The sequence below is a fragment of the Adiantum capillus-veneris genome, chromosome 22 (genome assembly GCF_014529385.1).
Source record: "Adiantum capillus-veneris isolate H3 chromosome 22, ASM1452938v2, whole genome shotgun sequence".
Taxonomy (NCBI): domain Eukaryota; kingdom Viridiplantae; phylum Streptophyta; class Polypodiopsida; order Polypodiales; family Pteridaceae; genus Adiantum; species Adiantum capillus-veneris.
In genome coordinates, this window is record NC_140952.1 from 87,434,562 (window position 1) to 87,578,740 (window position 144,179).

At 45.8% G+C, this 144,179-nt stretch overlaps 2 protein-coding genes, 1 long non-coding RNA gene and 1 pseudogene across 5 annotated transcripts; 3 read left to right on the forward strand and 1 right to left on the reverse strand.

The window, feature by feature from the left end:
- Positions 1-14,714: 14,714 nt before the first annotated feature.
- Positions 14,715-16,402, forward strand: LOC147429740 (uncharacterized). Its single transcript, XR_015185899.1, has 2 exons — positions 14,715-15,963; positions 16,272-16,402. It is a non-coding gene; the product is annotated as an uncharacterized LOC147429740 (long non-coding RNA).
- On the reverse strand, positions 16,064-113,171 carry LOC147429741 (nicotinamidase 1-like). Of its 3 annotated transcripts, none has more exons than XM_086495979.1 (6): positions 113,051-113,171; positions 105,807-105,988; positions 30,397-30,580; positions 30,186-30,319; positions 16,712-16,897; positions 16,064-16,433 (listed from the first exon to the last, which is right to left on the reverse strand). In XM_086495979.1, the coding sequence occupies exons 2-6, from the start codon at positions 105,945-105,947 to the stop codon at positions 16,338-16,340; spliced, it is 741 nt and encodes a 246-aa protein (XP_086352105.1). In that variant the 5' UTR covers positions 105,948-105,988; positions 113,051-113,171; the 3' UTR covers positions 16,064-16,337. The 3 variants fall into 3 exon arrangements, with proteins under 3 accessions (XP_086352105.1, XP_086352103.1, XP_086352104.1); XM_086495977.1 differs by lacking the exon at positions 113,051-113,171 and adding an exon at positions 112,912-113,005; XM_086495978.1 differs by lacking the exon at positions 113,051-113,171 and adding an exon at positions 112,775-112,912.
- On the forward strand, positions 75,477-77,064 carry LOC147429742 (uncharacterized; annotated as a pseudogene).
- LOC147429743 (uncharacterized) lies at positions 77,187-78,653 on the forward strand. The gene is made up of 3 exons (XM_086495279.1): positions 77,187-77,528; positions 77,709-77,870; positions 78,000-78,653. The coding sequence occupies exons 1-3, from the start codon at positions 77,229-77,231 to the stop codon at positions 78,495-78,497; spliced, it is 960 nt and encodes a 319-aa protein (XP_086351405.1). The 5' UTR covers positions 77,187-77,228; the 3' UTR covers positions 78,498-78,653.
- Positions 113,172-144,179: the final 31,008 nt, after the last annotated feature.

Sequence of the window (144,179 nt, forward strand, 5' to 3'; positions counted from 1 at the left end):
TCACCTTCCTCCTTCCGATGAAAGCAGTAGATATTCTCCTAGAGAATAGAAGAGGAGAGGACATCGCAAATACTACCTTGCATGGAGAAGGTCACAAAAGCTCAATAGATTCAAAGAGGGAGGAAAGAGTATCTCTTTTCTCACCTATGATGGCACCTTTGGTGCTACCGACAAAGTATTGGCCTTCATCTAGCAATTTGATGCGGTCTTTGGAGACAAGTTCTTCACAGAGTTCTTGAAGCTATGTCATGTAGCTATGCACTTCCAAAAATCTGCTCGTCAATGGTGGGCTAGCCTTCGTGGTAATGGCGAATCCCCAAAGACATGGAAAACTCTATGAGTTTCCATCATGAAGCAATTCCTTGCAAGCGATGCAAAGGACAAAGTGCTTACCAAATGGAGGAGTTTGAATTTGTTCTCCAACGAGTCTATCCACAAATATGTGGACAAGTTTTGGGATTTAAATCTTAAGGCTAATGTATTTCAAAAGATAGCCTTTGCCAAGCAAAAGAAACAATTTTGTGTGGGATTTCCTAAAGAAATAGCCGAGTATGTCAACTCTCAAAATCCTGGTTCTATCACCGAAGTAATCCACCACACTACGGTTGCTTCGTGACATTAATTTCCAACAAGGGGCTAAAAGGAATGCCAAGCCCATCGAAAGCAAAGACAAAAATAATGCAAAGGGGAAAAAAATGCCCAAAACTCTTTCCAAGGCAATTCCAACAACAACAATTAGTCCAAGGAGAAGGGAGTTTACAGAGGTAAAAATAAACTCTCTCCTGAAGAGCTAGAAGCTTTTTGTAAGAACCAAAAATGTTTTAAGTGTGGGGAGCAAGGACATGGCTATCGTTCTTGCCCCAAAAGAAATGCCTGCAATGAGACTCCTAGAGCTTCCATGGTCGAAGGTCCAAAAGAGGATTCTCATCACAAAGGATCACCCTCTCCTATGCTTGGGGAAAGGTAAGGGAGCATGATGCCTTCATCTTGTTTGACCTAGATCTACTCAAAACTTCATATCAACGGAGTTGGCCACTAAGTTGGGCATTCAAGATTTTGAGATGGGAGATATTGTAACTGCCGATTGAGCTTTCAAGGGACAGCAAGCCTCCGTTACTCCCTTGATTGGAAAGTTGAGGCTTCATGTCCAAATCTACGTTGACAAAGAAGACGTTTTCATCTCCACTCTCCAACATGAGGATGTTATCCTAGGGGCACCATGGTTCAACTGCATGGCTGCCAACATGAAGTTCCTTGAAAGGAGAGTCTACTTCACCTATAGGCAAAAGAGCATGTACATAGATGCTAATAAGTCCAGTCATACTATACCACTTGTAAAGTCACCTGCTTTTGATAAGTCAATGAAAAGCTCAGTTTCCGCGTACATGATTTTTATCAAAGAGTCTCTAAATGATGCTAATGTTTTAACAAAGCAAAGTGTTAGGAATCAAAAAGAATTAGACTTGTCTAATTTTCGAAATAGATTCCAAGATGTGTTTATCGATGATATCCCTATGGACTTACCTCCAAAACCGGGGATGCTGACCATCGAATTGAGCTCCTACCAAGAAGCTCATCGCCTAACAAGCCTCCTTATCAAGTTTCCCAAGCTCAACAAGAGGAGATCATGAGGCAAGTACAAGAATTGGTACACAAAGTGATGGTGAGGCCTAGCTCCTCTCCCTTTTTTTCTCCAGTCCTTTTAGTGCAAAAAAAAGATGGTACATACCGCATGTGTGGACTATCGAGAGCTAAACCATATCACTATCAAAAATAGATTTTCCGTACAACGGGTAGAAGGTCTGTTTGATAAGCTACAAGGTTCAACCTACTTCAATAGGATTGACCTTAAAAGTGGCTATCATCAAATAAGGATAGTGAAAGAATATATCCTAAAGACTGCGTTCCGTACAACGTTTGGTCTTTATGAATATCTAGTCATGCCCCTGCCACATTCAATCGCTTGATGGAGAAAATATTTAGACCCTATCGCAAGTTCAATAGAGTGCTCTTTGATGATATCATCATCTACTTCAAGTCCTTGGAGGAGCACAAGCAATATTTCCAGGTGATTTTTCAAGCTTTGAGCGAGAACAAGCTTTTTCTCAATCAACAGAAGAGTGAATTTTTCCTTCAAGAGATTCAATACTTAGGTCATACTATCTGTCAAGATGGTATCTATATGGATCCATGAAAGTTGGAGGTAATAAAAGCATGGCCTAATCCAAGGAATCTACATGAGCTAAGAAGCTTGTTGTTGGATCACTGCTGGCATGCTAACTAAATCTCATCACTGGCACAAGGTTGGGCGAGAAACACAACATGAAAGATGAGTCCTGCTTTTCCTATGCAGACCACCACCATCAATGGTGGTTGGTTTCTCATCTTGCCCGGCCTTAGGGTAATTGTACAAAAATGTTTTAGGAAACGTGCCCACGGGAAACTCCCCGAACTTCGACCCAACGTTGGCCACAAAGCCGAAGAGAAAATGGGGGAGAAAACACACAATGCATGGGCCATGCAAGGTGTACAACGTGCAAAGGTGTGCAAGGTGCAATAGGAGGAGGATTGCAAGGGCTTTGGCATGGCGGACAATCTTGCAAAGAAAACCAGGCAGCCGGCATTATGCCAACAACATATTTGAGAAGAGAACAAAGGATGTATCCTAGAAGATTTCAAGGTTCAAGCAAAATATCATTAGGAACAATTGGAAAAAAAAATTGAACTTGACAACCCAGTGTCAGCGAGTCGGATCTGACCATTTTTCAAGGGTGATTGACAACAGATGCATGTAAGTAATTATTGTGCAATTCAGCTCTTGGCAACATTCAACACAAGCAAACCACCCAAGGGGTGCTCCAAATTCCAATACCAAGGGTGGAAATTCAAGAAAAAACGGTACACAAGTTATAATTTCAATTTCACTTTGGTTATGGATTCATTTGCTTTTTGTTTTTCTTCGTGAATTCACCTTATTTTTGAATTTGAATGGCAACTTTAGTATTGTTTAGCACCCAAGGGGTATGTCTAAGCTTGTTGGGCATGGTTTGATGGTCATCATAGCAAGGTTGTTATTTGACTTAGCAACCTCCATTGATCTGCATGAATTTGTGAGCATGTATGATTGTTAAATTTTTTATTGCACATGCATATCAGTTAGCTATCTGCGATATTCTTGAAATTTACAAACTTTATTTTCTACATTCCATGATGCATCATTATTTCGAAGTTTGTAAAGCATTTAAGGCTAGCCATCTTGCAGAATTTGTAACAGCAGGGTTGTGCATTTCTTATGAAGCATATTCACCAAATGGAGGAAGAGTTGGGCCTAGTGTTCTAAAATAATGTCAAGGACAGTATTGTTCACTTTTCACCACATATAGTGAGGAAGTGTGAGTAGAATAACTTTCTACAAGGAATTCTAGGAAATTACAAATTATTTGAAATAGAGTTTCACAGGGCAAGTTGCCAAAAACTCTGCTTCAATTACTTGGGACCACACTAGTGAAACCCTTATCCATACGAAAGGCATAACGATGATTCACGCAAGGTGGTAGCCAAGTTAAATTTATTTGTGCACTTTTTAAATCTTGCAAAATTTTCTACAATGCCAAACTGACAAGCAAATGTTGCTTTGGTCAGGTAGAGTTTGGCAGTTTGATGACCTTTGATAGCTAAGCTTCAGGAGCTATCTCTTTTAATATCAGGAAATCTCATGATTCTCAATAAGTTGCATGATTAGGCAAGGCCATTCCTCTATGAAAGATCGACAATGTCGATTCTCTTTTGCTTTGACATTTGTATGTCACTCAAAGAACCCGTTAACTAAGAGTAATCAGGTTCTGTTCTTCTAATCTCCTAGATGACCTTATGCGAAGCAAGGCTTCACTTTAGGACATATTGCCTAAATGCTTCCAAAGTTTGGAATATGCTATTAGCATACGAACTTGGGAAAATTTAGCAACATGTCTCAGTTTTTATTGGATGTTAGTATGAACCAAGCCACAAGGGCATACTAAGTACATCCAATAGTACTAACTTTCTTCGCTACGAGCCACATTCAAGTGCAAGTAACCACTCTCCGAGGGGTGATAAGGTTAGCTAATTTCAAGTTCTAATTTTTTTCTTTCTTTAACATTTCATTTGAAAAATATTTCTCTGTTGTGCAAAGAAAAGTGCTTTTCCATACTTATTACAAAGCAAGGCTTCTATTTTGTGCCACAATATTATCCATTGATTTAGGATCAACGATACTGGCACACATGTTTGGAAATAAGAGGATATAAGCTCATAGTTATGGTTTTCAATGACCAACTATGATGTATCCATGCCAATACACATTGTGCAAGGCACGTAGGGCATCTACTCAAAGTGTGGAGACCATCGTTGAAGCAAAGGGCTTATCACACTATTTTTCTTATATACATGCATGGCATGTCAATATTGTGGACTCATTCCACTAAAGCATGGTTTACTCTTCTTCTATAACATCAAAAGGAGTTGAGAGAGGCTAGTATGGTTGCTTGTGATCATTGTATAACTAAAACGGCGGGCAATTTTTGTATACACGGTGCTAGCATTACAAATGATGCTTTTTTGTGGATAGAAAGTAGGCATGTCAAGCAAGTAATTTGTAGGATGACATGAATAGACTTAGAGAGCCTCAACGTAGGTGATCTCTTGTTTGAACACCCAAGACACTTTAGTAGGACTACCTTATTTGGGGTGTTGAAATTTTTTCTCTTCTTTTGATCAGTTCTTTTGATGGAGAGAATGATTTCTTCACGATCAAGTTGTAAATAAGATTCCAACTTTGAGATTATCTATGCCTAGTTGTAGCACTGAGTGTGGTTCTAGAAGTGGTAATTTCAAGGGTATGACCTAGATACTATATTCACTCCATAGGTGTTGAGGGTCACAATATGATCTCATCACAGTTGTACTTTCAAGCAAATAAGTTCATAATCTACCAAGGGGTAGTGAGAAAGTTCAACCTCCCAAGTTGATTCCAAGCACTCTTAGGCACGATAGACTGTGTTGGTTATTGTTGACTGTTATTTGAATAGTTTCCATATAGAGTTCAACCAAGGGTTTTCACATCCTATATTTTAACCAAGGGGTTTGGATTGCACAAGCAACACCCAAGGTTACTAGTTTGTAGAAATTGGTTTTCACTAATCTTTCAATTAGTGTTCCTAGGCCTTTCGAGGTGGGAGATTTGGTTGGGTGCATTTGACTATGGGTAAGTGAACACTATGTTCAACCTTCATGTACACATGTGATTTGGTTTCATTCCATTTTTTAATATAATTTTCTTGAATTTTCTATTTAGGATGTGTTAGCTTAAATGCTTTCATCCATTTTTCTCTTCAGAGACATGACAATGTCATGTAGGAGCAAAGTATTTTGGTCCATAGTATCCGAAATACATATCTACATTATGCAGTTGTGGACCTTCTTGCCGGGTTTTGTTGGCACATGTTGTCATAAGAGGAGCAACATGGCCTAGGGACTCATGGAGTTAGGTTTAGCCAAGTGTGGAGCAAGGTTTATGAGGGTCCTCTCACTCATGTCACTGAGTGTTTACAGTTAACTCCACACATAAGTACCTCTTGTACTTGATGGATGTCATTTTTTTGGACATCCTTATATGAACATATTCCACATGTGGATAATATGAGTCTCTAGGACACCTCCTATTACAATTATGTGTTGCGACAAAGTCCTTAGGTGTTGGTCACATCCGTTTGTTAGACCATTTTGTGCACATCGTATCAAAAACAATTTCAATGGCCATAAATTGTCGGATACCTTCTAACACTTGCTAAGGTATAAGTTCAAATTAGACAACTTTAAGAGATGGTTGTTTACATATGCCGCAAAGATATGTTATGTTAATGAACTAGTTATTTGGTACCTAGATGTGATGAATTTTGATATTCTATTATGGTCCAAATATGTTAGCATTGTTTTTCCATGGGAAGTGTTAGTTTTTTTTTAATGACCCGTGAGGATGACATTAGCCATAAGTATTGGCAATTATGATCATGGATATGCACGTTCAGATCTGTTTTTAGCTAAATGCATGCACATTAGGTGTTATAGGCCCTAGTGTTTAGCAAAGGCTGATTTGGAGCGGCATGCACATTCATGACATTAGTATCTCCTAAAGCATTTCACACTCTATATGCAATATTTCTATCATATTACTTATAGATCTATCACTCACCAATAGAGTTCATGGCTCAATTTGGGTGCTTGTAGATCATCTCACTACAGTTAATCAAGATGGTTTTTTCTAAAATCATTGATTAATCAACAATAGTGCAAGGAATTGTGATCCCTTTTTATCGATCATTTTGGAGGACTATCTGTGAACAGTGAGGAAAAACTCCTCATTATTGTCAATTATCCAAAGAGGATAAGAATCTTACAAGTACTAACATTGTGATAAAGGATATGCTAAGCGTGTATGTTAGCACCAAGAAAGAGGATATGCATCTTACAAGTACTAATCTTGTGCTAAAGGATATGCTAAGCGCTTATGTTGCAACCTTATCTCTTAGTTTATATTTCCATTAGTAAATCTGTACCTAGGGATAAGGTTGCTTTTAGTTATGTTACTAGTGATTTGCTCACAAAAGAGATTAAACGTCAGTCTCTTGACACTAGTGGACATGGGGATGCATATATGGTGAAATTTTTGTAGACAGATTCTCCTTTGTATAGAGATCAAAATCTCAAACCCAAAATAAGAAAATCAATTCATAAACCATAAAAGAATACTAAGAGGGCATCAAATTGTATATATAGCTCAAAAAATCACTGCCAAAAGAGTGCCAACTAGGCATCATAAGCACCTACACACCACTATACATGTCCTATGGTGGGGCCATGATAGTGGGGGTCTCTAGCAACCTAATCCACCTTCCACTGGGTTACCCTGCCTCCATTGTTTGGCTTCAAGAAACCTCACACACAACCCTCACAAACGACTTAGAAATGACACAACTATAGTCAAGTCTCAAAAATGACTATCTTTTGGGCCAAGTCTAAAAAATGATCGGGATTGCCAACTCAAGCCAAAATAATCTCCACAATGGCGTACAAAGGTAGTATCTGCAACACAATGTACATGAGTCATAAAGATCACATCAAGATGTAGAACACGTGCATAAACAAGCACCAACAAATATGCAAGCAGGTGGGGTCCGCTCACAAAGGAGTACAACACTGTCAAAATGTCAAAAAACTATGCATAAACTCACATAACCTCCAATGGAGCTGAGATGACGCAAAGACCTGTGTGAATCTATTGTGGACTCCGTGAGTGTAAGAGAACTACAATCTGGAGATATGGAGATCGCAATATCAAAAGTAAACCACAAGTGTATACATCATGGCCAAAACGCATATGTCATAACCAAATCACTCTCAAGATACATAGAGTGCTCAAAGCACCTATGAGTGCATAAGCATTGCTACTGACTATAAATAACACTCCACATGTCTATAAGTCAACAAGGCTATGAGTATGAATCAAGGATAATCAACAAGTCGACACAGTATGAATCAGGGATAATCAACTCTTGGTAATCACAAATAAGCATACATAAAACATAGTAAGTATGGATGTGGAAAAATCTCTCTCAAGCCAAGAGATAATCATGCTTCACTAAAGCACAACTTGTATGCATGTATACCTTTGTCCTTGTATCTATCTCTCACCTTTACTAAGGCCAGAGAGCTATGCTTTCTCTCTGTATGTGTAGTTGTAATCAGAGAGCTACACTCTCACTATGTCAAAGTTGCCGATATCGAAAGTGTTCGAGAGTCCAATCCGCAAAGAGTTTGATCCTCTCTCTCTCTCTCTCTCTCTCTCTCTCTCTCTCTCTCTCTCTCTCTCTCTCTCTCTCTCTCTCTCAAAACTCGAATACACAATCTATCTTGACAAGACAACCTTGTGTTTTTTATTTCAAACATACTTGCACTCCAAATTAGCTCACAAAATCTTCTACAATGTCGTAGAGCTTGAAAAGAGCTTTGTTTTGATTAAAATGAAATTGAATCAGAGTTTTCTAGCTCAAGTTACAAGCAAAACAATGACTTTCTATCAATGTGTCTTGAATTGAGCGACCTACTTCTCTCTCTCTCTCTCTCTCTCTCTCTCTCTCTCTCTCTCTCATCTCATACAAAGATCAATATTTTTCTCCTTATGGCGTGTTGAGCTCACCCCCTTGCCACCTTGATATGTGAGCTTTATGTGTCGAGCTCACAATGCCTCCATAGCCATGGAAGCTCCGAGCTTTGATCAGTTGCCAATGTGAAGCTCTCCACAAAGAGAGAAACACTAGGAGAGGAGTAGCACCACAACCTTCGACTCTGATACCACTTGAAAACTAAGCATGTGCATATACTTGAGTGCAGTGGTGTGTGAGGATAGAGAGCATGGAGTGGGTGAAGCACAGAGAGTGAGTTATCCTCTCTCGCTCCTTATTCTTTATTAAAATAAAGAATAAGTGAGTTAGTAACGATGGGTTAGTAATGGACGCCTGATCAGTTGGCCGAACCCCAATAGACAGGAGGGAGATGGGGATGGAGAGTTTGTAGGTCTTTTAGAGTTGTGAAACCAAGGCCAATCTCGTCAAATCTTTCAGAACCAGCATCATAGGTGCTTTCCATGCCCCAACAAGCAAAGGAGAAAGAGGAGAATGCTAGGAGGGAGGGAAATCTATAAAACAAAGATTCTTTGGTTGCAAAAAATAAGTTGCTAGCTAAATCGAAAACCTTGTATACAAAAGTTGAATTGTTCACGGACTCCTTACCCAATTTGCAAGAAGCAAAGTTAGAGGGGTGCATCAAGGCTCGTGAACAAGTAATCAAATTCTATGGCTTAGACCCAAATCCATTCCGCACCATAAGGCACATGCTGGAGAATAAGTAGGTAAAACCTAGTTAGTTTGGGATTGGAAAAAGCATTTTCATAATGTTTAAATCCACTTTTTATTGTTGATGCTACGAGCTAAGATCTATACTAGTTCAAAAGGCAGTTTCGCAAATGGCGAAAGATTTTCGAAAGTGCTTTGAATCGTCCAAGTCATTTTTTTAACACGAATCTTGGAAGATATCTTGGGGTAGGGGTTAAAGAGTGAAGACATCTCTCTCTCTCTCTCTCACTCAAATCCACTGACAAGTAGTGAAGAAGAATATCCTTTGCCCGAGTCAAGTATGGACAGAGAGTTGTGGTAGGGATGGCCCGGGCACTCTCTATCTCGAAGTCGCTATGGCTTGAGGTTCACGATGAAATTGATAACTAGGGGTTGTCACAAGAGTGCATAGCGGCGATGTAGGCAAAGACGACGGCAAAAAGGGGGTTCGGGGGAGGGGTAAATCGGCATGCAGAGGGAGGATGAATGGAATCCAAAAAGATTTCTTTCGGATTCCTGCTAATAGAATATCAAAATGGACCTAAGTAGTATGTCAACAATCTGGGACATCCAAAACTTCTACTTAACACAAAATGAAGCACTATCAAATGTTATGATTGTCAATGGAGTAGAGATAGACAACAATGCAAGGAATCATCCACCCTATTATGTATCCTTTCAAATATTTAAAAGGCTGCAAACTCAGCACTCCACAAAGTTGCTTATAGAGTGGGGAGTAGTGATGGTGTGATGAAGAGACAAAGGGGAGTACATTGTTGATATAGTATAGGATTGTTTGTAAGGTATTGCATATAGAGATGAAATGCTATTATTCTTACAAAAGAACGTTTCTCTATTCTAACAGCCTCTAATGACTAACTTTATGAATCACACTTTCATATCTAAATTATCCATAAATTGTCTTTCCATGTTAAAACTATTTTGTTAAATTTTGAGTTTTGGGTTTTATTGGAGAGTATCTCACTAATAGCCACTTTCTTGGTTATTCATTCCTTGGAACTTGCAAATTCCAACCACTTCTCTCTTAAAGCACAAGACACACCACCAACATACCTCGAATACCATTAATTGCCCTAGAGATGATCCACGCCGATAATATCAGCACACATACGTGCTTAAGCAGAAGATGGCCATCTACCTCCAAATTGTTCAACTGATTGAAGACCTTTGGTGTATCCAATTTGACTTACCTTATAGCTTGGCACCGCTTCAACATTCCCTTGCATGGTCACAATTTTGATGCTCATAACCTCCGGTAGAGGTATTTTTCTCCCTTTCAATGAACCAACATGATGTTCTCACGGTGTCTCATATTCTCAAGGTGTCTTTCTCCTTTGGGGAGAACATTTTTGTGTAATGAGAAAAAATCCTTCTTCCCCTTTGTGGAGACTCTAGGCACTCTTGAGAGAAGAGGCTCTTGCGGCTTGCGAGACCAAACCCTTCTACCAAATTGTGCCTCTTGACTAGGCGAGCTCTGTGTTAAAGTTTGGGCATCTTAGGTGAACACTCCCAATGTGATCCCAATATTTAGTTTGGCTCTAGGTATTTATTTTACTTATTTGTCAAACTATGGGTAGGTCAATTTGCTAAGGTGATTATGTAAGTACACCTTGTCCTCATTGCATAATCATCAATTCATTGCCAAGGTTGGTTGGTTCAGCTCTCTCTCTCTCTCTCTCTCTCTCTCTCTCTCTCTCTCTCATATTCTCTCGATTGCCCTACGCTTTCGCATCGTAGACTTTGACATGTTATCAGAGCTTTGTGCTCGGTGATCGCAAGGGGGGGAAACCACTGATGATAGCTCTTGGAGTCTGAGTTGCCTTCCAAAACGCTAGCGTTTTTCTTGACCACATCGATGGTAGAGTTGGAGCTGTGTCGGAGAGCATTTCAAAACGCTGTAAAAAGCAGACGTCAATGCAACAATGCCTAGGGGAAGAGTCAATATCTTCAAGAGCGCTTTGAAACGCTGCAATTGTAGAAGGGCTTCAAGCTGTAGCATCTTGAGACGTTGCCCACCAAGGAGGTCAATCCACTATTTTTTCTGTTGACAAGGTTTTAAAACACAGCTTACAAGGAGACTATTGGGAGCTATTGTGTCATGCTCTTTTACAACACCTATTGAAACACAGCTATGGGTAGTCTTGAATTCTTAGTGTTTTGAAAATCTTCGAGACGAGAGGTCCTAAGAACGATGTTTTGGGCAGCTAAGGAAATGGCAGTAAGTGTTCTCGTGAAGCTTCTATAGCAAAGTGGCCTCCATTGATGGTAGCCTTGAATGACCAACGCCAACTAAAGGTTATGAAAAGCGGATCTACCAACACCCAGCTAGTAGCCTATGCAAAACCAAGGTTCTGAAGGAAACCGCCAAATTTTTTGGCTCGATATTGTGAAGCCAAAAGCAAAAACATGAGTTCGCTACAGGACAGAGGCAAAGGCAAGCTTCACAAGGACGACAATACCGGTACTCAGTTAGTTGCCTCAGTACCCATGAGGTTTGACAACTATTGTTATAAATGTGACAAGATGCTTTGCTTGGCTTGAAAATGCAAAGACAAAGGCAAAATCAGGAACTCACATAAAGACAAAGGCAAAGGCAACCTAGACAGAGATAACGGTGATAAATAATTGACAAAGAAGATTGGCATGGCACACGTGGTGGCGGCCATGACGCCCCGCCACTAGCTTCAACTAGGGAGAGAGCTCCCTACAAAAAATTTGGACCCATGTGTTGGAGTTAAAGTTATCAATGTTTGAACCCGTGGGTCGAAGTTCAAGGCACATGCATATAGCAAGGTATCAATCACACGTATCTCAAACACTATGGAAGAGTGCACCAATCCATTGTTGTTGGTCAGATAATGGACGGGATGTGTTTCAAAGTTCATTGTCTGGAAAAGTTTGGATGTGATGTGCTCAGAGAACACGAATGGGGATTCTTGGACGTAGTGTGGTCTACAATTTAATTTTCTATGAAGCATTTGGTGCTCAAGATGGCATTCTTCTAAGGAAAAAGGTTGGAGGTTGCATAATCGAGGTGTATCCAATAGTCAGCCCCTTCTGGGGTGTCCATGGTAGCTTCTTCATCAACTTGGTCTCACGATTTATGACCACTATGAGTTGTAGAGAGGGTGTTAAAGTTTAGGCATCTCAAGTGAACTGCCCAATGTGATCCCAATATTTATTTTGGCTTTAGGTATTTATTTGACTTATTTGTCAAAGTCTGGGTAGGGCAATTTGCTAAGGTGACTAAATAAGTACACCTTGCCCCCATTGTATAATCATCAATTCATTGCCAATATTGGTTGCTTCAGGACTCTCTCTCTCTCTCTCTCTCTCTCTCTCTCTCTCTCTCTCTCTCTCTCTCTCTCTATTCTTCTTGTTGCTCTACAAGTCCGCATCCTCAACTTTGACATCTCTCCTATTCCCGAGAATCAAGAGAATTTCTTTGGATACACATTCACTTTCATGGTGTATCTTGAGTAAATGTACTTTTCTTCAAAAAGAAGAACTATATGCTCTATGTCACAGGATTTGAATCATATAGCAATTGACATCAGGAAACAAAAGTTGAGAGATTAATGCCATGTCGAAGGTACCTCCCTCGCAAAAAAAAGTAATATCATTTATTCCAAAAACACATGAATTTTTTTCATGTGCAACGCTTCTAGGATGTCTATCAATTTGCAAAGAATTTAGAACTTTCCAATCCCACAAATCAGTCATCATTTTTTAAGATATATTGAAAACCCACTCATAGGGGCTTGAAGTTGCCAAAAGAAGAATAGAAAGTGAGATGGAAGAAAATTACATAAGCATGCCAGTATGGCTTTTTGGTGCTCTTAGCTTTGTTCCTCTTCTTCCGCCCGCCTCATGGCATTTTGAGATTGTATTGACCCTAAAAAAGCATGCTTGAACCCCTAGAAAATTTCTTGGTGGCTTTTGAATGTTTTACGAAGCTTGTGGCATTCCAAAGCTTGCGACATTGCAATTTTTGCTAACTTCATATCTCAAGTAGGGTAAAGGGGCCAATAAAAGGCCGGGTCCCTTTATAGGGACCTGTGGCCCCCCAATGTTAAGTAGAGTTTCGACCCTTCATGAGAGCCCCGTGCTGAAGTGGTCACATCAGTTTGAAAAGTGATGAGGGCCATTGGATGTGAGTTCGATCCTTGCTGGCCGCTATGTCTCATTATACCCCCACTATTGGCCGCCTTTTCAAGGCCATTTTTGTTACACAGAAAATAATACGGGCCGTCTCGCGTCGCTTGTGCATTTTCGATCACGACAAATTTTTTGTCATAGCTGCGCCTTGCACTGGCCTTTTGATAGCGCCCCTCCAACAAAAGATCTGTGCAACAGCGAGCTCGCAATTTGCTCCAAAGCTTAGGTAGCCTTAACATGGCCCCTTTACCCTAGGTCTCCCAATCTCAAAAAAGTAAAAGTCCTTTCAATGCATGCATAAGTGAAGGGTGAGTTTAGGAAATGAAAAGACATATGAAAGTAGTAGTCAAAAGACTTTTCACGTCTTTATAGAGAGGTGGTCTTTATAGAGAGGTGGTCGAGTGCACATTGATACATTTGTGTTTTTCTATTGCTTTATTTTCTTTCAACGTTTTCTTCTCTTTAGAGTGTTCTTGCACTATGTAGGCAGTGATATTTTTTTTTGAAGCCATTAGGAATATATACGAGTATGTGTGTTCAAATTTTGATCTTTAAAAAGCGTGTCAAAATCCCTAGAAAATATTCTAGTGGCAGACTCTCATCACTATATCACACGGACATGTTCAAATGGGATCAATGGTGGAAGAGGAAAGCACGGGGTGCGCCAATCGTGGACCGTCAGATTCAGCAATCGTCCTGGATTTACTACTCTGCCTGAATTTACAAATTTGTCCGGAATTTACTAATCGGCCCAAATTTACAATATGACATACTCGAATCCCCTATATTTCAACGACTGCATGCGGACGTAGTGGTTAGTGCACATGGCTCGCAATGGGGAGGTCACAGGTTCAAGACATGGGGTGCAGACTGCCACGAATTTACTTTTCTCCTTGAATTTACCAAATGTTCCGAATTTACAAATGTGCATCTCACGGTGCGAATCACCTCAATCGTAGATCCCATTTGAAGCCGCCCGTGCGAGATAGTATGGAGGGTGGCAGATGGCATTTGTCATGAGGCTCCCTGAGTGGAAAAACGGCCCACTGTTTAGACGCATATTAACTGGAACTACATTTGTGTGTCAAAGGTTATATTTTGATGTCTAAAAAATCATTTAAGCGTGACCACGCTTTAATATTTGACAAAACTAAACATAACCTTAGGTGTCAAACGATATGCCAACAATGTGTCTACTTTTGGATTCTTCTCATTGCAAGACTCGTCCCTTGCATTTGGCAAGGTGTGCCTCTCTATCCAAAAAATTAACGTCTGAATCCCATTGTAATATTAAAGTGTGAAAAAAAAATCAATTAAGAAATCTCCTAACATAATACGACGGAATGGAGAGCCTTTTACACGTGTCGCAATCTGCAACTTGAAGGCTAAAATCCAAAACGAAAAAAAATCCCTTTACACGCGATAAAAAGGGAGAGAGGGAGAGAGAGAGAGAGGCCGCCTTCGGCCGTACTAGTCTACTAACATAATACGACGGAAGGGAGATCTCTTTACACGTATCGCAATCTGCAACCTGAAAGCTAAAATCCAAAACGAAAAAAAAACCCTTTGCACTCGATAAAGAGGGGGAGAGAGAGAGAGAGGCCGCCTTCGGCCTTACTAGTGTTTTATATGAATCTCCAAAAGAAGTATTAACGGACACGACAAAATCCTTAGTTTAAGTTTGCTGTAATAAGCTACGGAAGCTCCGTCCCAAAGCGACTGGGCTCTCTCTCTCACTCTCTCAGCTTCCATATGCTGCTGCATTTTCTCGAAGAAGAAGGTGCACTCAGCCAAATGAGAGGAGAGGTGCATAAGTAGAGTAGAACCTGCTATTTAGCGATCCTCAGAGAGAATGTGAGCTTGCAGCTGAGAGGTGAGTGTGCACGCACGCTTGCATGCATGCACACACCTTTGCTGCTCTTTTTTATTATTGGTGGCAGCGATCTATGCCCGTGTGAGCATGTGCAGGTGTGTGTGTGTGTGTGTGTGTGTGTGTATGTTCCCAAAACATAGCCTTCATCTCTTAAGGTGTGTTTTACTATGAAGCCCTGATGCAGTACAGAAGATATTTAGATTGATATGGTTTTCCCCACCGTCAAGGTTGGTGGTCGAGGGGCAGCTGATCGTTGCCATCCACTTACTGGCGATTCTACACCAGAATATCAACTGCAGTTGTTGAATGCACGACAATTCTGCAGCCGGGATGCCAAGACATGCAGCCAATGACCTCTCGTCAGCACACGGAATCATGTAAGCTTCTGACATAACAGCTGTCGTAATAATCGTGCCAGCCTTCGCTTTCATGACAGATCAGCTGGCAGGAGCAGGAGCAGGCGAGTACAGTTTTCGGTGACAGATCAGCTGGCACATGTTGCCCCCCCTCCCACCAAGCGTTCTGACGGAGGTGTTGGTACAATCCGCTTTTGCTTTGAGGTGCACGCAGCCGCTTCACAACAAGCGGAGGCAGTGTGCAAGGTTGATGGAATAGTCTAGAGCTGATTGGTTTGTGGAGCGTGTGCACAGGCTGGAACAGCCTTCTCCGTGCTTCACACTGCAAGAGGAGGTGGACGTGTTGGATTACCGAGGGGGGAACGCCCCGAGACATAAGCCTCCTCCAAGAGTTCTCTGACATAGAAGCACAGTCAGAAGCTCACCACTCAACCATAGGAGTCCCCTTTATGCAGACCTGGTCATCCATACTTGACTGCGACATTGGCCGATTGTGCCCAAGTCTATGGTATGCCACGCTGAACATCCCTATGGCCATCTAGGCCTCCTCACATCCTATTTGGACTTCACCCCTGAACTTTGCATCCACGGTGTGCTTCATGCACTTGTCCGTGCATGCTACAAGCAGGTACGATGCTGACAATGGTAGCTAAGAATATTAACATGTAGCATTCAGACTCAGACACAGGTCAGGATAGAGGATACATGATAGTTATACTGGACCCATACACAACAAATTCAAGCTCACATTTCACATAAACAATATAAACCATGAAAAAATTAGTTAGGTGCCTTCACACCCTTGAAATCTTTTATGGCCTCTTTTGCAATAAATCTTACAACATAATTGTACATTCTCAAGGTTTACTTATACCTAATTTTTCTTTTAGTTGAGCTCATGGTGATTTTCCACCCTTTATCTATCTTGGACTGCAGAACACCACTATACAAATGCCACCACTGGGAAGCATCCCTAGCCAAAAGCTAATGGTTGTTTGCTGTTCAAAGGTGAGAATTGGCTTCAGGAAAAGTTATGCTATCAGCAACAACAGCTCCTCTTGACTTTGCCATATATAAACCAAGATAGTGGGCTGCATCCTGGAAAAAATAAGGAAAAAACATTTGAGATGTGCATAATCAAGTAGTTGAGAAAACCATGAGCAATTGTGCTTATGCCTGTTCAAGATATGGGCACGTGCAGTGTGCTGTGCACATGTGCTAGTTTTAGATTTATGTTCGAGCCTGCTGGTTTTTGACAAATGTACATGTTTTCTCAGCTTCTGTTGGTAGTATAATACGTCCAAAGATTTTATGTGAGGTAAGCACGTGTATGTGCATAAATGCAAAGATTGAACAAGGGATAAAGAGAAATTTGCCTGTGGATGAGCTAAAGCCCCATCAATCCCTTTCGCAACCTCCACAGGTAGATCATAAGTTGCACATGCTTTGCTGTACACAACAACCTCCTCTAGAGGAGACAAAATGCCATGATTTCTTGCTGAAAGCACAGTGACCACAAAGTCTAGCACACAAACATCTGTGCATATGCCAACGACGACCATCTGTCAAAGATCAAAACATACAATTGGTGTAAGTGATTGTTCATGACAACACGTTAAACATTTCATACTATTAGATAACCATGACAAAATTTTCATGATATGAACATGTAGCCGTACTTTGAACAAACAAGTAGTGTCATGTGTGCTTGTACTACTATGTGGACACGCGCTTTGCCGGTAAAAAAGAACCCACAAGTTGTCTTCCGCTCTGCTACTGAACCCCACCCATCCCCGTTGTTTATAACACCATTGTGCATGCCTGCACAGCACGTGCTGGCTGTAAAAACGGTTCAAGGCACCACCATCAAGGAGCCCCAGTAAAGCTTATCCTTGAGACGCAAGCAACACTGCATCCCATCAAATGGCCACAGGGCTCTTGAACTACCTCCAACTGTAAACATGTGCACAGGCTGGAACAGCCTTCTTCGTGCTTCACACAGCAAGAGGAGGTGGACGACAGAAGCTCACCACCCAACCATCAATGAGATTCTTCAGCCAGCTCCTCCAGGGCAGCGGAGCAGCATAGATGTGCCTTTCTTCACACATGGGCAAGATTGTCAGTTCTTTTCAGGCGGGATCATGCCCACATCACATGGCATTATGCACCTCCCAGTGATTCATTTTACTCTCATCGTACAGACCACCTTGATGTTTACATAGCCTACGCATTGTTACCTCGCTTTTGTACTTCCTCTGGGTGATAGGCCATTGAGCATCTCCAGAGGTCTCTTATGTACACAAAATACAGCCCCTTTTCTAGCCAAAAAAGAAAGGGGGGAGAGAGAGAGAGAGAGAGAGAGAGAGAGAGAGAGAGAGAGAGAAATTAAATGAAATGAAATGTTATATTAACGTCTTCAAAAGGCCAAAGTGACCTATGAGACCAGCAAGTTACAATGTGGTGGATCTGATACAAAGTCAGAGTAACAAAAATGACAAATGACAAAATAAATACTATGGAATCCTAAACTGCTAGGTGTGAACTAAGCAACTAGTTGGGATAGCTAAATCACAAGAGATCCAGCATCGGTCGCTGGCGTACCTCATCAATCTCCTCCATGAACAATAGTTTGACCAAGCGTCGTGCATGTCGGGCCAAAGTGATCCGAATCCTCTGATGCAGCCTCCGTCGATGCTGTGTGGTCCTCTGCAGTCGTGGGCGTCTGGATCTCCCAAGCTCGGTCGCTCGGTTGATCAGTGTGCCTCTGGTGTGAGGCGACGAGCTCTCCTGTGGTAGTAGCTCCTCTGGATGTCCAGTGTCTGCTCTAAAGAAGTCTGTGATCCGTCTCCAAGACCGGCTAGCCTCTCCCCTCATCAGGCTCTCTCTGTGTCTGCGCAGCTCGAGCAAAAACAGACCCAAGCATCTCTGATCCTCGTACCGCATGACTCTGGAGAGTGGTCCAAAGACCTCTCTGAACAAGCAGTGGAAGCGGCCTCGTATCTAGTAGTAGACGGGGCACTGGAATGTGTAGTGCAACTCTGTCTCAGGCTCCATGTCACATAGGAGGCATGTCCTGGCCTTTGCTGGTACTCCGTTGTATCTCCCAGTCTCGATCCCAGTTGGTGTGACGATATGCGTATCTGGCCAATAGCACATCGTATCCCATAAGACAAGTGGGTGTCCATGTATCTGGGCCTCGTCACAAAACCGTCCTTTGTAATCTGAAGAAGATGCTCTCTGTAGAAAGCCATCTTCGTGCCCAACTCCTGTGCTGGCTGTATCCATGTCCTCTTGGTGTCCAGCTGAGTCGGGTCTTGGTGGATGAGCCTGGTGATCTCGGATTGTGTAAGGTCAAAGAGGGAGCATGCAATGAGTATTGGAAGGGGGGCAATCTATCTATGCTGAAGCCATGCGCCTGAAATCATGATGTCATCTCCCCATACCAGCATGTTGTATCTTCCTGCATGGCTAACTGTCAAGAGGACTCAAGTGCAAGGTGGACATATCTGTCTCTGGGAAGTTCCCACATGCGGTGTATGAAGGAGACACATCTGGTGAGCGCCTCAACCACTAGTGGGGGGGCAGCTAGCTTTGCTCGGATAATGGCACACGGTACTGAAGCCTTGGCTCTAATGAGCTACGAGATCATAGAGACTAGTGGCTTCTCCATGTCCCCCCATCCATCAGTGCGACCAGTCCTCCCGTGATGATCCAATGAAGGTCTCCAAATCTCAGCTCCATAGAGCAATGCAAAAGCCACCAAAGTGTCAAAGAGCTAGAGCTTCGTCCGAGGCTCGTGAAACTGAACCTGTGAACACATCCTCTCTAATCTACCCAATGTTGCATGGGCTCTGGTCAATCTAGTCTCTGCTACTGTCCTCAACGAAAATGCTAGTCCACTAAAAACCACTCCAAGGTAAGTGTAAGCATCTATATACTCCACTATCTCCTGGCCGTATGTGAATGCGAGCGCTGACCCCTTGATCCACTGTGGGGTGGTATTAAATACCATGACCTTGGTTTTACCAAGGTTGACAGACAAACCACTTTCATGGGCAAACCTATGCGAAGCATTCAGGTGACATTGCATCCCCTCCGGAGAGTCGGGGATCAACACAATATCATCAGCATATAACAATAGTGGAATCCATGTCCCTGCCAGCTGTGCACCTCTATCACCAGCTCTCTCAATGTAGTCAGAAACCTCATCCACATACATACCAAATAGAGTAGGAGAGGGCGGGCAACCTTGCTTCACCCCAATAGTGGAGTGAACCGGTGTAGATAGACCCTCTAAGGTGCGTACATGCCCCACTACTGACTGACCTGTATAATGCCATGATCCCCCAAATGAGCTCTGTGGGTACTCCCATCTCCTGTAATTTGCGCATCAATCTAGCTCTGGGTATTGTGTCAAATGCTTTGCAGAAGTCCACAAAGCTACAATAGATCCGTCTCCCAAGTGATCTGCCCTCCTCAATGATGGCTCTGAGCGTCAAGATATGGTCAAGAGTAGAAAAACCTCTCCCGAACCCTGCCTGCCCGGTTGCGCGTATCCCCTCCCTCTCTGCCCATCTACTCAGTTGCTGCTCAAGAATGGATGCGTACAACCGTGCCAATGTGTGTCCAATCATGATAGTGCAATAATTCCGAGGCTCCATAGGGTCTCCTGACTTGAAGATAGGTACAATAGTAGATAGGCTCCAAGTATAAGGCAAGCCCTCACACATGGCACGGTTAAACATAACTGCTAGAAGCTCTGCTAGTAGATCTCTGGCATGCATGCAGTGCTCAGCCACCAAGCCATCATGATGATATGCTCTCCCAGTCCTCATCTTGTCAATGGCCTTCCTCACCATCTCAACGGTGAAAAAAGCACATGTGTGGGGGCATGGATCGGGGGGGTCGGGAAGGGGCGGTTGTCCAGGAACTGTGAACAGAGATGACGCGTACTGGCCCCACGCCTTTGTAGAGGTAATGGCGGAGGAAAGGGGGGCGGGGGGGGGGGGGGAGTGCTCATGAAAGCGCTGCCATGCCTCACGTGAGTCTTGACTCAAGAATAGCTGGTATAGACCCTGCTCTAGGCAAGCCAAAAATGCCCTCTTCTTCCGCCACACTAGGCGTCGGAAGTCAATCTGTGACTGTCTCTGAGTGATGTCCCCCAAAAGCACCTCCCTCTGAAGTCTAGCTCTAGTCTCGTGGCATTCCTCATCATACTAGCTGTTCTGGGGCATGCTCCCAGAACGGCATCTCTGCTCAGGCTGGGTATGTGGGTATGCCTCTGCTGCTACATCATGTAATGTCTGTGTCAGTATAGTAGTAAGCTCCTCTAGAGGTCGCCCTGGCTCCTCTGTACACAGGCTTCTGTAGATCCCATCTATGTATACAGAGTCCCTCTCCTGCGTGAAGGTGTAACGAGTAGGGGCTGCTGCCTGTGGCCTGTGTGCTACACTAAACTAGAAAGAGATGGTCAACGACACAAGAGCATGATCCACTACCACACCAACCGGTCTGGGTCCAACCGTGAGGTCCTGGATACTAGAGATGAGACTCGGCTGTGCCATGAGATAATCCAGTGTGCTGGTTCCATGTATGTGTGGAAAGCATGTAAAACACCCCATAGCGGGAAATCTCTATAGGCCATTCAAGATGACCAATCCATGTGCAAGATGACCAATCCATGTGCAGTCCCTATGTCTATCTAGTGTCGTCCATACTCAGTATGTTCCCCATCTTGTGATAGTCTGGATAGTCCCATCTCTGCAACATCCAGCTCTCTTAGCATCTCCTCTAAGGTATCATAAAAAATTGTCTGATGATGGGCAGTCCTAGCATTGAAGTCCCCTAGAATGATGATGTCCCCATCTCTAGAGAACTCCCATATGTCATCATCCAAAATAGAAAAGGGGGACTATCCGCTGGGTGGTGCATACACTGACGTACTCGGGGGAAAGTAGGAAATAGCAATGTAAAGATATCTGCATGTCTCTGCTCTCAATCTCACCCACATGTACCTAGCTTGCTCATCCCTGCGAGCTATATGTATCAATGGCTGCAACTCCTCCTTGAATAACACTGCTACTCCTCCTGAGCCCCGCCCTCTACGCTCTGATCGTGTCTCCTGTTTACAGCCTGTCTCCCATCTGTATCCACTCATGTGAGGCATAGACTGCCCAGGGGCCTGATGTGTCTCAGAGTAGAAGACGATGTCCCTTCCCGTATAAGTATTCTCAAAAGCACCCACATCAAGGCGCATATATTCATTACAATTCCAGGTCGCAACTTTGAGTGTGGTCCCATAGGCCTCACACCATTATGTGGAGCGTCGCTCTAATATTACCACTCTCCCATCTCGGTAAAAGGCAATCTTACCTTTTTCCCTTTCCGCTCTAATCTCTGGCATTACCTCCTGCATATGAGCAATCTGAGAGGGTAAGGTCATCTCCGAGAAAGATGCCCGTTTTCTTTAGAGTTAGTCTCTTCTTCAAAAAGTCCTTTTTCGCTTCCATGGAGAAAAAACGAAGGATGAGTGCCCTTTCTTTCGAGATTTCGCCCTTGCTCCCATTTTTCTTGTTGCCCACTCTCCAAGCTCTTGAGTGCATCGGGTCATGAACCCCCATCAAAGCCATGAGTTCTTTTACCTCTTCGTCCACATTATCTTTGTCTTTAAGGCCGCAAATTCTCACATATAGAGAGCGCACACGCCTTCTTCGCTCCCCTTCTAGTGTCAGGTTAATAATGGTGGGTGTGGACGTTGTTTCCTTGCTTTTTCCTTTCTTGGCAACCTCAATCCATTTCTCGGCATCATCTGCCTTCCGTTGAGTCTTTGTAATAACGTCCACCCAAGAGGTCGTCATTTCTTTGTGCTGCTCTTCCCCCTCCTTGATGGCTTGCACTTGCTCTTTGATCGTGTTGAGCTCTTCTATTACTGAAGGTTGCTATTCTCCTTCTTCAAGTGTATTTCGTGCCTCAACGAGCTCCCTCTTGAGTGACGCAATCTCTTCATCTTGGGCCGTCACACGATCCCCCAGTGTAGTTATCTTGGTTTCTTGGGCCAACACACGTTCTTCGAGCATTTTTATTGTGCCCAATAGGTTGCAGTTAATCTTGTTAATGGTTTCGGTCATTTCTTCCTTGCACTTTTGAACTGCATCCTCTAAGTGGTCGGGCTTATCATTTTGTTTACTCATGCTTGATCGCCGCCAAAAAACGAGAGGAAATTTGCACTGGTAGTAGGAGACCACACTACACGCACCACATTATGCATACATGTTCTCCCACATTAAGCATACATGGCATACATTTGCATTTCCTACAATTTCTGCAAATCAGAACAAAGTCCTGCTTTCTGCAACTGCAAACTCTGCAATTTCTGCAAGTTCTGCGATTTCCGAATTTTCTGTATATTTTTGAATTTTGCGCTCTCTATTTTCTGCAAATTCTGTTTTCCTGCAGGGCTGAAAAAACTGTTTTGAAACTCTGTTTTCTGAGAGCATTGCACCTTGGGGGGGGAGGGGAGGAGGGGGGGGATTGGCTTGAGGGGGTGGCGCACTGCTTGCAGGTTACGCGAGGGGGAGGGGCTGCAGGCTACGCTGCCAAGGGGCGGGCTGCAGGTTGAGAGAGAGAGAGAGAGAGAGAGAGAGAGAGAGAGAGAGAGAGAGAGGATGTGCCTGCTTGTCGGAACTCATTCTTACATCCAAAATGGTTATGTTCAGGTCAGATGCATCTTGGACAATCTATTCACCCTTTTGAGGCTATTGAGTGGGGATGACAGTCAGCCCAGCCAATTTTCATCATCTTTCTTAAATTGGGAAGGCATACAATCATGTTGATTGGGGTGTTTTAGTAGGTACTATACAGAAGATGGGTTTCCCAGAGCAATAGATATCTGGTGTGGCATTGCTTTACAAATCAGCTTCTAGTGACTATAGATGGGTTAATAGGCCGCTGTTTTGGCCTATCCCGCTGAGTGTGCTAATGAGCTTGCTAGCAACAGTTTCTTTTTCTTGTCTACTAGCACAAATCATTTGGTGCTGGTGAGCGTTGACGAGGGGGCCACTGGACTTGTCAAATGGTTTCACTTGGCTAGCTCATAATCAAATATGTCGTCACTTGGCATTTCATGTGGGCTTTGATGTTTCAGCACAGTAAAGTTTGAGCCAGTTTTGAAGTCCACTTCAAGGGAGCTCTGCCATTGGTCTTGCATGCACTTACCACTCGGGAGAGCTATGGTTGTGTACCAGGTATACCACCTCTTGTTGGATGTTGCATCCAAGGGTTATCTCAGCTGCAATGCCTAGTGTGCAACTTTCTATCGGCTCGTTCTGATGGCACTAGAGACACCCGTCCTCGAGTTGCATGGTGTACTATCATTATCAAGGCTCATCTTATAGACCTTTGAGGTCTCGTAACATTGTTCCTCGTAAGCTAAAACTTCTCTTCTATGCTGAGGGAGAATGCAATGGGGGTGTTATTGATCCTAGAGCGGTTTGATCCATCAACAGCCCCAGTGTGTGGAAGAGATAGAGAAACAGCCCACAATTTGAAACGCATGTCAGTGATCAGGATGGTCAGTAGTTGGGAGAGAGCTCAGAGGACTCGTAGAGACTGGCCAGGAGGGATCTAGGTCCGGCCGAATCTCTGCTACATTGTCACAGACTACCTCAATTAGCATGGGCTAGCTCTGGTCTAAAACTATAATGTGGGGCTGTGGATGATAGTCATAACATCATAATCTGTGACCCCGTGTACATCATGAGGCTGTGAGTCTACGAGTCAAAAACTTCTGCTGCATACATCATAGCAGGTGTGACTAAATGTCAAATACCCACCCTTTGTGCAAGGCTCTTAAAAGTTGGTGCTTTAGCATCACCAGAGCTACATACCCGACATGCAGAGCAAGTAAAGGTGACGCTCAGCGGCTCAGGTAGATGTCAAGGTGCTTCTAGGCCATCCTGCTCTGCATGTGTACTAAGCTCTACCTCAAGTACTGCGCATAGAGCTTGGCCAATGAATGGTCAATCATGATGTGGTTTTGGGGGGGTTTTGGGGGGTCAAAAGTGCCCCGGACTTGTGGATAGGAACAACGGTGTACATAGTCCACTCTTCCAGTTGGCCCTCTGCGGCCATTGAGCATCTCCAGAGGTCTCTTCTGTACACAGAATACAGCCCCTTTTCTAGCCAAGAAAGAAAAGGGGGGGGGCGGGGGAGAGAGAGATGAAATGAAATGAAATGTTATATTAACGTCTTTAAAAGGCCAAAGTGACCTATGAGACCAGAAAGTTACAATGTGGTGGATCTAATACAAAGTCAGAGTAACAAGATGACAAAATGACAAAATAAAATACTATGGAATCCTGAACTGCTAGGTGTGAACTAAGCAGCTAAACAGCTGGCTGGGATAGCTAGATCACAAGAGATCCAACATCGGTCGTTGGCGGGTCTCATCAATCTCCTCCATGGTCAGTAGTCTAACCGGGCGTCATGCATGTCGAGCCAAAGTGATCCGAATCCTTTGATGCAGCCTCCGTCGATGCTATGTAGTCCTCCGCAGTCGTGGGCGTCTGGATCTCCCCAGCTCAGTCGCTCGATTGATCAGTGTGCCTCTGGTGTGAGGCGACGAGCTCTGCTGTGGTAGTAACTCCTCCGCGTGTTCCAGTGGCAGCTCTAACGAAGTCTGTGATCTGTCTCTGAGCCTGGCTAGCCTCTCCTCTCATCACGCTCTCTCTATGTCTGCACAGCTCGAGCAAAACAAACCCAGGCATCTCTGATCCTCGTACCGCATGACTCTAGAGAATGGTCTAAAGCCCTCTCTGAACAAGCAATGGAAGCAGCCTCGTATCTCGTAGTAGACGGGGCAGTGGCATGTGTAGTGCAACTCTGTCTCAGGCTCGATGTCACACAGGGGGATGTCCTGGCCTCTGCTGGTACTCCGCTGTATCTCCCACTCTCGATCCGCAGCTGGTGTGGATGTGCGTATCTGGCCAATAGCACATCGTATCCCATGAGACAAGTGGGTGTCCATGTATCTGGGCCTATCTACTCAGTTGCTGCTCAAGAATAGATGCGTACAACCGTGCCAATGTGTGTCCAATCATGATAGTGCGATAAATCTCAAGCTCCATAGGGTCTCCCGACTTGAAGATAGGTACAATAGTAGATAGGCTCCAAGTGTCAGGCAAGCCCTCACACATGGCACGGTTAAACATAACTGCTAGAAGCTCTGCTAGTAAATCTCTGGCATGCATGGAATGCTCAGCCACTAAGCCATCATGATCATATGCTCTCCCAGTCCTCATCCTGTCAATGGCTTTCCTCACCATCTCAACGATGAAAAAAGCACATGTGTGTGGGCATGGATCGGGGGGGTCGAGAAGGGGGGGCTGTTCAAGAACTGTGTACAGAGATGATGCATACTGGCCCCAGGCCTCTGTAGAAGTGATGGCAGGGGGGGGGTGCTCATGAAAGAGCCGCCATGCCTCACGTGAGTCCTGACTCAAGAATAGCTGGTATAGATCCTGCTCTAAGCGAGCCAAAAATGCCCTCTTCTTCCGCCGCACTAGGCGTCGGAAGTCAATCTGTGACTGTCTGTGAGTGATGTCCCCCAAAAGCACCTCCCTCTGAAGTCTAGCTCTAGTGTCCCGGCATTCCTCATCATACCAACTATTTTGGGGCATGCTCCCCGAACGGCGTCTCTACTCAGGCTGGGTATGTGGGTATGCCTCTGCTGCTGCATCATGTAGTGTCTAAGTCAGTATAGTAGTAAGCTCCTCCAGAGGTCGCCCTGGCTCCTCTGTGCACAGGCGTCTATAGATCCCATCTATGTATACAAAGTCCGTCTCCCGCGTGAAGGTGTAGAGAGTAGGGGCTGCTGCCCATAGCCTGTGTGCTACACTAAACTGAAAAGAGATGGTCAACGACACAAGAGCATGATCCACTGCCACACCAACAGGTCTGGGTCCAACCGTGAGATCCTGGATATTAGAGATGAGGCTCGGCTGTGCCATGACATAATCCACTGTGCTAGTCCATGTCTATGTGGAAAGCATGTAAAACCCCCCGCAGCGGGAAATCTCTGTAGGCCATTCAAGATGGCCAATCCATGATGAACTCCCATGTCTATCAAGTGTTGTCCATACTCAATGTGTTCTCCATCCTGTGATAGTCTAGATAGGCCCGTCTCTGCAACATCCAACTCTCTCAGCATCTCCTCTGAAGTATCATAAAATACTGTCTGATGATGTGCAGTCCTAGCATTGAAATCCAAAGTTATGATGGGAGAGAGAGATGAGAGAGGGAGTTCCCGAACTGGAACGTGAATGTCTGAGAGAGAGATTCAAAGAGAGTGGAAGAGAAAGGGAGTTCCGAATGATGGAGAAGACAAACAAATTGAATTGAAAAAATTGAAGTAAATGTTTGGCTCTTTTGAAAGTGTGCAAGGCCTCAAGGACTCATAAAATGCATCTTTCTGACAAGCTAGGCTCAAGTACTCTCAAGATCTCTTCTCAAAAAGGCTCAAGGCTTCAAGTTCAAGTCTATCAAATCTCTCCCTATCTCACTCTCTACTCTCTCTATCTAGTCAAGCAAGTTGAATCTTCAAAACGATAGAGTATTAGAGTCCAAAGCACTCTATACTCTTGAGTAACACAAGGAGCTAAAAATACTATGATACTCCTGAAGTTCGTAAAGCTAGTTCGATGTTGCAACTATGATTGAAATTCCCTAGAATGATGATGATGAGAGAGAGAGAGAGAGAGAGAGAGAGAGAGAGAGAGAGAGAGAGAGCGAGAGAAGAAGAAGAGAATTTAAACATCATAGGAAACTATCCCAAGAGACCTTAAAGATCTATCGACAAGGAGAGTTGAATCAAGACCTGTTATGAGAGAGAGAGAGAGAGAGAGAGAGAGAGAGGATGTGCCTTCTTGTCGGAACTCATTCCTACATCAAAAGGCTATGTTCATGTCAGATGCATCTTGGACAATCTATTCACCATCATCTTTCTTGATTTAGGAAGACATACAATCATGTTGATTGGGGTTTTTTAATGGATACTATACAGCAGATGGGTTTCCCAGAGCAATGGATATCTGGTGTGGCATTGCTTTACAGATCAGCTTCTAGTGACTATTGATGGGTTAATAGGCCATTGTTTTGGCCTATCCCGCTGAGTGTGCTAACAAGCTTGCTAGCAAAAGTTTCTTGTTCTTGTCTACCAGTGCGGCTATGGTCGACTGGCACAAGTCATTTGGTGCTGGTGGGCGTTGACGAGGGGTGCCACTGGGACTTGTCAAATAGTTTCACTTGGCTAGCTCATAATAAAAAATGTTGTCACTTGGCATTTCATGTGGTCTCACTCTACATGCCTGTGCAATCAGCTGAACACCATGTTGTAGGCAGCATATGGCCTGCTCCACATCTCTGTAAAGAAGAAAGTAGATGAGGTGAGAATGGCTATGGGGGCTCTGGTATCACTAGCAGCCGAGGTGCAAGGTATAGTCCCTCTCCATAGCCGTGCCATCTCTGATGGGAATGAGTGGAAGAGCTCTCTGAGCTGGCGCCATGCCATGGCAACATGTCTAACCATGCATAGGTGACCATAAAAGTCTCAACTATTGAGACTCCTTGAATCGCCATTTTTTCATTGCAGGTGAGAATCCTCATCTGGTTGCAGTTCTGGGTGTTTGAGATCTCTTCCAATGCATGATGTGCAAGGAGACAATTGTACACCTCTCTGCACCCATCATTCTACCAATCTGTTCTGGGGTATAGTCCCACACGGTGCATTTCCACTTGTTCTGGGGTGGGGAAAGCTAATGACAGTAGTTGAAGTATACAGTATGGAGGATAGCTGATTAGTGAGTGTCCCAAACGGTGTCAAAGGGTTCAATTGATAGATGCCCTCATATACTTGGTGGGTATAGGCGTCGGCAAGATCATGGGAAGATCATATATGAAGTATATAGCAGTATGAGGTGTGTATGTAGGTGGTATGTAAGTAGATGCTACATAAGTAAGGGAGAGTGAGAGATATGTATGATTGGCAACAATAGGTAATCGGAAGATGGCAACAGAGGAGATGAGATGTACCACCTCTCTAAATCCAGAGTATGTAGTCCATTGTACTACCCCCTCTCAAACAGTCGGAAAGATGCATGTCAATCTTCCTAAGCTGGGTCACTGGCCATCTCGTTATAACGAGACTTTGTTTGACCCTAGCCAGAAAAGATGGCAACCATAGGCCGTGGGAGTCCCTGTGTCCTCATAAGTCCTCTAAGCTGCCGACTTATCAAGGGGTGTAGCATCTCTGCCTTCTCAAAACCATAGCCTGCTCTGTGTCCAACCTTAAAAGTCTCCCATCAAGATGACCGCTCCTAGACTAGCATACTTCATATCTCCTCTATTATGCATGTGTATGGTGAGTGTGCATCTCTCTCCTCCTCTCCTTCCCCATCTCTCGGCCCCCTCCCTGGTCTACCCTTGTCGCCACGCAACCTTCGATGCTGACAGATTGAACTAACATAGGATGTATATGAAGTGCTCCTCAGATAGTTGTAGCCTCACCCACACCTTGGATCTCTTGCCACGATCTGTACCCACCCATGTAGCTCTCGTCTGTAAAGTGCTGCTACACCCCTTGAGCCTCTGGAAGTGTTGTGGCGCAAACACTTCTTACGTAGTCACTCCCACCTGTAGCCATGTACTCTCCGCAAGCCCTGCTCTAGGCTCTAATGCATCTTGTAAATAGCATCATGATTTATGTCTTTGCCCTCCATTGCCTTCTCTAATCTCCCTGGGTGTGTCCATAATGACCCATTGCAGTTCCAAAATGCCATATGTATTTCTGGATTTGATATCTCACAGGCTGCAAGTTCCTATTCAACACTGATGAAAAGAGACGATCACACAGTCATGGGCTCCCAATAACTCTCTGAAGGGCCCCCGACCCATAACTATAGTGGTATTTGTTTGTATGTTCCATAGATGGACGAGTTACCTCAATGATCAGTTGATCAAACCTCCAAGTGACTCTCCAATGAGGGATCTACTGTAATTCTCCGAAAACTGAACAACTCTGGGCTTATATGATACTCAAAGGAGATACTTTCCATGGTAACTCTCAAAAAATGGAGCAATTCTGGGCTAATATGACAAGATCTAATGCATCAATCCCCTCTGCTGTCCACTACCTCCAAACAAACAAGTTAAGTGGTTGATCGGGTGGCTCTCATGAAGACAATATAGGGCCAAATTGAAGGCTGCACATCAGGGTAGTTTCCAGCCTGCAGTACGTTCCCCTAGCTGGGGTTAATGAAGCCCAGCAAGCACACATCACAAAGGAACGCTATTGATGCTACAAAATAATGCTGGTAAGTCACAAAAAGGAACACTTTTATCGCACGATTCGAGAGAACCTACTAAGTTGGCATTTGGAGCATGCAAATGCTTAAAAGAGAGTCTTTAGTGGTGTAAAAATAACTAGACCAAACTTGCTTCTCTGTATGTGTGCACGCATGCACACACAAGCATGTGTGAGCGTACCATTATAAGTGCATACACTTGTGCAAGGGTATAGGTAGGTACAGATTATGATTAATTCTGCTTTTCTTTTGCCTAACAAACTCTAGCCATCATGTGCTAACCATTCTTGTTAAGAAAAAGCCGAGTAATGTGTGGATACCACAATAGCACATAAATTACACTAATTGCAGCAGTAAGAAAAGACTAATGTTTCAACAATACAAATTAGCATAGACCAGATCTTGTTAGTAAACATCAGAGTCCTCTTGAGTAAAGGAGATCCTTTTAGAACAATGAAAGACCCACTTTAACAACGAACTGCAAAAAACATACCACTTGAACTTTGTTTTTCTGCACCCAGTCTACAATCAGATTGCTCCCATCTGCTTGCAAGCCTCCAATAAAGCCATTGATGCAATCTTTGTGCATTAAAAAGGCGTTTTTATCGTGTTCTAGCCACTGTAGAGCTGCATTCAGGACGAACATGTAGCAGAGAAAGACAGAAAGAGAGACAAAATAAGTGTCCGATTGAATGACAACATACCAGGCACCAAGTTCTCTTCACCAGACCCTACGATGCAGTGAGGTGGATATGGATTTTCTGGCTTGCTAGCATCATGAGTGTCTAGAAGTACTAGCATGGGCCAATTCCTGATTGAAAATTCTCTTGCTAGCCTGTTAGTCTCTTCAACCATGGCAGTAATTTGTGAATCAAATGAACGTGGAGCCTACCCAAACGAAAAAACTTTAGCAAATAAATCTCTCTCTCTCTCTCTCTCTCTCTCTCTCTCTCTCTCTCTCTCTCTCTCTCTCTCTCTACTACGGAAATGGTGGAAAAAGCCATTGATAAGATAAAGACAAGAAGAGCATATGATCATGAGGGTCTAGTAGCAGAACATTTGATCCATGCAAGGGATCTACTTTCAGAAGTCCTTGCTCGTCTGTTTAATCGGGTCATGTGTGAAAGATTACCTGAATCTTGGAAATTATCTACTATCATACCTATTTTCAAGTCAGGGGATCCTATGATACCCGGGAACTACCGTACCATTATGGTGGGTCACACATTGACCCGACTGTACGCATCCATTCTGGAACAAAAACTGAGTAGATGGGCAGAGAATGAGGGCATAAGGGCAACAACACAAACTGGATTCAGGAGGGGTTATTCCACTCTAGATCATATTCTTACGCTCAGAGCCATTATTGAGGAAGGGAAGAGCAAGCGGGAGAAGGATGTATTGTTGCTTTGTGGATTTTCGGAAAGGTTTTGATACAGTACCAAGGGCCAGATTGATGCGCAGGATGCAAGAGTTAGGGGTCCCCAAAGAGATTATCTGGGGGATCATGGCCTTATATGGGTCAGTAACTGGTTATGTACATACTCCAGAAGGGGATTCCGACATTGTTCATTCCACCGTTGGAGTAAAGCAGGGATGCCCATTGTCCCCTACTTTATTTGGTATGTATATAGATGAGGTATCAGATTACATTGAGAGAGAGGGTGACAGAGGTGCTCAACTTGCAGGGTCATGGATCCCTTTGTTGTTGTATGCAGATGATATTGTATTGATAGCAGAATCACCAGATGGAATGCAGAGGCAGTTAGATGCATTACATAAATTCGCGGAGGATAGCGGACTGTCAGTGAATTTGGGTAAAACCAAAGCTATGGTGTTTAACACCACACCGCAGTGGGTTAGGAGATCGGCACCTACATTTGCATATGGCCAGGATACAGTAGAGTACACAGATGCATACACATACCTTGGTGTGGTATTTGTAGGACCGAAGTTTACTCTTAAGAAAGCAGCAGAGGCTAGATTGTCCAGAGCCTCTGCGGCCTTGGGAGGGTTGGAGAGGATGTGTTCACAAGTGCAATTTCAGGAACCACGAACAAAACTTTGGCTCTTTGATACTGTGGTGGCTTCGGCTATGCTATATGGGGTCAAGATTTGGGGACCATCTGTGGATCAGGATAATTGGAAGCCAATGGAGAGACCTTTGGTATCTATGATTTCCCGAATGATTAGAGCCAAGGCCTCCGTACCACACGCGATTATCCGAGAGGAACTAGCTGCCCCTCCGATAGAAATTGAAGCTCTTACCAGATCAGTGTCCTTTATACATGGTTTGTGGGATACAAATAATTGCCGCTATACTAGATTGGCCCTCGAATCCTCTCGACAGTTAGCAATGAAAGGGTATACATCATGCTGGTATGCGCAATTGTCTTCGTGATTTCAGAGACACGGGTTCAGTATGGAAAGATTACCCCCCTACCAATACTCTCTTGAGGCTCCATCACTGGCAATTACACGAACGGAGATTAATAAATCATCCGTTAGGATCTTATACAGTTGGATACTAAGAGGACATGGGTAGACCCTACATAAGAATTGGGCACGAAGATGGCCGACTACAAAGAAAACTTCCTACAGCTATCTGAAGATGGATTTGTGACTCGTCCGAGCTACATGGATACCCACCTGTCTCATGGTTTGAGATGTGCTATTGGTCAGATTCGTACATCCTCACACCAGCTGGAAATTGAATTTGGCAGATTTAGGGGAATCCCACCTGAGAGCAGAATTTGCAAGTTATGCGGAATGGAGCCGGAGACAGAATTACACTACATATGCCATTGCACCGTATACTATGAGATACGTGGGCGTTTCCATTGCCTATTTAAAGAAGGCTTTGGACCTCTAGATAGAGTCATGCAATACCAAGATCAAAGATGCTTAGGCTTGTACCTACTGGAACTACATCGGCACACGGATAATCTAATGAGAAGACAAAGAGCACTACAGCCTCAGAGGCAGATCACAGATTTCTTCGGATCGAGTGAAGCAGGAGTGGAAGGAAGGGGAAGCAGGAGGCCAGCAGCCAACACAAAGGAGTACCCACATTCATACCAAACGCACCCTAATTGACAGAGAGATTGAGCTTAGGAAATCGAGACGACCAAGACCAAGAGGCAGAAGCACACTTCACCGGAGGAGACTACAACAAAGGATTAAAAGCATTCTAGCCAGACACCCAGAATGCTCCTAAGAAGTTTATTTAATACTTTGTATTTAGTTTTTCACATTCACTTTCACACTTTTCACACCTAGTACTTTAGTACTAAGGTACCCAGACATTGTAACAGATTCACCACTTTGTATCAGTTTGGTCTCATAGGTCATTCTGGCCTTTTGAAGACGTTAATATAACATTTCTCTCTCTCCGACCACGACCGAGACACAGGAGCACATTACATCGACGGAGACTCCAGCAGAAGATCAGAGGCATTCTAGCACGACACCCAGATTGTCATTGAGGGCCTATTCTACATTTTCACATTTCACATTTCACATTTCACACTTCATTTTCAGTTTTCATTTTTACTTTCAGTACTTTTTGTACTTGTACTTCAGACATTGTATTAGATTCACCACTTTGTATCTGATGGTCTCATAGGTCATTTTGGCCTTTTGAAGACGTTAATATATCATTCTCTCTCTCTCTGTGTGACAAGCAAAGTGGCTTCTCCCATGGCAAGCAAACTTTCCACATTTGCGGCCACCAATAAGCGCCTCCACATTCGAGACCAAGATGAAAGAATGGAGGAAGGAGATAGAGGAATGGAGGGAGAAAGCGACCTTGCTGAAAGAGTGGCTGAAATATGGAGAGGAATGGAATAAGGAGAGAGACACAATGAAGGAAGAGATGGAAATACTCAAGGCAAAAATTGCCTCCCTCCGAGACTGCCCATCATGTGAAGAAGGGGAAATTGTCGAGGCGAACAAAGAAGGAAGAGATCAAGCAATCACTAAGAGCATTGAGGGAAAGATGGGAGGCCATCATAGAAGGATGGGTGAAGGTAGTGAAGCGAAACATCAAGAAAGAGGTCAAGAAGGCGGCGGAGAAGGAAGAGGCTTAAGTGGACGCCAAGAAGAAGAAATCCCTTCTCGTACACACTACCCTTGAGGAGGAGGAGATGTGACAAGCCGGCCGACTCAACATAAGAGTCACCGGCATAGTGGAGAAGAAAGACTCCACAACCAACACGGATGGTAGAGAACTATGTACCAAGCTTGGGTACAAAGAAGAAGAGGGACCTCCCTTCAACAAGATTTGGAGGGCCCTCATCCTCCAACTCTTCTCCGAAGAGGTAAGGTTCTCTTTCATTAGAAAGAGGGTGACTCTACGAGAACTCATAGCCCCAACCCCTCCCCCCAAATCTACCTAGATGACAACCTCACACCAATACAAGTAGAACATAGACAGACATGCCTACCTAGATGCTCAAAGCACGAGAACAAGGGAAGAAGGAATCATACCGCAATGGTTGCGTCATCATTAGTGGCAAGGTCGTTGCATAGGGACTTGCAGCCTATGGGACACAGCATGTCCAGAGCGACTAGAGGAGGCAATTGAGAGATTGTCCTACTCACAGAGACACACAAGAGCCCAAAGAGGGGCCTACCGAGGAGGATGAGGAGATTCACATTGTGGTTTGGAATTGCAATGATGATCTATGGACACTGCAACAAACTTGGACACCCAAGTCTAAATTCTATCGCGACACGAGAGATTCACTTAACACACTTCACAATTTAATTGATTCGACACGGCCCGAGGCGTAGCTCTGTGCCAAGAGAGATTGGCCCCAAAGACTGGCACCCCTTTTGGTATTTCTTTTTTTTTTTCCGAGAAAAAGATCCTTCTATTAGTTAATGAAACTGCCTCTACAACCACCTCTACAAGAGAGGGCTACAACAATCGTGAGGGGGAGACTCTCCCAATGAAAGAACAACATATGTACAATGAGGCTAAATCAAGAGATGGAGGAGGGAAAAGCCACACAGGTGGACGATAGTGCCATCTGAGCACACCCTAGACCATGGTGAAGAACGGCCCAGGGCGCCAGAGTCGAAGGAAAGCCTCTCTATGCTCCCGCATGCGGTCGGAGCTGCCCTGGAGTCTCTTGAACTGTCCTCTGAGAGTATGGATCAGCTCTAGCCAAAGATCCCGAACTGTCTTCGCCGGTGGTACAAGGCGAGCCTCAAAGATGCGGAAGCAACGGGCCCACCAGATGAACCAGAGTGACAGGCCGCAAATGAGCTCCCAACACTCCTCTCTCTCACTGCACCACTCCTGTGGGGTAAGCTCTGTAGCAGGCTGGAGTGTAGGTCGACCCCCCTGCATCACTCTCATCTTGCTGGTGGAGGATAGCTCAAACTGAAGTGCCGGGCCCGTGAGAGTGGACCAAGCAGCTGCCCGCCAAGTGTACTAGAGAGCTGGCATCAACCAAAGAAGACGAAGCCAAACCTGCTGTGCCAAAGGACAGTTCCAAAGACAGTGGTGTTGACTCTCCACAAGATGGTCACAAGCTGCACATGCTGCCGAGGGACCACTATGTACTAGCCAGCTCCCAACTGCTGTAGCTCGATGTGCAACCAGCCAATGGAACAAAGTGACTCGCCTCGGTTGTCTGGAGTCCCACAACCTCTCCCAAAAAGCTATCAAGAACTCATCTGTGAGACCCTCCTCCTGCCAATGGAGTGCTGCAGCAGGATGAGCCTCTCTCCGTGCTGCCAGTATGTGACGTCCCAGTCAAACAGTGTACCGAAAGAAAGGGACACCTGGATGGTCCGATGAGGAGAATGGGTCCCTCCAAAACCACTCTCCAGGATTCCACTGCACTCGTGCCGGTGAAAAACTCTCCCAAACCCACAGCCTCTAGTGGCCAATCTCAAGAGCTGCTGGGTCAAGATCTATGACACAAGTCCTCCAACAGATACCCACAACTCGGATCCTTGAAAACAGCACTCTGCCACCCGTGGGGCCTCTACTAAAACTCAGTGTAAGCGTCCCTCACCCTGTAGCTCGAAAAACAGGGAGGGTACAGTCTCTCAACAAGCTCGAACTGCGATGAGAACCTCCAGTCGAGTGAAGGCCCCCATCCATCTGGGTGCTGCTGACTCAAGCGACATGAGCCACCCAGCTGGTACCGCCTCTACGATGTCCTGACATATGCTCTGCACCCCTCTCAAGCCCTGTAGCTAGATGCCCTGAAGCTCCTCTGACAAGCCTGAGAACTGTAGCCAATCACCTAAAGTGCGTGATGGACCCTCTGACATGGGACCCCAGGAAACATGAGGCCTACTACCAACCAAGTGGCCTCTTTGAGTGCTAACCATGGGGTTCCAAACAAGGGGCTGTCTCAGGCGTTGCTCCGTGCAAGTAGGTTGACGCTGCTCCAGGCCTCTCCGTAGCTGCTCCCAGGAGCGGAGCAGACTCACAGCGAAGCATCCTCCAGTCTCCTGCTCAGCCAACTCTGTGCATCTCTGTGAAAATCATCTGGTCGAAAATCCAGCCTGAGGCACTCTAGCACTAAGCCGTTGAAGTAAAAACTCCTTCTAGGGCTCCTCCCCTGGAAGAAAGTCCTCTGACAACAAACTTCCCTAGAAGGGCTCTGCTCTGCTGTGCTGGGTCTATGATCCCCAACCCTCCCTGAGAACAAGGAAGAATGATGACCTGCCATGCCACTTTTGCCCGGGCTATCTGAGTGTCACGCCTTGACCAAAGGAAGTTCCTGATCAGCCTCTCTACCTAGCTGATACAGGAACTCGAAAAGAACCAACAAGAAGTGATGTACCACATAGTAGCCAACAACACCTGGTTTGCCACTACAACTCTGCCTGCCAAAGAAAGTCGTGCGGAGCTCCAATGTAACAACTTCCTCCTGATGGACAGGAGGAGAGGAGCAATCTGCTGCTCAGAAGACAAGTCCAAGCCAACCTGACAGTCCAAGTATCGAACTGCAGTCCCTGGGGGAATCCATCTGAAACCCTCACTTGGCAGCCAATCAGGCGTAGGAGCACTACCAACCGAGAAAGCCATTGTCTTTCTCCAGTTGATCAGTGCGCCTGATGTATAACAAAAGGTCTCAAGAGCCTGCTCACACTTGTGAAGGTTGGCCTCCTGCCATCCAAGTACAAGGCTGAGTCGTCTGCAAACTCAGCATCCAGTAGCTCATCTCCCCGAATAGGAGCACTAAGCCACGTAGACCAACCTATTGTGAAACCAAAAACCTGCTCATCGCCTCAACATAAAACAGAAAGAGGAAGGGGGCAAGAGGGCAGCCTTGTCTGACCGAACGTGTGAGCATGAAACGATCACCTCTACCTCCTGAAAAAAGTACCTGACTGTGTGCCCGTTTGTAAAGAGCTGACACACCTCTGATCCAAGCATCTGAGAAGCCCATCCTGCGAAGAGTACCCTCCAAAAAGTCCCAGTCAACTCTATCGTAGGCCTTCTCAAAATCGAGAAGGAGTATCACCACATCCTCACCACGGAGACGCGCGAGGGCAGAAGCCTCCCAAAAAGTAAAGATGTTGTCAAGGATACTACGCTCCTTGACAAAACTTGTCTGTGTCCCATGTATAATGCTCTCCAAAAGTGGTTGTATCCTCAAACTCAGAGCCTTGGCAAGAATTTTGTAGGATGAGTTGAGGATGGTGATGGGCCGCCACTGTCAAATCTCATCCAAGGAGCCACCCTCCTTGGGAATGAGGTAAATCAGGCCCTCACTCATGCTGTCCTGTGTGCAGGATGTACTGAAAAGCGTTGTAGAGATCTGAGCCAAGCAAGTCCCAGTACTCCAAGAAAAAGCGGGGAGTCAAACCATCCTCACCTGGACAACTACCACGGGGAAGTGCTCTAAGGGCCGCGTGCAGCTCATCTAGCTAAAGAGGCAGCTCAAGCCTCTGGCACATCTCCTCAGTCACAAGACAAGGCATCTGTGCCCACACTTGCTCTCTGCATGCATCCTGACGCTCTGACTGAGGCTCTGCAGACAGTAGGTCACGGTAAAAGTCGGTAGCAACTGCACGCATGTCCTCCGACTTTGAAGCAACTGACCCGCCAGACCTCTTCAACTGACTGACCCTAGCATGCGCATGTCGGGGCCCCACTGTCTCAAAGAAAGCCCCCGTCACTCCGTCACCTACCTGGGTCCACTACGATGCCTGTCGATGAAAAGCAAACTCATGGCGCCTCTCCTTTGTGCTGGCAAACTCCTGGCGAGCCTGCTGTAACTGCTCCTCCAACCAGGGATTGTCTAGATGCTGCTCCTCCATCCTCTGCAAGGAAGCAACGCCTCGTCGGAAACGTTGCTCCTCCTCTCTCGTTGCAGCCAGGCGGGCCATAGACTCCTGGAGAAGTAGCCGGTTAAGTTGAGCAAGTCCAAAGGCCACTCTATCAGCAGGAGAGTCTTGCATGTCTAAGCCCTCTGTCCAAAGAGCCACCACTCGCTCTCTCAACACAGAGTCCAGCAAGACCCTCTCTGGGATGCGTAGCATCGTGCTCCTCCTCCTCTGTCTGTCTGTCACTGTGAGAATCAATGGTGCATGGTCCGAAAAAGAAGTTCCGGCCAGAATGCAAACTGTCCCACCCAAATCACAAAAATGGGCGCTAGGTAGAAGCGATCTATCCGAGATAGATTCACTCCTCCCACTCTGCGGTCCGAGCGAGAGAAGGCCAGGCTGTTTGGGGGCCTCACAAAGCTAGAATGCTGCCACACATCTGAAACCCGTAGAGTCATACATAACCTCTCCCAAGCTGCCCACTCAACTCCATGCACTGTAGTGTGGCTACCTCCAATCCTGTCAGAGGGGTCCTCCAACATGTTGAAGTCACCCCCAATGCACCATTGCTCTCTGCCATGCGGCAGAGACTCTACAATGTGAGACCAAAACTCTGCACGTGCACTCGCCACATTGGGCGCATAGATGTCCACGAAACTCAAGAGGCACCCCTGAACCTGCATAGTAATCCACTGAACCCTGCCAGGCACAATAATACCTTTGTCCATAATGGCCTGCTGCCAAGAGTCCGCAATAGTCATACATACCCCTCCACCAGGTCCAAATGTAGCTGACCAAAAAGTCTTATATCGTCCAAGCAAAAGCTGACCACAAAGTCTAATGCGGCTCTCACACAAATGATGCTCCTATAGCATAAGAAGGTCAATCTCTCCTCCCACAAGGCATCGCTGAAGCTCCTGACGTAGTCGGCCTCTCTGACGCTGAAACTGGGGCCCACCTAATCCCTGCACGTTCCATGAGACGATCCTCATGGAAAGCGAGAGGCAACCGATGCTGCAACAGCAGCTAACTGTGCTTTCTTCGAGGCAAGCTTGGATGTGGAGTAATCCGCATCTGAGCGTCCTCGAAATAGGCGTGACTGCAAAGAGTGTCTAGCCCAAGCCCAAGTAGAACGAGCCGTGCGCAAAGCAACCTCCTCTGTCCAGGAGTCTTCATGTATGTGTACATAACATTGTGTGTCAGCAAAGAAGTGAACCACAATGTGTCTACATCCTGCCAAGTCTGGAGGTGTCACTGAAAACTTGGCCAACGGCCATAGAGTCTGAACCAAGTCTGTAACCCCTAGGTCTCCCATGTGATGAGAGAACTCTAGGGCTTGTGTCTGTAGCCACTCCAACACTGAGTCTAGAGTCCACTCAGACTAGTCCCTGCCGCATAGGGGAAAAGAGAAGCCAACCGCTGAGTCCAAGGCCTCTATCCCCCTAGCTGCAAGGAACAATATATGAACTCTGAAGCAAGCTGCCTCAAGGTCTGGTGAGGGGTCGCCGAGAAACCGTGTAAAGTCGTATAAAGAAATCCCAACGAAGTTGAATGTCATAACTCGTCAAACCACGAGGAACTACTGCAAAGGGGGACGTCTGCACCAGAAGAGGGGGTCGCAAGAAAGGCTATCCCTCTCTCGCCAAGCAACTCGTGGCAAAAGCGTTGCCAAGAGATCTCCTAGCAGTCGAGGGAGGTCTTGCCCCCCGAGACGGGTGCAGGGATGGAGCGGGAGGAGATGTGGGAGCAGGGGGCTAGAGGGAGAAGGGGGAGAGGGGGGGCGTGGGGGAGCAGCAGAGGAAGGAGGGCGAGATGGAGAGGAAAAGGGAGGAGGTAGAGTTGGAGGGGCGGTAGAGAGGAACTCGGGGGGAGGAGGGGCTGTCGGAGGTGAGGCTGAGGTGGAGGCTGAAGCAGGGACCTCGTCCTGCTGAAGAGGATCAAATCAGTTCCCTATGGAAACCACTGCTGTTGGGCAGGAGCCTGGGGACCACTCTGAGTGCCGGGCTGGCACGGTGGCCGTGGTCGACATCGACCACAAACCTGCTGCCAACCCTCCTCCGCTGGAGCTCCAGGCTCAGAGGGTGGTTCTGCCTGCGTACTCTACGACTCTGTCCGCTGCTGCTGGCCAACCCTTGAAGGTTGGGGCCGGGACTGTGGTGTAGGTCGGGGTCTCCTCTGTGGACAGGCCTTCGCAAGATGGCCCATCTGTCGACAAATGAAACACTGGTTTGGGAGGCCCGAATACTCCACGCTCTATCGTAACCAACCACCGCTCACCCGAGGTAGTAGGATGACTTTCGGGAGAGTGTGGGTGTCCCGAATCAGAACACGTACTGTGGGGATGTCGACCGCCTTGGCAGCTACGGAGCCTGCCCTGTGAGGTGTCTCCGGGATGGTCTCAATCGTTGAGCCTATCCTGGAAAGGAGCGGAAGGTACTCCCTTCTCAGGCTGGCGAAGCAGACTAAGATGGGCACGTCTGCCTCCTCGACAAGAACGTCGATAGCAGGGTCGAAACCGTGGCGCCACTGTCGAAAATGTGCTCGAACTGCACGGATCACCAGGCGGCTCATTGCAATGACCTTGGACGCCATCTCGGGAGTCTCAAACTCTATCTGATAGTAGCCACGTCCGAGAAGCTAAACATCGAGTATCTTGCCCACCTCTGTGAGAAGGCGGGCATGAAGGAGGTCGCGCACTTCCCCTCTGCTGGGTCTGGTGCCGAGAATCTTGCAAATAACAGAGGTGGCCTGGAGGCGCGCCACCTCTGCCTCTAAACTCGCTTGCTCTGTCGGCGAAAGAGCAAGTCGGATGGTGGGTTTTGTGGGGTCAAGCGAGGGAGCTTCAGTGGAGTCCCTCTGTGGCGGAGGGAATCCTCCATCAGTGTCTACTGTTGTGAAGACGGGTGAGGGCGAGGGCGAAGGCAAACGAGAGCATCGAAGAAGTGGCTAAAAGGGGCAAATTGGTTGGGCCGCTGCCGCTGGGAAACAATACCCAAGCCAGGCTCAGGTGAGTAAACCAAAGAGAAACAGAAGAAAAAGGGGGGAGAAGGGGAAATGGGAGGAATGCAGGGCGGCAGGGGACAACGCGAGCGTAGGTGGGCAGGGGGTAGCACAAGCGCAGGTGGGCAGCCTGCAGGGGGCAGCGCGAGCGCAAGCGGGCAGGCTATGGGGGAGCGAGCGGGCGGGCGGGCGGGATAGAAGGCGAGAGCGCGAGGGTAGGGGAGAATGAAGGCAAAGAGCAGGGGGCAGCGCGAGCTACTGGTTTAGCGATGGCGAGGGAGGAGCGTGAGCGTGAGTAGCAATGAGTTCTTCGGTGTTTCTTTTTATATTAATCTTTGAGCAAAGTACAGCTCCCGCGGGTCCTCAGCTCTCAGACTTTGTGTCCAAATGCTCTGAGAAGTGAGGCCCTTGGGTCCCTTTTATTCTTACATAGGGATGCTAAAAGCATAGCCCCCCAAAGAAAAAACTCAAAAGCAATGGGTTCCAAAAGCAAGTGGCTCTAAAATCTGCCAAAAGCAACTAGCACAGATTTTTCCGTACAGCAGGCCACGTCAGCATGTCAACGCAAAAAGCGGAAATCCGTACGCTATGCCACATCAGCTAGTCAATGCGATTTACGGGGATCCGCATAGCGTACTCTGCCTGCCACGTCAGCAGTTTGCCACGTCACCTTTTGTGACATACCCCCCTCTTGAAAGAATTGTAATCGCCCTCGATTACGCCTGCAAAACAAACAGAGGCCATAAACCAGTTTAGCAGACACTGACTCTTAGGTATCGACGCACTAGAGATGACACATCTAGCACGTGTACAAAGACGACAGTCATATCACCTCACATGACATCACATCACAATTCAATCACAGAAAATTCATTCCAAATCTGAGACCATGACCTCCAACAATGTATTTAGTAACCGCATCTAGATCCATCCCGAACCTCACTGATGTCGGATTAACTAATCCTTATTGCGATCATGTCTATAGAGATTTTCAAGACCGAAATGCTGCAGTCATTTCTTCTTTTAGTTCCTGCACTCAAACAAGTCACATGAGAGAGTACAAAACATTCAAGTTCAATTTAGGAAATTCCATTTCATAAAGTCATATAGCAAAATCCTGTCCGCACAGCAGTATCCTTGAAACCCAAAGGGATATCAGTGACTCTATTCAATCCACGTAATCTGTGACAAAGAAGCGGAGTGACTCCCCTCTTGTGCAATCCCTCTGCACCAGATTCAACCCTGCTGATCTGCGGCATCTCTCCGAGTAGACGCAGCTAAATGGAATGTCTCAAGGTAAAGTTCCAAAATCTGAGGAGTATCTGCTAGGTCCTCCTCCTCCATCCACTTCGCATCCAATGCCGGATAGTTCTTGAATTTAACTAAGAACCGCTGAATCACTTTACCTTTCACTTTTCTTTCCTTGTGTGCCAAAATCTGTTTGGGAACGAGTATCTCCTCGCTCTCTTTCACTTCGGGTTGCTCATCAGGCTCCCCACAACTGGCACGTCACCTTTAAAATGTTTTAAGAGACTCACATGGAATGCATTGTGAATTTTCCAAGTATCTGGCAGCTTGAGTCAAAAGGAGACATCATTTATGTTTTCTTTAATCTAGAAAGGGCCATAACACCTCATGCTAATCTTGCGAAAAAGCCACTCCTTTCAATTTCGCTTCCTTAGGCGTGCCTTTTCAAAACATAAGAGCACCCAATCGTCTTCCTTTAATTTCAAGTCGCGTCGATGTCGATCTTCTGCCTTCTTGTGTCATTCTTGAGACTTCTCTAGAGCCTCGCGGACCTTGGCAAAAGCAGTCATGTCCCTCGTGTACTAGTTGGCTTCAAAATCTTGTCCTTAGTGCTAAGAAAGGGAAGAACCCTCTGAGCACCTTCAATGGCGCTTCCCCGTCGAAGAGTGAACCGTGTTACTGTAGGCAAATTCCACCAAAGGCAAATTTTTTTCCCATTGAGTCTTTTGATCAGAGATGTAACACTTCAACAAATCCAAAACAACTAAATTTGCCATCTCAGATTGCCCATCTGTCTGCCGGTAGAAAGATGACGAGAACTGCAACCTTGTGCCAATGTTCTCCCAAATAGCCGTCCAAACACTTGTGAATCGGAAATTTCTGTCGGAGACTATTGTCTCAGGCATACCATGTAATCAAAATATCTGTGCAATGCACAGTCTCGCTAAATGGTCTAGCTTGACTATTTTCTTTACTATAATGAAGTGAGCTTGCTTGCCAATGACAGTCCAAATGCCATCGTGCCCACTCTGTCTTCGGGAAATCAAAGATGAAATCCATTGCAATACTTTGAAAGGGGCGGGTGAGAATGGGTGAAAGGCTGTAGTAATCCGTGTGCCTTATGCCTATCAAACTTCACCTTTTGGCATACTAAACAACTACGAACAAAGTCGTCGACATTCTTCTTGAGTCTCGGCATCGAAGTCGTGGTGACCCGTAAACGATGGACAGTGGCACTTTGTCAAGACCTTTTCGCTCAAAGGTTGTGTGACACACAACATCGTTTTCTTCATCAAGTAGCCATCTTGTATGGAATATCTTGGAACTGTCTCCCCATTCTGTATCCGAGTAAGAACATCAGTAAAGTCCGGATCTGTGGCGTACTAGTCAACCATACCCTCGAAGCTTCTATGATGGATTGCGGAAATAGCCAAGACAAGGGGCTTCCGAGACAATGCATCTGCCACTAAATTTTTATGTCCCTAAACATGGACAATCTGGAAGTGAAACTGTGACAAGATGTTAGCCCACTGTATCTGCTTTTCCGAAAGCTGCTTCTGTGACAAGAAGTAGCGCAGACTCTGATGATCTGTAAAAACTGTAAAATCGGCTCCGAATAGATAATGTTGCCACTGTGTAAGAGCATGGATCACTACCAATAGCTCTTTCTCATAAATCTGGGCTACCAATTCTGGCCATGAAAACATTCTGCTTTCATAAGCGATCACATGGTCTTCTTGCATCAAGACCACTCCTAGACTACGACCACAAGCATCGCAATAAACTTTAAATAGATTTTACAAATCTCGCAAAGCCAACAGTGGTCCAGTAGTCAATTTTTCCTTAAGTGTCTAACAAGCAAGTCACCTATGTCGGTCCCCACGAGAAAGGGACTCCTTTTAAGTCAATAAGTGCAAAGACGAAGCTATCTTTGCAAACTTCCGAACGAACCACGGTAGTAAGAGCACAAGCCCAAAAAGCTTCAAACTTCATGAACATTCTTCAAGTCAGGCCAATCGCGGAGTCTCAATTTTGGCCGGGTCCATCTGTACTCATGCTATTGAGACGATGTGTCCCAAGAAATACATCGCCGGCAAGAAAAACTCGCTCTTTTCGGCATTAATAACCAATCTAGGATCGCGGAATGCCTAAAAGACCTATAGCAGATGGTGTCGGTGCTCTGTTCATTCTCAGAGAGAACTATAATGTCATCAAAGAAAGTACCCACAAAAGATCGATGCTCTCGGAAAATCCTATCCATCATTCGATTAAAAGTTGCTAGTGCATTTGTAAACCCAAAGGGCATCACTTAAAATTCGTATAAACCAAAGCTTGTCCGAAAGGCTGTCTTGTAGACACCTCCCGATGTGATTATGATATGACGATATCCGCTTTTCAAATCAATCCTACTGAAACAAGAGGATCCCTGAAGTCTGTCAAGAATATCATCGATCCTTGGAATCGGGAGTCTGTTCTTGATGGTGATTTTATTGAGAGCTCTATAGTCAATGCACATTCTCCAAGATCCGTCTTTCTTTGGTACTAGTAAAACTGGAGAACAGTAAGGTGAAGTACTAGGTTGGATGAGACCCTTTTCAAGAAGGTCTTTCACTTGGTTCATGATTTCTTCATTCTGGGCTCGGCTAACACGGTAAGATGGCCGGTTCGGTGGTGTGGTTCCAGGGATCAAATCAATAGTGTGGTCCTCAAGACGAGATGGAGATAACTCGCCTGGTAGGCCTTCTGAGAAACACTCAGCATGTGTGTGCAGAAATTCTTATCGTTCTTTGTCCAATTCAGACATGTTCGTTCGTTGTTCATCATTCAATTCTTTCAAATATGGCCAAAGCCGATACAATAGGGACGGACTTGCACTTCAATTTTACATTTCAAGTACAAATTTCATGCCCTTCTCATTGGTTAAAGTCGCTTTCTTGGCCCGATAGTCGACCACGGCGTTGTTCTTGTGGTACCCAAGGATTCCTAGGAGGACGTCACACCCTTCCAAAGGCATGATGTAAAAGTCCTCATGCCCTGAATACCCATGACAATGCAAATGAAGTTTTCCAATGACAAGTGTAATGGCTACATCACGTCTGGGCGCCGCTAGAACTGCCTCCGCTGGTGGCCCCATCCTGTCGGGCGTAAATCTCGAGTCGAGCCACCAATTCAAGTGAAATGAAGTTGGCCTTGGCTCCTCCATCAAAGAAAATGAGGACATATTGATCTTTTACTTTGCCCCATGCATGGCAAAGTTTCGTACTTTCATCTATCTGACTTGGGTCAGTTCCCATGCAATCCAGTACCAGTCCTGCTTTCATCCTAAGAACTCTCAGGCCTTTCTTCAATTTGTCCTCTTTTGTGCCTTTTTGGGGCACTTTGCAACGATGTGCCCTTGTTCCCTGCAACCAAAACACTTCCCCTCTTTGAGATAGTCAACTCTCTGTTCCGCAGTCAATCAGGGTCGTGCTTTCTGGGAGTTCTTCTTCTTTCTATTGTCGTTTGTCGAGTTCTATCCGGTCCTTTGTGTCAAAACTTCGTAGTGGGGTAGGTCAAGTTACCCGAATGTATCGATAATCCCCGCTTAGCATGTCCCATCAGTTGTTGTATGGACTCAGACTTTTGCTCAAGGCAGTAGTCTCGGATCTCTTTAGGGAGTCCGCAGCAAAACCGCTCAATCTGTCCCTTAAAAGTGACCTTCTTAAACGAAGAGGTCGGTAAAAAAGAATCCCAGAACCTTTCACAATATGCGTCCAAAGTGTCACCCTTGGTCATCCAGAGATGGTTCCAAGCGGTTTTCACATCTTGTTCGTACTCTTGGGTCAACCAAGAAGAAATAAAGAGTGGTTTGAACTTCAACCACTTGATCGGGGCTTCTTTCCTCAGAAGAAGAGTGGACCACCATTTTCGTGCATTTTCCTTCAAAAATGTCTTGCCCTCCTGATCTTGGAGTGCTCTAAGTAGTGTCCTGCGGAGAAGGCTATATCAAACTGCTGAATGAAAGCCAAAGCCTTCGGAGCATCTCGGAATCTGGAAAAGGATTCAAATTTCACTGACTGTCCACCCTCTTTAAATTCCTTTATTCTTTTTGTTTTTGTCTTTGAGGAAATCATGTTGGTTGACTCTGTGAAATTGTTTCTTCTTTGCATAAAACATGTGATCGTCGGAGTCCGAACTGTCAGAGGATGACTCCTCCACAGAATGTCAGAAACTGGTCAAAATCTGATCTTCTTTGCCTTTTTCCAAAACTTTGTTTCTTGCTTCGTCTTGCCCTTTCTGTCCTTCTCGCTCGAGATGGAAGAGGAAGAAGAACTCGGTAGTCCTTCAAAACGCACATGCTTCTTCCGTTTTCGTGCAGTTGCAAACAAGAAACCGGGGTGGTCAGTCCCCTTGTTGCGCTTCTTCAATTGCTTCTTTGATGGCTTCTTCGTGTCTAGACGCTAATTGATTCGGGTCTCGACAACATCATGGAGTTCTTCTTCAATGAACATCCTCGGAGTAGGAAGTTTCTTGGTTGATCCTTGGCAAACTGAAGCATTTGCTTTGCACACTTGTCGACTGCTGTTGACGTTGCATCGCCATGAGTTCATGCTGCGAGGGCCGAGGTGGCCCGTACTCATTCTCTGCTAATCCGCTTGAATTTCCCGTACTGCCTCCCGCTTCAGGGGTGGTAGATAGAGTCATCTGATTCTTTTCGAAATCCATAGGTGCCGCAAGAAGGACCAGATTTCCCGGTAGAAGAGAAATCGGCCGTGCTCTGATACCATTGTAACAAACTTGGGCACCCAAGTCTAAAATTTTGTCGCGACACAAGAGAGATTCACTTAACACACTTCACAATTCAATTGATTCGACACGGGACGGTGTAGTTCCATGCTAAGAGAGATTGACCCCAAAGACTAACGCCCCTTTCGGTATTTCTTTTTGTATTAATCTTTGACAACTCCCACCAATCCTCAGCTCTCCGACTCTGCATCCAGATGCTCTGAGAAGTGAGGCCCTTGGGTCCCTTTTGTTCTTACATAGGGATGCTAAAAGCAGAGCCCAAAAGCAATGGGTTTCAAAAGCAACAGGCTCTAAAATCTGCAGATTTTGAAATTCCGTACAATAGGCCACGTCAGCATGTCAGCGCAAAAAGCAAAAATCCATACGTTGTGCCACGTCAACCTATCAGCGCGATTCATGGGGATCTCGTACAGTGTGCCACGTCAGCGTCCGTACTCTGCTTGCCATGTCAGCAATCTGCCACGTCAGCAATCTGTGATAGACACATCCAGAGAAACTAGAGGAGGTGATAAGCAATTGAGACATTGCTTGCTCACAAAAACGCACAAGAGCCTAGAGAGGGGCCTATCGAGGATCCATGGATTCGAGTGAAAGTCCACTCACCAGAAGTGTGCACGCCAGAATACTTCCCGAGGATCTGGAGGAGAGGCCATTCTCTTAAGACACAAGTGATGAGTTTTAGGGTTAGGGTTTTTGCGTCGAGATCAGAAACACAATTGATCCATGCGTTCTTTTGGCTAGTCACAGACTCACTCTCCTTAGAAAGGTGGTCCATACCAATCTCTCGCTCAAGGCAGAATCCTCTATGCTGTGATTAATTCTCTTCCATGCACTGTATTTGCATTTGTGATCATCTACGTGGCCCTAGGACATCTGAGTGACCTTCGGGTCTTGGACTAACCTAAGAATTTTGCACGTACTGGCTAAGACTTAGGAGAAGAGCAACAGCAGAAGGAATCCCCAAGTTGTGAAGACTTGCCGAGTGGTTAGGATTTAAATCCTAACCCCCACCTAACTTAAAGTTTTGTTGAGGAGCCACACACACATTGTCACATACACTCAAGTATTCCGTAAAGGACTGAGACATGGGCAAATGTACGGCCGCTAACAATTTGCGTTGATTGCCACGTGGCACTGTACAGATTTCTGTCATTCACACTCGCTGGTTTCTCGCAATTTTTGCGTGGCTTTTGGAGAGCAGATGCTTTTGGATGAGAATGCTTTTAGGACTGAAACTTTTGGGGGCTCTACTTTTGGGCATCCCTTGAACTACTTATAAGTGTCCGAGGGGCCACTCCTCAAGAGCATCTGGACGCAGAGTCTCGGAGAGAGTTGTACCCTCACGAGTTGTACTTTGCAAAGTGTAATAATAGAGAAATACCCAGAGGGGTGCTAGTCTTTGGGGCAGTGCGTCTTGGCTTGGAACTCCGTCGTGCCGTGTCAACTACTTGCTCTCTCTTTTTCACAGTTATGTAAGTGTTTTGAAGTACAAAGGCGTTGTCAAGTATATAGATGGGTAAAAGCATGCATTGGTGATACCACTATTTCACTTTTTGGTGGTTGGATTAGCAAAAAGTAGGACACAGTTAAATTTTTGCAAATCTTATCAAAATTTTGCGGACATTGCAATTTTGGATTCTCCTTGTCAAAAGCTTTCCAATGATATACAATATGGTTGGTATGTTCATACGGGACACATGAAATTGGGATCCGTAAGTTGCTATCAAAGTAGTGTCCAAGACACCACTTTTTGGACCACCAAAACATGCTTTGGCCCAGATGCAAGTATCTCTACGTTTTTGTTCGATCCCTAGTCGAACGTGATTACAGTGATATAGACCACAGCTTGCTTCCTTGCCCTCTTCAAATCGAAGCACGATCCTAACAACATTCAGAGATTCTACAAAAAAAAAATTATTTCCTTTTTCAAGAGAAAAACCGACCCTACATGAACCTACAGATGGAAGCTATGGAGTTAAATGAAGAAGAAACTAAAAAAGGAGTTCGTTTTTGCCCTAAAAAGCTCTAAAAACATTCTTTTTGATGTTTTTCTGTGTTGCAAAGGCGTCTAAATAACTCTTCAATGGTTGAGAATTTGGATATGCAACAGAAGTCAAAGTTGATCCTCTCGACGAGCTCTACGCATTGACCCAAACTGATTTTGATTCCGATAACTCTGAAAATTAGGGTTTCCAACATACGCTAAAGAGAACTTAGAAGAAAACGCTAAAGGAAAAGTGAAAGAGTAGAAAAACACCTATTTATATGGACACAAAAGGTCTTTTGACTTTCCATCTTCATTTGGCTTTTGACTTTCCACCTTCATTCGTCTTTTGACTTTCCACCTTCATTTGTCTTTTCATTTCCTAAACTCGCCCTTCATTTATGCACTTAATATGTTTTGAAAGAATTTTTAATTTTATGAGATTGGGGAGACCTAATTGATGTTTTTGGAAGCTCTTGTTATTTGTGTACAAATAAAACTCTCTCTCTCTCTCTCTCTCTCTCTCTCTCTCTCTCTCTCTCTCTCTTAAAGTTCAGTAATTTCGTAGTGTCTGTTCGTGTGTTGCTATTGATTTCTCGCTTGGAGTGACCAAGCTTGTAACAACAACGGTCGACTACACGGTACACCTTTTCTTTTGGCTCACGAGCAATTTCATGAAGCAGTAAGAAACAACCGACAGTTGCATTATCCTCCATAGAGCCAGAGTACAGGTTTGTAAGCAATGCTACAAGTGAGTTAGTGTGGCTACGTAGACTACTTCCGGAGATTGGCTTTCCCCAACAGATGACCATGATGTACTCTAACAACCAGAGTTGTATAGCCATTGCGAGGAATGCAATGTTCCATGCCTAGATCAAGCATATAGAGATACAATACCATTTTGTTCGTGAGAAGACCAAGGATGGCTCTATTCGACTAGAGTACCAGATAACCCTGTTGATATCTTTACCAAACCTCTTCCACAGGCAACATTATCCTCTCATGCCAGCTTCCTTGGACTTGTTTCGCGTCCAGGAGCTGAGATGGTGTGAGAGTGCCGTGTGTGTGTGTGTGTGTGTGTGTGTGTGTGTGTGTGTGTGTGTGTGTGTGTGTGTGTGTGTGTGTGTGTGTGTGTGTGTGTGTGTGTGTGTGTGTGTGAGAGAGAGAGAGAGAGAGAGAGAGGAAAGAAAGAAAGAAAGATTTTATTTACGTCTTCAAAACGCCAAAGAGAACTGGCCTATGAGACAGATCCATGTACAAAAATGTGAATATCCTCTGGATATCTGGTATGTGCAAAATGACCGGGTAATAATAGCATCCGATGTAAAAAGTGTAGTGTGGTAAGTGACCGAGTAATAACAAAGCATCCGGTGTGCAGATGTGGGGGTGACCGGGTAATAACAAAACATCCGGTGTACATAAAGAGGCATGTATGTGTGTAGGGAGAGCGAGGGGAGGAGGGAGGGGGGTGGTGTGGTACATCAGCTCCATCCAGTAGTGATGGCAGGGTGTAGTATCTGGTACATCCGTGAGCCTGATGTGAGGACTCTGGCTATGCCCGCCATGTCTAGTGTCTGCTCTGCCCTCCTCTGAATATATGTTGTATGTCGATCCTTGATGGCCTGGACCTCTCGTCTGTGTCTCTGAGAGGCCCTGGAGCGATATCTTGGTAGTCGTGGTCGCCGCCTAGCTCTAGCCTCCTCAGCCCGTATCAAAGTCATCCCCTGATGTGTGGGTGGCTGTGGCTGCATGGGTACTCTAGCCAGGAAGTAGTCTGTAAGGTGTCTGCCAGTCTGATTCTCCACCTTCCCCCGTCTGGAGGGCTCTCCCTCTATGCTGGTTCATCTCCACCAAGAGTCTCCCAAGTAGTCTCTGATCTAATGATGTCATCACTGTTTGTAATGAGACCTCTGGCCTGTCAAATAGAGTGGGGTACCGTGATCTGATCTCCGCATAGTGAGGGCATCTGCATAAGAAGTGGCTCTCACACTCTACCTCCTGCCTGCATAATCTGCATATCCTGGCCTCGCGTGGGACCCGTGCTGCTTTGCCGCTCTCAATGTCAAGCTGGTGGGATGATACTCTGAGCTGTCCGATGGCTACCCTCATGCCATGTGGTAGGTATATATCCATGTAGTGGGGCCTCTGTATGAACCTGTCCTCTGTGAGCATAAGGAAATGATCTCTGTAATATGCCATCTTCGTGGCCAATGGCCGCAAAGGTGTGAGCCAAGTCTGCTCTACATGTCTCTGTATGAGCTCATATCTGACAACTGTGTTCCTCTCAGTGTGTGAGAGGGCCTCGCGCAGTGCATCTGGATCATATTGAGGGAGGCAATCTGTCCATAGAGTAGCCGTATGTCTGAAGCCAGCTAGTCACACTCGCGTACCATGAAGTCTCATCCCCAGAGTCTGCTAGCCCGCGGGAGGCCTCAAGAGCAAGGCGAGGTAGTCTATCTACCCTCATGTCTCGCAGCCTGTGGAGGTATCCCACTATCTGAAATAGCGCCTCCCTACCATGGGTGGGGCACCGAACTCTACTCTCACAATGTCATGTGGGACTGATGGCTTGCTCCGGATCATTCGGGCAAGCAGCAATATCTATGGCCTCTCGAGCCTGCTCTGATAATCCTGGGGTCCACACTGGGGCAGCGTATAGAAGAGATGGTGTCACCAAAGTGTCAAATAGCCAGCCCTTCGTGCGGGGCTCCTGGAAATGTGTTTGATGGCACCCCTCTCAAGCATGGCTAGAGCTGCATACGCTCGTGTGGTACGATCTCGGGTTCTTGTACCATAGAGAAGCGGCCAGTCCTGGCTGTAAAGGTGATGCCCAAGTATACATATGACTCTACTACCTCAATCTGGCTGCCCTCAAAAGGAAAAACTGATCTCCTCCGAACAATGCCTGATGTGTGGAATATCAAAACCTTGGTCTTGCCAAGGTTCATTGTCACTCCTCTCTGTGTACAAAATAATTCTAGAGCCTGTATGTGGAGCTCGAGATCCTCCTGTGACTCTGCGAGTAAAATATTGTCATCAACATACAGCATAATATGTACCTAAGTGCCTAATAGGTCGGCGCTTGCTCCTCCTCTCTATCGGATGTAGGCCTCCATCTCATCTATGTACAGACCAAATAGAGTAGGGGAGAGTGGACACCCCTGTGTCACCCCGATGGTGCTAGTGATGCTATCTGATAGTCCTCCTGGGCATCTGACCCTGCCTGACACTCTCTCATACAAAGCATATATGGCCCATATCATGTCCGGGGGTATCCCAAGAGATATGAGTCGCTATAGTAGTCTCTCTCTAGGAACTGTGTCAAAGGCTTTGCGGAAGTCCACAAAGCAACAGGAGAGGCGTCTCCCTCGGCTCCGCGACTGCTCTATCAGGCATCTGAGAGTGAAGATGTGGTCCACAGTAGAGAATGTGCGTCTAAAGCCTGCCTGTCCGGAGGCACGTAGCCCCTCGGTCTCTGCATATCTGCTCAACTCTGACTCTAAAACTGCTCCATAAATCTTGGCTATCATATGACCAATCATGATAGTCCTATAGTTGGCTGGATCCATGCGGTCTCCAGCCTTATGTAAAGGCACAATAGTATGCATAGTCCAGCTCTCTGGAAACCCCTCTGCCAATGCCTTGTTGAACAAGTGTGCGATCAATGGAGCCAAAGTGTGTGTAGTGTATATAAAATGCTCACCCTAAAGCTCGGTGTGGTCCGCGGCTTGGCGGTGCTGTAGACTTTGAATGCCTCGTCTCACCATATCTATGGTAAAGAGAGTGGGAGCTGTAGGTCGGGGAGCCACCGGGTGTGGAAGGGGGGGCTGAGCCGGCATCTGATAGAGTGTCTCTGCATATGCATGCCATACTGCTGGGTCCTCTATAGGCGTGGGTGGGGTCCGCTGTCTCATATCTCTCCAAGAGATCGTTGCCTCTCGACTCTGAAGTGTATGGTACACATCCCACCACTGTGTCTCCTCAAAGGCTCTCCTCTTACGTCTAGTAAGAGTACCCATCTGGCGGTGCATCTGTCTCTCAGATATCTACCCAGTAATATGATGTGCCCTAAGCCTCTGATATAGCTGTTTGCACTCATCATCATACCATCTATTCTGGGGCATCGTCCCAGATCGTGATGTGTCGCTGGAGTACATGGTCGAGGGAAAGCTCTCGAGCGCTGCTGAGTGGAGTATGGAGGTGAGCTCAGTGGTGAGTGTGGAGAGTGGGGCGTCAGGGTCTAGCTCGTTGATCCCTGCGTACACATGGTATTTGTAAATCTCGGAAAGCTCCTCATTGAAGTGTATAGTGGTATGCTGCGTGGGGGACTGGGGAGGTGGTGTCGATAAACTGGTCCTGAGAGAGAGGCTGAGATATGTATGATCCGCGCCGATGGGCCGTGGTGGTATGGTAAAGGAGCGTACAATATCCATGGCTCCTGTGGAGCCTAGATGTAATCCACTGTGCTCTGGCCTTCCCTGTCCTGTCCTGTCTTGCCTCCCTTCTGGAAGCAAGTGTATCCACTTGACATCGGCCAACGGGACATCCCGTTGTAGATCAGGAGGTGGTGCGCTGATCCTAGTGCCAATAAGTGTGATCCGTATCTGGTAGAGTCACTTCCTCTGTCCTCTGATGTCCTCCCTAGTCCCACATCCTCCGCCGCTATGGTATGGAGTAGGGTGGAATCATCAAAGTCATACATCTCGCACTGTCGGCTCTATGTGCAGGCATTGAAATCACCTACAAGTAGGATCTCTCCCAATGCCGGTAGTGTAGGAGGTCCTCCGAGAGAACCGAAAAGGGTGATTGTGACTGTGGTCCCTCCTCCTCCTCCTCCTCCTCCTCTGCCATACTCTCATCGGCATCCTCCTCTGGTGGGCTCCTCTGCGTAGATGCTCGTCGTATCTCTATGGTCTGCGAAATGTGACCCGCGTGGGGGGAAGTAGCACAGTGCAACATGTATGGCTCTGTCTGGGGCTAGTTGTATCCTTACCCACATGAAGCGGGCCTCTACATCTCTGCTCACTACTGTGACCCTAACCTGTAGCTCTCTCCTCACTAAAAGAGGTATACCCCCCGATCCTCGTGATGTCCCCTACCTCCCTGTGGATCGCCTGTATGTGGACTCCCAGTGGTAGCCCCGGACATGTGGTAGACCTCTCTCCTGGCTCTCATGTGTCTCTGTCAGCATCACAATGTCTCTCCCCTCCATCACCTCCTCCAGTCTGCCTGGCTGAGTCCATAGGCATCCGTCACAATTCCATACTCCGAGTGTGATCTCATGTCGTGTCGCCTCCTTAGTCTCATAGGCCGCGAATCCCTATGCGATGGGTTTTCCATCTATGAAGATTCGCCCATCTCTATAGAAAGCCTTCTTGCCCTCTTTCCTTGCTTGCATTATTTTGGGCATACAAAGCTTTCGATGCTCCACTTGTGACTTGGTGAGATCCTCATCAATGTAAATGGGGGCTCCTCCTAATCCTCTCAATGCAATCCTCTTTTTTAGGAAGGTGATTTTGTCCATGAGGTCTTTGAATTGTAGCTTGAGCACCCTCTTTTGAGGGTCTTTCCCTACCCTCCATGCTTTGGTGAAAGGGGTGTTGGTGTACCCAAGTTTGGCACACAAAGTTTTCCCGTCACTTTCCGATGATGATCCATGCTCCTCTTTGATACCACTTACCCTTCCATTGAGCATACGGGCTTCTCTCATCTTCTTCTCCTCAAGGGTGGCATGCATCCATTGTGTCTCTTCATGCCGCTTCTCTTCCTTTACTTACTCTGTGATTTTTTTACGCATGACATCTACCCATCCTTCCTTGGTGGCCTCCATCTTGACCTCCATGGCTTTGGTGAGCTCCTTGGTGATTTCCTCCTTGATGGCTTCCTTATCGGCCTCATGTATCTCCCCTTCTTCCTTGAGGTCTTTTGATGCCGCCACCGCCACTTCTCTCTTCAAGACGTTGACCTCCTCTTTGAGTCCAGTGATTTGCTCCTCTAGTTGCTTCCGCTCTTCCTCCATTTGTTTTATTTTCTCCACCATCTTGCGTACCTCGGCATTCAATGCCTTGTCGGCCTCCTTCTTGGCTTGTGTGACCGCCCTTGCAATCATCTCTTCCACTTCTCTCTTATCGAGAGGCGCCATGTCCGGTTTTTCCGTGTTGGCTTCTGGCAATTGTGTCCCGGTTGTCCCAAAATGTCCCAAAATCCTGCGTGTTGCTCTGTTGCAAATTGTCCTGCAAGGCTGCAGCTGGGTGTGTTGTTGCTCCGGGTAGGCACTTCAGTTGCTGCTGGTTGTTGAAGCTGCTCGATGGACGTACATGGGTCTGCTAATGTCGTCGCTGAAGTTGCTGAAGCTGCCTGTTGCCAGAGCTGCCTTCAAATACCTGTTGTAGTGCCGCGTCGAATTATCCCTACTCAAAGCCCTGCTAAGCAAGTGGCCAAGGCAAGTGCAGCAGGTCGCGCGTTCGCACAAGCTGCGCCGCAGCAGGTCGCATAGCTGGGCAACTCGCGTGCAGGCAACAGGTCACGCAGATGGGCAACGCGCAGCTACTGGTGTGGGCAGCAGCAGCAGGTGAGCACGCTACAAAGCAGCAGCCACAGCAGGTGAGCACGCTACAGAGCAGCAGCCATAGCTTGCCGAGAGAGAGAGAGAGAGAGAGAGAGAGGAGAGAGAGAGAGAGAGAGAGAGAGAGCACAAAACGCCAGAGATGGGGAAAGGGGGCGATCAGCCCCCCACTGACTACCAGAGCAAGAGACCCTCAATTCATCCGATGTGTGAGTCTATGACTGAAAAGTGGGTACCCCCCCTGGCCCCATATATAGGTGCCCAATGGGGAGGTCGAACAATGCAAAATATGTTCCCATGACCCAGCATAATGAAAAAGAAATATGCAGGGCGCCCAGTACAACGTGGACGGCCGGCCCAAAAGATGGGCCGCCTAACAATGCAGCCTATATGCATATGCAAGCATGGGTGGCCAACCTGGAGGCACACTTGCCGTACATGCATGCCCTAGACCTGTGAAGCAGCGGGCCAGACAATGGAGCCTATATGCATATGCAAGCATGGGTGGCCAGCCCAGAGGCACACTAGCCGTACATGTATGCCCTAGACCTGTGTGTGAAGCAGCAGAGTGGTGTAAATCTAACACCCCCTCTCAGCACACCTGATGCTGAATAAATTGCATGAAGCCGAAGGTGTGAGGCAAATAATGAAGATGTCTGCTGCGATGTCCACTTAAGGGCAATACTCCGGCGAGCTCCGCGAGTGTAGCAACAGTCTGGGGTGTCACGAACCTCCGAGAAATCTCCATGGTAAAGTGCCGTCACGAGCAGTGTAGAAAACTGTTGTACTCCGCCGATACGGGGTGAAGATACTCCGTGAAGGTCCCGAACTGAGTGTGAAAACAACTTGACGTAAAAAAAACTCCAATAGACCTGCAAGTGTCTTGCCCAATAGGATCTGTGGTATCTGTAGTCAAACGTTTGGAGAAAATGGGGAAGCCCAGGAATCGTCATGAGAATGACCGGAAGCCTATCAATGCATGAACCTGCAAACCAAGGTGGCCAGGTGGCTAAGCTGTGTAAAACTCCAGGAAGGCCAGATGTAGCAATCCATAATGTCCTCCGAAACATGTAGATGCTCCTATGTAAGCAAGTGATCTGACGTGTCCATAGCAAATCACAAGTCACCACCCCCTCTAGAGTGCGCAACCACCGAATGATGGCTGGAATGAATGGATCTCCCAAGGATCGTACGCCCGTAGATGATCAAGCCGATGTCGAAGATACCGTGTACTGCAGCAGTCACTGAGAGACCGCACGGACCACCATCGAATGGTGTCTTGGAAGGAGGTAACTTCATCCTCTATGAAAAATCCAAGCCAAGAGGCTGTTGTCCACCCAAAAACGCAACTGCGAGGTGATGAAAACGCTGCTGTCCAGCGATTTTCAGCGTGCTCGTATGCTCCCGACAAGGTCCGGAGTGGAGTGGTGCAGAGGGTGTAGGAAGGGCGGGGAATCAATGTAGCAGCCCAAAGTGGGCTGAAAACAGAGAAAACGCAGCAGGTGTTTATGGCTGAACTGTAGTAGAATCAGAGGAATCTCGCCGGGCAAGGCACCGGATGCCGAGCCGTGTACGAGGCAAGATTGAGTGGGCCAAGGCTGATGCTGCCCCCCTCTGCTGAAAATGCTGCCATGCTGTCCAAAAACGCAGATCTGGCTAAAAATGCAGGTAGAGAAGAGGGTTTTCCGGCGACTGAATGGTCCCAGAAGTGTAGCGCTAGCAGCCAGAAGGTGATCGCCAGGTATGGGAGCAAAAAAAATGCAGGTGGAGGTGGGGTCCTCCACGACAGAAAACTCCATAATCCATCGCCTGCCTGGCTTTTGCAAAACGTTGGCAGATCTGCAGAAAAAAAGTTGGCTGATCTGATCTTCTTGGGAGGAGAACCTCTGCAAGTGAAGCGCCAGAACATGAAGAGCCTGAAGCTCTAATACCATGTGAAAGTGCTCGTGTGCAAAAGAGAGAGAGAGAGAGAGAGAGAGAGAGAGAGAGAGAGAGAGAGAGAGAGAGAGAAATGAAATGAAATGATATTATTAACGTCTTCAAAAGGCCAAAATGACCTATGAGACCAAGCCGTTACAACATAGTGAATCTGATACCATGTCCGGAATCAAAAAGAACTGAAACAAAATACAATGTGTAGTACAATGAAAGAAGGGGAAAGATATGGTGGAGATCCATCCTCATCTGCACTCTAGACGTCGAGAGAGTATGGCTCAAATCCTCTGTTGTAGTCTCCGTCGATGTTGTGTAGCTCCTCTCCTCAATCGCGGGCATCTAGATCCCCTAGCTCCAATGCTCGGTCTATGAGAATGCCAGCAACGGTAGTATTGAGCGCAGGCAGAGCTCTGCAATGGTGTCTGCTCCTCTGGTTGCTCCTCTGGGGGTCCGATATCTAGTGTAAAGAAATCTGTAATCTGTCTCTGGGACCATCTCTTTCCAGCTCTCCTCAGTAAAGTGTCTCTGTGCTTGTGTAACTCAAGTAGATACAGTCCAAGACATCTCTGATCCTCATAGCTCATGACCCTAGATAGAAGCCCAAAACCCTCTCTGAATAGACAATGAAAACGGCCTCGTATCTCATAGTATACTGTGCAATGACATATGTAATGTAACTCTGTCTCTAGCTCTAGATGACATAAGCGGCATATCCTGCTATCTTCTGGTATCCCTCTAAATCTGCCAGTCTCAATCTTGAGCTGATGGGAGGATGTGCGTATCTGGCCAATGGCACAACGCAAGCCATGAGAAAGATGTGTGTCCATATAGCTAGGTCAAATCACAAACCCATCCCCTTTGAGGTGGAGAAGATGCTCTCTATAGAAAGCCATCTTCGTGCCCAACTCCTGTACCGGCTCTATCCATGTCCTCCTCGTGTCCAGCTGGATAAGATCCTGACGAATGACTTTAGTAATCTCCACCAGTGTCAGAGACATCAAGGGTGCCTGTAGAGAGTACTAAAAAGGAGGCAGCATGTCCATGGTGAAGCCATGTGTCTGAAACCATGATGTCATTTGTGCATACCAGCATGATGTATCCCCCTGTAGAGCTAGCTGTCTGGAGGACTCTAGGGCCAGCCTGGCATATCTGTCTCTGGTAGTATCCCATAGGTTGTGTACAAAGGAGACTGATTTGGTAAGCGCCTCGATCTCCATAGGGGGGCAGCTAACTCCGCTCGAATGATATCATGTGGTACAGACACCTTGGCTCTAATCAGCCAAGAGATCATAGATACCAAGGGCCTCTCCATATGTCTCCAACCATCCTGGCTTACAGACGGTCCCCAAACCTGCACCCCATATAGCATAGAAGATGCAACCAAAGTATCAAAGAACCATAGCTTTGTCCTAGGTTCCTGAAATTGAACCTGCGAACACATCCTCTCTAGTCCTCCCAAAGCCGCATAAGCTCTAGTCAGTCTAGTCTCTGCTGCTCTTCTCAAAGAAAATATCGGCCCAGTGAAGACTGCCCCCAGGTAAGTGTACGTATCTGTATACTCCACAATCTCCTGACCATATGTGAAAGTAGGTGCTGATTTCCTGATCCATTGTGGTGTGGTGTTAAACACCATAACCTTGGTTTTACCAAGGTTTACACACAATCCACTATCCTCTAAGAGAGAGAGAGAGAGAGAGAGAGACCACAAACGCTAGATGTAGGGAGAGGGGGCAATCAGTCCCCCCATGACTACCAGAGCAAGAGACCTGCAATACAACCGTATGTCAAACTATGACTATGGGTACCCCCCTGGCCCCATATAGGTGCCCAAGCGGAGGTAGGGCAATGCAAGGAAAAAACCCCCACGATCCAACAAGGAAAAATAGGAATATAGAGGGTGCTGCCGGCCTAGAAGTGGACGGCCAGACAATGGACCCTATATCCATACGCAAGTATGGGTGGCCATCCCGGAGGCACACTAGCCGTACATGTATGCCCTAGACCTGTTTGTGAAGCATCAGAGCGGTGTAAATCTAACAGAGGGGTCGGTCCATTATCCCCAAAAGCAGATTAGGGAGTGAGGGTTGTTTTGTGGCTGTGCCGGCCATATTTGAGGTAGACGTATCTTTCTCGGCGATGCACTCCACAGTGTTGCCCACCCGATAGGCTAGCACGAGGCAGGACCCCCATATCTAGGGTTTCTCGGGGTCAGAGTTTGGAGGCTTTTGCATTTTTGCTACTAAATATGTGTGTCACGTCACTTTTAGTGAGTTAAACATATTTGTTAGCATTTTTAGCCATTTTCCGCGATCGTGGGGTTTTCCAAGTAGGTAGGGCAATTCTGCAAATTGCCTATATATGCAACCCCCCCCCCCTCCCCTTGTACTTTTGACTTGTTGTTCAATGCAGACATCCACTGTTTGGGCACACTTTCTCTCTCTAGCGTTTTCAGCTTGCTAGCGTTTTGCAATGTGTAAGGCCACTTTCTCTCTCTAGCATTTTCTCTCTCCACCAAAGATCTCTCTCTCTCTTTAGCGTTTTTCTCCAGTGATCTCATCTTCTCTCTCTGGTGCTCCTCTCCTTTGCATGTAGACTCCCAGCATGCGATGTTTATACTTGCATGTGATTGCAGTGCCCATATGGTGGGCGCTTTGCGCTAGGAGCTTGTGTACGAGGAGATCTATCACAATAGATCGTAGATCCGTTGGCTGCCTGGTCCCGAGAGGAGGTTTGCTCGCGGTTGCAGACGAGATCATCACTCAATTCACCCTTTTCCGCTGCACCTTTGACAACAAGCAATGCCGAGCAACACAATTAATAGCAACCAATAGCTTCATTTGAAATCGGCAGCTTCAACACTTGCAACTGTCGGCAAAAGTAAATTGAAGGGCTATTTTCAGCCTCCAATAGCGTACACACTGCATTTTAGGCATCTCGAGCTTGTCTAGTCTTCAAATTGGTGCATCCTATTTTGAGTCAGCACAACACTTGGCAGCCCATTTGGGCATCTTGGCACGCTCTCAGAATAGGCGCATTTCGGGCCACTTGCTATCAACACAGCAACACACAAGAGTCCAGATCGACTCAGTAGTAAGCCTTTTTATGACTTTTTACGATGAAGTAAATTTTTTGAAGGGAGACTTTATAAGTGCCTTTAAGGGGCCCTACACACACAAAGACAGACAATCACCCAAATTGTCATATATACTCTTCAAAGCCAAGGGAGGTGTCACGAGGACGTGGCAATTGCTAACTTGAGTTGGTGGTTTCTTCCGATGATTTTGGGACCCTCTTTTTTAAGTTGCAAATGGACGGACATTGTATGGCCAATGTGAAACGGCCGATGGCCGAGAGTTTCACCCGCAGTCGGGAAGGGCAGGTCACCACAAGTTGGTCTGGCCAATCGGCACTGGAATCCGAGTAGTAAAAGGGTGTCTAGGCTCAGTTCAAAGTCATTTAGGCCCCGCACAACACTTATAAGTTGGTGGGTACTAGGAAATTAACTCAAAAGAGGCAAATTGGACACATGGCGGCTCCAGATGCATCAGCCAGCAACATCAGCAAGAGGGGGAGCCCATTTCCAGAGTGGGGGCTGATCTGACTTGAGAAGTGTGCTACAGTGTGTGTGAGTAGTGGGTGCAGGTGCTCACAGCTTTAATGTAAAGCTTGCCTTCTCCCTTGCTCTATGTAGCGCGACGATTTGCTCTCGCGCATCTCTCCCCCCTGTGCAGGTATGGTAATGCCCCACTAGTTGGGCTTCTCAAAGACCATGTACAATTCAAGGCGTTTGCCAAGGCAAGAGCCTCTGTACTGAACCGGATTAGCTAATTGCTAATCCCCTTCAGGTATGCACAGTTCCATCGTGAAGGAATGCGAAAACGAAGAGTTTTCTCGAATGAAAACTTGTCCGATTTACAGGGAACTGTCCAATTGTGTGCGGGAGCACCTGAGACACGCGTAGGCGTGCTCGCTCCGCTCGAAACAGTCCAAAACAGAGAATTACAGCCTGTATGTTTTTCTGCAGGTTTAGGGTTTCACACCCAAACTGTAAGGAATTGCCAGGGAAGCCTTAGAAAGGCCTTGGGATGCGTGTACATGGCAGTAGGCACCTAACAGTGGCAAAACAGAAAATTACAGCATGCTGAAATTGACCTGCAGCTCACTCGAAAGCTTCCATACCGCAAGGGAAGGTATCCTTGACGTGTACTTTTGACCTACAGGGATTTTTGTGCCGTTATGCTGGCGAAATTGGGTCAAAAACCTGCAATTACAGCCATGAACAGGTTTGGACAGCTTGGTGAGGGTTAGGTGGAAGCGTTCGGATCGTTTATTTTGCTAGGAAAGCCTCGGGAAAGCATTGGGTGCTTATACAAGACAATTTAGCGAGAATGCCGATGAGGAATCTCGTCTAATTCAAGGGGCAAGTGACCCTACAGGTGCAAGAGCTCGAGGGCTATCCATAGAAGTGATCAGCACGCGAGTTGGAGCGCAAAACAGAGAATTCAGCGAGCTGTAATTTCTCGTCAGGTTTTATAAAGTGCTCTAAAGTGCATGGAAAGTCAATGTTTACTTGGGATTTTGCTCGTGGAGACTTCTTTGGTGGTTATGTTGTCGAAATCTGGTTAAGAGTAGAGGAATTTCAGTCCAATCAAAGTGGCACAGCTTGTAGAAGTTTACAAGTTTTTCTCAAGTATATTAAGAATAAAGAAATACCAAAAGGAGCACCAGTCTTTGGGGCCAACAGGATGTCGCTGTCTGCTTGGGAGCGTTCTAGCTACCAAGTCGTGAAATGTCTTGAAGTGTTGAATTCCAGTCAAAGGCTTATTCGTGAAGTTCCTCTGTGTCCTAAAGTAAAGTTTCAAGTGAAAGCCTACGTCTACCGCCCTACAGGCCGGTTTCATGGTTCCGTTGTCGGGACAGAATCACTCTTTCCTCAAGAAGTGAGCCTCGGTTGGTTTTTGAGCAAAGACACAAAGCACAAGAACTTGGAACTACATTATGGCTGACAAGACGGATGACACCAAGGAAGAGGGTTTCTCTTCACAAGACAGATAGGAAATTCCGCATGTTCCCACATAATTTTTTTTCAACGTTCGCCCTGCCAAAAAGTGGTCAAATTAGGGCTGATTTTTTGTTGCGTTTTAGGGTTTGCAAGTATGAACCAAGATGAGATAGGGAGAGGTCTCACGGTAGTAGACTGGCCACTCAATATCCTGCGAGAGTGATGTGGGTATGCCAGGTGGCACGCTGCTCGTCGATTCTCTGAGGCAATTACTTGGATTCTTTGACGCATTGGTAAATCATCTTGAAATTTGAGCTTACTTGGTCGTGGGTAGTACGCTACAGTGTTGTGGAATTATGCTCGTTTGCAGAGGCAAGAGCCTCTTGCACAGGTAAAAGTTAAGGGACAGGTTGCAAGATGCTATTTGGCGAAGTTCAAGAACTATCCACCCATGGATGCAAAGTGGATGGAAGAGCATGAACTGTCAGAGTCACCAAATGTATTACAGCTTTACCTTGAGGCCTTTGGGTTACAGCCTACGTATGCCCCAGCCCAACGTTTGCAAAGGAGGGGTAATGATAGAACTAGCACATGAAATGTACTCATGGATTCAGTGCAATAGCAGTGTACGTTGTTTGACAAAAGTATGAAGGTCTCATTAAGTCATTTGTACACATGATTTGACAGTCTTTCTTGCGGATACATGCGATGTTAAAAGGGATCTATGACATGTATATATGGCACACAATCGAGGATGTTTGCGATTTTAAGAGGGTGGTAATGTCACAAGGACGTGGCAATTGCTAACGTGAGTTGTTGGTTTCTTTCCGATAATTCTTATTTAATTTTTGGGACCCTCTTTCTGAAGGTGCAAATGGCCGGACATTGACATTGTGTGCCAATGTGAACGGTCGATGGCCAAGAGTTTCAACCACAATCGGGAAGGTCACGTCACCACAAGTTGGTCTGGCCAATCGGCAATAGAACCCGAGTATAGTTCAAAGTCATTTAGGCCCCTCACGACACTCATAAGTTGGTGGGTACTAGGAAATTAACTCAAAAGAGGCAAACTGGACACATGGCAGCTCCAAATGCATCTGCCAGAAGCATTAGCAAGAGGGGGCGCCCATTTCCAGAGTGGGGGCTGATTTGACTTGAAAAGTGTGCTATAGTGTGTGAGTAGCGGGTGCAGGTACTCACAGCTTTAATGGAAAGCTTGCCTTCTCCCTTGCTCTATGTAGCGCGACGATTTACTCTTGGGCATCTCTCTCTCCCCTTTGCACATATGGTACTGCCCCACTAGTTGGGCTTCTCAAATGACCATGTACAGTTCTGGGGTTTTATGCATGTTTGCCAAGGCAAGAGCCTCTGTACAGAAAGTGGATTAGCTAATTGCTAATCCCCTTCAGGTACGCACAGTTCCATCGCGAAGGAATGCAAAAACGGAGAGTTTTCTCGCATGAAAACTTGTCCGATTTACAGGGGAACTGTCCCGTTGTGTGCGGGAGCACCTAAGACACACGTAGGCGTGCTCCCTCCACTCAAAACAGTCCAAAACAGAGAATTACAGCCTGCTGTGTTTTTCTGCAGGTTTAGGGTGTCGCACCCAAACTGCAAGGAATTGCCAAGGGAGCCTCGGAAAGGCCTTGGGATGCTTGTACAAGGCAGTAGGCACCTAACAGTGGCAAAACAGAAAATTACAGCATGCTGAAATTGACGTGCAGCTCTTTGAAAAGCTTCCAGGCAAGGGAAAGTGTCCTTGACGTGTACTTTTGATCTACAGGGATTTTTGCGCCGTTATGCTAGCGAAATTGGGTCAAACACCTGCAATTACAGCCATGGACAGGTTTGGACAGCTTGGTGAGGGTTAGGTGGAAGCGTTCGGAACATTTATTTTGCTAGGGGAGCCTCAGGAAAGTATTGGGTGCTTGTACAGGACAATTTAGAGAGATTTCCTACGAGGAATTTCGTCTAATTCAAGGGGCAAGTGACCCTAGAGGTGCAAGAGCTCGAGGGCCATGCATAGAAGTGATCAGCACGCAAATCGGAGTGCAAAACACAAAACGCTGGCAGGAGAAAAACGCCAGAGAGAGAGAGAGAGAGAGAGAGAGAGAGAAAGAGAGATGTGTGCCCAAACGCTAAAGCTCTATAATGATCACAACGCATAGGAGGGGTTGCATATGTAGGTAATTCCAAGAATTGCCCTACCTATTGCAAAACCCCACGATCTTGATAAATGGCTAACAAATGCTAATAAATATGTAAACTCACTAAAAGTGATCTGACACATATATTTAGTAGCAAAACTACACATCACTCAAGACTCTGGCCCAGGGAAACCCTAGGAACAGGGGTCCTACCTCATCCCAGCCTACTGGTTGAGCAAAACCGTGGAGCGCATCGTCGACAACATGTACATCTACCTCTGATACGGCCGAACACAGCCACAAAACAACCCTTACTCCCTAAGCTGCTCCTGGGAGATACTCAAGCTACCACCAGACAGGAATCTGAACTCTAACAAGCACGTGGTGCCATTTCCTTATAGTGGTATCAGAGCTCCAGTCGTGTGCTTTTATGAAAGCATACCGGTCCTACCAAGAATAGACAGAGCACAATGGCGTTTCTGGATTCTACAGAGTACCTGCAGCTTCATCTCGATGAGCTTCGCGACATACTTTCGTGGCATCCTCGACAAAATCTCCCGATGTAGCAAAGTTTTCAATAGTTTCTGAATTACATGTTGCCCCAAGTGGTACCACCTCCTTCGCCACCAGAAAATGCAACCGACAACCCTCTCAACCTAAACACACATGGTACAACCGCCGTTGCCACCACCTCCCCCACCACCGCCACTTGAGTACAATGGCTCGAGCCCGTATGGATATCCCTACCATCCACATCCAGGGTTTGCACCAAACCAGCCAAAAGATTTCAAGGATGATAGGAGGAAAGTAAAATTTTTCGCTTTTTTTGGAGTGAAGGATAGGAAGAAAGCTTTGCAGTTCCTCCAACAATTTGAAAACATTTATGCTTTGGGAAACTACACGGAAGAATCAAAGATTTCTCGAGCTACAGGATTTCTCGAAGATAGCATCCAAATTTTATCAAAATGGGGAAACTTGAAAATGCTTGCCACAAAGTACAACCAAAGGTTCCTTGACGTCTATCTTCGGGTGTCTTTCTTCAAGTTGATTTTCTTAGATGACCACGGCGAGCGATATACCATTGGACCATCACCCTTAGAAGAATATCGTCTTTCTAAATAAGTATCGACAATGCAAGAGCTTATGGACCATGCTGCTGTCGAGTACAAGCTTATGAAAGGGAGGCTAGAGTTTACTACAAAAGAAACTCCGTCTAGCACTCGAAACTCTCGGCCACAACAAACCAACCCCCGAGAATCTCGTGAAGTCAACCTCAAAGGCCTTGTTTGACACAGCGTCAACGCGAAACCCTATTACAAGAATGTCGACGCTTTGAATGTTTTCAGACAGGGCATGCTTACATTTCATGTCCTCCAAGAACAGACACGTCCTCCAAGCAAACTTCCGCTCCAAGAGCAGATAGAACTGCAGGACCACCTCCGGCTAAGAGAGCTAAACCTGCCAATGGGCTTGTACCTCATATTTAGGGCATTGTTCTTGGAAGTTCTAATAAATTGTGCAGAGCTTGAGGATGTTCACTACGCAAAGTTTAGGATGTTGACTTTTGTTGAAGCAGGTTGCAAACTTGTAACTAAGTCTTGAATCTGGCGCTCACTACTACTGCTCTCTCTCGCGCTCGCCATCCCTGCCATCCTCCCTACTCCCCCACGCACTGCCTTGACCCTACTAGCCCTGCCTCATCCCTCCCCCCCCTCTTGCTGCCCTGAGCTACCCGCCACGTCCGCGCCCTGCCCCAGGTTGCCCGTCAATCCACACTTCCTCCTCGCGCTGCCCGCAGCATGCCCTTCATTCCCCCACTCCCTCCTCGTGCTATCCTTCGGTGTTGTTTCCCGGCGGTATCAATTCGCCTTATCGCTTCACCTCGTTCTCATCGACGCCCTCAACTCCCCTTCGCTCGCCTTCGCAGCAGCAGACACAAATGGAGGATCTACTCCACCACAGAGGGACTCCACTGAAGCCCCCTCGCTCGACCCCGCAGAACCCACCATCCATCCTTGCTCTTTCGCCGATGCAGCAAGCGACCTTAGAGGCAAAGGTGGTGCGCCTTCATGCCACCTCTGTTATCTGCAAGATTCTCAGCACCAGGCCCAACAGAGGGGAGTTTCATGATCTCCTCCAAGCCCGCCTTCTCGCAGATGTGGGCAAGATCCTCGATGTTCAGCTTCTTAGACGTGGCTACTACCAGATAGAGTTTGAGACTCCCGAGATGGCGTCCAAGGTCATTGCGATGAGCCCCCTGGCCATCCGAGCAGTTCGAGCTCATTTTCGACAGTGGCGCCACGGTTTCAACCCTGCTACCGATGTTCTTGTCAAGGAGGCAGACCTTCCATCTCAGTCTACTTCCCCGGCTTGAGGAGAGAGTGTGAGAGTGCGCGCGTGCGGAAGCGTGAGAGAGAGAGAGAGAGAGAGAGAGAGAGAGAGAGAGAGAGAGAGAGAGAGAGACACCAGAGATGGTGAAGAGGGGGCGATCAGCCCCCCATGACTACCATGAGCAGAAGACCCAATACAATTAGATGTGTGATCTCTGTGAGATGAGAGATGTGGAAGTGGGTACCCCCTCGCCCTAGTGGTAAGTGTCTGTCCACCTAAGATGGTGGTGTCTTCTTTGGGAATGTCGGAATACCATATGCCATGAGCATGGCCATATACACCTGGCATCCGGTGCCTTGCCGGCGAAGTTCCTCTTTAGATCTACAGATTTCAACCATATACACCTGCTGTTTTTTTCTCTGTTTTCAGCCCTCCGACGGCTGTGCACACAGAGATAAACCCTCCCTACACCCTCTGCACCGCTCCGGACCTTGCCGGGAGCGTACGAGCACGCTGAGAATTGCTGGACAGCAGCGTTTTCATCACCTCGCAGTTGCGTTTTTGGGTGGACAGCTGACACATGGTTTGTGTTTTTCACAGAGGATGAAGTTACCTCCTGCCAGGACACCATCCGGTGGTGATCCGTGCGGTCTCTCAGTGACTGCTGCAGTATACAGTATCTTATACATTGGCTTGATCATCTACGGGCGTACGATCCTTGGGAGATCCATTCATTCCAGCCATCATTCGGCGGTTGCGCACTCCAGAGGGGGTGGTGACTTGTGGCTTGCTATGGACACACCTATGCACTCATCAGAGGAGTTCACAAGATATGGCCATGCTCATGGCATATGGGATTCCACATTCCCAGAGAAGACACCACCATCTTGGGTGGATAGACACTTACCACTTGACCTCGACACGTCAGATCACTTGCTTACACAGGAGCATTTACATGGACTTAGGGAGAGGATCTTGGATCTCTTCTTGGACAAGTTCATTGCTTGGATCTACAGACTAGAGTGGGACTTCAGTGCTTTGGACTCTCTTGGAGAGTTTACCCGCGAGATGCGGGAGATCAGACATCATTACACGACTACATCCATGATCTGGAGTCACCCGGAGCTTGGCTTGGATGGTAGTGCAGTTGATCTTCTACACTCCTGATCATTTGGATTGCTACCTTCAGAGTTGCTTACACTCATCCTCGGTAACCTTTAAGCAGACTTAATCCCTCAACCTGGGCAGTAGGCCACTCCAAGCTCATTTACATTGAGAGCCACACCGAGTTGCGGTTTGGTGGCGTGTTTGGCACGGATTCTGTTTAGGTTGACACCGGAGGATTGGAGGCGGGAGATATAGGCAAGACGACGCAAACTGACCAACCTCTTCTCAAAGACCCTTCACAGCGCACACTGTTAGAGTCTCGCTTTCCCCTCATCTTGGATTACCCTACCTACTGACAGAATAGCATCCAGTGGTGGTCCGTGTGGTCTCTCAGTGACTGCTGCAGCTTACGGTAGCTTCTACAGTACAAACTGCTTAGTCCGGCTTTCCTTGATTCGGAGGAGTTTATGGCGCAGATTACTACATCTGACCTTCCTGGAGTTTTACACAGCTTAGCCACCTAGACACACTGGGTTACAGGTTCATGCATTGATAGGCTTCCGGTCATTCTCATGACGGTTCCTGGGCTTCTCCATTTTCTCCAGACGGTTTGGCCACAGACACCACAGACCCTACTGGGCAGGACACTTGCAAGTCTATTGGCACTTCTTTCACGACAAGGAGTTGTTTTCACACTTAGTTCGGGACCTTCACGCAGTATCTTCACCCTGCATTAGCGGAGTACATCAGTTTGTGCTACACTGCTCGTGACGGCACTTTACCATGGAGATCTCTCAGCAGTTCAAACACCCCAGACTGCTGCTACACTCATGGAGTATTGTCCTTCATTGGACATTGCAGCAGACATCTTCATCATTTGCCTCACATCTTCGGCTTCATGCGGCTTGTTCAGCATCTAGTGCTGAGAGGGGGTGTTAGACTAACACCACTCTGCTGCTTCACATGTCTAGGGCATACTTGTACGGCTAGTATGTCTCCGGGCTGGCCACCCATAGTCTAGGTTGTACCTGGTCCGGCCGCCCGAGTTTGGGGCTAGCCGTCCACTTTGTCCGGGCGCCCACATATATTTCCATATCATTTTTCTGTTGGATCGTGGGGATTTTTAATTGGCCTTGCCCTACCTCCCCTTGGGCACCTATTTATGGGACCAGGGGGGTACCCACTTTCACATCTCATCACACAGAGATCATCTGATGTATTGACAGGGTCTTCTGCTCATGTTAGTCATGGGGAGCTGATCGCCCCCTCTTTCTACATCTTGCGTTTGTGGTCTACTGTCTCTCTCTCTCTCTCTCTCTCTCTCTCTCTCTCTCTCTCTCTCTCTCTCTCTCTCTCTCTTCTCTCTCTCTCTCTCTCTCAAGCTTCTGCACACGCGCACTCTCACCGAGAGAACCTTCCGCTCCTGTCCAAGATTGGCTCAGAGATTGGGACTGTCTTAGAGACAACTCGCACGGCAGCCTCTGTAGCTACCAAGGCAGCTAGCATTCCCACAGTACGTGTTCTAGTTGGGGACACCCACACCCTCCCGAAGGTCATTCTACTACCCTCGGGTGAGCGGTGGTTGGCTTCGAGCCTTCCGAATCAGTGTTTCATTTGTCGAGAGATGGGCCATCTTGCGAAGGCCTATCCACGGAGGAGGCCCCGACCTTCACCTCAGGCTCAGCCCCAGCCTCCTAGGGGTGGCCAGCAGAAGCAAACAGTGTCACACGGTACTTAGGCAGACTCACTCTCCAAGCCTAAGGTGAGCTCAGGCAAAGGAGGGTGGCTAGCAGCAGGTTCGTGGTTGGCATCGACAGGGACCACCACGTTGGCCTGGCCCTCCGGGTGGTCGCCAGAGGCTTTAGGCCAGCAGCAGTGGGTTCCCACAAGGAACTGTTTCGACTCTCTTCAGCAGGATAAGGTCCCCGCTCCACCCTCCACCTCAGCCTCTCCTTTGACAGCTCCTCCTCCCCCCGAGTTCTCTTGCGCCCCTCCCTCCCCGCCTCCCCCCTTTCCTTCTGCTGCTCCCCGCCCCCCCCCACTCCTCCATCCCCCACTACCCCCCCTGCTTCCACATGTACTCCTGTTCCTACCCCCCAACCAACCCATGGGGTAGGATCTTCCTCAGTTGCTAGGAGATCTCTTGGCAACGCTTTTTCCACGAGTCGCTTTGCGAGAGAGACGGCCTTTCTTGCGAACCCCCCTTCTGGTGCAGACGTCTCCCTTCGCAACAATTCCTTGTGGACGTACGAGCTTCGACATTCGTCGTAGGTGGGACTTCTTCGCCTACGACTTCACTCGGTGACCCTTCACCAGACTTTGAGACAGCTTGTTTCAGAGTTCATGTACTGTTCCTTGCAGCTAGAGGGATAGAGGCCATCGACACAGCGGTTGGCTTTTCTTTTCCCCTATGTGGCAGGGACCAGTCTGAGTGGACTCTGGACTCAGTGATGGAGTGGCTGCAGGCACAAGCCCTCGAGTTCTCTCACCACAGGGGAGACTTGGGGGTTACAGACCTGATACAGACTTTGCGACTGTTGGCCAAGTTCTCAGTGACACCTCCAGACTCCGCAGGATGTAGACACATTGTGGTCTTTGCTGACACGCACAGCCCACCATGCCATGTATACATACATGAGGACTCCTGGACAGAGGAGGTTACCTGCGCACGGCGCGCTCTTCTTGGGCTTGGACTAAACATTCTTTGCACTCATGCCTATCTCGAGGACGCTCGGATGCGGATTATTCCCCATCCAAGCCAGCCTCGAAGATAGCGCGAGTTGTTGCAGCATCAGTTCTTTCTCCTTCCCCATGAGGATTGTCTCATGGAACGTGCAGGGATTAGGTGGGGCCCAGTTTCAGCGCCAACGGGGTCGATTGCGTGAAGAGCTTCAATGATGCCTTGTAGGCGAAGAGATTGATCTTCTTATGCTGCAAGAGCATCATCTTTGTGAGAGTCGCATTAGACAATCTGGTTAGCTTTTGCGTGGGCGATATGAGACATTTTGGTCAGCTGCATTTGGACCTGGTGGTATCCAAGGCATAATTACCCGGAAAGCGGAACGGGAACGGCGACGGCCTCCCTGCGGAACGGGGAAACGGGAAGGGGTCCGGAACGGGAGCGGCGCGGAACGGGAGGCTAAAAAAACACCCAAATAATGCTATTTTTAGCGTTGTGTGTTTGAAAACAAGTAGAGTACTAGAGTCCTTTGACTCTAATACCCACAAAAAAACACGATTCAAAGACCATTCAACCTTATTATGACTTGATTGGGATGTGCGACAGCCGCGGCCATGGATGATGGTACATACATAACATTGAACAAACACAATGCCCATACACAATAACACATGTAATTACAGATTAAAGCTCTCAAATAATTGCAAGAGTAGAAGTCAGAGATAACATTTTTCGCTTAATTCTGGCTAACAAGGCCCGCCAATGCGCTACAAAAAAACCAAAGGTGACATATACCATAATGAGAGTCGAGACTACAAGGGGGCCAAACCAGTGACCACAATACCAAAAGTCTGAAGGTGACAAATACCATAAAGATGCTAGTATCTACAAATGTCAAGATAGGGCAAGGCTCACGAAGCCATACAAAAAGGTAAGGATAATAGGAGTCCTAAAGTCCAAACTCTCGAGCCTCAAGACTCGAGACTCAAAACCCACTAGCCTGAGAGGCCTCCCAATTCGTATAGCCGACTGTAAATCATGCACATCCTCCCATTCCTCATCATCGAGCTCTAGGCTCGGCTTGATCTCAGCCATGGATGAAGTACCTGGTGTCGGTGGCTGTGCATCTCCACCTGCCTGAGGAGTCTCTTGCTCCATCTCCCACTATGTAAAAGGATCTGGTTGTTTGCCTGTACTCTTGCAAAGCATTTTCAAATTTGCGCTAACAAAGACAAGATCATTTGCCTTCTCCACTCTAAGCCGATTCCTCTTCTTGGAAGCAATGTGGCTAAAGGTACTCCACAATTGCTCCAAGCATGAGGTACTAACTGACTGGCTGAGAATACGAATCGCCAATCTTTGAAGCTCAGGGCCATCATAGCCATAGTCCTCCCACCATAGCACTGAACCTATCTTCTTGTGATCAAGCTGAGCATCTAGACTGCCAAATGACCCCCGCATCTCTCTGTACTGTCTCAACTGATCTCTGACAATGCCTCGCCCATCTCTGTCTAGAACCATCTTGTTTAAGATCTATCTAAATTGATTCATGAACTCTCTCTATCTGTCTCTTGCCCTGCACCTTGGAACTCTGGATCCACCATGTACCTTGCCCCGTGTAAAGGAGAGGCATATGAATTCCACCTCAAGCTGCAAAGCGTATGGATCTATCGCTCTGCGTTCGGCTCAAGCTGTGCAAGCTGCTCGATCATGCGGTCCATTGCCTCATAAATCTTGCCAATGCAAGGATCCATGCCATCCAGAACTCGAAGCAAATGAACCACCGGTTTTACCTGTGCATCTAGATTCTTGAGCTCCTTCCAGAACTCAAGATCCTCTGCCTTATCCTTGCACAAAATCCCTGCAGCTGTCTTTGCATGGGGGGAGGTGGTGAACTCATCACTCATGAAGACCTGTCGGACCGCATTTTGACATTCGGACAGCCTACGCATAAGAAGACAGTTGAATGCGAAGCAAGTGTCTGAATACTTTAGAAGCACTTTGTTGCCCGACCTCTTGAGGTACTCACTCCGAACCAAGTTGTGATTGTTGATGAAAGTAACAATCTTCACTGCATCAGCAATGACTGGAGCGATCCAGTCTAGCCTGCTGATGTCTTTTGGAAGGTTGTTCAAGCAGTGTGCCATGCAAAAGCACACTGTCACATTGCTGATAGTGGCCCTCTATAATAGCTGCTCCTGCCCTGTTTGATGCCTCCCCATCTGTGACAAAGGCCACCACATGTTGCTCACCGATCGTTTCTATGGCCGATGTCCACTCTGCAAAGAGGACATCGGCAGACTTGCCACTCTCAGTGGCATCATGAGAGTGCACAAAGTACATCTCTCCACTCGAGTATGCGACGAGGCCATGGATAGATCTCTTCCTTGTATCGCTCAACCCGTCGACAATGAGGGAAACGCCATGTTTTGCCCAAAGCCGTTGAATATTGAGTGTTGCTTGCTCCACGATCACCTTCTCTCAATCAAGCAAAGTCATTCGGAGAGCCTCTGAAGATGGCAACACATAGCCGGTGCCGTACTCTCGTATCCGCTACACCATAACTTTCCAATACTCCGACCTATTTCGATCACACATAGAAGAGGTTAGTATAATAAATCATAATTGATTATTCACAGTTTAAACTTTAGAGATCATAGTGGCGGAAATGACGATAACAAAAGAAATGAGAGAGAAGATCGATAAAGCATGCCTCGCCGCCCTAAATGGGATATGGTCGTGATAGAAGAATCGGGCCATAGCGGCATCCACCTCTTCCTTCTTCTTTGGGTCCCAAGAGGTGGCAAGGGTCCTTTGGCGACGAATCGGACCCGGTGAAGATCCACGCCACCGGCACTGGGTAGAGAAGAAGAAGAGGAAAATGAGGTCTTTGGGTCGATACATTTGCGTGCAAGCTTGGCTTTATGGTTGAATTGCCGATCCTTTTCTTCAAGCTCCTTCCTCTTCTCGATGGTTACGTTGGTGCAAAATCTCACCTCATGTACCGGCACTCGAAGAAAGTGTGCCCTCACTTTGTCATGCCCCCCTTTCCACGTGTAAGAGCATAGCTTGCATGCCCATGCACGAGAACCTTCCGCCATCGACAAGGTGCCCTCCGAGGTCACTTCATCCCACTATGACCATTCCTTCACCTTTTGAGTGTTGCCCGCATGAACGGAGGGGTTTGTACAAGAAGAAGAGGCCATGGATTATCCATGAAAGAGAGAGAGCTTGATCTTTGAGTGTTTGAGAGAGAGAGAGAGAGAGAGAGAGAGGACTTGAGAGAGAGAGGCTTGACTCCGTAAGAGCTTGAGGTAGAGAGCTTCACCTCTTGAAAGTTGAGACGGAGGGAGAGAAAGCTTGAGCCTTGAGGGTTAGCCCAAGAGAGAGAGGTTGAGAGCTTGAGCCTTGAGGCCCGAGCAGCGAGACTATGGCTTGAGAGTTGAGAGCAAGGGAGAGAGGGCCTTGATGCATTTGTGAAGGAATGGGGGGAAGAGGGAGGAATATATAACCTTCCTGATGGCTGTATATGCCTGTTTTTTACCGTTGGCTGCCTTGGAATGACCGTTTTGTTGCTGCCCGTCTATGGCCGTTCGAGCCCGTTCCAGTCCGTTCCAGTCACAGCCGGTCAGTCGGAACGCCCGTCCGTTCCGCGACGTTCCAGGCATGATCAACTGGCCGGAACACTATTTCGGCGTTCCAAGGCCCCCTAGGCACGTTCCCTAGTAACTATGATCCAGGGAGGGATATGTATGACTATTGCGGACTCTTGGCAGTAGGCCATTGTGGGCAGAGGTATTATTGTGTCTGGCAAGGCTCAGTGGATTACTATGCAGTTTCTGGGCTGCCTCTTGGGCTTCCTGAACATCTATGCGCCCAATGTGGCAAGTGTACGTGCAGAGTTTTGGTCTCACATTGTAGAGTCTTTGCTGCATACAGAGCAATGGTGCATTGGGGGTGACTTCAACATGCTAGAGGATCCCTTTGACCAGGGTTGTCCACGTCCGTCGAACGGAACGTCCCGTCCGTTCCGTCCGGGTTCCGTCCGATCAAAAAAAAGTGACCGTTGGCGGACCTTTTTGACTGTTTTTACAGCCGTTTTGTAGCGCCACGTGCTGGCAGTTTTTGAACTTTAAAAATTGAACGTTGGGGGCCTTGGAGCCTTGGCCCTTGGGGCATCATAAGCCAATGTGCCATCCCCCCCCCCCCCCCCCCCAATATCCCACACACACACACACACACACACACACAAAGCCACATCGGCTATGGCCATGGCACATGGAATTTGAATTTTGAAGCATGCTCTCTCTTTAACCCTCTTCTCCCTCTCTCCTCAAAACCTATATAAGGTTGCCCACCCTCTCTTCTTCTCCATATATCCCTCAAGCTCTCTCATTCATCTCCTTCCCTACTCAAGCTCCCTCAAGCTCTCTCCATTCATCAAGGGCCAAGGCTTCAAGCTTTGGCACTCCATCAAGGCTTCAACCTTTGGCACTCCATCAAGTCTTCAAGCTCTCCATTACTCCTTCAAGCTCCCTTCATCTCCTTCAAGCTCTCCATTGTTCCTTCAAGGCTCAAGCTTTCTTCATCTCCTTCAAGCTCTCCATTATTCCTTAAGCTCCCTTCATCTCCATCCATCTCCTTCAAGCTCTCCATTACTCTAAAGTTCTCTCATCACTCCCCATCCCTCAAGCTCTCCATAATGCCGCCCGCTCTTCATGAAGCCTTCAACAAGCATTGCCGCTACTTTGAAAGGGTGAAGAACAAGCAAAATGTTTGCAAATGGTATTGCAAATATTGCCCGAAGACCATGACCTCAAGCTCCACCCGCCTTATCATCCACTTGACCAAGGTGGGAGGGAAAGCGGGTCCTTGTCCGAATATCCCCGACGACATTCTCCAAGAGTGCAAAGCAAAGTATCTCCCCTTGAAGACGCGCAAGGCGGTTGCAAAGGCATCGGAGGAGGCGGTTCCGCCCGACCATGATCTCTCCGATTCGGGAGAGGATGCTTCTCCATCAATGTCCGTTGCATCCGGCGGCGCTACCATGGCCTCCACCGAGGGTGGTAGCGTCTCAAAGAAGAGCAAAAGAAGTCATGGTGGGCGGCCTCCAAAGCAAGCTACTCTTGCACAAACGGTGGGTGGAACTTCCGGTCCATTGTCTTTCCTCAAAGAGAGGCAATGACAAGCGGAGATAGAGATTGCACGCACCATCATTGAGTGCAATCTCTCTTTTCATATTCTTCGCACGGATCGTTGGAAACGCATGGTGAAGGCTATTGCCGCGGTTGGTCCATGTGAAGGGTGGACGGGAGTGTCATACCATGACATGCGCACCAAAAAGCTTGATGAAGAGAGGGCACGAATCGACAAGTCTCTTGACCCCGTGCGTGCCGGATGGGTAAAGTATGGTTGCTCTATTCTCACCGATGGATGGAGTGACCGCAAGAAGAGGGGAATCATTAATATCCTTGTCTCATGCCCTCTTGGCACCTACTTCTTGCGAGCGGTTGATGCGGGAGCAAGGGGGAAAAAGGTCACGGGTGCCTTCATTTACCGCCACATTCGTCAAGCCATAAAAGAGGTAAAATTTTTGATTCCACTCTCAAGTATCTACTATTTTCAATTTTGTCTTTTGCCTTGGCTCTTCTCACTTTCACTTCTTTCTCCATATGTAGATCGGTCCAAGCAACGTCATTCAAGTAATCACTGACAATGCCTCCAATTGTGCTTCCATGGCCAAAAAGCTAGAGGCGGAGTATCCACACATAGTATGGACTCCATGTGCATCACATTGCATTGACCTCCTCTTGGAGGACATTGGCGACCTACCTTGGGTAAAGGACATTCTATCCCAAGCCCTCTCCATCGTCAACTTCATCAACAAAAAGGTGAGAGTACTTGCAATATATCGCACTTACTCCGGCTTGGAGTTGAAGAAGCCTTCCGCAACACGCTTTGCCGCTATGTGGCTCCTCCTTGAGCGCCTCTATGATGTGCAAACCAACTTGCAAAAGACAATGGTCTCGGATGAGTTCAAAGCATGGATTGAAGAAGAGACCCAATCATCCCAACAAGATGCAAAGGCCATCCAACGGCTTTGCTTGAAGGAGGAGTTTTGGCAAGAGGTCAAGGGTCTTGTCATGGTGGTATTGCCATTGTATAAGGTGCTTCGGATGACCGACATGGAAGGGTCTACCATAGGTCTCCTTTACCACTTCATGGAGGAGGCTTACAAGGAGATTGAGAGATCCACCATTCTTGATGGAGCACCCGATGGTTCACGGTAAACATATCACCTTATGATTTATGTACATAGTAAGTTGTCTTTTTCTATCTACGGTTCTACCCTTCCATGCTTGACTATCTTTCTCTCTCTCTTTGTAGTGATGTGTTGGAGGAATCTCCAAAGAGAGATGACATTCTCTTCCTTGTTAAAAAGCGGTGGGATTGGATGAGGCGACCAATCCATGGCTTTGCCGCCCTCTTGCATCCGGCTTTCAAAAAGCCATCAATCTTTGCGGATCAAGCACTTCAAGAGGAGCGCGACAAGTACCTTCCAAAGATACTCAATGAAGAACACCATGGAGAGTTTCTCCAAGAGCTCATCAACTATGGAGACCAAAGAGGCACGGCATTCGCTTCCTCGGTGTGTTGGAAGAGGGATTCGTTAGTGAAGCCTCTTTTTTGGTGGGAATGTTTTGGCTATCAATTGCCTCACCTTCAAAGGGTGGCATTGAGGGTTCTTGGACAGGTATATCATATATATTAATAATTATACATAATACCATACCATAAATTATAAATTTATAATCTCAATCATGTCATCATTTGACATTCATCATTCATGTGACATGTCACATAAGTCACCTCTCAATTGAAAATTCCCACAATTCAAATCTCATGCCTCTCTTCTATCATCTATGTGCTCTAGGATTGCTCATCGGGTGCATGTGAGCGGAATTGGTCGGCGTATTCTCTTATACACACCAAGATCCGCAACAAGCTTTCTACGAAGCAATTGGAGCGGCTTATCTATTGTCGCTCCAATTTACGCATGTTGAGGTCCATGCACGAGATGCCAATGGCTAGGCAGGTAATTGAGTTGGCTACATCATACTCTTTATTTATGCTTTCACATGTATGATGTATCATGTGCTCATATTTTTGGCATACCAAATTGCTAACTCCATTAATCTTCTTGCATGTTGTAAATGACAAATAGGTGAATGTAGATGAATGCAAGCTCTCCATTGAGACTCTTAAGAGTCTCAACAAAGATCGCGATCCAGAGGAGGAGCAAATATTTCGAGACCTCTACTTGGAGTTGGAGGAGATTGATCGCCGTGTCTCTCGCACACGGTCCCGCAAGAAGGTGGTTGTGCGAGCTTTGGCAACTACAGGTAGAGGAGCTTCCACTTCGGTTGCTCGTGGGAGTGGAAGAGCGTCGGCACGGACACCCAGGACCTATGTGCGGCGAGGCTCGGGTAGCGGATCTACTATGGCGGACACCACTTTGGAGAATGTGTCCATTTCTAGACCTGCGGATCCTAGAGAGCCAGAGTTTGATGATGAGGGCAACATCCTTAGTGAGGGAGATTATGGTCTTGCATCTAGTGCATCGGATGCAAGTAGTGATGAGGATGATGCAGCTACCTCTAGCTCAACCTCTAGCTCAAGCTCGGACCACAACTCCGGTGATGAGAGCGATATGAGCACTTAGAACTCTCTCTTTATGCTTTAAAGTTTGTACCCATGGGCCATGAGACTATGAGTTGTGTCACTACTTTTTTGTACTACTTTTTGTCACTTGTATCTCTCGAGCCTCGACTCTCTACTTATGTAATGAATTATGAAATCAAATGCAATCATGATCATCTTTTTTCGAACATTGTCGTTTCCAATGTCCATGGCCAAATCTTCAATGTTCTTACTTGTAAGACATCTCCTTTGAGTTGTATGTACTTAATACTAAGTAGTTACTCATAATAGAGTAAAAGCTCTGAAAAATATATGATTTATTTTTTTGCATCGTACGTTACGTCAACGTACGTCTAATTTTTTTTAGTTCGATTAGTACCGCACGTCTTCGTACGTGTAACCATCGTACGTGACCGTACGTGTCAACTATGCCTTTGACAAGATTGGAGATAGCCATGCTACTGTGCACGGGGCTGAGTTGGCAGCTTGGGAGAGGCTATGTATGACTTTAAGGGTTTCAGATATTTGGCAGCACTCTAGCTTTGTGAGGCTCCCAGGCAGCTTGGCCTTCTCTCGCTTGGACCTTACAGTGGGAGGAGTGAATCTATCTCAGATAGATCGCTTCTATGTAATGACCACATATGTGACTTGGGTGGCTGGGACATCTTTTTCGGACCATGCACCAGTGATCCTCACTACGACAGATAGACAGAGGAGGGGGAGCACGATGCTACGCATCCCTGAGAGGATCTTTTTGGATTCAGAGCTCAGAGAGCGAGTGGTGGCTCTTTGGACAGAGGGCTTGGACACGCAAGACTCTCATGCTGACAGAGTGGCCTCTGGACTTGCTCAGCTTAGTCGTTTCTTTCTTCAGGGGTCTACGGCTCGCCTAGTTACAACGAGGGAGGAGGAGCCAGCATCTCCGACGGGCGTTGCTTCCTTGCAGAGGACGCAAGAGCAGCACCAAGACAGTCCTTGGTTAGAGGAGCAGTTGTAGCAGGCTCGCCAGGAGCTTGCCAGCATAGAGGAGAGGCAACATGAATTTGCTTTCGATCGGCAGGAAACTCAGTGGACGTAGGTGGGTGACAGAGTGACCGGGGCGTTCTTTGAGGTAGTTGGACCCGCCATGCGCACACTAGTGTCAGCCAGTTGAGGAGACCTGACAGGTTAGTGGCTTCAGAGCCAGAGGATATGCGTGCAGTTGCTTCTAACTTTTATCGTGACCTGTTGTAGCAAAGCCTCAGTCAGAGCGTTAGGATGCATGTAGAGAGCCCGTTTGGGAACGAATGCCTTGTTTTGTGACTGAGGAGATGCGCCAGAGGCTTGAGCTGCCTCTTCACTTAGACAAGTTCCATGCGGCCCTTAAAGCACCGAGGTAGTTGTCCCGGTGAGGTGGTTTGACTCCCGGTTTTTTCTTGGAGTACTGGGATTTGCTTGGCTCAGGCCTTTGCAATGCTTTTCAGTACATCTTGCACATAGGAGAGATGCCTGACAGCATGAGTGAGGGCTTGATCTACCTCATTCCCAAGGAGGGTGGTTCCTTGGATGAGATTCGGAGTGGCATCCCATCACCATCCTCAACTCTGCCTACAAAATTCTAGCCAAGGCTCTGAGTTTGAGGATTCAGCCACTTCTAGAGAGTATTATACATGGGACCCAGATAGGTTTTGTCAAGGAGCGCAGTATCCTTGACAACATCTTCACTTTTTGGGAGGCGTCTGTCCTCGTGCGCCTCCGAGGTGAGGATCTGGTGATACTTCTTCTCGATTTTGAGAAGGCCTACGACAGAGTTGACTCGGACTTCTTGGAGGGCACTCTACACAAAATGGGTTTCTCAGATGCTTAGATCAGAGGTGTGTCAGCTCTTTACAGACGTGCACACAGTCAAGTGCTTTTGACAGGAGGTAGAGGAGACCGTTTCATGCTCACACACTCGGTCAGATAGGGTTTTCCTCTAGCCCCCTTCCTCTTTTTGTTCTATGTTGAGGCGATCAGCAGATTTTTGGTTTCACAACAGGTTGGTCTGCGTGGCTTAGCGCTCCCTACTCGGGGCAATGAGCTACTTAATGCTAAGTTTGCAGACGACTCAGCTTTGTACTTGGAGGGCCAAGAGGCCAACCTGCACAGGTGTGAGCAAGCTCTAGCGACATTTTGTTGATCAACTGGAGGAAGACAGTGGCTTTCTGGGTTGGCAATGCTCCTATGCCTAATTGGCTGCCAGGTGAGGATTTTAGATGGATTTCCCCAGGGAGTGCAGTTTGCTACTTGGGCTGCCAGGTTGGCTTGGACTTGTCTTGAGTAGCAAATTGCTCCCCTCCTCTTGTCCATCAGGAGGAAGTTGTTACATTGGAGTTCGGCACAACTCTCTTTGGAAGGCAAAGTTGTAGTGGCCAGGCAAGTGTAGTTGGCTACTATGTGGTACATTACATCTTGCTGGATCTTTTCGAGCTCTTGCATCAGCCAGGTAGAGAGGCTTATCAGAATCTTTCTTTGGTCAAGATGCAACACTTAGATAGCCCGGGCCAAATTAGCTTGGCAGGTCATCACTCTACCTTGTTCTCAGGGGGGTTGGGGATCACCAAGCACAACAAAGCAGAGCCCTTCTTGGGAAGTTTGTTGTCAGAGGATTGCTTCATGGGGAGGAGCCCTGGAAGGAGTTTTTGCTTCAGCAGCTTAAAGCTCGAGTGCCTCGGGTAGGAGGCCCCTGGAGACCTTTCATCAGATGGATCTTCACAGAGATACGCAGTTGGTCAAAGCAAGAGACTGGAGGATCGTTTTGCTGTGAGTTTGCTTCGCTCTTGGGAGCACTGCGGGGAGGCCTGGAGCAGCACCAACCCACTTGCACGGAGGAGCGCTTGAGACAACCCCTTGTTTGGAACCCCATGGTCATCACTCAGAGAGGCCACTTAGTTGGTAGTAGGCTAATTGAGTAAGTTTGTATATAAGTAAACCTAAACTAGCACTAATTGGCAGAAGAGGCAGCAGGAGCACCGTTGCTCAACAAGCACTTCTCACCAAGAACCTTGGTGGATGTTCCTCCTCCAAGCAAAGACCCCCATCAACCTCAACCATGGGCGATTTCATCAGCAAGCACATCGCCAACAAATCCCAACATCTAGCATTTTCCAGATTTGTAGCCCTAGCGTTTTTGGAGCCATATTGCCCTCCCTTGTGCATGGCGTTTTCAGCATTAGCATCAGCAAATTTCAGCAGATAAGCACCGACAATTTTCAGCCATAAATACCAGCCAAATCAGCGTTTTCAGCAGTCGCAGATTTCAGCCTTGAGCGTTTTTGGACAGCAGATACATACCTTCAGTTTTCAGCCCTAGCGTCGGCCTCGTCACCCCCGTCGACGACACCGACAGTCTAGACTTGCATCAGCACATGCATCCTCATTGTACCAGTTGTGCAATCAATAGTAGACCACTCTCGCCGACGAGAGTGGGGCCTTCGGAGGAGGGTTTTACAACGTCTCTGGTGTCCTATTCTCTTCTCTCTATCTCTCAGTCTCATACACTTTCTCGCACAGTGTCCATTCACTTTGTTGTGATCATAGCACTCTCTCATTAAGAACGGAAGGCTCTCCCTTCCATAAGAACAAAAAGGAACCTTGAGCACATTATGGAGCACTCATCTCGAGAAAGAACGACATTCATTCCGCTGCACCTTACATTGGTATCAGAGCTTTGGCAATGTTCTGTATCACTCAAGGAAAGAACCACAAGAATCACAAGAATTTTTTTGGCTTGTTGCGGTCGCACGAACCCAAGTTCGCTCGAGCGTGTCGATTCCTAATCGTGTTTTTGAAGAGTGACAGGAATCCCAGGAAAGAAGGGCTTGACCAGCCTCCCCGTGTGCCTCTTTTCACTCATTGAGAGCGGACCGTGCACTTAGCGGCCGGCCAATCGACGTGAGGTGGAAAAAAGCAACCTTGGTGTGAGCGCAAGGCCGCCAAGGGGTGCGCCCGCGGAAAAGAGAAGAACCCGGGTGAAGAGAAGATCCTTCTCAAACACGGATTGCAAGCGAAAGAAAACCTCAAGAACCTCAAGAACCCAAGAACCCAAGTTCCTCGTGAACATAAGAACCAAAGATCATAGTGCATGGTCATCACCCGAAGTGGAATGGATACTTCGCATACAGGTGATGAGCATGAGAGAGGTGACGAAGAGTTTTCCCCACCAAGAGATTTTTCCGACCCTTCCCCTTCTCCATCTACGCCACGAGTTGTACCAACTCCCATGGAGGTGATGGTCAAGTCGATGATGGAGATGATGGCACAACTAGAAAGAAAAGCAGAACGACGGGAAGCCAAGGACCACGAGCGCGAAGAACGCAACGAAAGAATTGCCATACAACAAGAAGCGACTCGCATTGCCTTGGAACGCGAGCGCGATGAACGAGAAGAAAGAAAAGCACAAAAACAAGAAGAAGCTGAAGCAAGACGAGCGGCCTTGGAGGTTGAGGGTGAGGCTCAAAGAGAACTCCGCACTCAAGAATTGGTTCGACAAGTACTTGCCTCGAAGTCCGAACCAGCCAAAGATCGTGGGAGTTCTTCAAGTGGCGCCAGCCACGATGCGGATTCCAACAACCCAGTCACAGAGAAGTTGACTTTCAGTAAGTATGATGGTAAGATGGATGCTACGGTTATTCATTCTTCATTGCATCAATTTAATGCTTATTTTGCGACAACTAAGAAGAAGGGAAATAGCAAAGTTTTGACAGCAGCCATGTATCTTGCCGGTGATGCCATCAATTGGTACCACGCATGGCAAGAGGCACAGTTAGCCGCGCACCTAGAGAAAGCCGACAAATTCACCCCCCTTTCCTTCAATTGGGCTGATTTCCAAGACAAGCTCAAGGCGCGGTTTATGCCACCTCAGTACCTTGCACGATTGAAGGACGATTGGCACGCTCTCAAGCAAAATGGTATGCCGGTTATGTCTTTTTCTAATCGTGTTTTGCAGCTAGGTACCGAATTACGCAAGTCGGATGATAAACGCAAAGAGGCATTCCTTTTTAGGTTAGACGACTATATCAAGTTTGATGTAGAAGTCTTCGACCCAATCGATCTCAACAAGGCGGTAGCGATTGCTCTCGCACAGGAGATGAAGCACAACAAGGGAAAGCCCAAGGAGAGCAAGACTTCCACAAGTACCTCTCAGACTTCTCAGAACCCTCAGAACAGTAAGAACGGTAACTCTTCTAACCAATGTTCCAACAGTCTCTCAGAAAAGAACTCTTCTAATGAACCTAAAGGTAAGGCTAACACAATTGCTAAACCTAAGCTCACTCTAGATGAAAAGGTAGGACAAGGAATTTTAGGAGGATACATCAGTCGGAAGAGCAAAGCACTTATTCTAAGGAAGGTCGTTGTTTTCATTGTCACATTAAGGGTCACATAAAAAGAACATGTCCTAAGCTTGAATCGAATGAATCTAAAGAATCCACAGAACCCACTTCCTCTGTCAATGCAATTACTCATAACACGAATGTGCCCCAAGTTTCTCCTCACCCTCCCATTGATAATTCTCTCATTAGAAGTTATGGCCTTATGACGAGGCACCGTTTTGTCATATTGTTTGACCCAGGTAGTATGCATGATGTGATCAATCCCTCTTGTTGAGAAAGCCCGCCTAGAGGTTAGTCAGAAATCTCCTCTTGAGGTCTCTGGCTTTGTTCCTGGTATGGACTCTCTCATCACGCAAGAGTGTCTTGGTGTGTTGTTTACAATTCAACAAACTGCTTTCCGTAGAAGATTTTTAGTCTCTCCTCTCTCACGATGTGATATGATTTTGGGCATTCGATGGTTTTGTGAGAATAACCCTCTCATTAATTGGGCGGAAAATACATTCACTTTCAATGCCAAAAGTGATTCTCCCATTGTCATTCGTGGAGAGGAAGTTGTTCGTTCTCCCTCTCTCATTGCAACTGTGCAGGCGAAGATTGAACGGATTCAGGAGAAGGAGACTCTCTCAGTCTCTTCTTCTTTAAAGCAAGACACACATGATTTGCATGATGATAATTTGAATGACAATGATAAGCACGATGATTTGGATGATAATGATGAGCATGATGATTTGCATTATTAAGATGTGATTTCTCACAAGCATGATGATTTTCATGAAGAAGATGTGATTGTTCACAAGAAGGATGATGTGTTAGTTGATACTTTCTCTAGTGAAGATAACCTCATTGCAGAGACGATCAATCACGAAGAACCGATCTTGGCTCTCGAGCCTAGGTCCACAGAACCCTCACAGGAAGTATTATGTGTTCGCATGATTAGCGCACGCATTGTACGAGTGTTTCATTTGTGATCGTTTCACGTATTTTAGTCAGCGTCTTTATGTGATCCCTTTTCCTAGGCATGACATATTGTACGTTGAGCACGTTTCACTCATGAATGAGCAAGAATGTATGCGGATTGTTCATGAAAAGTTGAAAAGTATGCATTCAAGGAAGCCACATTCCATGTCTCTTCCTTGGTATGACACATTTGTAGAAAGAGCACAAGAAAGTATGAGCACCAAGCATGGGCAATTCCATTGTGAATTGCCACGATTGATTGCTTTAGATCAAAAGAGAAAGATTCGATCTCATTGTTTGCGTGTGTGTGGTGAACAGTTTGGCACTCCGTCTCTTTGTTCATCTACATTGCATGCACAGTCTTTGAGGAAGACAAGATTTTTTCCACTCACTTTACATGGAATGGGTATGTTCATGGTTTTGTGTTCGAAATGGTTTCAGGAATTTTCAACCATGGAGATTCCAGCATCTAGTGTTTTCCAGATTTGCAGCCCTAGCGTTTTTGGAGCCATATCGCCCTCCCTTGTGCATGGCGTTTTCAGCATCAGCATCAGCAGATGAGCACCGACAATTTTCAGCCATAAAGACCAGCAAAATCAGCGTTTTCCACAGCGTTTTCAGCAGTCGCAGAATTCAGCCTTGAGCGTTTTTGGACAGCAAATACATACCTTCAGTTTTCAGCCCTAGCGTCGGCCTCATCACCCCCGTCGACGACACCGACATAGTCTAGACTTGCATGAGTCACCTGCATCCTCATTATACCAGTTTGTGCAATCCATAGTAGACCACTCTCGCCGACTAGAGTGGGGCCTTCGGAGGAGGGTTTTATAACCGTCTTGGTGTCGTATTTCTCTTCTCTCTCTATCTCTCAGTCTCATACACTTGCACGCACAGTGTCCATTCACTTTGTTGTGATCATAGCACAATCTCATTAAGAACGGAAGGCTCTCCCTTCCATAAGAACAAAAAGGAACCTTGAGCACATTATGGAGCACTCATCTTGAGAAAGAACAACATTCATTCCGCTACACCTTACAATACTGGCAACACGGAGAGAGGCTCGTTCTGCTGCAGCACCTCATTGGCAGGAGGAGGGTCTCACAACTGAGTTCTTGTCAGCCTTTTGGGTGAAATTGTGGGTCGCTAGACAGCCGCGGCGAGTCTCTTTGTTCCAGTGGCTAGTTGCACATAGAGCTACAGCAATGGGGAGCGGAGCTGGCTAGTACATAGTGGCCTTCCGGCAGCATGCGCAACTTGTGACCATCCTTTGGAGAGTCAGTGTCACTGTCTGTGGGACTGCCCTATGGCAGGGCAGGTTTGGCTTCGGGTCCTTCGGCTGATGCCAGTTCTTTCCACCGCACAACAGTACACTTGGGGGCAGCTGCTTGATCCACTCTCACGGGCCCTGCACTACAGTTTGAGCTATCCTCCACTAGCAAGATGATAGTGATACAAGGGGGTCAACCTACACTCCAGCCTGCTACAGAGCTTACTCCACAGGAGTGGTGCAATGAGAGAGGTGTGTTCGGAGCTCGTCTGTGGCCTAACACTCTGGTTCATTTGGCGGATCTGCTGCTTCCGCATCTTCGAGGCTCACCTTGTGCCACGAACGGAGACTGTTCGAGATTTTTGGTTGGAGTTGATCCTTACTTTCAGGAGGCAGTTCGAGACTTCAAGGCCTCCGACCGCATGCGGGAGCGCAGAGAGGCATTCCTTCAACTCTGGCGCCCTGGGCCTTTCTTCACCATGGTCCGGGGTGAGCTCAGATGGCACTACTGTCCACCTGTGTGGCTTTTCCCTCCTCCCATCTCTTGATTTAGCCCTCATTGTACATATGCTGTTTTTTTCGTTGGGAGAGTCTCCCCTTATGGTTGTTGTAGCACTCTCTAGTAGTGGTGGTTGTAGCCCTATGGGCAGTTTTATTAACTAATAGAAGGATCTTTTTCTCGAAAAAAAATAAAAATTTGTGCAAAGCTTATGGAAAAATCAACGGCTTGAAAGCCCTTATCTTTTTTGACCCAGGAGCTACCGAGAATTTCATTCATCCCGACTTCCTCAAGCAGATGGACTTTACAAGGTGGAGAACTTGAAGCCGAGCTAGCCAATGGGAAAACTACCTCTCCCAATAACCATCCAAGGATACCATGGAAAGGTAAATTTTCACATCATGCAGTTGAGCAATTTGTGACGCTCTCTTGGGCATGCCTTGGCATGCCACGAATGTGTTAAAGAGTTCAGGCATCTCTCCTGATTCGTCCAGTCGGTCCCAGTTCCTCCCAGGGATAGGTGTTAGGGAGTGAGGGTTGTTTTGTGGTTGTGCCCAGGCAGTGTGAGGTAGGTTTCTCATGTCGGGTTGTGTCTAGTGACAGAAACTAATGACGTGGCATGTCCATAGGTTGTCCCAACTTATAGGGCACCTGCCGACAATGCCCTAGGGACCTAGGGACACTCGAATCAATAAAAAGAAAAGCGTTGAAAGCGTTGACTGGCTGTACGGACGTCCGTGATTTGCGCTGGCTGTGCTGACGTGGCAAGCAGTACGGATTTCCACGTTTTGTGCTGCCAACTGCTGACGTGGCAGGTTGTACGGAATTCCATAATTTGCATTGACAGCTTTTTGGGCTAGTAGCTTTTGAGTTTGAAGCTTTTGGACTAACTGCTTTTGGGGCTTTGCTTTTGGCATCTGAAAATTTATAAGAGGCCCTGGGCCTCACTCTGCAGAGCATCTGGACATAGAGTCTAAGAGCAGAGGTCCCTCGAGAGTTGTACTTTGCAATGATTAATGATAAAGAAATACCGAAAGGGGGGCCAATACCTTTGTGCATGAACCTACGCCGGGCCGTGTCGACTCTCTCTCTCTCTCTCTCTCTCTCTCTCTCTCTATATATATATATTTATTTATTATATATTATATTATATATATATATTTTATTTTATTTTTTTTTTTTTTTTATATTAAAGCTCAGTGATTTTGAAGCTTCTATTTGTATGTTGCTATTGATTTCTCGCTTGGAGTGTCCAAGCCTGTTACATCTCGCCATGTTTAGCTCGGGTTTTGGCTTGGTTCCATGGTCCTTAGTACTCCTGCAGGCTTGTCATATTTTTTCCCTAAGCACTATGGTCATCTGCTGCCCTCTCCAATTATTCTCCCTTTTTTCCCAAGGTCTTGGAGGTAAAGGGCTGGGTCGGGCAGGCTGATGTATGGCCTATATAGCCAAGGGGAGGGTCACCTCTTATAGCATAGCAGTATAGCCCAGAGGGGGGCGCCGTCCCTTGGGTGCCCCAAGGGGACTTGGTGCAGAGGCAGAGCAGCCTGCATTTTGCTGCAGATCAGCGAGTGTTTTTGGCATGGATCAGCCCAGCGTTTTTGCTCAGCAGTTCAGCCCCAATGTAAGGTGCAGCAGAATGAATGTTGTATTTTCTCAAGATTAGTGATCTTTATTGCTCAAGGTTCCTTTTAGTTCTTAGGGAAAGAGAGAGCTTTCCGTCTTGTATAGAGTGCTATGATCACGAACAAAGTGACTGGATACTGTGCGTGCAAGTGAATGAGACTGAGAGAAGGAGAGAGAAGAGATACGACACTGAGAGGTTGTAAAACCCTCCTCCGAAGGCCCCACTCTCGTCCGCGAGAGTGGTCTACTTTGATTGCACAAAGGTGAACAATGCGAATGCAATGGACTGATGCAATGCGACTATGCCGATGGTGACGACGGTCATGACGACGACGACTCAATGGCTGAAATCTGTAGGCTTCTAATCGCTGAATTCGGGGGCTGTTTCGGTGGTGAAAATGATTGTTTTGGCTGCGTTTTCTTGGGCTAAAGATAGGCGAGCTGTTGCAACCAATCTAGGGCTGATCTGCTGTGCTTCATCTGCTGATAATCCTGCGTTTTCCGATGCTGAATTGCTGATCCAAAAACGCTGGAATGGCAGAGGTGCTACTGCGTTTTATGGCTGAAAACGCTGGTTCAAAAACGCTAAGGCTATGGGTACTGCTGCTACAAACGGGATGAATCTACAACCACTAGATGACTTGGGGAGTGAGGGCAATCAAGCAAAGGCTGAAATCGCCATGGGATCTGGTATGGCTGAGGAAAGGAAAAAACGCTACCAGGCTGAATTGTGGGAAAACGCTGATGCTGATGTGGTTCTGTCGCAGGAAAAACACCGAGGACGGGGTTGATCTGCAAGGGACTAACGCCAGAAGGAGGAAGACTTCAGGCGATGCTGATGCTCTGTGAAAACGCCAAGGAAGTGGGAGGTATGGCGATAGCGGGTCATGAGCGGGGGGTACTGCTCAGAAGTTGCCTGTTGAGCGGGAAGCTCGTGCTGCCTCTTCTGCCAGAAAGTGCTAACTTAGGTTTGCTTATATATTAACTTAGCAAAATTGCCCTACCTACTTTTGTTGGAAAGTCACTTAAAAATAATAAGTGAAAATCCCAATAAATAGGAAAATAGGCTAAATGCACTGGAAAATTCCCCTACTGATGCAAATGGATTCGGATGGGAATTCCGATGATCATGCTGTGTGCAACCGGAGGATATGCATCTATGCTAAGTGACTGGGCATGCACGGTCTACGAATAGACTCACAAAAGTGCCAGATCATTGCTAATCTAAACTTGACTGAACTGACTGAACCCTGCTGTGGTGTAGCTTGTCCACGGACACTAGGTTGGGATGTGTCACGTGACATCCCCTCCTTTTCAAAGTGAGATACTGGTACCGAACTGTATGGCGTCAAGGGAGATCGCCAACAGCATCCGGAATCCTGGAAGGGACTCTTCGCCGACCCACTCTTATGTGTGGGTCGCGCGGTACTTGAACTTCATAAAGGTTTGCAACGCTTGCTTCTTTGGGCCACGTCGAAAGCGACTCAAAGTCTTCTGTGGCTCCTTTGATGCTTCCACTTTGTCTAGAGTCCTGCTTCTTTCATCTTCAAGAATCTCCATGGCTAAAAATTCCTGAAACCATCTCCAACACAAAACCATGAACATACCCATTCCATGTAAAGTGAAGGAAAAAAATCTCGTCTTCTCTAAAGACTGTATGCAATGTAGATGAACATAGAGACGGAGTGACAACCCGTTCATCAAACACATGCAAACAATGCGCTCGAATCTTTTCTGTTTGATCTAAATCAATCAACTATGGCAAATCACAATGGAAATGCCCATGCTTGGTGCTCATACTATCATGTGCTCGTTCGGAAACTGTGTCATGCCAAGGAAGAGACATGGAATGTTACTTCCTGACATACAAACATTTCAACTTTTCATGAACAATCCGCATACATTCGTGCTCATCCATGAGAGAAACGTGCTCAACATACAATATGTCATGCCTAGGAAAAGGATCACATAACGATGCTGACTAAAATACTGGAAACCTTCACGAATGAAACACTCGAACAATGCGTGTGTATCAATCATGCGAACACATAATACTTCCTGTGATGGTTCTTTGGACCAAGGCTCGAGAGCCAAGATCGCTTCTGCGGGATCTATCGAATCGTCTTGTGGGGGATCTGTGGACCTCGACTCCAGAGCCAATATCGATTCTTGGTGATTGATCGATTCTACAACGAGGTTAGCTTCGCTAGAAAAAGCATCAACTAACACATCATCCTTGTGAACAATCACATCATCTTCATGCAATTCATCATGCTTGTCTTTTTCATCCAAAGCATCATACAAATCATTATCCTTCAAATCATCATGCTTCTCATAATCATGCAAGTTCTGTGTATCATGCTGTGGAGAAAAAGAGATTGAAAGAATCTCCTTATCCCGAATCCTTTCAATCTTGTCCTGCATATTAGCAATGAGAGATAGAGAAGGAACAGTGTCCACTCCATGAAAGATAGTAGGAGAATCACTTTTGGCATTGAGAGTTATAGTGTTAGCCGCAAATTTTATGACAGCATCAGTCTCACGAAACCACTTAATGCCTAAAATCATATCACATCCTGAGAGCGGAGAAACAACAAATCTTCTAGTGAAGGCAGTCTGTTGAAGTGCAAACAGCACATCAAGGCACTCCTCCGTGATGAGAGCGTCCATACCGAGATGAAAGCCAGAGACTTCGATAGGAGATCTCGGACTAACTTCGAGGCGGGCTTAGCAAAACTTCGGGAGTCTCCTCTCTCTCTCTCTCTCTCTCTCTCTCTCTCTCTCTCTCTCTCTCTCTCTCTCTCTCATTCTCAGATGTCCAATCTCTTTCTACTTGAGTGATCTCTCTTCTCGACAAGTGTGCCTTGTTCATGTGTTTGGCATTGCAGGTGTTCTAGATCGGAGTCAAGGTACCCACCGGATCACAAGTCAGTTCTTGTCCTCATTGCATCTTCCACTACCACCTTTGACAAAATGATGCGACACTCCATATGCAAACCGTACAATCACTCACTGATTCGGACGGACAAGCCAATCGTCCTTAAAGATTCACTATCCGAACAAAACCCCGAATAAATTTTCTAATTGCTTTGTATTTAGATACTTTTTGAACTTTGTTTCAGAAAGTATTGTTTAAAATTACCCCAATCAACGCGCTTGCTCGCTGCTGCTGTACACTCACGCTGCCCCCCCCCCCCCCCGACCTCGCGTGCTGCCCGCTGCCCTCCCTCAGCCCCTGCTGCCCCCCCCCCACACACGCTGCCCTGTTCTAGCCAGTCCGCCAGCCCTCAGCCCGTGCTGCCGCCGCACGCCCTCAGCCTCAACCCCTGCTGCCGCCGCATGCCCTCAGCCCTCAGCCCCAATCCGCTTTATCCCCCCCCCCCGACTCAGCCCGTTCACCCATCAGTTTGGACCCTCCGCCTCGGTTGCTCCCTGCAGATTCGGCACTTTCGGCATCTGTTCCAACTCCTTGGAGCAGTGTTGGCGCGCCCTTTTGCAACACCCTCCCGTCGTCCTCTTCTTACGCCACAGCAGTGGACACAGATGGAGGCTCCAGCTTCGCCACAGAGGAAGCCCCCTCGCCCGACCCCGCTCAACCCACCATTCGACTTGCTCTCTCGCCTACAGAGCAAGTGAGCCTTGCCGCCGAGGTAGAGCGATTGCAGGCGACCTCGTTCATCTACAAGATTCTCGGCACCCGACCTAGCAGAGGAGAGCTGCGAGACCTTCTGCAGGCCCGCCTTCTCGCAGAGGTGGGAAAGATTTTGGATGTCCACATTCTCGGACGGGGTTACTACCAGATGGAGTTTGAGTCCTCCGAGATGGCGTCCAAGGTCATAGCTATGAGTCCACTGGCCATCCGAGCCTCACGTGCCCACTTTAGACAGTGGCGACATGGTTTTGACCCAGCTTCGGATGTTCTAGTAGAGGAGGCAGACATCCCCATCTGAGTCTTCTTTCTGGGTTTACGGAGGGAGTACCTACCACTTCTTTCCAGGATCGGTTCCGCCATTGGGACCGTCTGGAGACACCTCGTACGGCAACATCAGTAGCTGCCAAGGCGGTTGGCATTCCCTCAGTTCGAGTTTTGGTCAGAGATACCCACACGCTCTCGAAGGTTATCCTTCTACCTCGGGTGAGTAGGGGTTGGTTTCGACAGAGTGTGGAGTACTCGGGCCTCCCGAACCAATGCTTCATTTGCAGCCAGATGGGCCATCTAGCGAAGGCCTATCCACAGAGGAGGCCGCGACTTGCACCACAACCTCAACCCCAGCCTACCAGGGCTGGCCCGCAGCCACAGCCAGCGGCATAGCGTACAGATGCAGAGCCACCCTCCGAGCCTGGGCTCCAGCAGAGGAGGGGTGGCAGCAGGCCTGTGGCCGCCGACGCAAGGGGCCACAGCGTCAGCCTGGCACTCAGAGTGGCCCTCAGGTGCCTACTCACCAGCAGTGGGTTCCCACGGGGAACCGTTTTGGTCCTCTTGAGCAGGAGGAGATCCCTACGCCAGCCTCCACCTCCGCTTCTCCCTCGACAGCCGCTCCCCCCCCCCACAGTTCCCTCCCTCTGCCTCATCCTCCCCACCTTCTGCTCCCATCGCCTCTCCACCCCGCCCCTCTACCTCTGTCGCCCCATCCAGCCCCTCTTCTCCGCCACTCTCCCCAGCTCCCTCTCCTCCTCCTGCTCCAGTTCCTCAGTCGACTCAGGCGACTGGTTCCTCTCCGGCGGCTAGGAGATCTCTTGGCAGTGCCTTTGCCACAAGTCGCCTAGCGCGAGAGGGTCAGCCCTTCTTGCGGCCCCCTCTGCAGATTCAGACATCCTCCCTTGCAGCCATCCCTCATGGGCTGACGAGCATTGACATCAGACGCCGCTGGGACTTCTATGACTATGGGTTCACTCATTTTCTCGACAACTCCGCAGCAGACCATGAGGCAGCCTGTTTCAGGGTCCATGTTTTGTTCCTCGCCGCTAGGCGGACAGAGGCCCTGGACTCAGCAGTTGGTTTCTCCTTCCCCCTCTGTGGTAGGACCGAAACAGAGTGGTCCCTTGACTCAGTGGTGGGATGGTTGCATACACAGGTCTTAGAGTTCTCTCACCACATGGGAGAACTTGGAGTTACAGATATGCTGCAGACTCTGTGGCCATTGGCCAAGTTTGCGGTGACACCCCCAGACTCAGCAAGATGTAGGCACATTGTGGTGTACTTCTTTGCTGATACGCAGTGTTTGCCTTGCTATGTATACATTCATGAGGACTCCTGGACAGAGGAGGTTGCGTTACGTACGGCTCGCTCTGCCTGGGCTTGGGCTAGGCACTCACTGCAGTCACGCCTATCTAGAGGACGCTCGGATGCGGATTACTCCCCATCCAAGCCTGCCTCGAAGATAGCCCGTCTTGCTGCTGCGGCAGCATCTGTTCTCTGTCGCTCCCCATGAGGATCGTCTCATGGAACGTGTAGGGACTAGGTGGGCCCCAGTTTCAGCGACAACGAGGCCGATTGCATCAGGAGCTTCAGCGTTGCCTTGTGGGAGGAGAGATAGATCTCCTTATGCTTCAGGAGCACCATCTGTGTGAGAGCCGCATTCGGCATTGTGGTCAAATTTTGCGTGGACGGTATGATACCTTTTGGTCAGCTACTTTTGGACCTGGAGGCATCCAGGGAGGGGTATGTATGACTATTGCGGACTCATTGTAGCAGGCCATTGTAGGCAGAGGGATTATTGTGCCAGGCAGGGCTCAGTGGATTACTATGCAGGTTCAGGGTGGCCTTGTGGGATTCCTGAACATCTATGCGCCCAATGTGGCGAGTGCTTGTGCAGAGTTTTGGTCACAGATTGTTGAGTCTTTGCCGCAGGCCGTTCATTGGTGTATAGGAGGGGACTTCAACATGTTGGAGGACCCTTCTGACAGGATTGGTGGCAGCCATGCTATTGTGCATGGGGTCGAGTTGGTAGCTTGGGAGAGGTTTTGTATGACTTTGAGGGTCTCAGATACATGGCAGCACTCACGTTTTGTGAGGCCCCCAGACAGTCTTGCCTTCTCTAGATCGAACCGCAGAGTGGGAGGAGTGAATCTATCGCGGATAGATCGCTTCTACACTAGTGACCACTTCAGTGACTTGGGGAGTTCAGAGGGCATCCTGGCAGGGACTTCCTTCTCGGACCATGCACCAGTGATCCTCACAGTGGTAGACAGGTAGAGGAGTGGGAGCACGATGCTCCGCATCCCAAAGAGGGTCTTGTTGGACTCAGCACTCAGAGAGAGGGTAGAGGCTCTCTGGACAGAGGGTATGGACAGACAAGATTCACCTGCAGACAGAGTGGCCTCAGGCCTAGCTCAGCTTAGCCACTTTTTTCTTCAGGAGTCTCTGGCTCACCGGGCTGCAGCGAGAGAGGCAGAGCAGCATCTCAGACGGGGCATTGCTTCACTGCAGAGGATGCAGGAGCAGCATCCAGACAGTCCATGGTTGGAGGAGCAGTTACAGCAGGCTCGAGCACAGAGGAGAGGCGTCATGAGTTTGCCTTCCACCAATAGGCATCTCAGTGGACTCAGGTGGGTGACAGAGTGACTAGTGCTTTGGGACAGTGCGGCCTCCGCATTCGCATGCCAAGGTCAGTCAGTTGAGGAGGCCCGATGGGTCAGTTGCTTGTGAGCTCGAGGATATGCGTGCAGTCGCTACTAACTTTTACCGTGAGTTACTGTCGGCTGAGCCTCAGTCAGAGCGGCAGGATGCATGCAGGGAGCAAGTTTGGGCACAGGTGCCATGTCTTGTGACAGAGGAGATGCACCAGAGGCTCGAGATGCCACTTCAGCTTGAGGAGACACAGCTCTGAGGGCCCTCCCTCGTGGTAGCTGTCCAGGTGAGGATGGGTTGACTCCCAGCTTTTTCTTGGAGTACTGGGACTTGCTTGGCCCAGATCTTTGTAGTGCTTTATTTTGCACACAGGAGTGATGCCTGACAGCATGAGCGAGGGCCTGATCTTCCTCATTCCCAAGGAGGGTGGCTCCTTGGATGAGATTCGACAGTGGCGCCCCATCACCATCCTCAACTCAGCCTACAAAATTCTTGCCAAGGCTCTGAGTTTGAGGATTCAGCCACTTTTAGAGAGCCTTATACATGGGACTCAGACAGGTTTTGTCAAGGAACGCAGTATCCTTGACAACATCTTTACTTTTTGGGAGGCTTCTACCCTGGCACGGCTCCGTGGTGAGGACCTTGTGATTCTTCTTCTCGATTTTGAGAAGGCCTACGACCGAGTTGACTGGGACTTTCTAGAGGGCACTCTTCGCAAGATGGGCTTCTCAGATGCTTGGATCAGAGGGGTGTCAGCTTTGTACAGGCAGGCTCACAGTCAGGTGCTTTTGGCAGGGGGGAGAAGTGAGCGCTTCATGCTCACACGCTTGGTCAAACAGGGCTGTCCTCTTGCCCCCTTTCTCTTTCTATTCTGTGCGGAGGCGATGAGCAGATTTTTGGTGTCACGGCAGGTTGGTCTTCGGGGCTTAGCACTCCCTATTCGGGGAGAGGAGCTACTGGACGCTGAATTTGCCGATGACTCAGCCTTGTACTTAGATGGCCAGGAGGCCAATCTTCACAGATGTGAGCAAGCTCTGGAGACCTTCTGTTGTGCATCGGGCGCACTGATCAACTGGAGAAAGACAGTGGCTTTCTCGGTTGGTAGTGCTCCTATGCCAGATTGGATGCCAGGAGAGGGTTTCAGGTGGATTCCCCCAAGGACTGCAGTTCGATACTTGGGTTGTCAGGTTGGTTTGGACTTGTCTCCCGAGCAACAGATTGCTCCTCTTCTCCTGTCCATCAGGAGAAAGCTGTTACATTGGATCTCAACACGTCTGTCGCTGGCTGGTAGAGTAGTAGTTGCCAACCAGGTGCTGTTGGCGACTATGTTGTACACCACCTCCTGCTAGATCTTCTCGAGTTCTTGTATCAGCCAGGTAGAGAAGCTGATCAGGAACTTCCTCTGGTCAGGACGTGACACTCAGATGGCCCGATCCAAGGTGGCTTGGTCGGTCATCACGCTTCCTTGTTCTCAGGGAGGGCTTGGGATCATTGATCCAACACAGCAGAGCAGAGCCCTTCTAGGGAAGTTCATAGTCAGAGGACTTCTTCCAGGTGAGGAGCCCTGGAAGGAGTTCTTGTTGCAGAGGCTTCGTGCCAGGGTGCCTCAGTCAAGAGGCCCTTGGCAACCTTCGACCAGATGGATCTTTACAGAGATGCGCCGAGTTGGTTTGAGCAGGAGACTGGAGGACCGTTCCGCTGTGAGTTTGCTTTGTTCTTGGGAGCTCCTACGGCGTGGCCTGGAGCAGCGACAGCCGATGTGCACGGAGGAGCGCCTACGGCAGCCCCTCGTCTGGAACCCCATGGTTAGCACTCAGAGAGGCCACTTGGTTGGTAGTCGACCTCATGTTTCTTGGGGTCCCATGGCAGCAGGTCCAGCGCGCTCTCTAGGTGACTGACTAGAGTTCACAGGTTTGTCAGAGGAGGTACAGGGTTTCCAGCTGCAGGGCATGAGAGGGGTGCAGAGCATGTGTCACGACATCTCAGAGTCAGTTCCAGCTGAGTGGCTCACGCCTCTCGAGCCAGTAGCACCCCGGTGGATGGGAGCCTTCACACGACTGGAGGTTCTCATTTCAGTCAGGGCCTGCTCAGAGACTGTCCCAGCCCTGTTCTTCGAGCTTCAGGGTGGGGGACGATTACAGCGAGTTGCAATAGAGGCCCCGCAGGTAGCAGAGTGCTGTTTTCAGAGGATCCGAGTTGTGGGCATCTGTGGGAGGACTTGCGTCATAGACCCTGACCCAGCAGCTCTTGAGACTGGACACTGGAGGCTTTGGGTTTGGGAGTGCTGTCCACTGGCACGAGTACAGCGGAATCCTGGGGAGTGGCTATGGAGGGACCCCTTCTCTTCTGCAGACCACCTAGGAGTCCCCTTCTTTCAGTACACTGTTCGGCTTGGATGGCATATACTAGCAGCACAGAGAGAGGCCCTCCCCGCTGTAGCACGTCATTGGCAGGAGGAGGGTCTCACAGTTGAGTTCTTGGCAGACTTTTGGGAGAGGTTGTGGGACTCCAGACAGCCGAGGCAAGTCACCTTGTTTCAGTGGCTGGTCGCACATAGAGCCACAGCAGTAGGGAGCTGGCTAGTGCATAGTGGTCTCTCGGCCACATGTGCAACTTGTGACCATTTGGTGGAGAGTCAGCGTCACTGTCTTTGGGACTGTCCCTCGGCCCAGCAGGTGTGGCTACGAGTTCTTCGGCTGATGTCTGCTCTCTCCACGGCTCGACAGTACACTTGGGGGGCAGCGGCTTGGTCCACCCTCACGGGCCCGACACTTCAGTTTGAGCTATCTTCCACCAGCAGGATGATAGTGATGCAGGGGGGACGTCCTACACTCCAGCCTGCTACAGAGCTTACTCCACAGGTGTGGTGCAGTGAGAGAGAGGAGTGTTGGGAGCTCATCAGTGGCCTGACACTTTGGTTCATATGGCGGGCCTGCTGTTTCCGCATCTATGAGGCTCGCCCTGTGCCACCAGCAGAGACTCTTCGTGACTTTTGGCTAGAGCTGATCCATACTCTCAGAGGATAGCTTGAGGGACTACAGGGCAGCTCCGACCGCATGCGGGAGCGCCGCGAGGCTTTCCTTCGACTCTGGCGCCCTGGGCCTTTCTACACCATAGTCCAGGGGGTGCTCAGATGGCACTACTGTCCACCTATGGGGCTCTTCCCTCCTCCCATCTCCTGATTTAGCCTCATTGTATATATGCTGTTTTTTCATTGGGAGAGTCTCCCCATCATGCTTGTTGTAGCCCTCTCTTGCAGAGGTGGTTGTAGCCCTTTGGGCAGTTTTCATTAACTAATAGAAGGATCTTTTTCTTGGAAAAAAAAAAGTATTGTTTAAAATTTGTTTGAAATGGATGTTATCTGTTTTAAACTTGTCTTGGTGCCGATTCAAGTTTGTTTGATTTTGGTTTTGGTTTCAATGGTTTATAATTTACTCCTGGCACGAATGTTCATGATTGTTCTAAAACTTTGAACGACGAAGCCTCGAGTGTCTAGGGAGCGTCTAGTTGTATGCTAGAAAACCTTTGGACAACACGCATCAGGTGTTTGGGGAGCGTTTAGTTGTATGCTGGAAACCTCTGAACGACATAGACCGGGTATCTGGGGAGCGTATAGTTGTATGTTGAGAACCTCCAAGTGACGCAGGTTGCGCTATGGTGAGTGAGTGTATCAGTCCTCTAAGCTCATGGCCCCGATCTTTTTAAGTTATTTGCGGAGGGAGTGAGGAGGTAGTCGTTGAGTAACTTCATGCCTAAGACCATTTGTCTAGGTGTAACAGACTTGGACACTCCAAGTCAAGAATCTACCACGACACCACAAATAATCACTTCAAACAGTTCACAGTTCACAGTTCACAATTGATTCGACACTGGCCCAGCGGAGTTCCGTGCCTAGAGATATTGGCCCCAAAGACCGGTGCCCCTTTTGGTATTTCTTTTTGTATTAATTTGTTGCAATGTACAAGTGGGTAGCCGGGACTCACTCTCAGACTCTGCGTCCAAATGCTCTGAGAAGTGAGAGCCCAACTACCTATATAAAGGTTTACAAGGGTTGCCAAAAGCAGAGCCCAAAAGGTTTACAAGGGTCTATATAAAGGTTTACAAGGGTTGCCAAAAGCAAAGCCCAAAAGCTGAAATCAAAAGCTTTGAAAAATAAAGCAAGAGAGGCTTCCCTCTCTCTCACTGGCTCTCTTTCTCATGAGAGAATAAAGCAATAAAAAGCTCTCTCTCTCTCTCTCTCTCTCTCTCTCTCTCTCTCTCTCTCTCTCTCTCTCTCTCTCTCTCTCTCTCTCTCTCTCTCTCTCTCTCTCTCTCTCGTCCATTGCGTAGCCAAAAGCAACGCCCAAAAGCTGCCGTAATATGCGCCGCAAAACGCGCTGGCGTCCGTACAGCCTGCCACGTGGCATACCCTCCGCAGTTTCCACGTGCACCCAGCCACATCAGCATTTAGGGTTTCTCTACAGCCAGCCAGCCAAATGTGTGTGTACCAAGGGCAACCACGTGTCCAGATTGTGACATACCCCCCTCTTGAAAGCATTGTAATCGCCCTCAATTACGCCTGTAAAACAGACAGAGGCCATAAACTATCTTAGCAGACACTGACTGTTAGTAACGACACACTAGGAACACACATCTAGTACATGTACCATTCGACGGTCACCTCACAGGACATCACTTGACATCACATAACAAATCACATTCAACATTCATTCGGATCTTAGACCATGATTTATCGGCAATGCAGTTAGCAATCGCATCTAGATCCACTCAGGACCTCATAGATGCCCGATCGACTAACCCCTATTGCAACCATGTCTATTCGAGATCATTCAGACCAAAATGCTACAGTCATTTCGTCTATCAGTTCCTGCACTTAAAAACAAGTCAAGAACCAATCAGTTTCATATTCTGGAATTCCATTTCATAAAGTCATACAGCAGAATACTATCAGCTCTCAGTATCCCTGAAGCTCAAAGAGACATCAGTGACTCTAGTATTCTAAAAATCAAGGCATCTGTTGACAAAGGAGCGAAGTAACTCCCCTCTTGTGCAAACCCACTGGACCAGATCTCCGACCAAGCTGAATTCTGGGTTCCATTTGGAGTAGACTATGCTAAACCAAAAGCTTCAAGGTAAAGTTTCACAATCTGAGGAGTATCTGCTAGGTCCTCCTCCTCCATCCACTTCGCATCCAATGTAGGATAGTTCTTGAATTTAACCAAGAACCGCCTTCGTACTTTACCCTTAATCTTTCAGTCCTTATGTGCCAAAATCTGTTCAGGAACAAGGATCTCCTCGTTTTCCTACACTTCGGGTTGCTCATCGGGCTCCCCATCTTCAGGCACGTCACCTTTAAAAGGTTTCAAGAGACTCCCATGAAATGCATTGTGAATCCTCCAAGTGTCAAGCAGTTTCAGTCGGAAGGAGACATCATTGATCTTTTCGAAGATCTGGAAAGGTTCGTAGTATCTCATACTAAGCTTTGGAAAAAGCCTCTCCTTTCCCTTCTTCTTTCTCACACATGCCTTCTCAAAACGTAAGAGCACCCAATCATCCTCTTCAATTTCAAATCGCGACAATGGCGATCCGCTGCCTTTTTCTATCTTTCCTGAGATTTTTGCAAAGCCTCGCGGACCTTGACAAAAGCCGTGTCCAAGTCGGACGTATACTCATCAGCTTCAAAAATCTTATCTTTCGTGCTTAGGAAGGGTGGAACCTTCACAGCACCTTTAATAATCTCAAATGGCGCCTTCCCCGTCGAAGAGTGTATCGTGTTGTTGTAGGCAAATTCCACCAAAGGTAGATACTTTTCCCATTGAGTCTTCTGATCCGAGATATAAGACTTCAATAAATCTAAAACCACTGAATTGGCAATCTCACATTGCCCATCAGTCTGCGGGTGGAAAGATGACGAGAACTGCAACCGCATACCAATGTTCTCCCAAATTGCCTTCCAAAACAAACTCGTGAATCTGGGGTCTCTGTCGGAGACAATGTCTCAGGCATGCCATGTAATCTGAAAATCTGGGCCACAAACAGTCTCGCTAAGTGATCCAGCTTGATTGTTTTCTTCACTGGAATGAGATGAGCCTGCTACCTAAATCTATCAATAACAGTTAAGATTCTCGGGAGATCAAAAAAGAAATCCATTGCAATACTTTCCCAAGGGTGGGTGGGTATGGGCAAAGGCTGCAACAATTGCTATGCTTTATGCCGGTCAAACTTTACCTTCTTGCATACCAAGCACCTACACACAAACTCGTCCACATCCTTCTTGAGTCTCGACCAAAAGAAATATCTCTCTACCTCTTTCATGGTGGTAGCAATGCCGCGGTGACCCGTAAAAGGCGGACAGTGGCATTCAGTCATAACCTTTTCCCTCAACGGCTGTGTAACGCACAACATGGTTTTCCTCATCAAGTAGCCATCTCGAATGGAATATCCCGCTACTGTCTCCCCATCCCGTATCCGTGTGAAAACGTCTGCAAAATTCGTATCTGTGGCATACTAGTCGACCGTATCCTCGAAGCTCCTATGGTGAATCGCGGAAATAGCCAGAACCAACGGCTTCTGAGACAAAGCATCTGCCATCAAATTCTTATGTCCCTGCACATGGACAATCTAGAAGTGAAACTGTGACAAATTGTTCGCCCACCGCATCTGCTTTTTCGATAGCTATTTCTGTGACAAGAAGTAGCGTAAACTCTGATGGTCTGTAAAGACAGTAAAATCCGCTCCAAGTAGGTAGTGCCGTCACTGAGTAAGAGCATGGATAACCGCCAAAAGCTCTTTCTCATAAATCTGTGCTGTCAATTCCGGCCTTGAGAACAATCGGCTCTCATAAGCAATGACATGGCCTTCTTGCAATAAGACCGCACCCAGACTACGACCACAAGCATCACAATATACTTCAAATGACTTCTGCAAGTCCGACAAAGTCAAAACTGGTCTCATAGTCAATTTCTCTTTCAATGTTTGAAAAGCAGTCACCTCTGTGGGTCTCTACGAGAAAGGGACTCCTTTCTGTGTCAAGATATGCAAAGGGGAAGCAACCTCTGCAAACTTTTGAATGAACCGCCTATATTACGAGCACAATCCCAACAAGCTTCTAACTTCATGGACATTCTTCAAATCGGGCCAATCACGGATAGTCTCTATCTTGGTCGGATCCATCTGCACTCCTGCTGCTGACACAATGTGTCCCAAAAAGTGTATCTCTGGCAGGAAAAATTCACTTTTCTTTGCATTAATCACCAACTTGTGATCTCGTAATGCCTGAAAGACTTGAAGCAGATGATCTCTATGTTTTATAGACCTCATCCTTGGAGAAAACAATGATATCGTCAAAGAAAGTGCCAACAAATAGTCTATACTCTTAAAAAATCATGTCCATTATCCGGTTAAATGTTGCAGGAGCATTGGTTAAGCCAAAAAGCATGACCAAAAACTCAAATAATCCAAAAGTCGTCCGAAAGGCTGTCTTGTAGACATCTCCCGGCGCGATTCGGATCTGATGATATCCACTCTTCAAATCGATCCTGCTAAAGCACGAGGATCCCTGTAATCTATCAAGTATATCATCGATCCTAGGAATCGGAAATCTGTTCTTGATGGTGATTTTGTTGAGAGCTCTATAATAGATGCACATTCTCCAAGATCCGTCTTTCTTCAAAACCAACAACACTGGAGAGCAATACGGTGAAGTACTAGGCTGGACAAGACCCTTTTCCAAGAGGTCTTTCACTGGGTTCATAATCTCTTCGTTCTGGGCTCAGCTCACATGGTAAGGTGGCCCATTCGGTGGTGTGCTTCCAGGTATCAGATCAATAGTATGATCTTCAGGTCAATAGTATGATCTTCAGGACGAGCGGGTGGTAACTCGCCTGGCAGGCCCTCTGAGAAGCAATCGGCATGAGAGTGGAGAAAATCTTGGCGTTCTTTATCAAGTTCAGACATATTTGTCCTATCCTCATCACTCAACTCTTTCAAAAAGATCGAGTAAACAAACAGACTGGATTTCATTAATTTAGAAATGGCCGAAGCCGATACAATAGGGACACACTCGCCCTTAAGTTTAATATCAAGTACAATGGTTTTGCCCTTCTCTGTGGTCAATGTCGCTTTCCTCGCCCGATAGTCGACCACGGCGTTGTTCTTGTGGTACCAGGGAATTCCCAAGAGGACATTACAACCTTCCAAAGGCATTATGTAAAAGTCCTCATGCCCCAAATACCCCTGATAGTGCAACCGAAGTTTCCCAATGACAGGTGTAATGGCTACGTCCCTGCCAGGTGCCGCTAGAACAGCCTCCGCAAGTGGTCCCATCCGATTGGGAGTCATCTCGAGCCGCATCGCCAATTCCGGTGAAATGAAGTTGGCCTTGGCTCCTCCATGAAAGAAGATCAGGGCTTCTTGGTCTTTCACTTTGCCCCAAGCTCGGCAAAGTTCTGTACTCTCGTCCAACATGTTGGGATCGGTACGCACGCAATCTAGAACCACTCCTGTTTTCATCTTGCCTTTTCTTCCACGCTCCTCAGCTGCTCTCGAACTCTCAGGCCTCTCGTCATCCTTATCAGGGCACTTCGCGGAGATATGTCCAGTTTCCCCGCATCCAAAGCACTTCCCTTCCCGATGTAGTGAGCTCTCTCCTGAGGAGTGAGTTTGGGTCGTGCATCTTTCTTTTCTGGGTTGCTCTTCCTCTTTCTACTTTCATTTGTCAAAGTCTGTTCCGCTCTTTGAGTCATGATTTCATTTGTGGGGTAGGTCAAGCTGCCAGAGTGAATGGCAAAACCCCATTTCACATAACTCACCAACTCCCAAATGGAAGTTGACTTTTGTTCCAAGCAGTGATCTCGGATCTCTGTAGGTAGACCCAAGGTAAACCGCTCAATCTGTTCCTTGAACGAGATCTTCTTAAATGAAGAGGGGGTAGAAAAGAGCTCCAGAATCTCTCGCAATAAGCGTCCACTGTATCCTTCTTGGTCATCCGAAGATGGTTCCAAGCAGTTCGTATATCGCGTTCATACTCTCGAGTCAGTCAAGAAGAAATAAAAAGCCTCTTGAATTTCAGCCATTTAACTGGCGCAGTCTCGTTTAATAGAAGGTGGACCACCAAGTTCGAGCATTCCCCTTAAAATAAGAGGCAGCTCTCCGAATCTTAGAGTGCTCTGAGTAACGCCCTCCCGCGAAAGCGATGTCAAACTGCTGACTAAAGACAAAGCGTTCGAAGCATCTCTATAACCAGAAAACTAGTTGAGAATCTTGGTAATTGTGGCAAAAGCCTTTGCCCACAAGCCCTAGGTAGCTCACAATGCTCAAGCATAGTTTGGGCTATCTCAACTACAATTTCAATCCACAACTCCATAAAGCCAATACACTTCTCTACTAGAGAGACCAACGTCAATTGGGCCGCTTCCTACTTGTGATATGGAGACGTAGAGAGTCACTCCCCTAGTCACCCATCACCAGCAATGGAGGACGACCTAGTTAGCTCAACATGTCACGTGCACATCTAACCCTATGTGCCTGTGGACAAGCTACTTCAGGTCCAGGGTTTAGGTCAGTTTAGGAAGTGTTCTGGCACCTTTGTGAGCCTATGTGCAAGCCGTGAATGTCCAGGCACTTAGGGTAGTTGCATATCCTCTGGTTGCACACAGCATGATCATCAACATTACAATCAAAACCCATCATGAGCATTTTACAGTGCACAAAACCCATTTTCCCTATTTTATCCATTTTTCACTTATTATTGATAAGTGACTTTGTTGGGAAATTGGGTAGGGCAGCTTTGCTAATCATGTATAAATAAAAACCTAGCGCTAGCACTTTCTGGCAAAAGAGGCAACAGAAGTCCACCAACTTACAGTGCACCTTCTCAACAAGATCGGCAGGTGACCTAGCATTTCCAGCCAACAACACATCAAGACCAGCGTTTGGCTTCAGTTTCAACCTAGCGTTTTCAACAGTCCCAGATCAGCCCTGGTGTTTTGCAGATCCCAGATGAGGCCTAGCGTTTTTGCATCTTGCATCAGCGTTGTGCAGATTCCCAGAGACAGATCAGCCCCTAGCATCAGTGTTTTCAGTTTTTAGCACTTCGACACAATAGATCCCGCCCCTAGCTTTGCAGATTTCAGCCCCTAGCGTTTTCAGATTTCAGTCCGTCTTGTCGTCTATATCATTGTCGTCGTCATCGTCGACAAGTCCATTGCATCTAGACCATTGTACCAGATTTGTGCAATCAATAGCATATACCTCTCTCGCCATAGAGAGGGGGGCCCTTGAAGGAGGGTTTGGCAACCGTCTGTGTCGTATTCTTCTCTCTCTCTCTCTCTCTCTCTCTCTCTCTCTCAATCTTAGCACCTTCATTCAAAGTGTCATTCACTTTGTTTGTGATCATTTGCACTCTCTCACTAAAGGAACAGAAGGCTCTTCCTTCCGTAAGTAAAAGAAACCCTTGAGCATAGTTCAGAGCACTCATCTTGAGCAAAGTTCAACATTCACTTCCACTGCAGTTGCACCCCTACACACAACGGTCCTATTCTGTCTACTCCACAACTCCACACAGCCAATACACTACTCTGTTTGTGGAAGGGATTTCTCAGATCATCCTGCTAGTATCCTTCATCATCCCATTTATACATGATATCTTACAACCCTAGTTTGTGTATCCTTTGTGGACTGTTCATCCCATACCTTATCCATGCATGATTTCTTACAAACCCCATTCAATACTGGATAGAGCTAGCTAGAGACATGCATATCATGATTGTACTCCTTTAGTAAATAGTTTCACACCCATGACTTTCCATCTCCCTCATCACCCACACATGTATGTACCACCGTCATCATTCTTCTTGATAGCCGAACGACACACTAATGTATATCAATCTGTCTCATAAGCAAATTTCAGCCTTGAAAAGACATTAATAAATCTCTCTCTCTCTCTCTCTCTCTCTCTCTCTCTCTCTCTCTCTCTCTCTCTCTCTCTCTCTCTCTCTCTCTCTCTCTCTCTCTCTCAAACACACGCACAAAGAAATAATGCGCATAAGAAGAGACCATACCAGGTTTCCCGCTCCAACAGTGCAAAAGCCATTTACTTCATCAACAATTACTAGTCCAATGGTTTGACCTCCAGGAAGGGAGAAGGGATCGGAGTGAAGAGGCATATTGCAATGCAACTGCTTAAGCAAGTCCACTCCCATTGATTGACTGTGTAGAAAATGAGTTCTGTAAATGCAAATTCCTACATAACAAAATGGAAAAATACGTAGTTAAGTGACCTCTCTCTCTCTCTCTCTCTCTCTCTCTCTCTCTCTCTCTCTCTCTCTCTCTCTCTCTCTCTCTCTCTCTTTTTTGTAAATCTTGTTTGATAGAATTTACTGGTGGGAAACCTCAAAGCGAGGAAAACCGACAAAAAGAAAGGGATGCAAAAAACAAAGCACGATGAGGCTCCGAAGGCTAGAAACAATCAAAGTAAATCCTATAGGCATCAAGAGTGATGTCTCCAGCATCATGAGCAAAATACAACGCTTGACCAAGAGATAATTTGAAATAGGGAAAGGGTTCAACATAGGTACCTTGGAACATTAAGGAGTTCCTATGGTGTCAGATGGCCCACACAATCCAAAATCTAACCCAAGTAAAGAACACCGCAAACTGAGATTGCCGTGACTGGAGCACCCCAAAAAGCCAAAAGCATCTATGAAAGTGCCGGAAGGAAAACGCAGCCGAAGAGCAACTGACACTTTCTGAAATGAAAACTCTGGAGTGGTGACAACCCCACAGTAAGTGTGGCACGGTCTTCTCAACTTCAAGGCATCTTAGGCAATAGGAAGGCACAATATGATGTGCATGTAATACACTGCCAACAGGTAGAGCTCCGACACACAAGCAGCACCACAAGAAAACACGTTCTTTCAAAGGTAGATGACTTCCAAACGCGAGACAATGTGTGTTGCCACCACAAGGATGACTCGGAAAGCGACCACAGCTGATTACCATGATGCACAATCTATACATCAGACTGCATGATGGCATAGACATTGCCAGCTAAAATGCAGTCCAATCTAGCAGTAGCCAGATTCCAATCAGAGAAGCGGGAGTCCACAACCAAAGGAGGAATGGGTGAGTGATCAGCAAGCATCCTTTGAATTTCTCGCCAGAGAGGAGAATAGTGAGGACCCAACTGAAAGAGGGACATCGCATCAACAAACGAAAGAACACAACCCGAGTCATCAACTACCTGATATACTTGACAGATTCCTCTTTGGGAAAGAAAATAATCTTGGCAAAGAGACCGTTGAACCAAAGTCGAAGCGAAGGCCCTGCTCCAATGCAGACTCTCCAAACGAAGGGAGTTACCCACAGAGGATTGTCCACCATGCCATGCCAAATGTGAAGTGACAACCTTCCAATCAACAATGAGAGAAGAAGTAAAGGGACATCCAGGAATGTGTCCTTCAAGCTTCCCAAAAACAACATCCCAATAAATCGGTTTCCAATGACCAAAAGATGGGGTGACAATGTGCGTACACAAACATGTGACCATGAGAGCCCAGGGTTGCTGCTGCCGCACCAAACCTGGCAACATCATAGCTTTCCCAGCCAAAACATGACGTCGCAAGTCCAAAATATTTAACCCTCCAAGCCTCTTGGGAGAACACAGCTTGTCCATAGATAAAAGCCGAAGACCCTTCGTGCTAGACGAGGTCCGCCAAAAATGCTCTAAAATACTCGACATGAGGGACTGCAAGCGCAACCGAGACCAGGATAGCAAAGGCAAGTAAAACTGCACATAAGCCACAAGGATGCATTGGACAATCTTGAGACGCACATGTAGTGGCCACGAAGACAATTTCCAATAATTTAACTTAAAAAGCAGACGTTGGAGAACCCAATCGAGTTTCTGCATAGCCGATACATTCCAACCTAGCGAATAACCCAGATGGCAAACCATAACGTACGGAGGAACAATCTCCACAGGACACAATATCTTATGCCAGTCACACTCTTTCAAAGGCAATAGCTTGGATTTACGAAAGTTAACTTTGAGACCTGCTACCAATCCAAACAAGTGAAGAGTATTCATAATTTGTTGTACATCATCATAGTGATTGCGAGGCATAAACAAAGAGTGATCCGCATAGGCCTGACCAGCAAAATGCCATCTAGAAGGTAATGCCAGGTCATGTAATCCACCAGTGGAAGTCGAGGAATCCAAATACATAAACAAGGGGTGAGTAACGATCGCATAAAGCAAAGCACTAAGAGGGCATCGTTGCCTTACCGACCGTCCCAAAGGCCAAGATTCTGTGAGAGATCCATCGACAAGCCTGCAGAAGTGTTGTGTGCATACAAGAAAAGCAACACACACACACACAAAAAGACGTGAAAGTGTGTGTGTGTGTGTGTGTGTGTGTGTGTGTGTGAGAGAGAGAGAGAGAGACTCCCAGCCACATAATGTCCACACAGCCATCTGATCCCATCCCTACTTGCATACCGCTGTATGTTGGCCAAAACCGTATGTTGGCTCTCGTCTCTTGAGCATACAACTCATGTGTATAATTAGGGGCTCTAGCAGAGCGTAGCCATATATGCGCTATCTGGGCCTAGACGCTCTTCTGTGGAGCTTGTGTGCCATGCATCTAGGCAAGCCGTAGCAATAGAGCATCCCACCAAAGGCTATTCGTCAACTTGAGTGTAGGTCTGTTGTTAGGCAACAAAGCAAAGTAGTCCAACAGAGGGTCGAGGCTCATGATGAGCTTGAGAGGGGCTACAAGCGGTGGTGGCCGTTAGGCTCCCAATTCATCTTCATAATGGCTATTCGCTTTCACGACTCCAGACTACTGCTCACCAAAGCGACCGTCTTTTGCTTTGAGCCACGTGGAGAGCCTCAAAATGGCTATCCATTATAGCATCAATGAGCCACGTGAAGAGCCTCAAAATGGCTCTTCATTATAGGATCAGTAGATTGACAACGTTTAACGTCGTGCGTCGGTGTTATGACAGAGAAGTTCGACGTGGGAACAAAATACATCCCAACGGCCCCTCATCTATGATCTCACTGAAAGGGTGAAACTAGCCACTGCGGCAATTTTCGTTGATATGACATGAAGATTTGCCATCCACAGCGTGTAAATCCTTGCAAGTAGAATCTCGCATGCAGTTGAACGCAACGGCATCTAATTCTGGAGTTGAAGGCTGCAAAGAAATGCCTTTTGCATGTGCCCACCCTTTGAAGGAGAGATTTGCAACCACAGTCTCTCAACTCCAACAAGCAGAAGCTCTGTGAAAGAGGTATCTTCATAGAGCTGCATACAAACATCATACACACAAACATGTAGAGTGTTTGTGCAATCTTATTTCTTATAGGTCACTACTTCCAAGAAAAAACGTGCACTTAAGCATGTTCTTTACTTTATTAAGCTTTAGAGAACTTTCTCTCTTTATTCTCTAATTTCATACAACTTAAACACTTAACCGTGTTCTTTGCTGTATTGAGCTTTAGATCGCTTTCTCTCTCCATTCTATGATTTCAAACAACCTAAAAGTAGAAGCATGAGTTCCTTCTATTAGGCGGTCGACAGCTTTTATTGAAGTCTACCGTAGCTAGTGCATCGTCAAAACTAGAACGCTATCAAGTACGTCAAAACTAGAGCGCTTAGCATTTGAAAGTATTTGCTTAGGCTAATGTTGACGGCCTGCATGAAAATCGTGCCGCAAGTGCTTCTTAGATAACTATCTCAAGTGCCTATAAAAAACTAACAAACTCACAAATACTGTTAAGACAAACGACTTGCCAGTAATTGTTTGGGCAGAAAAATTACTCGAAAACGATTTGGGCAGAAATTACAATGCTGAAACTTGCCACAAACTATTTGGACAAGGTGGAGCTTATAAGATGACCGTGAAGCTGCTAGAGAGTAGTTGTATGCAATGGAACAAGGGCTGGGCTGAGCCCTAACGCCTCCCTATAGGGTTGTCCCTCGCCTTGGAGCTAGAGACTGTGGAAGGATAACATTTAGGGTTCGTGGAGAGAGAGAGAGAGAGAGAGAGAGAGAGAGAGAGACTCCCAGCCACATAATGTCCACACAGCCATCTGATCCCATCTCTACTTGCATATTGCTGTATGTTGGCCAAAACTGTATATTGGCTCTCGTCTCTTGAGCATACAACTCATGTGTATAATTAGGGGCTCTAGCAAAGCGTAGCATATATGCGCTATCTGGGCCTAGACGCTCTTCTGTGGAGCTTGTGTGCCATGCATCAGGCAAGCCGTAGCAATAGAGTATACCACCAAAGGCTCTTGATCAACTTGAGTGTAGGTCTGCTGTTAGGCAACAAAGCAAAGCAGTCCAACAAAGGCTCATAATGAGCTTGAGAGGGGCTACAAGCGGTGGTGGCCGTTAGGCTCCCAATTCATCTTCATAAGGGCATTTCGCTTTCACGACTCCTGACTACTGCTCACCAAAGCGACCGTCTTTTCCTTTGAGCCACGTGGAGAGCCTCAAAATGGCTCTCCATTATAGGATCAGTAGATTGACAACGTTTAACGTCGTGCGTCGGTGTTATGACAAAGAAGTTCGACATGCGAACAAAATACATCCTAGTGGCCCCTCATCTATGATCTCACTAAAAGGGTGAAACTAACCGCTGCGGCAATTTTCGTTGATGTGACATAAAGATTCGTCATCCGCAACGTCTAAATCCTTGAAAGTGGGATCTCGCATGCAAATGAACGCAGTAGCATCTAATTCTGGAGTTGAAGGCTGCAGAGAAATGCCTTTTGCATGTGCGCACCTTTGAAGGAGAGATTTGCAACCACAATCTCTCCAGCTCCAAGGCGAGGGACAACCCTATAGGGAGGCGTTAGGGCTCAGCCCAGCCCTTGTTCCAGTGCATACAACTACTCTCTAGCAGCTTCAGGGTCATCTTATAAGCTCCACCTTGTCCAAATAGTTTGTGGCAAGTTTCAGCATTATAATTTATGCCCAAATTGTTTCCGAGTAATTTTTCTGCCCAAACAATTACTGGGAACACGGTTAAACGATCAGGTTGTATGAAATTAGAGAATAAAGAGAGAAAGTTCTCTAGAGCTTAATAAAGTAAAGTACATGCTTAGGGAGGCGTTAGGGCTCAGCCCAACCCTTGTTCCAGTGCATACAACTACTCTCTAGCAGCTTCAGGGTCATCTTATAAGCTCCACCTTGTCCAAATAGTTTGTGGCAAGTTTCAGCATTATAATTTCTGCCCAAATTGTTTCCGAGTAATTTTTCTGCCCAAACAATTACTGGGAACACGGTTAAACGATCAGGTTGTATGAAATTAGAGAATAAAGAGAGAAATTTCTCTAGAGCTTAATAAAGTAAAGTACATGCTTAAGTGCCCGTGCCCGTTTTTTCTTGAAAGTAGTGACCTAAATGAAATAAGATTGCAAATAGTTAGCAGGTAAACTTCACAAAGCTTAACAAGGTGAGGAGGTCACAATGGCCTAGAAAGAGAGACTTCTGACTCCATAGCTGCAAACTAACTTGAGCATGACAGATCCATTGACGAGTGTTGAAGATCTCTCTCTCTCTCTCTCTCTCTCTCTCTCTCTCTCTCCTCTCTCTCTCTCAACACACACACCCACATATTACAGGGTGCTAGGGTAGCATAAAAGAGTTGCAATAACAAAGGCAAAGCTAGAAGATGACAATGGCAACATACAATAGCAGCTCTATCAAGCAAGGTTAGACTTCATGCTCCAACTCTTATAGAACCTCTTCTTTCGTGGAAATGAGATCTTGGCAATCGCAGATTATCACTTTGACAAGCAGCCACTCAGCAGTAAGGTGCATCCTATTTTTTAAGTTTGTGAGTCGTGACACTTACTTTACCGTCCAGGTGAAGCGTCGCAAGGCAGCGTACAAGTTTGTGAGTCGTGACACTTACTTTACCGTCCAGGTGAAGCGTCGCAAGGCAGCGTACCTCGTTCGTGCGAGAGAGAGAGAGAGAGAGAACTTTATGATTGACGGTCAAGCGTCGCAAGGCAGCGTCCCTCGTTCGTTCGTGTGTGTGACAGAGAAAAAGAACTTTATAAAAAGTGAAGGTCCAATTTACCACCACATGATTGGCATTGTGTTACACTAGTATGGCCAAAGGCGGCCTCTCTCTCTCTTATGGTGCGCACATGCGCCGTTCACGCAGGACATACGGTGAAAAAGGGCATTCCAGCACAGCAAGGCCCACCATGCCCCTGCGCGTATAGAAACGGCTAGCCAACGCTGTGGCCGCAATGGAGCCCCCCCTTCGACCCGTTCAGCAGCAGTTTGCTGCATTCGCATGGAGGGAGCTCACCTGAAGAACTTCCAGGCCTGCAAAAGCTACAACAGCTTTACGTGGAGCTATTTGGTTGCTCTGCGCTCTACACTATGTACGTCAGCTAGCAATGCTCGCTGGCCGGAGCAGTTCATGTGCGCAATGCGACGACCTGCTTGATGGGTTCACTCTGCCATCGGACGCAAGGCTGAACGTTCCATGTGTGCCCTCTCTCTCTCTCTCTCTCTCTCTCTCTCTCTCTCTCTCTATAGTGCACAAAGGATTTTTGGACTGTAGCCTTCATCTCGCAGTTCTCGACACGTGTAAAGGGCACTCTCTCTACCGTTATAGAATACATATAGATTAAGCGTGATGCATAATAAGAGCATTGGAATTCTCAATTTGAGGTTTAAGAGAGGTCAAACACGCATAGATGTCCTATCTCAATGCACTTTCACTGCTCCATTTAGTTGCCATACATGTAGTTGCTCCAACTTCACTAAAAAAGTCCTTTTTTATCAAATAAGAGGAGGGAGATGATGAATAAAAGGGAGACACGTCTGTCTAGGGAATTGTAGTGGAAAAGGAATATTGGTAGCACACACCCATGCCAGAAGGGGCATAAATGAGGGAGCAACTAGCAACAATGACGTGAACCGTATTTGAGAGAGGGGGGAAGGGGGGGAGAGAGAGAGAGAGAGAGAGGGAGATTATTTGAAATTCAACTCACAATTACTTCGATGGAACCTTAGACTAAAACACCACTAATTCTGATAGAGGCATGTGTCGATTAGGCTTCCATAGACAACATCTAGCTCTAGGTAGGAGCGACACATGGAGAGAGAGAGAGAGACAAAGAGGGAGCACCTTTGTCAATGGTCGACCGTATTGCAGGCGGAGTCTGAGTACGTCTCTCTCTCTCTCTCTCTCTCTCTCTCTCTCTCTTACACACACACAAAAGAAGTTTTGGATAAATTCTCACAATAATTCCCACATTGTGACTTACCTCACCGGTGGTCCCCTGCCCCAATTGTATCATCGGGTTGGCGGTCCCTTGCTCTCAATTGTACCTAGCTAGGTATGCGATGCCTCTCGAGCAGAAGCTCATGATGTTATGCATTGTATGAAAAACATTGAAAAAGACTATGTTTTCCTACATGAGAAAATTTCTAAATCTACGCGCACACACACACAAAAGAAGCTTAACAAGAAGATTAAGTAGCTAACAAAGTAAGCGTGGGTGGATACAAACGAACATCAGCAAAAGAGTAGGCAACAATAGCTGGGTAGCAGACATAAAATACAAGTGATAGGATGGGAGAGCTGGAGCAATTGAAGTTGAGCGGCCCTAAACCTAGAGCTTGACATTCTTTCTTAATGCCTTATGGCATAAAGGTAACGTTGATTTGATCAGATGCAAAAATCTATTGCACACTTTGGGGTGCGAGCTAAGGTAAATTTGCTTAGAGTTTTGTCCTCAACGCTAAAATCTCTTGGTAGAACTACTACTAATCTAATTACTCTATTATAGAGAAGGGTTTTCATGTAGTGCCACGTGACTATAGGTGGGAGAATTGAGGTGGTGAGATAAAAAGGTCCACTACGGGAACCGTGAGGAGGTAATGGCCACGGAAGATGAACTATCGTTGGCCTTGGGAGGAAAAGGGCCAATAGTTACAAGCCAAGAGAGGGGGAGAGAGAGAGAGAGAGAGAGGCTAATTACCTGGCAACTACTCTCAATTGTGGCTACTCGGGCAAGCTCCTCCCTCTCTCTCTCTCTCTCTCTCTCTCTCTCTCTCTCTCTCTCTCTCTCTCTCTCTCTCTCTCTCTCTCTCTCTCTCTCTCTCTCTCTCTCTGTGTGTGTGTGTGTGTGTGTGTGTGTGTGTGTGTGTGTGTTGTGGGTCCCCGTGCACATGTAAGGACCGGAAGGTGCAGCTTGGCCATAGATCAGGAGACGGTGGTGCTTAAGGTGCACAAGGAGGATCAACAGCTGCTACCTCCTCTCCACCACTAGCTCTTGGCCATCTCCAGGATACCTATTGAAAGCTTCCATCTATCTATTCTTTTCTACTATACACCTTCTTTTCTATTATGCACCTTTTCTTTGGGGACTTCTAATTGCAAAAGTCTCTTGGATGATTCTCAAGCTCCCTTCCCCAACCAAGATCCTGTTATTTGATTCTCTCTCTCTCTCTCTCTCTCTCTCTCTCTCACACACACACACACACACACACACACACACACGATGGACGTTTGAGGAAGGGTCCACATATGGGTCCAAGGAGGTTTCTCTTTAGATTGTAGTTATTTTGGTAGGATCACAGTCATGTAGCACAATGGGTTGAAGAGAAAGCTACTATCTGCATGGTCAATCAGTTGTGCATGTACAATCAAACAAGGAGTCTCAATGTAGTTGCTTAAAGACTGCGATTTAGTGCATTTGTATTGTCACCATTAGTGGCAATGTATTGTCACCATTAGTGGCAAGAAGTGAAGTTGTAGTAGGTTGGGGTGAACATAAGTAATTTCACATTAGTTAGTAAGTCATTTAGTCTTCTCTCTCTCTCTCTCTCTCTCTCTCTCTCTCTCTCTCTCTCTCTCTCTCTCTCTCTCTCTCTCTCTCTCTCTCTCTCTATCAATTGGAACAAATGGTACTTGACTTTATGCAAGAAGAAGGCATTGAAGAGGTCACTATTTGCAATGCGGTAATCATGCTTTTGTTGTATGCGGATGATGTAGTGCTTCTAGCACACACTTTAGAAGATGCACAAAAGCTTATGGTTGTCCTTGAGAACTTTTGCTTGCATAGTGGGCTGATTGTAAATGAATCCAAAACAAAGGTTATGCTTGTGAAAACCAACTATAAGGAGAAGCCATGCATTGTGTACAACAACGAGACACTTGAAGTTGTTGAGAGCTTTAAGTACCTTGGCCTTGAGGTTCCATCCAATCACAAGTGGCATGAATGTGCTATGCGTCGTTTGGAAGCGGGAAAGAGAGCATATTATGCATTTGAGAACATGTGTAATGCGGGAAACATCAAGTGTTGGGTTCTCAAGAAGTATCTTTTTGATGCATTGGTGACACACCGTTCTTCTTTATGGAGTTGAAGTGTGGGGTGGGAGCATCTCAAAGTCTACTTGGAAAGAGTTTGAGAATGTCCAAAAGCGTTTTCTTACAAACTTTCTCCAAGTTAAGACACAAACACCATATATGCTCCTACTTCTTGAGTCGGGATCTCTTCCAATTGAGGTTATGGGCATGGAAAGGGTTGTGGAGTACATGATAAAGATGCGTCAAAATCACTCACATCGACTTCCTACAATACTTTGCATGGGAAGCAAGCAAAAAAGTTCAAAAGACGCATAAAAGCAAGATCTTGAGCACGGGATGGATGCAAGACATAAAGAAGTGGTTTGGGAGATGGGATGCATTACACTTGCTACATGATGCTTCAATTGACTCTCAAGTGAATGAAGCTTTTCTACAACGCCAATGTATTACGGCTTGGGAGAAATCTGGTGGGTCACGCTTCATACATTACATATCATCATACATTACACACTATATTGCAACTACAAAACCATGTTCTTCGAGAGAGGAAGACTACTCACACTTACATGCTTGAGCTATTCCCTTGTCCGCGATACGCACTATCGCAGCATTCGGCTTGCTCGTTAGCTCCCATTTCCTTCGATGCGAGATAGGGCGTTGGGGCAATGGAGAAGAGTCAAATCGATTGTGCACATTATGCTCACTGCAAGTTCGAGAGTCTGAGTACCACACACTACTAGATGCTCAGCTTTTGATCACATCCGAACTTGCTTGCTTCTCTCACATTTTCATGCCAGCCATAACTTAGACCTACACACTTTCCTCTCCGCCATCATTGTCACATCTGTCTTGAGAAAGTGTGGGCTCTCCATTGCGACTCTCATCACTACATCATATTTTGGAGCATCGAGAGTCACTCATCAGCGTACACATACTACATCACATGTAACTTTGGTCCCATAGTCATATTTGACCTCCAAGGACGATAATAAAATCTATCTATCTCTCTCTCTCTCTCTCTCTCTCTCTCTCTCTCTCTCTCTCTCTCTCTCTCTCTCTCTCTCTAAGAGATATAAAAGAGATTTGACACACAAGGAAGCTTGGGAGCACATTGCAAATTGTTGATGACATGGTGATGTGCTAGCTCTAAAGGAGAGGATGACTATTAATGAGGGCTAGGTGGCAAATCGGCCAACGTGCAACTACATTGCAATCCTGGGTGATAGCAAAGGCATTGCTTGATGGTGGAAATTGTATGCAAATACAGGTTGCAGATGATAAAGCATGTGTAGGAGCCATGGATTGAGAAGCTGGCCTACAACCAAGTGATAGCCGCAAAGATTCAACACATTGAGCAAGCGTTCCATGGATAGACAAGGATAAGGCTCATAGTGTTGTGGAGAAATCAAAAGGTAAGGCACATGGCATACTGGAGTCATTGCCCAAAGGACAAGGCCCAAAACAAAATTTGGGCACTAACGTCCTTCAATGCCCATTGAATTATGCTCACTTAAAATTATTCTGATTCTTCAGCCAAGGCTTGAGCCTTGAGGCCAAGTACACAACATGCAATATTTGGTTGTTCCTTCCTTAGCTAGCAAGGGTATTGGACATGTATCGTAAACAACAAAATGTTGAGCCTCTCTCTCTCTCTCTCTCTCTCTCTCTCAAATAAAGGTTACCTCTTTAATCTTTTGCAATGTTTTGTTTCATGCTTGAAAAATCATTCATACTCTTCACTTTCAAAACCTTTGGTAAGAGAAAGCAAGGCCCACTGTAGGCAGGTTGCGTGAGTTTGTGGTCATAAAGGGCTCCTTGATAGGCCCCATAAAAGATGCTTGTGGAGGGCTTGCGATAAATCTTGGAGGTGCCCCATACTAGGTCACATATTGGCATATTCTTATTTTATATTCACTACCTGCCAGGGGTGCACACAGAGCAGCAAAATCAGTGATAGTGCATTTAAACTTAAACGTAGGAGCATTCATCATTAATTCCCTATGCTAACCACGTTAGCCTGATGTTCTTGGTGTTGTCGTACTATACCTATAAGATGAAAAAAACAACCCTCAACCCCCTTTGAGCCCCTCGTAAACTTGCCCTACTGCTTGTTGCTCAGGTTCACTTTATCGCTTGCTACTCAGGGTCACTCAAAGACGACCTCTGTCGCCTGCTACAAGCCTTTCCCTCACCCTTTCTTTAATCAAAAACAAAATATACATCAGAATCCACTAATAAATTACTTTTCAAAAATCGGAGGCACATTATCTGCTCAATCCTAAAAGCTGCCTTGTGTTCAGCTAGATAGACGAGAGAGTTCCAAGAGCAACAACAAAGAACCATGCTTGTTTTCATCGTAAAAGATCTAAATCCTCCTTGGGAAGATCCCATCAAGGAAAAGGAGATAGGGATCTCACTCAAGCAAGTCACGGTGTACGGCTTTCTACATATGGCATACCGAAGTGGAAGAAGGATATGTCACCTATAGAAAATGCTAGAAATCCAGATGGTTCACTTCAAAGAGTAAATCCAGATCGTTCACTTCAGAGATTGATAATGACACAATTTGTTTTAATGAGTAGCATAGGACCATGCTTGATTCCATCCCTTTAGAGTTGAATCCTCCTTGTGAAGATCCCATGTTAGAAACATGAGAGTGGCATCCCACTAAGGAACTTCATGGTGTATGGGTCTTTGTGTATGACATGCCGGCGAGTAAATATAGATGGTTCACTTCAAAGAGTTATAATGACACAATTGGTTCTAGCCAAAAAATTGAGAGCAACAACACAGGACCATGCTTGCTTCCATCCCATGAGAGTAGAATCCTCCTTGGGAAGCTCCCATGCTAGAGAGTGGGATCTCACCAAGGAACTTCATGGTATATAGATTTGCATATGACATGTCAGAGAAGTCCACTTTAGAGAGATGGTTTACTTCAGAGGGTTGCTTCACTTAGGAGCTTCACCATGTACTACTCTCTGCGTACCTGGGGCGGTCACTTAACGATAATCATAGTAGGTGACACATCCTTCTTCCACTTTTGCATGTCATGCGCAGAGAGCCATACACCTTGGAGTTCTTGAGTGAGATATCACTTTGTTTTTGCTTGCATGGGATCTTCCCAAGGACGATTTAGATCCTTTGGGATGGAATAAGCATGATTCTTTGATGCTGCTCTAAAAACTCTCACCTCTTTTTTGGCTAAAGCACATTGTAGCATTGGAGCTCTTTGAAGTGAACCACCTGTATTTCTTATGGTTTCCCTCTGAAGAAGGTTGGTTCATCCTCATTCAGCTTCATTTCAAGTTCCTCTTCGGCGCCTTTGTCGCACGTGATAATGTTTTCCTAGAAGATCCATTTTCTTCCTTCTCACTCTAAGTTGCTCAGTTCTCATGAACTTCTTCCACTCCGGCACATCATACGTAGACCCAAGGTAGTCACTTTTCAAAATGTGTATCATATCACGTGAGTTGATTGGAGAGGATTATTAATTTCCCAAAATGTATACTATTATGTATGCATTAGAGGAGGGTGGGTGTTTTTCAAATAGGCATGTAGTGTAAATATAATATACATATTGAGGTAATATTAATAACTTCTTGAATGCACGTGATCTAGAGAGATTTTGATTCATCAACCTTATGAGTAAATTAATCTGTTTATTTGGAGAATTTGCAATCCAAAATTTTTCCTTTGAGAAACTACAAAAGGACAACGCTATGTAAACCTTTTATCTTAAGAAGCTATTCAAAGCATTTAAGCATGGTGATGAGCTAGGGCTTCTTTACAAATAGGTCTTTTGGTGCCCACCCTCCGTCTCATGAGTGGGGAGTCTCACAACAGGGGAGTTTTGTGGGGGCACCCTCAAGTGGTGGAAGCAAGATCACGCAAGACTGCACGTGTTTGGTGCACATGGTATAGGGATCTCTCTCCAATGTTTCCCCAACCCCCCACCCCTTCTCCCATTTTTGGAGTTAGTGGAGGCCACCCCTTTGAGCTTTGTGAAGAGCATAAATGGTGGCCAGATCCAATTGGAGAACATTGATGTGCTTGGGGTGAAGTTGCCAAAGGAGGAGTGGAATGGTGGTGGTAGCAACGAACCACTTCTTGGTAGCCTTGGGCTCTTCTACTTCGTGTTTTGAAGTTGCATAGCTCACCTCAAAATCTTGGTTCCCAGTGGTCATCTTATTCGCGTGGTTAATGAAGGTACTTGTCTTTTGTATTTGTTGGTTTTTCTTGTTATGCTGGGTGTTGGCTAGTATTTGGGTCATATGCATCTCAGGCTAGGGTGACATATCCCTTGTGGGGGTGGATTGCATGGCACAATACTTGTTTAATATGGTTTGAGGTTGTATGAAACTTGAGGTGGGTGGATTAGGTTAATCAAGGTTATGTTGTAACGGCTATGTGCTTCCATGTAAAAGGCCCTATTTGATGGAATAATATGTGTGTCATTATGTACTTTCTATCTCTATATGGCATCCATGGCTTGATCTAAGCATGTAAGTGCTATAATGCTTTTTGCTATTATATAATCTCTCCACTTACATTTGTGAGTATGTCTTTAAAAAAAGATATGCAAAGCATTTTTTAAAAAGTAGATAGTGCATAGACTAAGTGAGTGCCATGCATAAGTATGGTGGAGAGTTGGCAAATTGTCTCTCCTAAATTTATAAGAAACGAAAGTAGTGCCTTGCCTTGTAGTCTAGGGCCTACTACATATGCATGGCATTCAAAAACGAGTTAGAAAACCTAGAATTCTTATTTGTAAGTTGATGTTTCCATTTGATTTTGTCACTTTGTTACTAGTGCAATTCAATTTGATAAAAGAGATGTAAATTGAAGGAGTCTACTCATCAAGAATATTCTCAAATAGCTACATCTAGCAATTAGAATCCAACCATAAATAATATCACTTTATACATCAACAAATGTTCATTTTGAAAAGGGAATTAACTTAGCGACCTCCCTTCACTATGGCTAAAAGTACAAAACAATCGACACAAGCTTTATCTCAACCACTTGGATCACACCTTGAGGAGCCTGATCATTGAAAAAGGCATCAAGCCAGAATTAATTAAAACTGGGAAGTTGGTAAGCTACATCATACTAAGTGGAGTTGAAGACACTAACACGTCCGTTTTCTAAAGTGCTTCTCCCCTAGACATCAGGATGGTTGCCCGGACTGATGCTCACTGACCAGTGTGAACCAGCCTTACTATCAATCTTAATTTTATAATGTATATTTCTTTGCGAAAGAGACCATCCTTACAATTATTTGAGTGTTGGAATTAGGGTTGCAGAGAAACGCACACAGCTTGGAGAAGACGAAGGAAGCTCAAGGCACACAATAGAGAGTGTGTTACTTAGTGTGCAATGGAAAGATAGATAGCCCTAGAGTGATGGGCGTATATACAATGCTCGGGGGGGAAAAACCTCCTAAAGAGGGAAAAAATGCTCCGGTGGTCCTAGTGTGTTCACACACATCATAACCACATGTATATGGTAACAAATCCCCCCTGGAGTGATGCGGTGAACGAGAGCTGGCACATGAGTAAAGGGAAGTGCCATGCCCTGAGGACATGATCAGTCCACAAAGGGGAGTAAGCCCAAAGCTTTGCGGAAAGCTTCAAGCTTCTCATGAGACAATGCCTTTGTGAAAAGATCTGCAAGGTTGTCCCGTGTTGGCACATAAGCCAAGCTGATCTCTCCTGCTGAGAGCCTCTCCCTGACATAGTGGTAATGCACCTCAATGTGCTTTGTGCGAGCATGAAAAAGTGGGTCCTTGCAGCGCTCTAACTGTCAGTGTAGATAGTGTTGGAAGTGTCATGTCCAACACCCAAATCAACCATAAGGCGTCTGAGCCATACACACTCAACCGTAGCTATGAAGACAGCCTTGTACTCAGCTTCTTACGCAACCATGATATACATGAACTGCCAAGCATGAAACAAAAACCACTTGTGGACACTCACGTGTCAAAACAACCAGCCCAATCTGAGTCCGAAAGAGCATGTATGTCTGGTGGCAATGATCCCCCCTTGGGATAAAACAAGCCAAGACGTAAAGTGCCACTAAGGTAGCGGAAAATCCTCTTAACAGCCTGCCAATGCTTAGACCCTGGGCTATGCATAAATCTGCTGACCTGTGAGACTGCAAACTGAATATCTGGCCTCTTGTTGCATAGATAAATGAGGCAGCCAACAGCACTTTGGTAAAGAGTGACATCAGCAGGATCGCTAGCATCATGTAGACTCAACTTCAAACCTGTTTCCATGGGAGTGGCAATAGGTTTGCAATCCTCAAGTCAAAACTTACATAGAAATGTCTCTATGTAACTTTTTTGACACAAGGCAATACCACCATCACACTGCTTAAACTGTATACCCAAGTAATGATGCAACAGTCCCCAAATCTTTCATCTTGAAAGTAGCATTCAAATCAGCCTTAAATTCAGCAATATGTCTCTCATTTGGTCCAGTGATGACAAGCAAATCATCGACATAAAGAACCACAATGAGAAGTACATCACCCTCACGCTTTACATACAATGTGCTTTCTGTTGGACTGTTACGAAAGCCTCATTTAACCAAATGAGTGTCAGCTTTCTCATACCAAGCACGAGGAGATTGCTTCAACCCATACAAAGCCTTCTTACATCTGCACACTTTGTCCTCTTGTCCTTTTATGACAAAACCGAGGCTGAGTTACATAAACTTCCTCAAATATGTCACCATTCAAGAAAGCACTAACAATGTCTGATTGATGTACATCCCAACCAAAATGAGCTGCCAATGCACATAGAAAATGCACAGTAGTCATACGACAAGTGGGAGCAAAAGTCTCTTCATAGTCTATGCCTTTTTGCTGTGCATAACCTTTTGCAACAAGTCGAGCCTTATGCCGATCGATCTCACCATCCGGTTTGCGTTTCAACTTGTAAACCCACTTCGTACCAATGGCCTTTTCGCCAGGAGGCAAATCACATAAAGTCCATGTGTCATTCTCTATAAGTGCATCATATTCTGATTGCATGGCAGCCATCCAATTTTTTGAATTTTGTGCTTCATCAAAAGTCAGAGGCTCCTCAACATCATGTAAGCTAGACACAGCCAAAGCATAACAATCTGATGCATAAGATGCATGGTGAGAGCCTGAACGAGTACGACTAGACAAAGGTGCATCCAATTTACTGTCACGCAAAGTGTGCACCAGCCATTTTGGCAAACCTCTAGCCTGCTCATTTTCAGCCCTTTCCTCATCAAGTACATCATGTACATCTGCATCAGTAATAGGCTGATCTGTAACATTTTCAAAAACCCCCATAGGCTGTACATTTACCTCATTGGAACTTACATTCGTATTTCCACCACTGAAAAGAGGCAACAAAGTGTCATAAATGTCCTGTGGGCTTACATTACTATCTCTAGTACATGACAGCAAGGGCTGAACAGAATCTTCCACAAACACTACATCCCGTGAGACCAGAATACGTTTTGTTTGCGGATGATATAACCTCTGACCTTTGCTTTCAACACTATAACCAACAAAAATACATTTGATCGCCTTATCATCCAATTTTCTGCGCTGTGTTTGTGGCATCAAAGCATATGCCAAACAACCAAAAACACGCATGTGCTCAATAGAAGTATTTCTATCATGCCATGCTTCATATGGAGTAATAGACTGCAAAGCTTTCGTAGGACACTTGTTAAGTACATAAGTGGCACACATGATGGCCTCAAGCCAAAAAGAATGTAGCAAAGCTTTACTTTTGACCATACATCGTGCCATTTCCGTCAGTGACCAGCTTTTCCTCTCAACAATACCATTTTGTTGAGGTGTATAAGGGACTCTACATTGATGTTTTATCCCACGACTAGCCAGAAATGCATTAAATTCATGAGACATATACTCCCTCTCTCAATCGGAACGGAGGGTGCCCATAGTACATTTCGAGACATTTTCAGCCATAGCCAGAAATTGCTTGAAGCACATAAAAACTTCGGACTTCGCTTTGAGCGGAAATACCCATGCATGCCTGGAGTAATCATCAATGAAAGTCACGAAGTAAAGGTAATTGCCCAAGGACGGAGTGTGCATGGGCCCACAAACATCACTATGCACAAGCTGCAACCTGCATGTGGCCCGAACTGAACCATCCTTTGGAAACTTAGAACGCTGCATCTTACCCAAAATAAAACCTTCACAAACATGTTTGACAGGTGCTTCAAGAGGCGGCAAAGAAGCAAGCATATCAGATTTGTGCAAATGCAGCAAATTGGCAAAATTCAAATGACCAAAACGTGCATGCGAAAGTTTTGCATCTGAAATAGTCCTTGAATATGCAACAGCATTTGCAAAATTTTGTCCACACTTGTCATACAAAGTGAGCTTATACAGCCCACGGCACAAAAGGCCAGATGCAACAATTTCATCACCAAAACTGAGATCATAAACTATACATATGTCATCCACAAATTTGACTACAAGTCCGAGTCTAGCAAGTGCGGATACAGACAAGAGATTCTTTTTGATCCCAGGTACATAAAGTGCATCAATATGAAGGAATTGCCATTTGCAGAAGTAAGCACAATCTTTCCAACTCCCTGAACCGGATAAGAGGCATTGTTGGCACAAGTGGTTGAATTCCTATGAGGGACAGACTCGAGAGAGGTAAACAATTCATGATGTGAGGTAATATGCTTTGTAGCACCACTGTCGAAATACCACACATATGAATCTGCAGCAACTGACAAGCGTGCATCATGGACAACAGGATTGTAAGTGCACTCTGCTCCAAAAGCCCATTCTGCATCAACATCAGCATTACAGTCTCCTTTCATAGAAGACTCAACAATGGCCGCATTTGTAGTGGAACCAGCATTTGCAGTGGAACCACCCTCTTTCTTCTTAGCCCCCTTGGCCTTCAACTTAGGACACGACTTGATCAAGTGATCATTAGCTTTACAATAATGGCAACACATCTTCTTTTTGCCCTTATCACCAGAATTGCCAGACGAAGTGCTACCAGCAGAAGCATTGGGAATAGAAGTTTTGCCACTCGCAGTAGAACCATAAGAAGTGGTTGCATTGCTGTTACCACCCTTTCTTTGAGAAGCAATAAAAGCTTGTTCAACTGCACGCTGTCTAGTCCTGTTTTTTCTAGAAAGTCAACAGCAATGTGCATAATGCATCAAACTTGACAACTTCTGGATTTCCTTGGGTCATAAGTCTCCAAGTACTAGCAAAAGTCTGGTAAGAATCTGGTAAGGCATCAAGAACAGTCTGCAAAAGGAAACTGTCTGAAATGACTTCACCTGCAGAAATAAGTTGCTCATTGATATCCTTGACACTAGCAAGGAAAGTGTCCATATGTAGGCTTTCCATGTCTTTGGGGATTCGCCATTACCACGAAGGCTAGCCCACCATTGACGAGCAGATTTCTGGAAGTTCATAGCTACATGACATAGCTTGGAGAACTCCGTGAAGACCTTGTCTCCAAAGGCCGCATCAAATTGCTGGATGAAGGCCAATACTTTGTCAGTAGCATCATAGGTGAGAAAAGAGATACTCTTTCCTCCCTCTTTGAATTTATTGAGCTTTTGAGACCTTCTCCACACAAGGTAGTATTTGCGATGTCCTCTCCTCTTCTATTCTAAAGGAGAATATCTACTGCTCTCATCGGAAGGAGGAAGGTGAAGAAAAAGGAGAGGAGGGTGACCTCTTTCTTGCCTTTTTCTTCATTTGTTTCCTCTCTTCCCTTTTGGAGTGAGGAGGAGAAGGACTATGGGTTGACCGTTTCCTCTTGGGAGGAGTTGGTGACCGTCTAGGCCGATGTCTTCGTGGAGCCACATCTTGAGAGGAACTTAGGGATTTGCTTCTTTCTCGTTCTTTGGATTCCTCCTCTCTTATGAGAGAGTCTCTTATTTTGGGAGTCTCATCAAGAGGCCTCCTAAGCTCTCTCTCCTCTTGAAGAGGAAGGGAAATCCCTTAAGCACAAAGTTGTTGAGTAACTTCGGCTTGCAAAGCAGGGTTGCCCATAGCTTGCTGCAACCTAGTAACAAGGTAATTAACAAACATGGGGGCATCATCATTAGCACCTTCATGTGCAAAATCAAAGTTATCAATTTTTATTCTACTCTCTTGGTTATTGTCAGCCATGCTAATTAAACTTATGTATAGATTACTTTGTGCTTTGGTATCTTCAAAAACCTTACCTGCTACTCTGCTTTACCCTTGAAATTTAGTTCTCAAGTAGCCACACCCATGTTTAGAGTCTGTTGATTGCAAAGACTAGTGGAGAGGGTCTAACATTGCTCAGTTGATTATGGTTCATGTTGACCTTGCTCGTAGATCAATAATGGTTAAGCCAAAGGCAAGCCTCGAGAGACTCCATTATTAAGACTATAGTTCCCAATGGTGTACCTCGAACTAAGTCCTTCTCAACCAAGATAATAGATCCCTGTCCCACTTACCCTATTGCAATGAACACCTCCAACCTTTCATGGAAAACTTAAGGACCTCTCTTCTTAAGCAAGAAAAGACAAACCAATAGATCAGATAACAATGTAATGAAAATTGCCGATGAACTTTGAGAATAGTGAATTAAGAGAATTACAGTGAGTATTTTCATGAGACTAATTTGAGAACATAGAGGGTGAACTTATTTAGCGGTAGCAACATAACCATTATCTTAATTAACTTGGCATGAACAATACTTTTGCAAGAGAAGGAATTTGAGTGAGCATTTTCATGAGACTACTTTGAGAACATAGAGAGTGAACTTATTTAGCGGTAGCAACATAACCATTATACTTATTTAACTTGGCATGAAAAATACTTTCCCAAGAGAGAGAACTAGAGAACATGCCAACAGTTGAGGACCAAATTTATGTGGAGCCGGTCCCCCCTCGAATAGGTTTTTGTATTATATATTCTTCCATCAAGGGAGAGACTTGGTACAATACAATCTTTGTGTTCCTTGTGACCTAAGTGATGCAATGGAGATGGAAAGCTTCATGCATCACGAGCATAACATAAACTGGTAAAGCATTAACCATCCCCGGCCTCAATCTCAAGGCCTCAAACACCTTCAAAGGTGGAGAGAGCTAGCAGGGAATGGGGGTAGAGAAGAGGAAGAAGAAGTAATTTGCGAGAAAGAGATAGTTCCTCACTTATCATCACTCTTCTTGCATAGCATAGCATGATAGCATAATAATGATGATGATGAAGATGGAAAGCTTAAGCATTGAAGCATGGCTATTGGTTGGATTTGCATTCCATAGCCAAGAGTGTTGGTGTAGGCTCTCAACTTCTCAACAAGCTTGGAGAAGGAGATGGAGCTCTTGCACTTTGCACCTCACACAATGAGAGAGAGAGAGAGAGAGAGAGAGAGAGAGAGAGAGAGAGAGTGTGTGTGTGTGTGTGTGTGTGTGTGTCACGAGAGTATACCCCCCAAGCTAGCCCCTAGCTTCCTTGTTCAAACCCCCCCTTGTAGCTCATGCTCGAAGTTGATTGGACCCCTTCAAGCCTAGCCAATCACATGCAGAGTGCATATCAAGCAACCATGCTAGCCTTGGGACAAGTGTCCCCCTTTCCCCTTTGAGAGAGAGGACTTGATAAAGGCATAAACAATTAATTAAACTAATTAAAGTATCATTGGACCCTTGAGAGGCCAATCAATTGGCTTTAGGCACCTTATGATGGCAACATGGAGAGGAAATTGACATGTGTCCATGTTGCTTCTTTAGGCAAGCCTGACTTGTGTGAGGGTGTGTGTGTTCTCTCTCATGCTCCTACAATGAGGGCTTGCCCCCCCCATGAGTAGGGATACTTGTTGACTTTTGGAACACCTTGAGCCCCTCAAGCACCTTAGTCATGGAGCACCTTAGCACCTTAGTCATTAAGAACCTCAAGCACCTTAGTCAGTAAGCACGACAAGCACCTCAAGCACAGCCCTAGCTTGCGTAAGGTCAAAGGACTTTTAACACTAACCTTTAGAGGTCTTTAATGAAGCTAACCCTAAGGTATTTAAGCTCCATTAGGTAGTCTCGCTCTTTGACAGACCACCTCTCATTTGGACCCCTTTAACCTTGGCTCCATGTTGATATGGATCCATAAGCACATGTCTCTATTCTAACCCTTGTTCTCGTTCATATTTCCACATTAAATAATTAGTTTAATATGAGAAAACCATTTGGGTTGGTTAGATATTAGATTGTATGACACACTGTCTGGAACTTTGACTAGGAGGGGGGAGGCATTTTGAATGTAGACCTAGTGATCAAAGAAAAAAGAGCATTGATTTATCGACTATCGTGTTGTAATTTGCGTTTGATTTCTCCTTTTTGACACAATTTTTTATTTTATGCCATGAGAGATGAGAAAATTCAAGAATAAGGGACAAATGCCAAAGATGAGCCCTTATATTTGTGTAAATATGGATATAATAATTCTTTTTGCTAAAAGTAATAATAAAAAGTGGAGCAATCCATCAAAAACTTACAGATAAAGACTTTTCTTTGGAAGTTGGCATTTTTAACTATTTAGCTGTTTTTAAAAAATTCTCAGTCAATTTTGCTATTTTCTAATTTTTGCGGTTTTTTATTGAATTTCTAAGCAATAAATGTCCCAAAAAACAAGAAATTTTAGGAAAACCAAGATACAGGTATATAGAATCCAAGAAGAGAGAGGAACTTTCAAAAATCAATTTGGGGAAATAATGATCGAGTTATGACCCAATTCGGATAAGCTACAAAAACCATTTCTCAAAATGGCTTGAGTTGACAAAATGGATGGATCTGGTTCATACGGTGTCCGATTTCAAAAACCTTTGACCCAGTAGTCCATCAAAGTTGACGATGCGGAAGCGTAGAGACCAAGGGGGGAGAGAGAGAGAGAGAGAGAGAGAGAGAGAGAGAGAGAGAGAGAGAGAGAGAGAGAGAGAGAGAGAGACCAAGGGAGAGAGAGAGAGAGAGAGAGAGAGAGAGATCTCACATTGGGTAGTTCACTTGAGATGCCAAAACTCTAACACCCTCTTTGTAGCTCATAATGGACATAAATAGTGAGACCAAGTCGATGAAGAAGCTACCATGTATACCACAGTAGAGGTACCTTTCACTGGATACACCTCGGATTTGCTACCCTCAACTTTGTTCCTTAGAAGAATTCCATCTTGAGCATTGATTTCCTTTCATAAATTTTGAATTGTAGACTACACTACATGTAAGAATCCCCATTCGTGAACTGTGAATAGATCACGTCCAATGTATGATACTCCAAGAAAATGAACTGTGGAACACATCCTATCCACCATGATTCGACCAACAACAATGGGTTGGTGCACTCATCCATAGTGTTTTAGATATGCCTGATTGATTCCCTGCCATATGCATGTGCCTTGAACTCCGACATACAGGTTCAAACACCGATAACTTGAACTCCAACACAAGGGTCAAAATTAGTTATACAAAGCAATATTTGCCCCTCTTTGCCACTCAGAATCTTCTCTCTGGGTGAAGCTCGTGGCGGCATTGGTCTCCATGTGACTAGAAGGTAGGAGTCCTTGCCAGTATAGACTCCACAACCAACTTGATTTTGACTCAATTCAAGGATGACATGAAATATGAGGGGGAGAGTGTTGGAAGATTCCAACATCAATGAAGGCCAATTCTGTACCAAGAACAATTTTTATCTTTGTAATACAAACTGATTCTAATATTTTTGGCTAAAACCTATACCCCATGCTCATTTTGTAATTACGAGGAAATTAATGTTATGAGCCTGAGATGTAACCCCTGTGATTATTGTGGCAAATTGATCCTTCGTAAATAAAACCAGAGCCAAGCTATAAAAGGAAACTTTATAAAGGTTTTGAGGATCATTATTATGAATGAAACGAGCAAATAAGGTTTTCCTCTATATACTGTGCGTTTCTTCTTTCTATTGTGAGCTATATTTCTTTGCACTACACCACTTGGTTGTCGCATCGAAATTTGAGGGCACCATTATGTTAGTCTCATTGAGCTCTACATGTGGACTCTACATTACAAGTGATTTAGGAGCACCAAGCATCAAATTCCACAACCTTCCATGTGACATATCTCACCACCCCAATGTTGATTGTGATTTTGTTGATTATACGAGGTTCCCAAAATTTAGGAGAACCTTGTAGGCATGTTCTTGATGTCTGAGTTGGTGACCCTCCATTAGGCTACTGGAGAAAATTGTGTTTGTTTTCAATGCTCATATTTGTTGTGAGTCTGACGAGCCAAATCTATTTCGTATAGTATAAGGATGTTGCCTTTTGAGTTTGGAGTCGTTTGGAGTTGATTTGCTAGTGGATTTGGATGTGCATGTGTGAAGGATTAGAGGAAAGATTCCAATTTTTAGTAGATAGAATGCACATTGGTGAACCTCAAAGTGGAGTGTACTATGTTCAAACAAGAGATTGACAACCTCTTGCCATGCCTCCATGCCCTAGTTGTGTCACTTGCTTCCCAAGATTGACAATTTTTAGTCTTTTTCCAAAATGTGATAGGTGTTGACCATTGGGTCCCGAGACAGGCATCAACCATGCATCCTAAGCATATGCAAATCCATACGCAAAGACTATGAACCAAACCAAAGCCTCTTCTCCCAAAAAAGCAACCTTGCTTTGGCTTATTCTCCATGAAGCCATGTGGAAGGTTCTAAACTTAGGGATCTTGTCCCATCTCTTTCTAAATTGTCCTTTCAATAAGCCCTTCTGGTAATCGGTTCTTAGAAGCTTAAGGCAATCCTTGTCTTGGAAATAGGTCTTGGATATAGAGTAGGAATCCCCTCAAAAGTGTGGAATCATATCACAGCTGAATTTACTTGGGCAATTTGGAAGCAGAGAAATTTTTTTGTTCATGAAGGAGCCTACCTAACTTGAAGTTTTTTTTGGACGAAATCTCCCTACGGGTTGAGAAGCTGACCATTGATGAGTGCCGGATATATTTTTAAAGAAACAAAAAATGTTGGACATGGCCAGGAGACTTTCTCATGCTGTTGGTTTGGATGGCGAGCGTCACTATGTCAAGGACTACATCAAGGAAGAGATGGTGGAGAACATTGGCATTCTAGAAGACAGCTGAAAACACGATAAAAATCTCTTGACTCGAATCAGAACTAAGCTCAATGCGCTCAAAGGATAGATGTTTGGTTTTATGTATGATTTATCCTTGACTAGTTACATATGGATTCCTACTTGATGTATGGTTCATCCCTAGTATATGGTGTATCCTTGTCATATGGGGTATCCTTGGTTTATGGTGTATCCCTTTGCTCCTTTTGTGAGCAGATTTTTGTATGCTTTTTTGTTCTCTTCTAATTCAATTCCTGCATTCGTTTGGTTTTTTTTTTATAGATCCGCTACTCAACAATCAGGATTACACACAATGTTGCTACACCAGCTCAAAAAAATACCAAAGTACAATTCGATAAAAATGTGGTATCCGACTAGGTGGACGCTCGTATATTGTATTCGCTTAACATCCTTCCTAGCTTGTGTCATCCCTTGACACGACCATGAGCAAGTTGGTCATTAGGGTGGTTTTCAGCTTTGTCTTTAAGGCTGGTCTTTTGCTTTGAATTTGCTTTGTAGCTTATGACACTTCCCCCTTCCTTGAGTGGTTCATATGTGATGTGTTCTGGTTGATATGGAGATGGGTTCTATTGTTGTTCAATTGTGTATTTGGTTGCATATTCTCCTTTGTGGTGGCCACTTTGGGCAATGAGTTGGTGTTGACTGCCATTGTGGGAACTAAATTTCTTTGGGTTGCTGACTTGATGATGGACCTAGCTCTTGGTTCCACTGCAATACGAGTCATGTGCAATATTTCATCAAGTTTGAATCATTGTGTGAGCTTCTTGGGATTGTTGTTGATAGCTCTCTTGATGAATCTATTATTGTGTGTTTGGTGTTCTTGTATGTCAGTCTTTGACTTGCCATTGTTTAATGGAGCTCCACTATTGCTCTCGAAGGTAAGAGTTGCTCTTGACAAGCATAGTTTTGACATGTAGTTGTTGCTCTAATTCTCTGACAATTGATTTGGGTAGCAAATTCCTTAGTGCTGATGTAGAAGGAATTACTTGTTCCAGGCTATTACTTTAGGCTTTTGCGCTTAAACATTCTTGTTTCCTTCAAAGTAGCCTTGAGCAGTGATTGACTCATTTGATGCTACCCACCTTGTCACCTGTGGTTGTTGAGATTGAACTTGTGGTTGGTGTATCCAAACTAAATCTTTCACTTTAATGTGCTCTTTGGATACTAACACTTGGTTGATTCTCTGTTTCTTTCTTTGTAGGCTTTATTGTGATGGAAACTTTGGTAGATAAACTTTTGGCTTAAGTTTCCATTGCATTGTTGATGGTTTGGCTTTTGATCTAGATGTTGATCAGAAAGTTTGATGGAGATTTGTTGAAGAGAAAGTTGACTCTTGGGGTTGATATGCTTCAATGGTTCTTTTAGCTTTACCTTTCTCCGCTATGGTTGTTCGTTTCTTTCTTGCATGGACTTGAGGTGCTTTTGGAACTATTCCTCTTGTTGTTGTTGAAGCTGTTGGTTGTTGTCGAAAGAAGATGTTCATCCACTTGTTTGTCAAAACCAAACTCTCTTTGATGTGATGGGAGTCCATTATGTAGAAAGTGTTCGTGAACTCCCCAATAATCGACTTGAATACGGCTTATGCCACATCAAAGCTAGGAATTGGATTTTTATAACTTGTGTACGCTACTTCTTCTAGCTTTATGATTGGCACCTTTTCAATCATTATCCACGTGCCATAAGACATTAGATTCTTTGTAGAATATGGGTGTATTGTTGTTGAACATATAATTTTGAGTCCTGTTTCTCCACATATGTTGAATTTGATCAGTGTAGGAGATAATCAATCTTCAACTTTACCCTTGTTCTTATCTTGAGCTTGACTTCATTGAATATCCGATGTTGAACTTGGAAACGTTGTTTCTTCATCTGCTTTCATTTGTACCTTTTTTAGAATCAAAATCTTCGAAACAACATTTGTCAATTCTTCACGTAAGTCAAATATGACATATTCTTGTGGTTGCTTTTCTTTCTTCATTTGTGCTTGTGCATGATGATTCGTGACATTTTTGTTTGTCTCACATTTTCTGCTTTTATACTTACAATTTTCATTAGCTTCCTTCAACACCTTTAACATAGAATAGGAAACTATGTCATACCGTCCTTATCACAAAACTTTGTAGGCATTGTTTCATTTACACACACATCTAGAATATCCAAGATTTGGTCCCATCCAAAAGGTTCAAACAAATCTTCAAGAAATGGCTCTCAAACATAGTCTTTATTCTCTACTAATCTCCCTAGGATGTAATCTTCTTGCATCAGGGTTCCACTTTTGGATGCTCCACAAATCCAAAAATGTGCTTTTTTGTGCAATCGTGCATGTATTTCTTTTTCATGGAAAATAGTCAAGTCAAAATCTTCCACAAGAGTTTGATTAACATCTCTATAACTATGATCCTTGATGTTTACCCTCGTGGTAACACCCTAATGCCACAAGTAGAGGTGGTTGTAGCCCCAATCTTGCACCATTTTGAGTTGACGCATAAATGGTCGCCCCAAAATAACATCAAAATTGTTGCTCTTCCAAAATTCATTATGACAAAGATACGCTCATACTCTATGCCACATGAGGATACTATGATTTTTTCTAGTATACCCATTGGTCTCTCTACAAATCCATCTGCAAGTTGCAATTTCATTTGTGTTTTGTTGCTAGCTAGTCTCCCCTATTTTTCCCATATCTCTTTTGTCGCTATGGCCACTGTAGCCCCGCTATCAAGTATAGCAATCATTTTCACTCACTGGTGCTCTAGTGGCAAGGTGGTGTTTCCTTCTTCTCCTTCACAATAATCTCCCACCTTGTTCACAGGTATTGGTTTTGCTTGTGGTTTCTCTTGTGTCATTTTACTCGTTTGGTCATCTACGAGAATATTTTGAAGAGGAATTTTCATTCCCATATTTGCTAGGATTTTTGCACACTTCTCTCCATAGATGCGGTTTGATTTTCAATAACTCTAAGAGAGTAATTTTGCATTGTATAGGAGAAGACATGAGTTCATGAAGGATTTTAGTATCCATCATTTTTGGTGTGGATTTCCATGGCGACGATACCACAAGGTGACACAAATTATCATACCTAGCTCTTTTCCATACTTTCATTAGGTGGAATCTACAAATATTCCACTTGATCTGTAGGTCAAGGCTAGTGGACTAAAATTAGCATGCATGCAACAATCGAGCTCAAAATTAGGATGTCACAGTCAATGGGAACACCTTTTGTTGACATGTGCATGTGGGAGGTTACCTGTAGGGCAAATGAGGCCCTCCATTTAAAAATAAAATCCCTTGCCTGTATGCTCTCGCATTGCTTCCACCTAAGAGCCTCGCGTGCCATCTGCCTCCTTAGGGCCCCCCTCCCTGCTTTCCACCTGCCCTGGCCTCCCTATCCTCATCACCTTGCCCACCATTTGGCACCCATCCTAGTTTCCTATTTCATCCCAAAGCAGGTATCTATAAAGATATACCTTAATCAATGAGAGTCCCAGAATTGTAGTAGATGGTCTTCGCCATCTGTATGCATAAAATTTTCCAGTGAATTACATCAAAATATGTTTATGGTCATTAGTCCTTAGTATTCATTTTTGCTTGCTATGTAAGTATAATAAAAGTGTCCTTCCATCTAATATGCCAATAAATGGGTGCAATCTTTTTTTTGGCTATGCGAGTATTGAAGTATCCTTCCATCTAATATGCCAAAACGATTTGGTTTGAGCTTTTATTGAGAGGAGACCCTCCCCTTGGATCAAAGAGAAAACGAAAGGTGAAGCAAAGGGCAATGGATGAGGTACCTCAAGTCGCAGCTAGCATGCATGGGGGAAAGGTCACCCGACATGTGGTCCATGAGCACGACACGACCATGAGGAGCCATGAAGGATCTATGCAACACGATCAGGAGGGTGAAAGTTGGGGAAGGGCACCAACAATGTTTTTTTAATGTGTGTTACCATGTAGGCAACCAAATCTCCATGGTGGGATGGTTAGTGGAGACATCTCGTCTTTGTCTACACTCGTCCGCACTTGATTCTTGCTGGATGTTCCTTTTGGCCTCGTTGCTATCCGAGAAGATTCGATAGAGGATTCTGCATAGATTTCATCTACTAATGAATGGTGAATCAAGCCAAATATGTAGTAGTGATTCTAAATTCTACATTAATTAGGTAGAATCTTGTCGGATGCCACCTTGGGAAGGAAGTTGGAAAGGAACGTGAAGCCTAGAATCGTGTAAGCCAGAGCAAGGAGACAGTTGACAGAAGCACATCCACAAATGTGGCAAGAGCGAGAGGTGGCAGGTGGAATGAATAGGGGCATTGCAAGTGACGGGAAGAAGCCATTCTAGCAAGACAAAGCTACACATGCATAAGTACGCATAATGAAATTGTTTTTTTAAAATTGATAAGGGCTTATGGATAAGCAGCATGCGCGCAGTGCTTGACTAGTCTAGGCTAGTGCTGCAATAATTGTCTACATAAAGCTATCTATTTTCGAATCCAAAAATTGTCACAAAATTTAATTTTGGTCTACTTAAAAGATTTTATCTCTCTAGAATTGACCATTTCAAACAAAGAAAATAAGAAGAGTGGAACAACCAAGATTACGAAGACAACTCTCATGTGCATTTTGGACCTTAGGTTGCCAAAAGGGTGAAGCAAAATTCAAAGGTGCCAATGCAATTAGAATAAGCTACATCTCAAGAACTTAGGGTGTCAAAAGGATGTGCAACCTTTAGAAGGAATTCTTTCTAAAATTAAATGTGCTTTTGAAAAACTAAAATAAATTAAAAGCAGGTCATAAATGCTCCAAAAGTATGCACGAATCGCAGTTAAAAGGGAGATGTGGGATAGCTTCAGTAAAGCTTGGAAACCCCTAATTATCCATGCTCACCCATCTCTGAAGGAGGAGTGGTGGATACTCTTCAAAAGGAAAGTAGTGGGTAAATAACTAAAGGAAAGGTCTAGAACTGGCTGAATTGCCAAAAAGAGACCTGGTGAGACTATTTTTGGATTATCTTATGATAGAGAGACGCTCTTAAAAGATGGTATTCATTGCAAACCAGAAACAACAAGATCTACTGCTTTCATGTTGAGCACTTTTTGAACAGAGGAGTCAAAGACGGTGAAAAACGAAAATTATTGTTGCACAAGAGGCTGCTTGCAGCTTGCAGAGAAAGGGTTATGCCTCTCAAAACGCTCACTGTTCTCTCTCTCTCTCTCTCTCTCTCTCTCTCTCTCTCTCTCTCTCTCTCTCTCTCTCTCTCTCTCAAAAAAAAAAAAAAAAGATCTCCATAGCTACTATGCTTGTTATGGCTCTCTTTGAGCTTATGCATCTATGGTATCACTTTCACGCTCAATCATGTCTACTAGTTTTTGCAACAACATCTTTGATCGCCAGTTTTGGAGAAGATGATGAACCATGCATAAAAGTCTGTAAGTAAAGCTCTTCTAAAGAGAAGCATGCACATGTCTTTGAAGTATTTTGTGTGTTTTTGTGATGCATCTACAAGAGGAAGAAGGGATGTCTAAGATGGAAAAAGATGACGCTTCTGCAAAGAGAGGACTTTGTGAGTGAGTCTTATGTTCCTAATCAAAGAAGGCTGAAAATATTGGCTTGTGATCAAAGAAAGCCATTATGTTGGCACTATGCTAGAACCACCTTATGGGCAAGATGATGTACATGATTGTATTTAGCTTTTTGTAACCTTTCATAATGCAAAAAGCCCTACGTGTGTTTCTTTTTTTTGGGCGGGAGGAGGTCAGCCATTTCGACCTTCAATATTATGTCATCTTCTCTTTCCCTCTCCGTCTCTAAGTTTCTAGTATGGTTATGTGATTTATGTGTGAATCTTTTATTATTTGATCATGTTCAAGAGATGGTGGCAGTCTATTATACCCAAATTTTGTTACAAAAACCATCTTCAACTTCTACAGGCAAAGCTATCAGGGAATGGATTCCAGCATAGAAGAATATACAAGGTGCTGCTTTGGGCATTTGGTAGAAAAAGGAAAACGTTTGGTTTTGGGAGGAGGGGGGAGGCAAGGAAATTCATCAAGTTGCTTACCTAGAATCAGACTAGATTCCATGTCAACCTTGAGGGAAATTAAAAGAGAAAGGGACCAGGTGGATGCTAGACAGAGTAGGTGCGCACGTGGAAGGACCCGAGAGGGAGAGGACTCTCATGAATAAATGGCACAAGGTCTTGAATGAAGACCCCGCCATGGGATCAACAACGCACGACAGATGGGGGGATCTCGAGGAAATCGGACGGTGAAGAAAACGACGGGTCACCCCCAGGGATTCGAACCCACACAATAGGCGTTGTGGCAGCCCAATGAGCTAAATGTGCATGCGTGTTAATTTCACTGAAATGGATGCGTGTTCCCGTGTACTTATGCTTGTCTCAGTTTACACCTTGGGTGTCCGAGTTTACAAAAATATGTCTGAGTTTACTTTTTAAACATCAAACATCCAAGCGTGCCTATGCTTTTGTGCGTGCAGTCTTCGTCCATGGATCCCATGCGGGGTCTTCTTTCAAGACCCCATGCCATTTTGTCCTGAGAGGGGAGAGGACTAGGGGACAGGCAAGGTGGACACGTGTGTAGACAAGTTGGACACATTCGATGCCAAGGTGGGTCGATGGGGCAAAATCATTTTTTAAATTAGAGAGTGGGCTTGCCTCAACAAAATTTACACAAGTCGCATCGGATGGCTCATATCGCATCCGATCCCCGAAATGGTGTGGGCTATTGATCCCATCCAGCCCATGCCCGTGTGAGATAGTGAGGAGGGTGGCCTCCCATTAAAGTGGTCGATTGAAAACGGTGAAAACAAGACCCAACGAGAGCCAACAGACTTAGTCGGGAGAGTCATGAAATTTGTCAAGTATATAATGCTCCAGAATGGCCAAAAAAACGAGCTTTAATGCTCGTTTTTTAAGTGTAAAGTTTAAACACCTTCTACAGTAAGTGGTCGAGCCAATCTGAAAGGAGCCTAATTTAATAAACATTAAGAAACTCAACTCCTAGCGTAAGAAAGTTGGAACAACCAACGTTTTGTTGTTTGCAATCTCTCTCTCTCTCTCTCTCTCTCTCTCTCTCTCTCTCTCTCTCTCTCTCTCTCTCTCTCTCTCTCTCTACTCTCTCTCTCTCTCTCACTCTCTCTCACACACACACACACACACACACACAAGACACACACACACGCAATGCCAAATGGCCAAAGAAATCTTACGCTAGGCTAAGGAAGAAGCGCTACCAGTTTTGGATATTCTGTAGCAGTTTCCACACACACACAGAGTCTCCTTCTCAGCTCTTAGTTCAATCCACTTTCTCTCTCTCTCTCTCTCTCTCTCTCTCACTCTCTCTCTCTCTCTCTCTCTCTCTCTCTCTCACACACACACACACACACACACACGCACGCACGCACGCACGCAATGCCAAATGGCCAAAGAAATCTTACGCTAGGCTAAGGAAGAAGCGCTACCAGTTTTGGATATTCTGTAGCAGTTTCCACACACACACACAGAGTCTCCTCTCTCAGCTCTTAGTTCAATCCACTTTCTCTCTTCACAATGATTTTCTACACTAGTGTCCGTAAAGAGTGCATAGAGGCCACGAATTGCACGGCAAAGGTGTAGGACAACCCATAAAGCTTGTGTGCATTCTTGCGGGGAATAGATGCACTCAGACAAGCGTAGTATTGGTTGCCCACACAGATTTCAGCACTCCAACCAGCTCCAAAATCCACTTTCAGTCAAGAAGTATTCATATGGGTACTTCCTATTTGAGCAGATAATAGTAGAAGCTTCTCCTGCACAAAAAAATCCAGTATGAAACATACATAGTCGTTCTCGGCTACAAGTATGATGAATTTCAGCCAGTAGGTTTATGAATCCATGCATTTTTATGCATCAGAAAAGTTTTTGGTACATGAAGAATGAACATTGTTTCGGGTTCTCGTGCTTGTAACAATTCAGAAAGTAATGTAAATCTCCTTCAAGGGGTGGGACTAGCACATCTTATGGTCCCTAATGTTGTTGCCTTTCTGCATTGTTCTCTCTCACTTTTATGTAGTACAAAATCCTACTTGAAATAGTAAATTAACTTTAAAGTATTAAGTGCACGCTTTCGTTTCATTACAATGGTTTCAGAGTGAGGTCCTCTCTATTCCTTTCTTAAGGAGAGACGGTCCTTGGCAAAAAGAAACATGTCATGTGGGAGGACAAGCAGAAGAGCTCAAGCAGCTCAGGCAACAATTGGTAGAATTGCAAGCCGCACTTGCTCAGCCAAAAGTGCAGAAAGTTCTTAAAGACCCTTAAGGGAAAGCAAAGATGGTGGGAGAGCCATCTCAGAATCCCTAGTTTTAACTCAGGAAATACCTCTGACTGGGGCTCCAACACGGCCCTAGAGGGATCCTCCAGTGGGAACATCCCGACAGCACGAAGAAGATTCAATCCCTTTGCCAAATTACTCTTTTATGAAAAACCTGGATAATATCGTTCTTGATGAGGATCTCCAATTGCATCTAGATGAGGTTGTAGAAAAACCAATGGAGCCAAAAAAAAAAAAAGATGAGGATCAAAGGAAGAGTCGACACAGAATTCTTATGCACATAGATTCCAAAGCCATCTCCAAGCACCGGTTTCAACACCACAAGAAGACATTCAAAGTCGAAGATAAACATGTCAAATTTGAATTCTATAATGGAAGCAAGATTGTTACTAAGGCTCTTGCTTTCATTCAATAATTGAGGTGGCCTTTGCATAAGGTAACTTCTTAGAATGCTGAAAATTGTTCTATGTTAGCATGTATCTAAAGGATACAACTAGCAATTGGTGGCTTATCACATGGAAAAACATAATCCAAAGACTAGGAGGAGTTCAAAAAGGACTTCTATGCTCAATTCCGTCCCCTTGAATTTGACAAAGAAGTGAAGAAAGAATGGGATTGGCTCTCTCAAAAAGAGAATGAAGTTGTATTTGACTACATCGACAAATTATGGGAGGTCCTCCTCAAGGTGTGCAAGTTTGAAGCTGGACTCCAATTGGTCCTTCAGAAAAGCGTGAAGTTAACACTCTTCAAATTATGATGCAGTCTAACCTAGTAGCCGTCATGTCTTGTGGTGAGTGCAAGAGAGGAAAGGAGAGAAGGGAAGGGGATGCAGGAGACACACAGCTTTTGGGTGAGAGTGAGTAACTCTCTTATCCTTATTCTCCTTTATGAACAAAAAGGGCCACGAGCCATTGGCCTGAAACCTAACAATCTCCCACTTGAAAGCCAACGTGGCCTAAGTGGCTAAAGAACGTAGGGGCTACTATGTACACATGTACAAAACGTTAAGCATGACCCTATCTTCACCCTACGCCCATCATCTCTATGCAATGTGCGAACCGCTCTAAGGCTAGGCTTTTTGTTAGAGCATCCACTGGGTTTTTCATCCCTTTGAACTTTGACTAACTCAATGTGTTTGCTAGCCAAAATATCCCGTACCACATGATACTTGACCTCTATGTGTTTTGACTTGGAGTGAAACACAAGGTTCTTTGCTACACAATCATATTGACTGTCACAATGTAGCACTAGAGTCTAGTGTATACCAAGGTCTCCCACTAGACGAGATAACCACACAGCTTCCTTACTGGAACTAGAAATTGCAACATACTCTGTCTCATTGGTGGAAGACAAAGTGCAATTCTAGATACATGGTCTCCAAGAAACTGGCACTCTAGTGAACAAAAAAATGTAGCCAAATGTGGATCGCCTAGTGTCCACACAACTCGCATAATTTGAATTAGTGTATCCAACTATGGATGCATCACTATTCCCAAAGCGTAAGCACTTGCTAGTTGAGCCCTTGATGGATCTCAAGATGTGCTTCACTGCTTCCCAATGCTTCCTGCCTCGATTTTCCATAAACCTGTTGACCACTCCCACTACATATGCAATGTCTAGCCATGTGCTAGCCATGGTGAACATGAGACAACAAACTACGAAAGAATATGGCACCTTTGCGATCTCTGCCTTTTCAGCATCCAATTTGGGACAATCATTCTTGCTATGTTTTTTGTATGTTGCCATTGGGGTACTCAATGCTTTTCCCCCTTGCATATTAAAATGTTGCAAGACCTTGTGAATATACTCTTCTTGCGAAAGTTCAAGTATACCATGTTTGCGATCTCTCTTGATATGCATACCAAGAAAGTGATGTACATTGCCCAAATCTTTCACTACAAACTGCTTGCGTAAGGCATCCTTGAGAAACGCAATCTCATATTTTGACTTCTTTGCTATGAGCATATCCTCCATGTACAAAATTAGAATGATGAGGGAACCATCGTTCAACCTCTTTGTGTACAAGCAGTGATGTTCTTGGCTCCGTACGTAACCTTGGGACTGAATGTACTTATCAAACTTGATGTATGATTGCCTTGAGCCTTGCTGCAATCCATACAAAGCTTTCTTGAGTCTACACACTAAGTTTGTCCATGTTGGCTTCTCATCTTTGCTTATCGCAAACCCTTCTGTGTTTTTCATTTAAAAATCTTCTTTATAATGAAGAAACGTTGTCTTCACATCCATTTGGACCAATTCCAAGTCCTTGATGGCTACTAGGCCAAGCACAAGATGCAATGTAGTCATCTTGACCACTAGAGAAAAGATTTCATCAAAATCCACGCCTTTTGTTTGCTTGAACCCTTTAGCAACCAATCTAGCCTTATACTTAGGCTCGGGATCATCTGTGATATACTTCTCCTTGTACACCATTTGCATGGCAATGCCTATTTACATGTAGGTAACTCTGTCAATTCCCAAGTTTCATTAACTAAAATCGAGCTATACTAAAATTGCATAGCCTCTTCCCACTTCATGCTATCATCCATTTGAATGGACTCTTTGTAGCAAGTGGGTTCACGACAATTAGTGACTAGTAAGTAGTCTAATCCTAGCTCAAAACGCTCAGGTGCACGAATGTACGAGTAGATCTCCAAAGTGCCTCACTACTAGATTATGCTCTCTGCATAGCAACATGTGTGTGTGTACTAGTGGAAGGTGCATCACTAGCACGTCCAACATTCCGTGTAACTGGTAGTGAGGTAACATCCTCAAACTGTACTCTACGATACTCAATGTCCTCACTGGATTTGAGGTAACATCCTCAAACTGTACTCTACGATACTCAATGTCCTCACTGGATTTGAGGTAACATCCTCAAACTGTACTCTACGATACAGTTTGAGATAACATCCTCAAACTGTACTCTACGATACTCAATGTCTTTCACTGGATTTCTATGTAGACTCGTTGAATATCACTTGTGAGTTGCGTATAACCTTCTTAGATTTCGGGTCTCCGTCTACCCCATATCCAATGAAGATGCACTATTGTAATTTGGGGTCCACCTTTTGTCTAAGCGCTTTTGGTACATGTGAGAATGTCTCACACCCAAACACACATAACCTGTCATAATTGGGCTCTTTGCTTGTCCACATCTCTTGCAATACCTTGTACTTTAGTGGTGTCCTAAGTGACCGATTGATTAAGTAAGCAGCCGTTATAACAGCTTCTCCCCAAAATTCTTGAGGTAAGTTGGTCGTAGAAAACATAGAAGTGACCCATTCCTGAATGGTTCTATTCATTCTCTCAGCCATACCGTTTTGGGCAGGTGTGTAAGGTGTGGTAAAACTATCTTCTAATGCCTCTTTACTGCAAAAGTCCTTGAACTCGGAGAAAATGTAGTCTTTACTGTCACTGCACAAAGCTTTAATCTTTCTACCCGATTGGTTCTCCACCAATGCTAAAAACTTTTGAAAAACACTAAAGACATCGCTCTTTTGCTTCAAGAGATAAACCCACATCTTTCTAGTAGAGTTGTCTATGAATGTTAGGAAGTATAATTCTCCCCCTAGAGACTTGACTGGCATAGGTCCGCACAAGTTGCATGAAAAAGATCTACAGGACTCCCTAACTCCTTGTCCAAAGGCGCTGATGTCAACCTAGTCTGTTTGCCATAGATATAATGCTCACATTAAGAGAAGTTAGAGTAATTTAACATAGGGATATAGCCAAAATGATGAAAGACTTTCATTCCCTTTTGACTCATATGTCCTAGCATGTCACAACTCTGTAGACGGTAGCTCGACTAGACAAATAGAATTCTCTTTCACAGAAGAGACATAAAGTAAGTACAATGAGCCAGACTTCTAGCCTTTAAGCTTGACCAGATTTGCCTTCTTGATAATCCAAGAACCATGAGCAAATATGGTAGTGTAACCCAAATCATCCAGCTATCCAATTGACATCAAACTCTTTGTCAATTTGGGTACATTTCTAACATTGTGCAGCATAAACTCAGTGCATTATGCATAGAAAACGTGATGTTGCCCACACCGCATATATCAAGCTCATAAGATTTGTTTAGCTTCACAATGCCATGCGTGGCAGTGTATATAGAAAACCACTCCTTGTGAGGAGTCACGTGAAAGCTAGCACTTGAGTTTACAATCCAATTCTGCGCATAACACTCGTCAAGAGCTAACAATGCATCAAGACTCAAATCAGATGTGAAAATCAACACATCATTTGGCACGTCAGAAACTTTTTCAATGGCTGGAGACTCAACCACATTAATTTCTTCAATCTTCACGCTACTTTTAGGTTTATCATACTTTGCTTTCTCTTTGCCCTTATCACGTTGCATTGTGCGGTAATATTTCTTCAAGTGTCCCTTTTTATGGCAGTAGTAACACTCAACATTTTGCATGTCTTTGCCACGACTCTTGCTACGACCTTGCTTGCACTATTGTGAACAATCACGGCTAAGATCACACTACCTTTGCTTGTAACGATTGCCACTAGCCACATATGCATCACCATGCCCACTCGCATAAAGAGATTGATGCCGAATCTCCTCAATGAGCAACATACCAGTAACATCGTTGAAAACTAGCATGCCATTTGGTGTAGACTTGCTTATGGTTGTGTTGAAGGTATCCGATGATGATGGTAGCGAACATAGCAAGAAAATAGCCTTCATTTCATCATCGAAACTGAGAGCTTTTGAAATAAGAAATGAGTACACATTGTTGAACTCGTTTAAGTGAGAACTAGCATTAGTGCCCTCTTTCATATTCATGCATGCCAATTTCTTCATCAAGGAAACCTTGTTCGAGGCGTTGTTGCCATCCCAAGACTGACATAGAGCATCCCACAAATCTTTGGCATTGGTCTTATCCATTACTATAAAGTAAATGGATTCACCAAGGGGTAGTCGAATGGTCACCATAGCACACTCATTCAAGTCATCCCACTCATTATTATTGTATGCATTTTCTCTTCTTGCACGCAAGGGTGCTATTAAGCCTTTGTTGATCAAAACATCTTGCATATGCTACCGCCAAATGACAAAGTTTGAGCCATCAAGCTTTTTGATGTAGTACTCTTCTCTTTCGCAATGACTACTCACAACCATGATTAGGAGAATGTAGCCAAAAAATTTATAGCGAATTGCCTAGGATAATTTGGGCAGAGTTTCCCCTAGAATAGGAGCAAAAACTCAATCAAAAGTAATAAAATCACTGTGTAAGAACAACTAGAAGTGCCAAGAATGCATAAAATGGGCTCGCAAAAAAATCCTGCAGAGTCTCCTTAGTATGAGGAGTCAAAACGCAACTCAAAAAATGCATAAACTACTCAAAACAACCACTAGGCATCAACTGCTCAAAACCAATGATGTGTGACCACCAACTCGACATTAAAAGCACAAAACTGTTCATATATATATATAGATCCTATGGCAACGCTACCGTAAGAGGGGAACTAGCTACCTGTATCACCGAAGGTATCTCAACGTTCTAGAATTCCCCAGGTCAAAGAAAACATCACGCTATCGATCCTCCAAAGGCTAAGCAGACACAAAAAGACTAGTCACAGTCTCAGAAAGGGCTCTTTGGGTC

Bases quoted from the DNA above. Each gene is read 5' to 3' on its own strand.
- LOC147429743 (XM_086495279.1), top strand. From the start codon at position 77,229: ATGAGGCGACCAATCCATGGCTTTGCCGCCCTCTTGCATCCGGCTTTC. The intron at 77,529-77,708 runs GTATATCATATA...TATGTGCTCTAG, and splicing joins CATTGAGGGTTCTTGGACAG to GATTGCTCATCGGGTGCATG. The intron at 77,871-77,999 runs GTAATTGAGTTG...AATGACAAATAG, and splicing joins AGATGCCAATGGCTAGGCAG to GTGAATGTAGATGAATGCAA.
- LOC147429741 (XM_086495979.1), bottom strand. From the start codon at position 105,947: ATGGGAGTGGACTTGCTTAAGCAGTTGCATTGCAATATGCCTCTTCAC. The intron at 30,581-105,806 runs GTATGGTCTCTT...TCGTTTGGGTAG, and splicing joins CTGTTGGAGCGGGAAACCTG to GCTCCACGTTCATTTGATTC. The intron at 16,434-16,711 runs GCAAATTTCTCT...TATTTTTTCCAG, and splicing joins GGGCTTTAGCTCATCCACAG to GATGCAGCCCACTATCTTGG.